General features: G+C 45.8%; 8 protein-coding genes across 10 annotated transcripts; all 8 read left to right on the plus strand.

Moving 5' to 3' along the window:
- Positions 1–7,508: 7,508 nt before the first annotated feature.
- LOC131568658 (keratin, type I cytoskeletal 19) lies at positions 7,509–12,381 on the plus strand. The gene is made up of 8 exons (XM_058820761.1): positions 7,509–8,032; positions 9,364–9,446; positions 9,761–9,917; positions 10,146–10,307; positions 10,440–10,565; positions 10,682–10,902; positions 11,608–11,636; positions 12,116–12,381. Exons 1-8 carry the CDS (start codon positions 7,604–7,606, stop codon positions 12,133–12,135), a joined length of 1,227 nt encoding a protein of 408 aa, XP_058676744.1. The 5' UTR covers positions 7,509–7,603; the 3' UTR covers positions 12,136–12,381.
- A 4,073-nt stretch (positions 12,382–16,454) lies between these two features.
- Positions 16,455–21,236, plus strand: LOC131568657 (keratin, type I cytoskeletal 15-like). Its single transcript, XM_058820760.1, has 8 exons — positions 16,455–17,015; positions 17,500–17,582; positions 18,389–18,545; positions 18,830–18,991; positions 19,127–19,252; positions 19,363–19,583; positions 20,405–20,430; positions 20,920–21,236. Exons 1-8 carry the CDS (start codon positions 16,470–16,472, stop codon positions 21,000–21,002), a joined length of 1,404 nt encoding a protein of 467 aa, XP_058676743.1. The 5' UTR covers positions 16,455–16,469; the 3' UTR covers positions 21,003–21,236.
- A 3,337-nt stretch (positions 21,237–24,573) lies between these two features.
- LOC131568656 (keratin, type I cytoskeletal 23-like) lies at positions 24,574–34,756 on the plus strand. Its single transcript, XM_058820759.1, has 8 exons — positions 24,574–25,203; positions 28,610–28,692; positions 30,030–30,186; positions 31,641–31,802; positions 31,893–32,018; positions 32,748–32,968; positions 33,645–33,670; positions 34,282–34,756. The coding sequence occupies exons 1-8, from the start codon at positions 24,574–24,576 to the stop codon at positions 34,383–34,385; spliced, it is 1,509 nt and encodes a 502-aa protein (XP_058676742.1). The 3' UTR covers positions 34,386–34,756.
- A 9,780-nt stretch (positions 34,757–44,536) lies between these two features.
- Positions 44,537–48,787, plus strand: LOC131568428 (keratin, type I cytoskeletal 20-like). The gene is made up of 8 exons (XM_058820492.1): positions 44,537–44,959; positions 45,713–45,795; positions 46,016–46,172; positions 46,676–46,837; positions 46,919–47,044; positions 47,220–47,440; positions 48,005–48,045; positions 48,690–48,787. Exons 1-8 carry the CDS (start codon positions 44,537–44,539, stop codon positions 48,785–48,787), a joined length of 1,311 nt encoding a protein of 436 aa, XP_058676475.1.
- A 1,847-nt stretch (positions 48,788–50,634) lies between these two features.
- LOC131568427 (keratin, type I cytoskeletal 12-like) lies at positions 50,635–53,958 on the plus strand. The gene is made up of 8 exons (XM_058820491.1): positions 50,635–51,279; positions 51,606–51,688; positions 51,908–52,064; positions 52,333–52,494; positions 52,593–52,718; positions 53,080–53,297; positions 53,561–53,643; positions 53,861–53,958. Exons 1-8 carry the CDS (start codon positions 50,635–50,637, stop codon positions 53,956–53,958), a joined length of 1,572 nt encoding a protein of 523 aa, XP_058676474.1.
- A 1,954-nt stretch (positions 53,959–55,912) lies between these two features.
- Positions 55,913–62,693, plus strand: KRT222 (keratin 222). Its single transcript, XM_058820671.1, has 6 exons — positions 55,913–56,019; positions 57,647–57,775; positions 58,485–58,705; positions 59,237–59,313; positions 59,480–59,585; positions 60,885–62,693. The coding sequence occupies exons 1-6, from the start codon at positions 55,924–55,926 to the stop codon at positions 61,096–61,098; spliced, it is 843 nt and encodes a 280-aa protein (XP_058676654.1). The 5' UTR covers positions 55,913–55,923; the 3' UTR covers positions 61,099–62,693.
- A 2,839-nt stretch (positions 62,694–65,532) lies between these two features.
- SMARCE1 (SWI/SNF related, matrix associated, actin dependent regulator of chromatin, subfamily e, member 1) lies at positions 65,533–81,070 on the plus strand. Of its 3 annotated transcripts, none has more exons than XM_058820461.1 (11): positions 65,533–65,699; positions 66,436–66,486; positions 66,997–67,040; positions 69,879–69,983; positions 72,207–72,287; positions 73,388–73,519; positions 75,017–75,188; positions 76,815–76,987; positions 77,985–78,086; positions 78,603–78,813; positions 79,537–81,070. In XM_058820461.1, exons 2-11 carry the CDS (start codon positions 66,480–66,482, stop codon positions 79,743–79,745), a joined length of 1,236 nt encoding a protein of 411 aa, XP_058676444.1. In that variant the 5' UTR covers positions 65,533–65,699; positions 66,436–66,479; the 3' UTR covers positions 79,746–81,070. The 3 variants fall into 3 exon arrangements, with proteins under 3 accessions (XP_058676444.1, XP_058676445.1, XP_058676443.1); XM_058820460.1 differs by having other exon boundaries at positions 65,643–65,699; positions 79,534–81,070; XM_058820462.1 differs by lacking the exon at positions 69,879–69,983 and having other exon boundaries at positions 65,556–65,699; positions 79,534–81,070.
- A 7,893-nt stretch (positions 81,071–88,963) lies between these two features.
- CCR7 (C-C motif chemokine receptor 7) lies at positions 88,964–96,257 on the plus strand. Its single transcript, XM_058820743.1, has 3 exons — positions 88,964–88,973; positions 93,837–93,886; positions 95,193–96,257. Exons 1-3 carry the CDS (start codon positions 88,964–88,966, stop codon positions 96,255–96,257), a joined length of 1,125 nt encoding a protein of 374 aa, XP_058676726.1.
- Positions 96,258–113,231: the final 16,974 nt, after the last annotated feature.

Raw genomic sequence — 113,231 nt, forward strand, 5'->3', positions numbered from 1 at the left:
AGCTTTACACTTACACTTTGGCTTGCAAAGAGTCAGGACAGGTAAAACATCATCGTTTTGGATAACAAGGTATTATTTTAAAATACATCAGACCGTTCCATGTTACAATCCAGGCAGAATTCTCAGCACAGCAGGAAAGGGATGAGTCAGAGAAAATATTTCCATGGGAAACAAAGGTTTGTAAAGTCAAAGCATATCTGCCACTCCTTGGAGATACAAGAGGACTCTTCTGCTCTGTGCAAGTAACAGAGATTCTTCTGCCTTATGATCCCTTTTACTCCTCTCTCTTATCAACCAATGCTGACTATCCCAAAACCCCTCAGCACTAGCCAGCTATAATGGACTTTGGGATCAAATACCTTCTTTAGGCACAGTTTAACTAGGAAGAATGTCTGTAATCCCAGAAAGGAGCCATTTGGGAACATTCCTGAGTCTCCTGCTTCCCTTCTGCTCTCTTTTAGGTCCAACACGTTTGCAGTGGCAGCATGAGGGAATGCTGTTATTGAGCCGTATCCTGCTCCAGTGGCATGCCCCACAGCTCCGTACCAGGGACAGGATTTATCTGTGGGTGACAGTGTGTCCTCCACTTGGGTCGGCTCCCTGGCATCCTCTGATGGCAGTTAAGGAAACAACAAGTAGGTTTTGTGACACAAACTGCTCGAAACACTCTCAAAATTAAATTAAAGCCTCGGTCCTGGGACACGGTTGGTACAAGGAAAGAACAGATTCATTAATAGGAAAATCGGCGCGTTTTTGTTTTTATTTTTATGTCATGCCTTGGATTCGGTGGCTGTGGTTAACAGCCGGACCTGCAGGGGGCGCTCTGTGCCGCTCCTGCTTCCCAAAGCCCCAAATCCCACGGTTGGTGACTCAATTCTGGGAATTAATCATCTCCAGGTGGATAATCCAACATTTTCAGAAGGTTTCATGAAGATAAGAGAGCGGAATGGCTGTATGGGCAGAAATTCAAGAAAAGAACCAGAACTGAGTGGACTGGGTCGTCCAAGGGGCATCACTCTGGATCAGGATTCTGACACAGCTCCAGGATTGAGACCCACAGCAATGCTTCCATTTGCAAGGGCAGCTGTCAGGTATGGACAGGTACACAGCCCACTGCTCCTGCTGGTGCCTTTGTGCTCAGTCCTGCCAGGCTCTGGCACCCCCTGGCTATAAGGAAATGGAACCACAGAGGTGGCAAGGCAGATTTCCCTCTCGGCCCACCACCGACTCAAGGAATGAGAAAAGAAACTGATTCACTGTGCCTGTAACAAACAGCAAGAGGAAAGGAAGCTGCTCCTGTGATATTTCTGATATTTACCAGCCCACCATCACCATGAAAAATAGCAGCAGCTAAGTTAAGTAAATATGAGAACTCATGCAGGAAAATATTTTCTCTCTCTAACAATTTCTGTTAGGTTTCACATCATGTATAACACTTCAGAGTGCTAATCCTAACAAACCTCAGAATTTCTTTAAGTGTTTCCACATTGTGGCTGCTGTATCCCTGGAGGTGTTCATGGCCTGGATCAACCTGTTCTAGTGGAAGGTGTCCCTGCCTGGGGCAGAGGGTGGGACTGGATGAGCTCTGAGGTCCCTTCCCACCCAAAGCATTCCATGATCCCATGATAAAGGACAAGTGACAGCAAACACGTAGTCTCAGGCACAGCAGAGCTTGTCACTGTCATATTTTCTGAAAAACTCCTCTTTGCCCAAGATTCTTCTCCTGGGAAGCTGAGATGCCTCAGGGAAAAAAGAAAATAATTATCTGATTTTCTTCTCTTGGGTTGGAATTGGAGATTGTTTATCCAACATGTGAGTTGTTTTGACTTAATCATGATCAATCATGGTCAGGCTGGACTCTGGAAGGAGTCACGAGTTTTCATTATCATTCTTGTTAAGCCTTTTGTCTTTATTCTTTCTTCATTCTTTAGTATAGTTTTAGTATGGAATAATATAATATAATATAATATAATATAATATAATATAATATAATATAATATAATATAATATAATATAACATAACATAACATAACATAACATAACATAATATAATAATAAATTTTATGATATTATATTATAACATGGAGTCAGATTCATAACTTCTTTCCTGCCACGGGGAACCCCAAAAATGCCACTGGAGCTGACTCTCAGAGCTGTTTTAGCAGTGCCTAAAGAGAGGTTTCTGCATGCTGCAATTACTGCTAATGGAGCAGTTGGGAGCCCACGCTCTGCCAAGCCTGGCTCCAGGGAACACCTTTCCCTGCACACACCTGCATTCCCAACCCATACAGGGCTGGCATCAAAGCCACCGCAGCCTCAGCAATCAACATTTTCTGACAGCATTCCCAGTCTTAGTTCAGTGCTTTCCCACAGCCTGATGTCAGACTATTGAAAATCACAGCGCTCAAACACACACACACACAAAGATTTTAAATAAATTCCAACAACTCCTTTCTGTCAAAAATGCTGTTAGAAATCATGTCACCAGATTTTTATCAGTTGTTAAAGCTGAATCCATTAGGAAAGCACGAAAAAGCACTCAGAAAGCACTTCAGTCACTTGCTTTGCTGGTGGTGGGCTGCCCAAAACACAAGACAGTTGGCACAAACCTCAGTTTTTAATTAAAGGAAGATTTAAAGCTGATATGGGTGGCAGAGTCTGGTTGAAAACCACAGCTCTTAGTTAAGGTATAACAATCAGGACTGCCCAGAAGGGACTTTCCTGGTACACACAAACATGAGTAACTCAGTCCTTTATAAAAGAGGCATAAACTGTCAAAAGTACTGAGAAATCCCCTTTGTTCCCTTAAAGCTGTGTGACCAGCCAGGGCAGGCAGAAGCAGGGCTCCAAAGGGGTTTCCATGGGCTGAGAGTTGCCATGAGGACCAAGTGTTAACAGCACCTCCCTGGCAGCAGCTCCACAAACCAGAGGCTGCAGGACTTGCCCTCTTGGATTGTCTCACTGAGCCCAACCAGAGATCTTCAGGCTCTGAGAATTCCTGTCAAGAAAAGCTGAGCATGAAACCACCAGTAGGATCAGGAAAGTTCAAATACAAGGATCCACCAGGAGGGTACTAAGAGAGCTCCTTGTTTTCTAATTAGACCCAGAACTAATGTTTAAACTAATGTTTAAGGCTTGCACACTCAAATCTCTGCCTTTACTGGAAGCTGTGGCTTACTCCTGTGATCAGAATATATTCTTACAAAATTAACAAGAGAAATAATAATATAGAAGTCTATAAATACAAGTATATGCATGTAAATATATGAGCACAGAGATATAAATAATAGACACACAAGTGCTTCACTAATGGGAACAGAATAAAACAGCTCAGCTCTGGGCTATGAGCCCCATCCTACTCTGTGTCCCTCCCAGGTCTAGGATTTATTTTTGAGCAGGAATTTTCCATGTAGTGTATGGGAAGATCCCTGTGGATAGCCCCAGGGCTCCTCCCTCAGTGCAGCATGCAGAGGCCAGGCAAGAGTCCAACAGCCCCAGCCTGGGACAGCTTCAGTCCCTTGGGCTTTGGCACTGCCTTTGCTGCTGCCTGCACAAACCTGACTTTTGGAACACATCTTCCTGTCAGTTGGATGTTTGACTCTCAAATAATAGTTTCCAGCCCAATCATACCTTGCTGAGATTTACCAGCCAGATAACAGGTTAAAGGAAGTGTGGAAGTACATCCAGTGAGTTGATTTGCACTCCCCAGGGCTTGGTGCCCCAACTGAGCCTTCCTTCCCACACAATCTTTAATCACACGATAAGAAAATTTGGTTTATTTTCCTATCTCAGGTACTTTACTCCACTATTTACTTTATCATTAGAGTTCTGGAATGATGGAGGAGTCAGGAGTTTAAAGTTAGTTATGTTTCTAGGGAAACAGGGACAATAATGAAGCATTTCCACACCACAGCCAGTTTCAAGGATTTGTGAAATATTTACACTGCTCCCAGTTAAAGTGCTTGAGCTCTTCAGGAGGATCTTCTATTTATTTTCCTCATACCAATCTGTTTAAATGTTCTATAAAAGGCAATCATTGACAAATTAAATTCTGTGCCCCAATAGCAGTGCAGCAGCTTGGGCAGGAGTCATTCCAGAGCAGCTGAAATCATTGATCCATCATTTCTGTCCTGCCACAAACAAACCAGAGCCCTGGACAGAAATGTCTTGTCCTGTGTCTTAACTCTCACAATTTCTGTTAACACAGAACCCTTACACAACCTTGTTTCTCACCTCTTTCAGTGCAGAAATTATGCATTCCCTTCACCACAATCCCTCTGCTTCACAAATATAATCATTTTGAGCAAATTCCCTGTGTTGCTCTGCTCTTCCCAACCCTCTTCTCCAGCCACTCACAGCTGTGTGTGCATGTGCTGGGACCTGCCTCTTCAGCACAGCAGCATTCTTGTCTCACAATCTATTGGCACATTCACAGAATATATAGCAATGCCAGGTTTTGATGGGCTGTAAAAGCCAGACAGCTGAGAATTGTATCTTGGGTAAACCATAACTGCAGTTACCTTGGTACCAACTGCAGATCAGCAGATCAGAGCTTGTTGTCACTGGTTCTTCTCACAAGGAAGTTTAAAAGAAAAAATAGAAAAATTTTGTGCTTGAATTAAAAAGCTGCAAATACTTCATGCCTCTGATCTTTAAAGGGGGAGAAAAACATCCCAAGCTGTGATCTTAAGAGGGTCTGCGACATGATCAGTGGGGAGGGTGGAAAAAGTTCATGTGAGCAAGAGAAGAGATGGAGACTCCAAATGTGCACGTGAAAAAGCAGCATATTTTCATTGACGGAAGCAAAGGCAGAAATAAAATATTACCAGAAGGGACAAACAGTTAAAAATTGAATGATAAATCCAGAATAATAAATTGGCTTTGCTCATTCACTCATAGGGACATCCATGGAAATGCAGGCACCAACACAGATGGTTAAAATGTTCAGTAAGTTCATCAAAGTGTAATTAATTATCTATCCCTGGAAGCAAATTCAGCAGGATGTGAAAAGAGAGAAGGATACAGCAGTGTCCTCAAGGGCAAGAAAAAAAGGGTTTACGGGACAATTAATAAAGCTACCCTGAAACAACTGAATGGTTTTATAAAGCGGCAGTGACTGGCAAAGCAGAGAAGATAAAAGGTAAAGCAGAACCAGTCTTGGCCAAAAGCTTGGGTGTGTCTGGATGACTCTGCTTGAAAAAATGTGTCTCCCTTCCCCTCTGATAAGGTGCAGATAAGGGAAATTCCCTGTGCTGACCATTCCTTATTGGGAAAAAGCTGACCCTACCATAAATTAGGTTTATAGTACCAGCAGAAAAAGAGACCTACACTGAATGGTACCAGCACCTTCTTCAGCTTGCTGTACTGAAGGCTTTCCAAAGCATTTAAATACACATTCTCACCTTAAGGGAGCCCTTTGCAAAACAAACACATGCAAACATTAGGGTGAAACGGAAATTGAAAGTCAAAAGATTAATAATTAAGTTTTAGCAAAAATGCTGTGTGAGGGACTGATTTAGTACTAGGGGCTTATGCTGTATTTGGTGTTATAAATCAGATTAATCCATTTGATGGTGTGTCCCAATCCTTTCTTCTTACTGACACTTCAGCCGTACCTCCAAATTGCCACTAAGAATTGCAGTTCATTCTTTGGGAGATTCTTCCCTGTGAGCTCAGGCAAACCCAACCTGCCTCCAGTACCTGATCAATATTCTAACAGTGCAATATATGGGGATTGCTGCTTTTACTCAAGATGTTGCAGAGGGCATCCAAAAGCCTTCCAGATCCCAATTTTCATGAGCTGGATCATAAAGTATTATGCAGCACCACAGATTAGTTTTTCATTTTGCACAACCCAAAAATACACTGCATTGAGGTCCTGATATGGGAGTCCAGGGAATGCTGAAGGAATACCTGGAGGGACAGATGTTCATCTCTCCTTGCACCAGGACACAGATCTCAAAAAGAACACGCTGGTATTTATTCTTTCAGCTTCTTGCTTTTCTGTTCAGTGAAGAAAAGCACATGTACCGGTGCTCTTTATGCTCTAATTATATTATATTTAACAAAAAAATAACTGTTCCACAGTAGTTTTCTCTCAGTCACCTCCTGACACCAATATTTCATCTGTTCCCAGCCCTTGGAGCAGTTACTGGCTGGGCAGGTTTGTCCCACCCAGGGCTGAACAGGACATTCAGGTCTCCAGAAGGAACTGGTGTGTCTCTGGCAGCAGGAGCATCCCTGGGCCTCTGAGGAAAGGCTGCACAGCATTGCAGTGCAGGATGGAGAGCTGTGGGAGGCAAAATCTGCACAGAGAGCAAAGAGCTCTGCTGTGGTGTCCTGGGGCAGAAGTGTGATACACATCCTGTGTGTATCCAGTGATATATTCCACACCTGAGTCACTGCAGAATTCCTCCTGCTATGGCCTCCTCATTAGCTGGTGATACAGGTGCCTTGGCTGGCCTCCCATTTGCTGTTTGCTCTTTCCCTCCCTGAATTTGCCCCGCAGTTTGACACCTCTGTACACAGGGAGTGCACCTCATTGTGTAGCCTGAAACACCTGGGGCATTTTTCATGGATATAGAAAGGCCTGGCTGCTCCCAAGAGCTGTAAGTGCCACCAGGCCGGAGCTCTCCTTCCATTCTCTCTCTTTCTCATTCCCTCCAAATTCTATGGAACTCCTCAGAAGTGTTTTGGAGGAAGGAAGTAACAAAAGTTTTTGAAAATCCATCTTGGATAATAGAGGATCTGAAAATTTTAGAAATAACATTTTCATAACTCTCAAAGACCAGAAGACTGAGTGATTCTGTTTCTTCTCTTTGCTTCTCTCTTTCAGTAGCAATCAAAGGACTCAGTGTGTAATCAGACACTTGTTTCTGCTCACTCCCCAGGTACTCAGGGATGTCACTGCTTTTCTCTGCTACAGGTACAGCCATGGCTGCTTCAGGAGGATTCTTGAGTCTGTAGAAAACCAGACTCTCAGATACAGCACGTTCTCTGTTAGCCCAAACAGAACCAAGAGTAAAGATAGAAAGAGTGAAAACTTCCTTTCTGAAAGAAGAAATTTTCTCAAGGGGAACGAGGGAAACAGAGGGGTGGGAACGTGAAGGTCCACACACATTGTTCACCATCTGGGCTCCTTACAAGCTCTGTTATCAGGCTGAATCACTCTGTTAAAACAAGGCTTTGTGTGACTCCCTCTGACCGCGGCTTGGCCGCAGTGGGTGCGCTCCTAACCCCTTTGTTTCCACGTAGGCAAACTCTAACCAGGTTTAGGAACGCTCCCCTCGGCAGGGAGACGCCTCCTCCAAATCCCACCTTTCGCTTCAAGCTGCAGAGGTCCGGGGGAGGGGATCCCTCCCCGTGTGGAGGTACTGGGGGAGGAAACAGCCCACTGCACGGCCACTGACCAATAAGGGGAACCGCCGTGTTGGCAGAAGGCTTAGGGCTGATAAATTCCATGGGTCTCAGATAACACATTCTGGAGACAACTCCCATTGTCACCGGCATAAAAGCGGTGCGGTGGGGGAGCTGGGCACTCTCCTGCTTCGGGATCACGAATCGCTGAGGTGCGGCTTAGGTCGGGTCCTTGCTCTTCCTCCCCATGGCTAGTTACAGCTTCAGGCAAACCAGCTCCTCCGTGGTGGGGGGACCCGGAGCCTCCTCCCTCCGTTTCGGGGGCAGCTTCAGGGCCCCCAGCATCCACGGGGGCTCGGGTGGCAGAGGCGTGTCCGTGTCCTCTGCCAGGTTTGTCTCCTCTGGCCCGGGAAGCGGCCTGGGGGGAGGCTATGGTGGAGGCAGCTTCAGCAGCAGCTTTAGCTACGGGGGTGATGGGCTCCTGTCGGGAAATGAAAAGGCCACCATGCAGAGCCTGAACGATCGCCTGGCCTCCTACCTGGAGAAAGTGCGAGCGCTCGAGGAGGCAAACTCTGACCTGGAGACCAAAATCCGGAACTGGTACCAGAAACAAGGACCAAGCCCAGCTCGGGACTACAGTCCTTATTTCAAGACTATTGAGGACCTTCGAGACAAGGTAGGTGTTAATATTTCTCAAAAGTCATCTTAGATTTCCACTTACAAAGGAAGCATGAAAAGCTAAAAATATCCTTAGGGAACCCCTAGAAAGCATTGCAGGTCATGGGAGGGAGAGGGAGATGTAAATGCAAGGAATGGGTGGGGGGTTAAAGTCAATGTCAATATGGAGTTATCTACTTTTTTAATGCTAGCCAAGAAGAAGTACAAACCAGTCAGTGGGGAATGCCCAAGTACTGAAGACTGATAATGTTGGCTTTTAACAAAGCCTATGTTTATACACACGCTGGTCATGCACACACATATGGCCAGTTAATGTATATATGACCATATATAAACTGATTTATAATGAGAGCCAAGCTGTGACTGCTACCTGCCTGTCTTTGCAACCTCTCACCTGCCATAGAGCTTGAAAACCCTCAGAGGCCCAGACACACTGCTTTAACAATGAAAATAAAAACGGGTTTAGAGTAATTTCAACCTTGGAATTAAGTGAACTGAAACATCTGGCATAGGAAAAAAGGAAACAGCAGACATGAAGTAATCAATCCCATATATAAATGCAGGATTTGCCCCAAGAGCCCATGGGTACCTGATAACAGATTGCTGAGGTGATACACACCCTGCATAACACAAGGAGTAGCTGATTAACTATGTAAATAAAAGAAAGAAAACTTGAGGTTTAGTTTTCTGAGTTCAGCCTGGAGTTCATGACCGCTCCCACGCAGGTTGCTTCTCCTTGCTTCAACCCATCCACATTCACTCCTGATTTAAAATCTGATGGCAATGGGATTTCCTCCTGTTAGTATTGTCTTCCCTCCTTTGTTTTGCTCCCCTTAGTTAGGTGTGGGAAACCATACAGCTGGTTTGTGGATGAACTTTTGAGTTTTAGAAGTGGCAGGCATAGAAGACATGCTTTCCAGGTAAAACTGAACAGAGATTCCTTTAAATAAAATTTCCTTCAGAGGCTTTCATAATGCATTAAAATAATAAATAAACACCATCCTGGTATTCTAGGAAATAAAAATGTGATCAAAGATGGTCTCTCAAAGTCCTTTCCCTCTAAGCCAGCATGTAGTTTTGTCTCACTGTGGAACTTCTACCAAAAATGGCTTTCACTTCATACACTGGACACAAGGATGTGTCCAAAACAGAATCCTGGCAGAAGTATGTGATAAATCTGTATGATGTGTTTGCTGTAGATCATGGATCCTTCCCTACACCTCTATTTGTTGTAGCTACAGGTGAAATAGACTCTTCACTCTTATCTGCACAGCAGGGAAGCTGATAACAGTTGTATCAGCCTCAGTAATGGGCTCTCATTGTTTGCAGATCCTTGATGCCACCATTGATAACGCCAGGATTGTGCTGCAGATTGACAATGCCAGGCTGGCTGCTGATGACTTCAAAACCAAGTGAGCAATTTCTGAGAGGGAAAAGAACTCATGAGTAGGCAAAAATCCTTGTTGAGCCAAAGGACAATGAAACAGGAATTGAATGCCCCTAGAACCCCCGTGTGAATATTGGTTTGATCCTGTGCACGCGGTTCAACCCTTCACGTTCTTGCTAAGAAAACCAGTGAAAATTTTGCATGATGTGGGATATGTGGAGAAAGGTTTAATGCTTGATGGTATTTGCTACACCATAAATCCTACAAACCCAGATGCACTCATACTGTTTCTTGTGGGCTGGGTGATCAGTGAACCTGAATTTGTTTTGCTTTTTTAAGGTTTGAGACTGAGCAAGGCCTGCGCATGGGCGTGGAGGCCGACATCAACGGCCTGCGCCGGGTCCTGGATGAGCTCACCCTGTCCAGAGCTGACCTGGAGCTGCAGATTGAGGGATTAAAGGAGGAACTGGCCTATCTAAAGAAAAACCATGAGGAGGTAAACCCCAAGAAATGCGTTTGAAAGTGGCACTAGAAGAGTGGAGTCCCTCAGGATTGCCTTGGGCTCTCCAACAGTGAGGGAAAGATTCCTGTGTAGACTGGGATCCCTCCTGCCAGTATCCCAGGGGAGTCAGTCAGCCTTAGCCCTTGAAGAAAGGACAGAAGGTTAATAACGTTTTCAGTTTACAATTGTACCCTCTTTTGTCTCCTCTGCCTTTCCCCACAGGAGCTGAGTGCCCTGAGAGGACAAGTAGCCGGTCAAGTCAGCGTTGAGCTGGACTCTGCTCCAGGCATTGACCTGTCCAAGATCCTGGCAGATATGAGGGACCAGTATGAACAGATGGCTGAGAAGAACAGGAAGGATGCTGAGGCCTGGTTCCACAGCAAGGTAAAACCCCTCCATATTGCACAAACACTTACCAGAAAAATCCATGAAAGAAACAACTATTAAAACACACAGAAAAATGCTGTGACAGCCTTATGCCCCCCACATTTCTCACACGGTGTTTCCCTGTCTCAGACTGAGGAGCTGAACCGTGAGGTCGCCGTTAACACTGAACAACTGCAGAGCAGCAAGTCCGAGGTCACTGACCTGAGACGCACCCTGCAAGGGCTGGAGATCGAGCTGCAGTCCCAGCTCAGCATGGTACGTCAGAACTGGCACTGCCTGACAAACCCCCACTGAAAAGGGCCCGTATTTCCCTCCCCACACCAAGTCCTGCACTGGCAGCAACCTCTCCTGCCTGTGCTTTGCCCTGACAGAAAGCGGCGCTGGAGGGCACCTTGGCCGACACAGAAGCTCGTTACGGGGCACAGCTGGCACAGATCCAGGGGCTGGTTGGCAGCATCGAGGCACAGCTGGCTGAGCTCAGAACTGACATGGAGCGCCAGAACACCGAGTACAAGATCCTCATGGATATCAAGACTCGGCTGGAGCAAGAGATCTCTACATACCGACAGCTGCTGGAAGGCCAGGAGTCCCAGTAAGAACCTTTTGCTCAGACTGACCATGCCATGGTGCTCATTTGCCACAGCACCTTGGTTAACACAGTACTCCTAGAGTTATACAATTTGTAACAAACTAATTTTTCTGGAGCTAGAAATGTTGCAGTTTTCATTTACATGAAGTGAGACCTCAAAGAGTTTCTAAACAGGAAGGGGAACTGACAAGCAGCACAGTAGATTAACTGCAACTAACAGTTGAAGTGATCAGCTGCATCACAGTCAGAAAAAGTGCCATTAATAATGTTTTACAGAATATAAAAATTAATATCAAATCCCCATAAACTCCCTGTTACCGGGTGGAGAACTCTTACCCAACAGGAATCAGTGTGGGAGGAAATACTGGGAAGAGAAGTGAAGGCAGTCACTGAGTGACTCCCACATGGCAGCACAGCTCAAACTCATCTCATACAGCCTCAAGGAGGAAAAAAATGAGGCAGGGGTTGAAAGGTTTTGGTTTGCTCTGTTACTTCTTTTCCATAGTGTTTTTTCCCAATGCAGTTTAAAAATGTATTTCCTAACACAACTCCCTGTCCTTTGCTGAGAAGGAGCTCAGGTAGATGGGCATCTCTTCCCTGACTGCACACAGTGTATCTGATGGATAGATAATTTGCTTTCATCAATCCTCATCTCATTTTGCATTTGATGTATTAACTCTTCTTCCAATTGTTCTCTTTGTTCCACAGGATGTTTGGCTCCCTTTCGGGAACTGCCGGTAAGAATTCCTTCTCTTTCAGGAGAAGTTTTATTTTCTAAAACCACATAACTGATAGTTGTGTCTGTTCTAGAGACTGGGCTCTGCATAATTTGTCACAGAGAAAAAAAAAAAAAGATGTCTCTGGTTAGAATGGAACAAATTTCAGCAATTAAAATATGTCAGATATCAGAAAAACATCTCAGACCCTGCTAAAGTAAAACATAAAACACTTAATCATTTCCCCAGATGAAAGGACAGGGGAATTGAAGCTTGGCCTGCTTGGGGGAATTGCAGGAACATGCCAGTAAAACCTGCCTTGAGCTGTTAGAGGTCAGCAGTGTCATAAAAGGGATGAGTCAAATCCAGGTGATGGAAAGGAAAAGTTCTGAGAGAAGGGAATGAGAGATGAGGCCCAGCCAAGCTCAGCGCCCACCACAGAGTGGTCTGTGTAAGCTGGGCTTAAATTATTGCTGTTCTTTCTCTCCATGTTACTGCAGACAAAAGAGACAAGCACTGAAGGTCCTTCTAAGGTCATCAGAAAACTGAGAAAAAGCAGACAACACGTGCATTGAGATGGAGAAATCATTTTGAACTGCTGGAAATGACTCTTGAAGCACAGAAGGTTCTTGGTCACAAAAAGTTTAGGCAGATTCATTCACTTAGCAATGATTAAGATGCAAATTGGGTCAGCTTTACAATTATTTCTAGGTTTTGCATGTGTTGAATTGCTGCATCTACTCAAATAAAGATGATATTCTTGCAATCTTTGCTTCTTTGGAGTTATTGTGATATTTCACTGGAGTTTGGCTTTACTCAGGCAGGAATCAGCCAGCCAGCCTCCCTGAGAGTGCTCACAGTGCGGGGAGCTTGGGCTCCATCCTGATTCTGCTGGCTCCTCTTGCTGGCAGGAGCTTGGAATACAGAGGCAGTGGCACCCCCAGCCCTTGGAGGGGGACACAAGAGTGACCTGGGTGTCTCACTGTGATGCTGTGTACTCTGCAGAGCAGGGGCAGCAGGATGGGAAGTGGTTCTGGAGAGCAGCAGGAGCTGGGAGATGTTCATAGAGTAAAATACAAAGTAAAATACTGGTTCATAGATAATTCCTGCAGGGGCACACAGGGGTGAGCTGCAGCTGGGAGAATTCTTCATTTCCATTCTCTGTTCACACAGGGCTTACAAAGCACCAGCACCAATTTCAGCCCACTTACCTCTCATGCCATTTCAAGGATATTATCCTAGCTGAAATTCCAACTGGAATCACTTTTAGTTCCAATCCACTGATTTTATTTGCTACCAAAATGACAGCCAAGGAAACTTCAGGGATTGTGCTAAAAGCAAACCATGGCTCCAGCCCAACCACCCCTTCCCAGCTCCTGTTGTTACCAGAGGCACAGTTTGCTCCACAGCTGGGGAGGACTGAAAAGAGAGATATGCCCAGACTGAAAGTATCCCAACACTGCTCTCCCCAAGAGTGGATCAGTTTGCAGTCTGTGATTCAGGGAGACATCATAAAATCTTTCAGCACTTCTCTCCTTGATCCTGGGGAATGTCCATGATCCCTTGTTCACAGCAGATTAATGGAGTGTGTGCATGGCTCAGAGCACCCAAGCTCTGGACCTCTCTCTCAAGGTGGGGCAATCCTCCTCAATCCAAAGGTGCTGGTGCTTGGGTTTGGTTGAGCAGTGACTCAGGTGACCTGTCAACATCATCTGTCACTACTGACACCGACAATCCAGCTTAGCCTCTGGAATGAAGCATGGTGGCATTAAGCAGTGGCTTCACTTTGACACGGGAAAACAGTGACAGGAGAGAAGAACAGACAAAAAGACACAGAGAAAGGGACAAGATGGGGAGAACAGGGGGAAAGATGGACAGAATCAAAGGGAGGCACATGGGGTGCAGGGGATCCTTCAGGAGCTCACCCATTTCTGTGGGGTTCACTTCTGGAAGAGCCAGGAAAAGAACTTGTGCATTCCGTACAAGCAGTTGCTGAGCGCCGACACATTAACACATGGTTTGTACCAAACTTATTCCCTGCAACACCGAGACCTGGAAACCTCCCTACAGGAAAGAACAAACAGCTCCAGGTTTGTTTTTTAATCTTAACAAGTCCCATTCCCTGAGAGCAATTTCTCATGACCAATCCAGTCAGGGTGGGAGCTCACTGTTGCAGATTTCTGGTATTGTCCAGCTGCAAATGTGCAAATCTGACAAGAAATTGTCATGCTCCAAGAATGCAAGCTATAAGAATCCTGAATTCTTGTTTCTATAGCTTAGTTCTAATTTTATTTTATAATTTTATTAATTTTTTCCTCTATCTCTAAGGCAGAGAAGGATTGCTGGTAAAATGTTAGATATAAATCACTCAGGCACTATAATTTTAGCATCTGGTTGAGGGAAAAAAAGTGTTTTCTAAAGGCATGTCACGTCTCCTCTGAGTGATGGTTTTATCACTCATAGAGGAATCACTGAGATGACAAACAAGCTGCTGCTTGACTGGAACTTGCTGTCCTGAGAGGAGGGGCTGGAGTGTGTCAGCCCCGTTAATCCCACAGCAGAGGTAACAAAAGAGTTTGTGCAGCACAGACATGTCAGGGAATGTCTTCCAGGAAATCCCTCTGGAAGATGACAAACCAAGGAGTTCAGGGACCACAGGTACAATTCTGAGACTGTGCAAAAGGATGAGTCCATCTGTCACTGGATAAGGAACCTCTGAGCAAAGGTAGTGAGACCAGAATAAAGGCATAAGCTTGAAAGAGCCTTTCTTTTTTTGATATTTTTTTTTTATTTCAGCAAGTGATTGGCTTCTATTTCCCTGTACAGCCTGTAAGGAGAAAATGTGTAGAAATTGTTGCCTAAATTATGTTATGGGGCATGATCTGTACTAGCTGCTTGATTTATTTTGTTTCCCAATGGTAAATATGCAACAGAAAGGAACAGCTTCTATCTGCTACCTGGTTTTTGTAAGCGTTCATCTGATACTGATCCAGATGACGCCTGGGGCATGTTAGAAAGCAGCAAAGTGTGTTTCACCATTGACCTTCCAAAGGAGTTATCACACCTGAGTGAAAGAAGACTCAATGAAAACTCCCCAAAGTTTCCTACCAAATTTTGTGGGGTTTTGTTGCTTGGGCTTTTTAAATGGAATATGATTTACTTATTGTGGGCTCTCTTGGTTGATCAGCCCCTGGCAGTGCACACACTTCAGGGCATTGATAACAGGAGTTTTTAAGACATTTTTTTATCTTTAGGAGAGCTTGTGTAAACTTGTTTCATGAGCCACCAACCCTTGGAGACACAGGGATCTGGCAAGGTACACAGACCATTAATCTACCCAGCAGCAAAACTGAAGGGCTGTGGCAAAGGGCCAGGTTCAGTTTGGAACATGTTTCCAGAGCAGTGAACACCCACCCGTGTGCTCTGCTCAGCCTGGAGCGAGTGGCTGTGCCCAGAGCCAGCCTGTGGGGACACATCACAGCTGGACTCTGCCATTTCTTCCCCTCCAAGTGCTCATCTCTGAGTGAAAATGCTGTGCATTCCCTGTGCCTGCATTAACATCTCAGCTGGAAATGTCAGAAACCCCCTTGGTTTGTTCCAACAACTCCTGTGAACCTTGGCTTATCCAAAATCCCCATCCTGAGTTCTAAGCTCAGCTTCTGTACTGCCAGAGACTGTGCTAAAAACAATGCCTTCCTTATGATGTTTTTGCAAAGGTATAAGTTTTCTTTTTTAAGCTTTATTTGAGGTCTCTGTGCTGTGCAGAGATTGGGGCGCTCTGCAAACTCCACACTGCCCACAGCCTGTCCCCAGCAGGCACAGGGGCAGCTCCTGCTTCCTCACGCACTGCCCAAATCTGCCTTCCCTGCAGGCAAGCAGGGCTGCAGGACTGAATTCCTGAATTTCACTGGCAATTAGCTCAGTAATGTATTTCTGTTTCAGACTCTTGCTTTAAATGAAGGGTTAAGGTGCCTCTTCTGAGTGTTTCTCAAGCCTTATTTTCAAATGCTACTCCATTTCCTCATGCACATTGGCATTAAACACATGCATTGCCATCAGAACTGTGTTTTCTTAAATCCTTTCTCTTTACATTTTCAAAAGTAACACAATCTTAGTCCTCCCACATTTACTCTTTTAACTGAGTTGTTTCAATCTGTGTTACCTTTCTGGTTTATTTCAAAGTGATTAATAAATTTACTGTTTCCACTCTCCCCTGCACACTGATGGATGCTGATTGTTCCTCACACAGTGCCATGAGCAGATAACAAAAATTCATACTACAAAATCTAAATATTAGTTCCAAGAAAAAAATAAAGAATATTTCTAATTCAATTCCAAAATTTTAAAGGGAAAAAAATGCAGATAAAAAAGAAGGAATAATGGTGAGATGAAGAGATGACTCTACATTTTTCAAAGAAAGGAGAATTTTACTTAAGCCTCATTTTTAGAAAAAGTTGATTTTCTGAAGGTAGCCATGGTGAGCATTGTGAATAGGCAAGTGGGTGGGGCTGAACTCACTTTGTTTTTCCATTCTTAAATGTCAGAGAAGTAAACTCCAAGTTTCAGAACTATAGCCTGAAGAAAAAACATCTGATTCATGCCTTTTGTTTAATTAAAAAAAGAAACCCCAAGCCCAAGCCCCTGCGATGTGCTGCCAGCACTGCTTGTCAGGAATGTCATCACAATTGGCCTCACCTCTAGGGAGGAGGAATTTTGGAGGGAGGGCTGCAGTGGGGTTTGTCTCCCAACACCCCATCATGAGGATATAAAAGAGGCACCAGGGCAGCGAAGGCACAAGCTGTTTTCTCTTGCAAGGCTGCATAACTGACCTTTGCTCCTTCTCTTGCTTCAGCCATGGCCACTTCCTACATGAGCTCTTCCTCCACTTACGGGGGTGGCTTTGGGGGTGCCGGGGGCAGCAGCTGCCGCCTGTCCTCGGTGCGCGGTGGGGGCGCCTGCCGGGCCCCGAGCATCCACGGCGGCTCCGGCGGCCGCGGCGTCTCCATCTCCTCAGCCAGGTATGTCTCCTCTTCAGGAGGAGGCTACGGCTTCGGGGGGGGCTATGGAGGAGGCTTTGGAGGGGGAGCAGCCTGTGGTTTTGGAGGGGGCTCCGGCTTTGGAGGGGGCGCTGGCTTTGGAGGCGGCGCTGGCTTTGGTGGAGGATTTGACCTTGGTGGTGGCTTTGGTGGTGGCGATGGCCTCCTGTCTGGCAATGAGAAGATAACCATGCAGAACCTGAATGACCGGCTGGCTTCGTACCTGGACAAAGTACGAGCCCTGGAAGAGGCCAATTCTGATTTAGAAGTGAAAATCCGAGACTGGTACCAGAAACAAGCTCCCACCAGCCCCGCCCGTGACTACAGCAATTATTACAAGATAATTGAAGATCTCCGAGACAAGGTATGACATTCATATGTAGATGGGTTATCAGAAGGTAAGAGAATTATGGAACTCCCTGTTCCATGTCTTTAAAATAATTACAAAAGAAGTAGTGAATTTCTCATCCCAAATATATTGAGGTAGTGAGCATTCTAGCAGAATAGAGTAGCCTCTTCTCAATTTAAACACCAAATATCTTACCCGGACAATGTGATGTTTGTTGAAATTAAAATGATTGCAGTAAAAGTTAGCAAAAGGTGTTTAGAATGATCAATGCATTTTTTCAGGAATCAAATAGTAAAGAATGTGACAGGTAGGCCTCAAAGGCTGGAAAGATAATTCACCTGGCTATGGATAAGATCAGGTGTTGTACAAACACATTTCCCTGTTAAGGTTCTGATCTGTGTTGCACAGAGTATCACAGCCCTCTGGTTTGCTCATGGAATGTGGACCAAATATTTTACCATTATTCACAGGAACTTTTCTCCATGTTTCTTAATTGCAGATCCTTGCTGCTACCATTGACAATTCCCGGGTCATTTTGGAGATTGACAATGCCAGGCTGGCTGCTGATGACTTCAGACTGAAGTAAGTTCACCTGGAGCTCATTTGTCTTCACTCTACTTTTCTTCACTCTCCCAAAACAGTTTTTTCTTTAGTAACTTCAGATACAAAACACCCTGGCAAGCAGAATCCATTGATGAAGGACCAATTCAGAGTACAAGCCTGACAGAACACAGCATTCAATCACTGAGCTGTTTGCATGATCAGTTATAGCCCCGTCTTCATTTTTTTTGTGATACTCAAATATTTTCAGTAGCCTGAATCACAGGGGAAAGAAGGCAGGAATAGGTAGGATTTTCACTTAGAAGGAAAGTGGCAGGAAAAGATTGCTGTGGGGCTTCAGCATTTCTCTGCTGGAGTCTGAAATTTAGAGTAAGGTGGGGTTTTTCCAGCTCCTAGGCTCAGCAGTACATCAGATGATAAAGGTCCATGTGCAGCTGCCTTCCCTGCAGCAATGCACCTGCAGGTTTCTATTTTCTCTCCTGTATCCCAGGCAGCCCTGCCCCACCTGTGCTTTCCTACGCAAATCTGGGAGGACACTACAAAACTCCTGTCCTATGTGACAATGTTTCTATTGATACTGCTAATCAGTATTAGGTTCTGCAAGGTGAAATGTCATGTCCTCCCCAGGAACAAAATCATACTGCATTGTCTGTGCTTCCTTATGCCGTAGCTGGATATTGGGAAAGAACACCTTTATTGCTTTTACACCTCTAAATCTGTATGTTTTCATCTACAGTCCACTGTTCCTCCCATATGTGATCATTTTATAGCTCTGCTGAATACAAACTCGGACATGTTCCAGTGCTTGTTTCTTTTCTGAACTGCAGGTATGAGAACGAGCTGTTCCTGCGCCAGAGCGTGGAGTCCGACATCAACGGCCTGCGCCGGGTCCTGGACGAGCTGACCCTGTCCAGAGCTGACCTGGAGATGCAGATTGAGACACTGAAAGAGGAGCTGGCTTATCTGAAGAAGAACCATGAAGAGGTGAGAGTCCTGGAAGTGCAGGGAGATCACTCCCCTTTGGAATTTATCTCTTGTAAATGAAACATACGTGTAAGTTACATGTAAGTACGTGTGTCCTGTGTGAGTACACAGAGACAGAGAAGCTGTTGCAATGAGAAAGCAAATGTGATAAGTGTTTTATGTGTGTTCCATCTGTGATACTTGATAGCACAGGCACTGTGTACCACAGCAGGGATTGCTGAGGGCAGGCGCAGTGTGAGAGGAGAGCCTGATCTTTTTGTGTCCTCTGTCTGCTGCCCATGCAGGAAATGAAGGAGTACTCGAACCAGCTGAGTGGAACAGTCAATGTGGAAATGGATGCAGCTCCTGGCATTGACCTGACCAGAGTTCTTGCTGAGATGAGGGAGCAGTATGAAGCTCTGGCTGAGAAGAACCGTAAGGATGCCGAGGCCTGGTTCTTCACTCAGGTACAGCCACACCAACAAACAGCACGGCAGTGCTCTGCCTCAGCACTACCGCCCTGGCAGGTCCCTACCTCCCTTTCTCATAATGATTGATTTTTTATACATTTGTATGTGATTTTACATTATTTTTCCTTTCAGACTGAGGAGCTGAACCGTGAAGTTGCCACCCACACCCAGCAGATACAGACCAGCAAGTCAGAGATCACGGAACTGCGCCGCAACCTGCAGAGCCTGGAGATCGAGCTCCAGTCGCAGCTCAGCATGGTACGGAGCTGTCCCGACACCACGAGGCACTGCCTCACACTGTCCCCTTCCTCCCTCTCCTCAACTCGACAAACTTCCTTGTAACCTGTTCTGCCATTGCTGCACTTTAGAAAGCCGGGCTGGAGGCCAACCTGCGGGACACGGAAGGCCGGTACTGCGCGCAGCTGGCTCAGATCCAGGCGCTCATCACCAGCGTGGAGGAGCAGCTGAGCGAGCTGCGCTGCGACATGGAGCGCCAGAACCAGGAGTACAAAATGCTCATGGACATCAAGAGTCGCCTGGAGCAGGAGATCGCCACGTACCGCCATCTGCTGGAGGGCCAGGACGCACAGTACGTCACTCTGTCCCCGTCCTGATGAGCAGATAAGGGTAACAACACACCAGAGCTGGGGCTGCCAGGCTGACCCTGGAGTGCTCGGACACGCTCCCTGCACAACACAGCCTTTGGAGCACTGGCAAAGTCCCTGGTACTGCCACCACTCAAGATTTATGGCTACTGACATACATCTGCACATCAGTGGTGCGGGGGATTTGAAAATATAAATGCCACCATTTTGATCATGATGAATTACAAAAGGCACCAGGCCCCCTATATATGTCTCACTTAATCCTCTGGTTGCACTGGTATTAGAGCCTTCAGGCTGAGACAACCTATAAAAACCTGCTCCCAGTATGTCTTTAGCTCCTGGTTGTCTCAATTTGTGCACAGAGGTGAAAATAAATACTCATCCTCACACACCAGTATCCCCAGCAAGAAAAGAGCCTGGAACAGGCTCCAGCTTCAGTAAAATCTGCATTTTCATGCCCACTTCTCATATCTGATCTATACATGGAATTATTTCTGATTTCTGAGGAGGAATCAGCTCCTTACATAGTTACTAGAAGAGGCATTTTGAGGAGACGAGCAGTATAAGGAGACACCTAGGACAAGGAACTGGTCTGACCACTGTTCCCATTCCCTTTCAAGTACATAGGGATGGATTTCAAAGCTGAAAGCACCTTAACACCACCTCTAGTAGCAACGCACCTCAAAACCAGCCATTGAGAGCAGCTCTGTGAAACCCTGCCCATCCACACAAATTCCTAAATGGTTCAATGGTTTCAGGGGACAAGGTCAGGAATGGTCATTAATCAAATCTTTCTTTTCTACAGGTTGTCAGGACTGAACCCCAAGGATGGTAAGAAATATTTTTATTTAATGAGGGGCTGAAATGAACAGGCAAAATAGGATTAAATAAACCTTTTAGTTTTGGGTTTCTTCTTACTACCACAGATTCCATTCTCCCTAAAATGAGCATGTTCTGTATCATGTAGAGACAAAAATATAATACTTTATGTTCATTTTTGAAACCAGTAGATTTCCAAAATGATTGCATGAACTGCTCATGGGATTCTAAAATGCCCAGATCTCCCAAAGATTCATTCCTTTGCTGATTCACGTAACATTCAAGATGCTTCCAAATCCATATCTGATGTGCACTCCTAAGGTTTTCTGGATGAGGACCAGGAGGGAAAGTAAATAAGATGTAAAGGCAGTTCTGCCTTTGATATGTGAAAGATCTTGTGAGGAAACAAACACAGCCTCATGGTTCAGCTCCTCAGGGTGTTGGCAGTGCCTTAGTGGTTTTTTTGTTCCCAATTTAATTTTTTTATTCCCCCTACAACAGCATTTGGGAGCAGTTCAGGACGTCGCTCTGGCACAGATGATGATGGAAAACCCGTTTCTACCCGTGACAGGAGATACCCATAAAGAAATCCCAAATCTCCACCTGGACCCAGTGCAGCCTCACACTGGCTAATGCTGAGATAAAGAACCTTTCACTTCCCCAAAGCACAAGAATGTATCCAAGAACGTCTTTCCTTAGATTTGCTCTGCCTTTGTACACGAGCATTGGCTCGCTGGGTCAGAGATGCCAAGCCTGTTTTCTGCTGGTGCCCTATTGTGTCCTAACAATAAAGTTTCTGTTCTGCTTCTGCAAATGAATCCAGTCTAATGGTGTTTTTTTGAAGCCATTGTGCCACACACAGCTCACAGGTTCTCCCAGCATGGGCTGCTGGAAGCCAGCCAGGGGCTACTCAGGGAATAACAACAGCAATAACAATAATAACCTTAAAAATAATAATAAAGATGGTGATGAACGGACAGATAAAGTGCCATTAGATTCTGCCAGCCATCTGGAGCTGGTATCAGTTAAAAACAGAGAAGATAGCATAAACAAATCCTTAAGATCTTTGTCCTCAGTTCCAAGGGCACAACAGGGCTACAATTCATGCACAAATAAAATGCATCTCTGAAAAAAACTGCATATATTTGTGTTCCTGCACTGCCTGCAGCACCAAGGCAAATTCCCTCAGCTCCTAAGGAAGCAGCAGGCACAGTCCAGGTGAAACAAATTGCTCAGAGTTTGCTGCAACTGTTTTGGTTTTCATCCATCAGGAAGAACATCCCCAGCCCATGTCACTGCTCTGCCTGTGGTTTTAGCCACACCTTCTCCCAGCTACAAATCCCCCACCAGTGGAACTGAAGAGATGCTGATAAAACTTTAAGAGCCTGGTGAACCCCAGAAGCACACAAAGCAGTTACCTAAGCACGGTACTTTGCTCACATAAACATGTTTGAAAAAGGCATCCTAAGCCCCATCACTGGACATTCAATCCACATTATAATACCTGCAAAAATGATGTAATTTCTATAATTACATATATGATTTTCCTTCCAAGCTCTATTTTCCTTCCAAAAATAGAGACACGATTGTTGTGTCTTCTATTTTCTGACATTTAAGAAAAAGAAAGATACACTGCTGGCATCACCAGTTTGGCCATGAGATCATGGGTGCTGCTGGTAAGAAATGCACATCCTGCTGGCATTCCCACTGGAAGGAGTTCAGAAGAGGTTCTGGCAAACTGCAGCAAAGCAACATCTCAATCCACTAAAGAGGAAAACTGAATTGTATAAATGATATTTTTCCTGATCCAAAACCTAGGTGACTATTGTTTGTATCACTCAGCAAGAGAGGGAATTCCTACAGCCTCAGGCAGCTCTGCATCCATTTGTATTCCTGATGGAGGAGTTAAATCAATCAGTGATTGTTGCAGGACATTGACCTGTAAAATATACTTGTCAAAATATTCTGCCTATATTTAAACTGCAGCCTCAAAATTCAGCTCAGTTTGCTTCCCGTGCTCCAATTCAGTAAAATACCCACAATTCCCAGATGAAGCAAGCCAGGTCTGTGGAGCAGCACCACTCCCAGGGAGCAGAGCAGTCCCCATCCAAGGGTGCCACCTGCTGACAACAGTTTATTTCCTTACTCCGGGCATCACTTCCATTCTCTGTTCTGGATTAAAGAGGTGACTAAACCCAAATTCAACATTGCAGCCTGACAAAGAGTCATATCAGATTTTGAAGTAAGTTGTTTGGTCTTTTTCATCGATCCTCAGCATGTGTGGATCAAAATTGTGGCATCTTTTCCAGTTTGGAAAGGCTGAGCTGCAGGGGAAGCACTTCCCATGTCTCACATCACCTGTACTTTGGATTAATTGAAAGAGAAAATAAAAATCTGGTTTTCATGATGTACTAATTCCATTATATTCTCAGGACTGAGGCTCTGCGGTCTCCCACATTGCCAGCCTCAGTGCCAGGCAGTGTGGGAATGCCAAGGAGTAATTTCTGGTGAAACAGAGTATTCATTTTATTTCACATTCTATTATGTACATCCCTGGGCAATTCCATCTCAGTGTGATAGGTCACAGACACCAGCTTGCTAAACTGAAAATTCAATCTGAAATTGATCTCTGGTGAGATCTGCAGGATGTCATCAGTGCTATTAAAATTTGAGGTTTATTTCAAGTTAGGGCCTCAGTTTTTGTCTGATGCTTCAAGCTCATCCCCCTCCCCAGCAGCAGGGCTGACCCCAGACTGCAGCTATGTGGCTGTAACCAGAATATCTGGGGAGAGCCAAACCTTGTGCTCGCTAGAAAACCTCATCTTCAGTGAATTCTTTCCCCAAATAGTTAGAAATGACAGGATTTCTACAGAAGGAAGTGTCTGAGGAAGAGGAGCGTGTGTTCAATGTACAGAGAGCCGGGGGAAAGGAAAGGAGCAGGTGCTGAGCAGAGCCAAGGCCGAGCCACAAGGAGGAGCCCGAATCCTGCTCCGACAGGAAGGAGGCCGGAGGTACCAGAGAAGCTGGAGTGCAGCAATTCCTTATTGCTGCAGCCTTCCAAGTGAAACAAACAGTGAAAAACACATCTCCTCCTGTTTCTCCCAGGACAGTTTAACTCTGCTCCATGCAGTCTCCCTGACCTCAGCAGTCAGGATGAGCAGCAGGGCCAGGGCAGACCCTGGGGAAGGGTTTAGCCTTCACTTAGGTAAGGAAATAGCTGCAGCATTTCTGGGAGAGCCTGTGCCCACTCAGCTTCATGCCTCTTCCCAAATCTTCCTCCTCTATTTCTTCCCTCAGTCATGGACTAGAACAAGACAAGGCAAACCCACTACACCCAGCAGTTGCCACGGGACCACTCCCCAGTCTGTGCTCCTCACCAGCATGAGGAACAGGACAATCTGCAACAGCCACCCTGCACCTTTCCCTGTTGGATGATACAGTTTGGCAGAAAGTTACTGAAACTTTTGAGAAAGACTATTCCTGCATGATTGCCAGGTCAGTTTTTAGGGCTGGTAGCTTTAAATAATCATTTGAATCTTTTGAGTGCTGTTACAAACTCATAGTGTAAACATGTTCTATAGCTAAGATAAATATCTTAATAGTATTAACGCTGGGAACAAGAAAACTTTGCACTGCTGCCTATTGAGACAAGACCACTGAAACAGGACTGCACCTCAAATAATGAGAAAATCAGCATTAAAATATCTAATTCTCAAGTATTTCCCCCGGAAATGGGCAGCTGAAGGGAACAGCTGGGCATTGCTGACTCTGGACTGGAGGTTTATTTGGTTTAGAAGCTGGATGACTTCATGAAAGCCTCACATCTCCCACAGGTTGAAGCTGTTTGGTCACTAAGCTGTTCTACAGCTGATAGGACACACTGCACTTGAGAATCCACAGGATTGAGGATCCAAGGGCTGCTAATTCTACAGCCTGAGAATTACCACAGAAAGTAGCTGCACAGCCCCATCCCAGCTTCCCATTTATTCTCTTCATGAGCAGGAAAACATAACATACTAACTACAGGGTTAGAGAGAAGTCTGAGGCAGAACTGATCCTGTTCCACACCTACGGATTTTGGCCACACCTCACTATTATCATATGAAAAGAAAAAGAAAAAAAAAACCCAAACAAGCGAAAGGAAAGCAACCCGGTATGCAGCTGATTCCAAACAACAACAGCGTGCAGGCTCATAAATGCTTCAGAATTGACCAAGAGGAAGCACGTTTCGTGATGACACAATCTTGTTGCTGTAGTCATTCATCGAAGGGAAACTCCCACAGGAAAAGGCATAAAGCTGCTCAGGGAAGGCGAAGAGGCTGCTCAGTGCTAGGCAGCCAAACCTGGGGTTCGATTCACACAGAGCTAAGCATGAGCACCAGCCAAGGCCCTTTCCAGTTTTTTTCTGGGTCCCTGAGGGGTAGTACAGGGTGTGGTTTGGCCCAGCAAGAAACTTCTTACAGAGCATCAAGTGCAGATGGTGGTGCCAGCAGCACACATCCTTCCTTCTCCTCTGCCAGACCCTTCTGGCTGGCTGCAGGAGGGGCATCCTGGGGAGGCTTCGGTGAGCACTATGGGGAAAGCATCTTCCTGGGTGGGAATGAGAAACAGACTATGCAGAACCTGAATGAGCGCTTGGCTGCCTACCTGGACAAGGTCCGTGCCTTAGAAGCAGCCAACGCTCAGCTGGAGAGCTGCATCCTAGAGTGGCACAGGACAAAGTCTCATGGAAAGAGGCATGACTTCAACCAGTACGAGCAAAACGTCACTGACATGCAAAGACAGGTAAGTCAGAGCTGGGACTGTGTCATTCTGTGCTCTTCTAAGGAATTGGGGTTCTACTTTATGCTGATGGCTTTCCTTTAAAGAAGTTAAATAAAACCTTTGAAATGTTAGAAATCCTCAGGAAGGCAGTTCCAGGATAGTCTTTGTGTTCACAAGGAGGAGAATGGGCACAAGAAAGGCTGGAAGGGGGCGAGGGGGATTCTGCAGAGACTGGCTGTGCTACCAAGTGTTCCTTTCTGTACTGAAACTGGGGTTTGAGTAACTGCTGCTGGCAGAACTTGGTCTTTTTGACTGCACAAGTCTTGAGCAAATTACAAAGCAGGAGGAGTGCAGAGCCTGCCCCTCTCCTGCCGCTGTCTCCAGACAGACTGGGGCATTCCAGCTCTTTGATTCCTGCGGTAGCAGACAATGAAACTACAGGAGTTTTGGGACCAATGAGCTTATGTAATCAGATGGAAAAATACTTCATTGTAATTAAGAAAATAGCAGTGACAAATTCCTTGTGGATGTTTTCACTATAATTAAAAGGAGAATTTCTGGTTCCTGCCAGTAGTTAATATTAATGTTCAACAGTAACTCTTTCAATCTCCCAAACTCACGTGTCTTCAAATTTAAGCATAATATTAATCTGTATTCATAATGAACATCCTTAGCACTGTAACCATCTGTGTGACTAATCAGTGTAATTAACTTTACATACCCATATGGGGCAAAACCCAAAGCTCTTCCAAAAGCAATGTTGTCGTTTGCCCTCCACTTTTTATAATATAATTACTTGGCATTCTCAAGATCCTGAGAAATTCTTTTTTAAAAGGCTTGGAAATTGTATTAATTCACATCTTTGCTGACTGGGGCCAAGGACTTAATCAAACTCCATGCTCACAGCTAAAAGTGTTGCCTCCAGGCAGTAGGTGAGGTGCTCGGACCACAGCTTGTGTATGGAGAGCCAGAACTGTCATCACCCATTTCTGTTTTAAGGACAAAGAAAGGTCACCATCCCCAGAGCTGGCACTTGGGCGCTTTCCTCTTTAACAGCAAGAGAAATAAAAACTTGTTCATCAAGAACATGTGTCCAGGTTGATTTGGAAGTAGTAAATCAGAAAGATTTAGGAAGACATTAAGCAGAAAACCATGATGTTGATTGGGGTGAAGCCCTCACTTTTGAGTAGGTTGTACCCAAACCATTTATTTTTAACAGTCACCACTTAAACAGCTGTCCCTGGCCACAGACACCTGGAGGCTGGTGGCTGTCCTGGATGGGAAATGAAAGGCCAGGAAAGGATCATTTACAGGTGACAATTCAGTGATTGAACCCAGAATTTTTACTTTCTCTATAAAATATTGCAATTAGCAGCATGTCCGCCAGTAAAACGAGTGAAAATATAGCATCTAATTATTAACCATAATTAAATTAATTAAATGTTAATTTAAAGGGTGAAACTAATTTAGCACCTAAAATAAAATTTAGGCTAAATTTAGGGTCCTATATCCAATAATCCAGCATGTCTATGATATGCTGCCGGTCTGAACTTGGAGGCATATAATCATTTGGCTTCTACATTTTTAACCATACTCTCCTGGATACCTGAATTCAGGATTAATGCCTGATGGAGCAACAAGTTTTGGGAAAAGCCTTGCTCCAGCCCAACTCTATCCTAACCCAGATACACAATGAAATAGCACCTGTTCTGCAGGTAACTGTCTCATTTAAACACCTTGTGCTGCTAAATAAGCAAAGTGATCTACAGAGCATTCCAGGAGATGGAAGAAAGGACAGGAGACATGAGAGGTGAAGTCAGTGCAGGAAGCCTTCTTGGGAAATCCCTGTTTTGAGAAGGAATTGGAGTGTATTTCCTATACAATAATAATGTGAGAGTTCTTAATGAAGCTGACAGTTTGCAGACTGGTACTAGAGTCTGCAAATGTCCCTGTTGGATGCAGTAAGGAATTCCATGTGATTGTTAAGAGATAACTGGCACATGTGAGATCTCCTGCTGGCTGCAGAGCCACTGGGGCCACACAGCAGTGGGCAAAGCACTGACCAGTGCTCGGATTGCACAGAGTCACACAGCAATTCTGTACACAGCACAAAACTGAGGAACTCATGTTGTTTTCAAGGCTGGATTCAAGAATTGCCTCTTCTTTGTCACCAAATTCTAGGCAGCCAGGCATTCAGGGCATTGTTAAAGTTCTTGAGCTGGCCTTGGTGGTGTCCCAGGGCAGTACGCGAGGTGCGGATAATTGCGCAGCAAGGCACAGTCTGTGAGCAGATTAGTTAAACATTCCACAGCACCTTCTTCACTACAGAGCTGAACCTTTGACACTTAAGCAGAATTTTATCATTTCCTTGTTTCTTTGTGATTCATTGAGGTGTGGGAAATTTACTCCAAGGTGTTGACGGCTCTGTAAATGACTTCTGTACAGCCACAGTGCCCCTTGTTTTGCTCTGTGGATGCTGAGGGAAGGTAGCTGGTGGGATAGCAACCACTCTTCTCTTTTCTCTGTGTTAGAAAAGGACACAATGCCCTGCATTTATGATTTCCTGATAGTTATGTGTGAGTTCTTGCTGGAGTTCTTTCAAAGATTTGGCATGAAATACTGAACTTTTCATGCTCAGATCTATAGTTAAAAGCTATTCCATGTTATCAGGGACACATGAGCCTTTCCAGTGAGTGCTGAGTGCACCAAAGAAATAAGATCATGCTTCATCCTGCACCTTTTAGGGCAATTTTCAAATCCCAAAGCAAAATCAGACACCTGAATCAATCACTGCATGCTGCTGGTCGATTCAGAGCAGCTATAGGTGCATAACTGAATGGACCACACCAACCAGATGCCAGTGGTACTGTGCAAGAAACTCCAGGCTAAAGCCTGTGGTGAGCTGAGGGTCCTGCCAGTGAGTGGCTGCCACCATCACCAGCTCAGCAGGGTGTTCATGCACAAGCATAACATTAACTCCAGTATTTTGATTGTACTCAGACACAGCTTAATGGTTCTTACTGAAATTTGCCCAAAAGAAGCCCAAGGCAGCTTTGACAGCAATGCTGAACAGGAGCAGAATCTGGTCTCAAAACCAGAGGAAGGCAGTGACTGTTACTCTGTAATAGACCATGAAATTTGTGTAATGAAAGTCATATCCTCTACCTGGCAGGAATAAGATGATGCCTCCTGGTTCATTCCCTCAAAAAAAGTAAGAAAAAGAGTAAAGTAAGATTACAGAGCAAAATTGCAAAACACCTAGGTGAATAAGGAAAACTGAAATGCTTTTATTCCGGTGGTCACCTTAGCATGGGAATTCCACTATTTAGATGCTTCCTTTGAGCAGCAAAGAGGCTAAACCAGCACAGATTATTTACTGTCGTACCATGGCAACACCAACTCTCCTGTTGGATTCTCTGTTTTCCAGATTGAGGATAGCAAGATCACCAATGCCAGCATCCTTTTACAAATTGATAACGCTAACATGGCAACTGAAGACTTCAGGCTCAAGTAAGCTCTTCTTTGGTTTCCTCATTAGATTTGAAAGAGGATTAAACTAAACATTTATTTTTCTTGCTAATCCAATAGGGAAGAGATTTTACTGAGGCTTTCTGCCGAAACTGGATGAATAAAAACAATGTAGAACAGGGGGAAAAAAAACCCAAAAGCATGTAAAACCCACAAATGATTGCTGAAGAACCTTGAGTCACCCTGTTTATGATACTTAGTGCAGGTCCTGACGAGCAGGTTTGACAGCAGGCACTTGATACTTGTCACAAAAGGCACTTAAAACTGTCATCTGGGATTACAAATTATCCCCTCTAAGCACTGCACTTCCCAGTCCAGCCCAAATCTATTTCCTGGACTTATCACATCTTCTGTCCAGCTCTGCAGGGAACACCTGTCCTCGTGTGGCTTCTGCTTTGGAGTCCCATGAATTGAGCACAGTAACTGAGCTGGTGCATCACTGGCTCCCAGCACAGTCTGATTTTCAGTACATTGACAGAGAGTTCTCAGATCAACTGAAAAGACAACAATTTTGTACAGAACACTTTCAGGCAAGTCTTTCCAAAGGAAAGGATTTGACACTTCTGTAACTAAGACTTCTTAGGAATCAGGAAGATTTTTCTTATTTCTAGCAGTTGCTGATCCGCTATAAAAATATCTCAGCTTTTGATAATATTGTGACAAACTCGGATACCCTGAGCACTGCCAGCCTTTCATTATCAGTCAGTGGTGTCACAAAAGGAACCAGTGGAACTACTTTGAGGGATGGAACTCAGACTGAATTCACTGGGTGAATGGAGAAGCACCAATAGAGCCCACAAAACACAGAGTAAAGGGAGAGATGCTGAGGTGTGAAATTGCTTCCCATGCCCAAGGGAAGACACAGCAACATCTCCCTTCCTTTGGCTCACTACAGACACTGCAAGAGGTTAGAGAGGAATTTTAGTAATTGGCTTCCATCACATTTTTCTTGTTTTTCTGAAGGACTCAGAGGTTACCATTTTGGAAAAACTAAAGCAATCAGTGCTTACTGATAGTGTTTTCAGAGAATTGTATTCTCAAAGCTTCCACAACTGGGTGAATGCTAACATGCAAAAAGGGAGGTGCGAAAAAGAAATTTTATTTCCTACCATAGAGGAGAAGTTACGAGAGAGAGGAAAGTGAAATACCAAACTAATAAAACTCATTGTTAAGACTATCCAAAAATATTTAAATTACATATGTTAGAAACAGAATTGGTTTCTCTGGTTCCCTACACAGACTGAGCAAGTCTACTTCTCCTTATACAAGAGTCGGGCAGTTCTCAACATGCAGGTTGTGTCTTCTCTTTCCTCACAAAGATACGAAGCCGAGAAGTGTCGCAGGCAGGGAGTGCAGCTGGATGTGGAGAACCTGCGGAAGGAGCTCGACGGCATGACCATTATTACCACAGATCTGGAAATGGAAATTGAAGGCTTGAGAGAAGAGCACATCCTCAGGAGGAAAGACCATGAGGAGGTAGAAAAAGTTCCACTTGGTAAAATCCTATTGCACAAATCTTTACTACCGTGTAATTAACTGAGTAAGACCCACAATCTGTAAGTGGGATTGATGATTCAGGACCTAATCCTGTTTCTGAGGCACCAATCAGAGTCAGGTGAAGCAAAAAGCCTGTGTCTGCTTTACCAATTACACTGGGGTTTCAGAGAGAACAGATTGCTGGAGTCTCTACCACCCATCTGTCATACACAGCTAATAATAACTGACATATTGGACAGAAATATTCTCAGAAAGACTTAGATATAAATACACAGAGTGCTGCTGGGTTTTAGTCATCACAGACTTTTTCCTCCATTCTGAATATATCATTTCCCATACTCACAGAAGCATGGAGGGGTTGAGGGTTGGAAGGGATCTCTTTAGGGCCCTTTATCCACCCCCCTAAATTCAAGCAGAGTCACCCAGAACAGGCTAACCTGAGCAAAACAGATCTCAAATTCTTGAAGGATCAAAATTAAAAAGAATGGTTGGTGAAGTCAGGCAAAATTACTCATTCTTGCATAATCCTAAACACAGTAATTAGATAATTTTTAAAAGCCACACTACTCTGAATTCTCCAAAGCTATACTCAGTGCTCTCTGTTATTCCCACATTTATAATTCCACTGCTTGAAACACGCTGGTTTCGCTTGATCTGGTGTTGTTTGCAGTTATTACCCAACACCGGACCAAACATCCTGCTCAGTGTCTGTGGGTTTTTAAAGCAGAGAATTAAACACAGGGTGCACAGTGGTGGGTGCAGCTGCCTTTGGCAGACCCCCCTCCAGCCCAGGAGAGTTCATGGACACAGGGGACCAGCAGAGCCATCCCTGTGTCCAGCTGATCTGCATTCCATGATGTCATACCCCAAAAGGCTTCTTTGCCTGGGTGCTTTGAAAATGGTACCAGGCACAGAAGGTTGTGCTACACCGAAAGGAATGTTACCCTACCTGCCCAACTGGTCCTATAATTATGTTGTTTACACAGTAATTATATGCTTTAATCCAATTATTCCTTTAACAATTACATAGAACTTTTACATTACTCTCCTGTAAACTTAGTTATAGTTCCATAAATATTAACATAAAGGGTAAGAAAGATGAAATTACTGTTAGATTTTCATCAAGGTTTTAGGTTTCTAATGGATAAATAAATAAAAAAATGCCAGTGCTTCTTCATTGAGTCCATTTCTTCAAGAAACATTCTATGAAAATATCTTCTTGCATGTTTTTTATTAAGTTCTGCCTCAGAAGCAACTATGTCATTGGTTTAATTCACATCACAGTATTATCAATATATAAATTTTTCAAATAATATTAACTTAATGTATATATATAACAATTACCCCCCAAAACCTCTCTGGGACTCTGTGGCTCTCTGAAAACTTTCTACTTCTATAAACAAGTTTGCTTGTTCCCTCTGACACATGAACAGGACATGGAAGCCAATCGCTCCTCACAAGACTTCAAAGTCAATGTGAAAGTAAACGCGGCCCCTCCTGCAGACTTAGGCAAGATTCTGGCTGAAATAAGAGAAGATTATGAGGCCATAATTGAAAAGAATCGTCAAAGCCTGGACAACTGGTACAAAGAACAGGTAACAGCTAGTCCCTGCTCATTTCCAAGCCCCCTGTGGCTGCACCTGCCTGACCGGAGTCTGAGTTTTTCTCTTGCTTCTGCTCCACAGAGTGCAGCAATGTCCCTGGCAGCAACCCCTAATCCTGAGCAGATCCAGCGCAACGAGAATGAGATCAAGGAGCTGAGGAGAACTCTGCAATCCCTGGACATCGAGCTGCAGGCACAGATTAGTAAGGTATCTCCTGCAGACATCTTGGGTTGCTCACTCACTCCGTGTATTCTCAGAAGTTGTCATGGACCAATTCTACATTTAAATCCACAGCCTAGCATAACTTTGTTGCAGTTGTTAAAGTATGAGGGAAAGTGGAATTCAGATCATGCTCGACTTTGCCAAAATATGCAAAATAGATTCAGCAACCATCATCAGGAAGTGAAAAATGTATGTCTCTTCTTACAACAAAATATGAGGAGAAGAAGAAGAGATAGCTGACTCCAGGTCTAAAAAGAAGACAGAAAGAAACACAAATAATGCAAAGTTCATATTTACAAGCCCTGTTATCAGGCATGAATTACACAAAGTGTGAAAAATATTGGTGGGGAGCTTTCACAAATATTACATGGCCTTACACAGGTTAAAGCTCACATCCCAAAGACCTGGAGACTTTGGAGCAATTCTGGATAGCTCATGCAGAACAGACAGGACAGACAGCAGTGTCAGGAGCAGAGCTTTGAGCAGAACGGATATGGCAGGGATAAATGACTCAGTTTTGCCTTTCATGCACACACGGCACAGCTTTGTGGTTCTGCTGCCTTCACAAGAATAGTTATGCAAATGCATAAGTGTTTAAATTACCACAGCTTTAATTTTGCAATCTTCTAGCTAGAGACCAAATTTGCTGGTATTTCTGTGTTGTATCTACCACATAAATAATAATCATGGTCTTGGTATTATCTGCCCCATCAGAAACACATGCTGGAAGACACCTTGGCTGACACTCGGAATTATTACGCTGCTGCACTTCAAAACATGCAGCAGATCATCTCCAGGTGTGAGGAGGAGCTGAGCCAGGTTCGTCACGACATGAAGCAGCAAAATAACCAATATAAAGTTCTTCTTGGGATCAAAACACGCCTGGAAAAGGAAATTTCCACATACCGCCTGCTGCTGGAAGGGAATGCTGACGGGTAAGGCAGAGCTGCCCCGACTGGAACAGATGAAGAGTCCTCATATTTGGATTATTTATTTGTTTGTTTGTTTATGCTTAATCAAAGCTTGTGAGTCCCATACTACATCAAGGGTTGGTATTTTAATGTGACGGATCATAATAAAAAGCTGGAGCTACTCAGAGTACAGACACTGGTACCCATGTAATTTGGATTACCTACATTAATATAACTTTTTATTAAAAAAATAATAAAATTCTCCACTCCCACAGCATGGCCATCTCAGCATAGCAGAATGCTGGCCTCATTTTTATTCTCTCATCTGATTTATATGAAGTTAAAAAAGGAAGATCAGCAGCCTTTAGAACTGCAACTCTCAGGCAGGCAGGACAGAGGGGCCCCAACTGTGAGGGTATTTGTCAGAAACCAAATTGGGATCAACCTGAGCAACTCCAAATACACAAGAACCAATGCACTTGTCCCTGGGAGCAGTAGTGAATGTGCCCAGGGATGCTTCCAGTGAGAGTATCTACCAAAGGGAAAGCTCACATGGCATAAAAGCATCATTCTTTTTCCTTCTTTTCTAAAAGTTTTATCTTATAGTGGGATGAGGTCTCCTTAGAAACAGTGAGAAGGGGACAAATAATGTTTTGAAATTGAATAATTAACATTATTTTCTATTTCATTATCTTCACAGGACAGCAAGAAAATCTGAAACTAAAGGTAAAAGTCCCTTACTTTGTTCTCTGTAGTGACTCTTAATTACTGTCATTTCCAATCAAATTTTACTCAGGGCAATTTTAACCTCACTTGAGTGAAGTGTGGAAGGTGTGCATAGCAGGCTCACACAGGCCTTTGAGAAGCATTTCAGCAGTTCCTGGCTGCTGTGAAGAGCTCACTGCAGAGCCCATGGGCTGTGCCTGAGCCCCAGCCCTGTCAGGGGCCACAGCTCAGGCTCCAGACTAAAGCTTTCCTGGGATATGGCAAGGAGACTCCACTGGGTGACTAAAACAGCGTTAGGGCTTGAGAGCAAACCAAAAATCTGCATGTCTGGAAACTTGTATTCTGGCATGGGCATGACCTGCAGACATCCAGGATAATCTGCTGGATTTGCATTGGCTGGGCTCTCCCTGTGTTATTCATTTGCCCTGACCTGGACCAGACCCAGGGTGACTTTCTGGCAGCACATTTCACACAGAGCAGTAACAAATATTGACTTTAAGGAAAACACGTAGAGAAAACTTTGTTGAGGAGGCAGCAGGCAAATGACTGTAAATAAGGCTTTCCTTGTCTCAGCATTGCTCCTTGGCTAATTAAACTTTGCTTTCTTTCAGAACACTCTGAGCTGAGCAACCGAAAGCTCAAAGCGATTGTCCACGACAGCGTGAACGGGGAGGTGGTGTCCTCCACCATCAACGAGCTCCCCCCACAAGCCTGAAGGAAAGCTCTGCCCACCAGCAGCTTCCCCAGCTCCCACAGCCCCTCTGGAACACTGTGCTGTGGGCTGGCTCCTCTGGGTCAAACAGGGATCCTGTAGTGAACGTGCTTCTCAAATGATCTGCAGCCTAACACTGCAAAGTGCCACACAGAGCTGGGTCAAGCTGACTTTGGTAGTTTAAGGGGCTTTTAGTCACCAAAATGCTGGAAAAAAGCTGTTGAATTAAAGTGACTGGCTGAGCTAGTGGCAGATGTATTGTGCACATCTCCCCAGGGCAGGAATATCCATCTGGGATTCAGTTATCGCTCTGCAAATTAGCTATAATTTAAGGGGAATAATCTCTCAACTTTTTTCCTGGTCTTATGCCTCTCATCATATACCTCACTGCAGCCAATAAATTTTTATGCATTATTTGTTCTGAACCTTGGAATATCTGATTTTGCTTTCCCTTACATATGTCCAGTCCACTGTGGTAGTGTCACTGACATGGCTCAGGACAGCCAAAGCCTCACTGTTTCAGGAAGGACAATACGGGAAGAACACAAAAAAGAAAAGAGGAGACACAAGTTACAGGTGACATTTACATGAGCAAAACTATTCAGCTCCCCTATACACAACTTATCAATGTCACCATTTGAAATAGCATTATGAGTAGGAGTGTTGCAAAGTCACTTCACTAAAAATAGTCCCCCAGAAACATTTCTTTATTCTTCAGTTTGAGAGAAATTTTCTAGCACTGTCTTTACACACTTTCCCTCAGAGCCTGTAAGTACTTTTCCAGACACTCAATCTTTCTTGATGACTCAGGTAATTCAAAAAACCATTTCAGTTATTTGGTCTCAAATTAATGTTCACTGGTTCTGCAGTCAGGCCAGACTGATGTTTACAGTGCATGTTAACATCAGGGAGAGCTGTTGGCCTCAGCCAAACTCAGGTTTCCTCCCTGTTTCAGCTCAGCCCAATGCCCGAGTCAGCAGCAGACCCTGACAGCAATAGAGCTATGCAAAGATAAAATCTGGGCAAGGAAAAGAGAAATACCATTAGGATGTTTAGATGAGGAAGAGTGTAAGGCAGAAGGAAGAGAGACCAAATGGAACATAATGAGTGTGTGAGGGATTTGCATTCCAAAGCCTGCGTGTCCAGGGCAGTCTCGCATTCATCAGTGACATTGTCATCATGTCCCGTCATGGACTCTCACAAAAGGGCTCCTGATACCTGCCTTCCTTTGAAACAGAGCTCACAAAGGAAAGTGGAAATCTCAAAGGAAATGAAGATTAAACTGAACAAAGTCCACTTCTGTGAAACAGTGTTCTGCCACTGGCATGTTCCAACCAGATCCTGATCCCCCTTTGCCCCCCGCACCCCAACTCTCCACCCTTGTTGCACAAAGAGATCCCCAAAGCATTGGATGGATTACCTAATGGTTTCTTTAAACTGGGTAAAACTTGTAATACAGGATTAGTAACTCCTGGCTAATTAAGAGTGTCCTTCCTTATGGTTTACCAGATCTAACAAGCCAGACCTGGTGTTTGCAGCATCTGGACAAAATGTGCCCAGGTCTTCTTGAACAATTTTCTGTGTTATTTACAGATATGTTCATTTATCAGATTTACATAGCAGGGCCACATCGCCGTGACACAAATAATTATAAAAACTTCTAAGTAGCCCCTTATTTCTACATCAAAGGAAAGTATGTGCTTTGTGCTGGGTTATTGTGCTGAACTACAAAAAAGAAAGAAAGAAGAAGGAAAAGCAAATAATTGAAGTGCCTTATGGAACACGCCTGTCTTTATTTCACATTCCTGAGCAATGCTCTGGCTTCACTCTGCCCTGGTGTCCCCTCATGCAGAGGTGAGATGTGCTCCCCGTGCCCTGTGTCACACTCAGCTGTGGTCCAAGAGGTGTTGGAAAAGAGGCAGCAGAATTCCTGCTAAGAGGCAGCAGAATTCCTGTTCTCCTCTGCTGAGAGGCAGCAGAATTCCTGTTCTCCTCTGCTGAGAGGCAGCAGAATTCCCACACCACTCTGATGATTTTAACCTATTCTTACACCTGTGCTGCTGCACTCTGTACAGGTCAGAGCAGTACAGCTCACAGCACCATCCTCACAGCTCACTGCATTACTGACACCATCATGCACTGATGGCTCCAACACAGCCATTCAAGTGTCTTTCACTAAGTGGAGTAAACCAATTAGTCTTTAAACATACAAATAGGCATTACACCACATTCTGTTTCTGGAAAAAATTGTTGATTTCTGGAGAATCTTTCACAGCTTCAGAATGCTCTGTAGAACTGCAGATCTCCTTTCTGTTGAACAGCTTGTGACACTGTGTCACCAGACGTGTGCCCTGTATCTGGTGGTTACTCATTACCTCTGAATTTGTGCTCTGGTAGATAAGCTATGCATTCCTAAATGTATTTAGGGTGGGTCTGCACCCTAAATAATAAATAATGATGCTAATATTTACCACTTGCATGCACTGTTAACATCACATTCTCACACCATGCTGAGAGATGAAGTCAGGGAGATAATGAATGGGGGCAGTATTATCATTCCCATTTTATTGCCTGAGAAATTGGAAAAAGAGATGACACAGCTCGCTCAAGGCTGCAAAGAAAGTCACTGAGAGCCACTAAATTAGAATCCATCACTTCACAGCTTCTACTTAGCCCAGCTATTAGATAATACAACTTCCTGAAGAGCCATTCCCCACTCACAGCAATCCTGTCAGTGTCTGATGGCTCGGAAGAGATAATGCCCTTCATTCATTCCAAGTGTTTATGGCTGGTCAGGACCCTGCACAAACTCTGATGATGTTCTTCAATGTACCTGTGCCAACAGCCTGACTGAAATGAGTCCTGCACAGAACCCTGTGCTGGCAGCTCTGGCAGCTCTGTAGTATTTGGGAGACTTTAGGAGCACAGGTAGTGCTGCTTCTGATTTCAGAGCAGTGGCTTGAATGGAAGGAAATATTCAGGACTGTGATGATGTATGGCTTGAAAAATGACTTTGTTAATTCATTGTATTGAAACTGATTAAACTCTGCCAGCTCTTATTTGTTCTCCTTCAGTATTCCATACACAAAGAAGTGGCATTTCTACACCAAGAAAGTGATGGACCCAGGCACAAAGAAAGTGCAATTTGAAAAATATAAAGTATTATTAAAAACAACACCCTCCAAGTGAATAAATTCTATTTCCCATAAATGGAAAAGGATAGCAAAGAAACATGAGCAGGAGAGAACAGCATTTCTCAGCCTAAGTGAATGATGCAACAATACTTCTGCAAACCAACAGGATACAGGAACTCAGCCTATAAAAGGAGGCTGAAACCATCAGCGTTCACAGCTGGCTCCTTGCAGTTTCACCTGCCATTTAAGGCAGTCCTGCACGGAATAATCCTCAGCATGATTTCCAAGAGCCTTGACTGCACTCCAGCCTGGGCATGAGTCACAGCTCATTTCACTTGTAGAATTGTTAAAACTTATTAAGGTGTATTACAATAGGCAGCTTTGGTAAGTGAAGTGTTGATCCCCTGGAAGAAGTGTGCGATGAGGTAATGCAGTCATGGTTTGTGCTATTAATCACACATTCTTTTGGGGAGCTGGCCTCACACTGCTGGGGTTCAGCCTTATTTATCAACAGCCACATCTGTACAATGAAAATTTTTGCTTTCTGCCTTCCTGGTTAACATGGATGCAAAATTAACAAAGTCATTTCAGAAAGAGAAGAAAAGAAATCTTGCCTTTGTAGCACTGCTAAACCCCCGGGTTCTATGGATTATTGAAGCAGAGAGAATAGGTAGAAGAGCCGGTAAAACATTTCACAATGTCCACACCCTGACCTATAAAGGTTCTAAAGTTTTGCTAGGAGATGCCTGTTCCTGTGTATGAATCATTTAGAAAAAGGATGAATCTATAAACAGGGAAGTAAGGAAAGAATAATGCTGGAGAGGCTGCACCCCCTGTCCCCCCATGTCCTGCATTATACCACAAAAGCATGTTAATTATTGACTCTACCTGAACAATTTGCTTGCTGAAATCCCAGCTTAAGTTTTAATGTCTGGTATTTCCTCACCATTTCTCTCTGTGTAAAAATTTTTATTCTTTTCAAGCTGTGCTTTTATGATATCCTTAATTGTGTGACTATACGGAAATGACCTACTTGAGCCCCTGGCCTAGGACTGCCACAAATCAACTGCAAAAATATTCCATGAAACAGAAGTGCCAATGTGGGACAGTTTGGAATGTCCTTATGGCAGGAGCTCCCAGAGTGAGAGAGAAATGATCTAATGCTGAGGCAGGTGCAGGGCTGCTTCTTCTGGACATGTTAATTTGATTTTTGAATGTCTGAATATGCATCAGAAGCTTAAAGGCATAAAATCATAACACCAGCTGTGGTAAAGACACTTTCAATAACTATATAGACTTCGGGGGTAAATTTTTTGGCTTTCCAATGTCCTAAGGACAAGTCCAAAAGAGTCAATGTGACGCGCTGTAATTAGGCTCTATAGAAAGCAACAAAAATGAGGAATATAATTTGGAAAAATGTGTTTCAATTAAAAAGCATAATTAGCTGGAGCAGGCAGGGAAATGGAGAAACAAACAGGCTGAAGTAGCTACAAACTACAGTTCTTCCTTAGAACAGAAGTTAAAGGTGTGCTGCCTCTTGAGAAGTACCAGCTTTGGCTCAGCTCTGCACCTCCAAAACAACTTATGAGAAAATAAAAGATCTAGTGCATCAAACAAAAAACTGGGAGTGACTCTTGCCAGAGCAATTTCAAAGCAGGAAATCTGTAATGTTGCTGCAAGCAGACAGAAATTGTAATCATAAAGTTACCTGTGCAGGAAAGAGAACACATTCCTATGTCCTATTAATGAAAAAAATGAGTCATTTTTGAAAGCCATTCCAGCACCCAGGCTCTGCTTCCAGGTTAATCTCACAAGAGACAGTTTCAAGACATTCTGAGGATGTATCCTCTGATACTGTAGAGAACAAAAACCTTAAAAACACAACCAAAGAAACCTTCTCTTTAATGTCTACAGCCTATCACTGCTTAAAAATTTAGATACTCAAGCACCAGTCATATAAAAGGGTGCAATTCAAAAGGATAATGAACACTCTCTGTCCTCAAAGACTCACATATCAGAATTTAGAAAGATAGTCCATGCTTCTTGCCACTGCTTCCAAACCCACTCTATACACAGCACTGAACTCCATAATTATGGCTGGTGGCTCTGAAGGAAAATATTCCTCTAAATGTTTGGCCACACGAGCGATGCAACTACATTTCCTGTGGATATAGGGCCAGGAAAGTGGATAATAGGAGAAATTTCCTTATGTAATCCGTAAATTTTATTCTCTCGTTCAAGTTGCGCACAGATTCTCCCGCGGCGCTCAGCACGGGGAGGGCTGGAGGCAGCTCCGTTCCGAAGGCCGGTGGTGGCCTCTAGTGACAACCAGGCAGATCCGCACGGAGCCCGGTGCCTGTCCCTGCTCCTGCCGCTCCTCCGGGGCTCCTGCGGCTGGGCAACAACTCCCTGGAAATTTCTGCTGCAGGATTTGTGCGATGAACATTATTAACAGTGCCAGACTTCCTTCAGGGGAGTACGGAGACGGATTTTCGGCCTGTTTCCTTTATTTTGTTTTTTTGCTATCTGCGTTCCTGACACAGATCTTGATGCTGGGAGGGTATTTTGGGTTCCAAGCAGCCCATAGCTTGCTCCTGGTTGTACAAACCTCGGGAGTGGGGATGCCGTGGGATCGCTGGGATGCACTGAAAGGATATTCCAGAGGAGTACCCAAACAAGAAGCTGCAGCTGTGCCTCTGCCCAGGCACCTCCTGACATTATGAGTGGAACTTTACCCTGGGGGAAAAAATGAGTTTTTCTTCTGATTTGGGGGCTCCAGGTGTGACATAAGTGAGATCTCCAGAACCACAAGAATTTTTTGTCTACATAGATATGCAATATAGTGTGTTTGTACGTATATTTTGCAGTGTACAATCAGTGTGCACTTATATTTGCACAGGGCCATGAAAATGGTATTTGCCTCCTGAATCACAGAAATATGCAACATTTTTCATGGGTACTGAACTACTCCAGCATTCTGGAACTGAGAGAGTCAGTAGGCTGAAATTCTCTCCAGTTCACTGGTTTTTTCATTCCCTGGACACTTCAGTTGCACGGGGTTTTTCCAACTGAGAGAGATCTGCCAGCAATCCTGTGTTAGAGCTGATCTTAATGGCACTTTTGGGGAAGAAAAAAGAGAAGGTTCGTTTGTGTGGCCTGGAGCTGTTTTTGTTGGCACTGACATCTGATTCTGTTCGAGGAGAGCAGCTGAGACAGGAAAGGCAGCTCCTGACTTTCATTTTCCACCTGTGGCTGGGGAGGGATGGAACCCACACACTGCCTCCCGCACCACTCCAGGAGCTGGAACACCTCTCTAAGTACCATAAATATGTAATATTTTAACTTACCCCTTTGGTCAAAGCTCCAAGCAGAAAGAAATAAGATGCAGTGGTTTGATGGTTGAGATATTTTCATTGGACAAAAGATAAAAAGGAGAGGGAAATGAGGGGAAAAATACGTGAGGCAGACAGTGTAAGATCTTAAATTGCAAATGCTCAGGGCTTAGGTGAATCCAGCTGAGTTGGTGACATCATCCAGAACTTACTTTGTTCTGATCCCATTCAGCAAAGCACAAAATACTTTGCTTTGCTCTTTGGAGAGAGCAGGCTTCACAGGCATTGGCATTAACAGGAGATGCAAAGGTAATTAAGAAAAGAAGGAGAGGAATATGTCAGACCCAGAAACAGTGAATACTGGAATAAGGCTGGAACACTGAAAATGGAATGCATCTCTCTTGAATGCACTTTGCACAGCCATGTCCTTTCAGGGCTGTAGTGTAGATCTTTCAGAATCAAACTCTTATGAGACAAAACCCAAGCACAGGGACCAACAAAAATGTGTTGGATTTCACTCCTAGAATGGATCATCTCTACACATTGAACTAGACTTTGCCTTATTTCAGTCTCTATGTCAGCCAAAAGAAAAGCATCTGTTCCACCTAAAGGCAGCAAAATCTCAGACCCACAGCTGGGTGTGTCTTTTTTCCTTGAACTCTCCAGACTGGTTGCCCATGGCTGGTTAGCACAGGTGAGTCAGATGGAATGGCATCCACATTATCAGAGCCCTGCAGAACTTATCTCCATGGTGCTCTAATGCACATTAAACTTCTGTCACACAGGTGACACTTCTTCATGAAATCAAACAAATCATTAGTGTGGCTATAAATGTTTTATTGTGTCTATAGGCAATCCACTCTGAGCAAGCATGTCACTGAAGGGCAGTGCTAGCCGTGAACCCACAGACTGTTATCTACAGCTCCCACAACAGTCTGGAGCTGAAACTGCTGTGCTGAGCTAAGCACCAGCAAATGTTACAGCACTTCTTCAATGCTGACCAAAACTGCAGTACTGGGTTTTTAGGCTGCCCAACATCTATTTAGGTAACTTACTCTTACAAGCAATCAAGAAAATAAATAAATAAAAATGAGGCAGCCCATGTTCTTGCAGATAATTCCTGGACATAGTCCAGGGGTGGAGGACACTGAGGCCACTCCCAACTGGTGCCTTGAGGAGCCCCTTACCCTCCAGCCTGGCTGGGGCCTCACCCTCCCCTCACTGCCATGGCTGCAGCTCCAGGGCTCCTTCTGGCAGTTTGCACTGATTGATACAACCAGTCAAGATGTGTTACATGGAAAAAAGTGTACTAACCAAAACCAGGAGCAAGCCCCACCTCTGAAGTGAATCTATCTTGATCCTAGCAAGTATTCTAGCTTTTTGGGGAGGATAGAAGCATGTATGAAATTATAAGACCAGAGAAATTGTCAGTAAACAAACGAGGGATGAGAATAAAAAGAACACTAAGAAAATTCAGCCTTGTATCTTTTCACATTGGGTTTGCATGATGCCACTGCTCCTTGCTTCCTCTTGCATACATCTTGGGATGCTTCAGCTGAATAGTCTAGAGGAAAATAATTGCTGGAGGTTCAGTTTGAACAAAAGCAGCAGAGCCATAACACAAGGCAAATGTCTGACCTAAGCCTGATGCTTACCTTAATTCAAATCACTGACTTCTTTTTTCATTTGCTCACTCAATAAAAAAAATAGAATCTCCAAATGATGTTTAGAAAAAAATATCACCCAGGTAACATGGAAACTGATTTTAATATTGAGAAGACAAAGCAGAATATTTGCTCTTAAACAGACTGCCACACAATCCTGCAGAGATCTAGGCAGTGAGATACAGAGCCAAGGGATGTAAGACCAGCAGGATCTCTTCTGTACTCCTCTTACAGTCTAGGTGTAGACTCTGCTCTAGGTGTAGACTCTGCTCTACTAAAATGAGCAATTCTTACTCAGCCTGAATAACTTCAATGGACAAAAGACAATCCACCCTGAGTCTCTGTAATGACACACCAGATGTCATGGCCAGTGTACTTTGGTTTTACATCTCATAAAGGCTCTTTTATTACAAGTTACACCCAAAGAAGTTCAAGGTCCAAAGACACTCCACAGCATCCTCTTAGAAAGAAAAATCCTGCCCTGCACACTGATTGCTTTGGTTTGGAAGCTGTGTTTCCAGAACAGCCAAGTACAAGAGTTTAACTCTCTGCCTTGAGCCAAGACCTGTAAGACTAATCCCTAGCACAGTAACTTAAAGACTTGGCAGTACTGATTCCCCAATATATTGAGTATTCCCTAGTACCCAACTATTCTGGGTTGGGTGCTCCCAGAAAGTTGAAGGTGCCTCCAACACACAGTTCAGTGCCTCCAAAGCTCCGTGTCTCACCAATTTCCTTGCCCCAAGCTGGGAGATGAGTACATACAGCAGCTGCTCTCACTAACACAAGTCATGTGTGCTCATTGTTCTACCTGACAACATCAGTAACACACAGAAGCAGTGTCAGTGCAATGCCCCAGGAGCTGCACCTCCACACTGTCCCAACACACACCTGCCACCCACTCTCCTGCAGCACTAACAACCCCTCAGCAATTAGGTTCTTCCTTTGCTTTACAAATTCTCCATGCACTTTCTGCATCAAGTGTACAGCACAGTCAGCCCAGGAGCCTCCTCCACACGATCAGCAGTGGGATGGTTGAGTCTCTTCAAGCCATGGAAAGGCAGCTGGTTTCCTGTTAATGACCACAGCCCCTGGGTTGGGGACAGACCTCCCCGGTATGGCACTTGTTAGCTGGTGGTCTCTGATGAGGCAGGAGGGAAACTCGTTTTGCTTCAACTTCATCCACACTGGAGGGCTGGAGGCTCATTCTGCTGGAAGCTGGAACTCAACACTTCCTGCCACTCTATGGACCTCAGCATCTTACATGTGAATCACAGTGGGCTGTGAAGGTTTCCGATGTTCTCATTCCTCCTACCTCACTTAAGGACAAAGAAATACCCATCCCACTCAATCTCAGCTGTACTGAAACCTCTCATTCCACTTGCAAGGGTTTTCTAATACCAGATGAATGCACATTCAATCCAATCTGATGGCAACAGCCTCTTCACTGGCAGTGCAGATGTTGGTTTGTGCTTACTATGAAACGAATTCACATGGTAGTACAGCTGCCTCCTTTCTAATTATTTATACACTGTTCTAGACTGTCCTAGGCCCAAGTTATTGCTTACTCAACAGAAATATAAATATTTTAAGTCTCTTGTCACATATAGGCAACTCTCATTTTAAATTCATGAGCAGCACAGGGAGGGGGCTAACAACCTTCTCATTTGTTCTAAAGGGCTACAGAGAGGGTTGGCTGCAGGTACATGGTTATAAATGATTCAACAGATCATTTTTTGTTCATCTGTTATACAAAATAATAAAGCAAGCAAACTACCCAGGGAGTGTTCCTCAAACACAGACGAACAGATGAGAACCCCTTCAAATCATGGGGAGGGGGGGGCAATATCCTGTGTGCTCTTTGTGCCAATACCAGCAACACTCTGCGTCAACATAGGTGGGGTTTCCAGCCACTGTGCTTCCTCTTGGACCTGTATAAAGGTGCACAGTGCACACTCAGCTCCTCAGTGGCGTCTCTATCTGTGCTGATTTACCTGCTTCAGCCCAGAAGACAAAGAGCAGAAATGGCATTCTCCGCCCGCAGCACCCAGTGGAGTACGAGCAGCCGTGTCCAGCCCTCTGCACCCAGTGTCAGCGGTCTGACCTCCAGGAAAATGTCCTTCCAGAAGATCCAGGCACCCAGTGTCTATGGGGGGGCTGGGGGCTATGGCACCCGCATATCGACCAGCACCAGCTCTGGCCAAGGCCTGGGAGGGAGCCTCCAGCTCAGCATCACTGGGAGCGATGTGCTGCTCACCGGCAACGAGAAATCCACGATGCAGAACCTGAACGATCGCTTGGCTGCCTACCTGGAGAGGGTGCGCTCACTGGAGAAGTCAAACTCCCTGATTGAGAAGCAGATCAGGGAATGGTATGAAAAGCACACCGTAAGTGTAGGGCAGGACTACAGCTCCTACTTCAAAACAATCGAAGAACTCCGAAATCAGGTAAGAGATCATAGAGCCCTCCTTAAATATAAGAATTGCAATTATCAGTGAGATAGAGAATAAGCTATTGTAGAAAATGTACTTTTCCACATTGTAATTGGCCTAGCTGGGAAGAAAAAGTTCATTTTTTATCAGCTACTAGTGACAGATTATCAATAATTTGTAATACCAGATATATGCCTGCAGTTGTGAGTAATCTCATACCTGAAAAATCTGTGACTCTAACTAGTTCTATGATATTTGCCTTAGGTGGCTTTAACTAGAGAAAGTAATAATGGTAATCTACATATTTAAATATAGTTTAGCAACAGTCTATTTCAAAGTGGTTTATTAGAAAAGAAGGGCAAGCACTCAGGAAAAAAATTAAAGATCACTACTTAAAATAGTAAATTTCCACTGAAAACAATGAAATACTCCCAACAATCAACTGACAGGTTTGTCAAAACATGTTTCCAGAACTTCCTTCAGTCCTTTCTTTTTTATTTTTTTATCAGTTCTACTTCCCAACATTTAAAAGCATATCCCTTCAGAGAACAGTTCATCCTAACTATTTATACACTTATTTTATGGCAGGGCAATTAGTCTTTTAGACATCTCTAATTCCTTTCATGCACTTCAGATGGAACTTAGCTTAAAACCAACAGAGAGCTGAGGTGAAGGAGGATGAAGCCCACTTACAGTATTCATTCCCAAGAAAGGATCAAGTGTGAATTTCTGTGCAAAGTTTCATTGCTTGTCCACCATTCCTTTTAGATTTCTGCTGCCCAGATGGAAAATTCCAGACTTGTCCTGCAGATCGACAATGCCAAGCTGGCTGCTGATGACTTCAGGCTGAAGTAAGTTCCATGGTTTTATATCAATTCTCTTTCATGCTGCTCTTATTTAGGAAAGCTTCCACTTACTGGAATTGGTGCCAAGAAGTGAACATTTTCCAACTTTAAGTTCAATGAAAATTTCACAATGACAAATTTCACAATGACTGCGGTAGTTACTGATTCTAACATTTACTCCAAACTGTTGCATTCCAATGATGACAAAAGGCACTGTATTGTACAGGTTTGAGAACGAACACCTGCTCAGGCAGAGTGTGGAGAGCGACATCACCGGACTGCTCCATGTCCGTGACGACCTGACCCTGACCCAAGCTGACCTGGAGTCCCAGATTGAGAACATAACTGAGGAACTTGTTTTCCTTAGGAAGAACCATGAGGAGGTGAGAACAGCTGACCACTGCCATGGAGAGGGGTTTTGAGTGGCAAACAACCTCACTAGGAAGCATTTCTATCCTTCCTGGAAGCAGCATAACCCTGTGTGACCCTAAGGGACATGCAAGCTGTCAGGGATCAAAGGCTGAACACTCCTCCATTCCAGGAATGAAGGAGTAAAGGTTTTCTCTAAGAAAAATTTATGGTTCAGGAATTGCTATCTCAAAAAGCACACAAATGGGAGCCGTGACTTCTCCCCTCATTCCACAGATCTGGTTCTGAGGAAATAATTTTTATGATACATTTATCTATGATATAACATTTATTGCTACCAAGTAGGCAAACTGTTCTAAGATGAGGTGCACTAAACAGTATTTACAAGTAATTAAGTTGCCTTGCCCCAAGGTACTATTGAGGATTAGTCCTGTGTGTGTGGATGTTGAGTTTGTGTCCCATGCCCAGGAGTGACAGCTCCCTGCAGCTGGTGCTAACACAGTTCCCATTGCTGCAGGAACGTGACAGGCTGCGCAAAGAGGCGAGTGGCTCCGTGAACGTGGCGGTGGATGCCGCTCCCGGCATTGACCTCGCAGCTATCATGGAAAACATGAGAAAGCAATATGAAGAAATGGCAGAAAAGAACCGCCAAGAAGCCAAAGAACATTTTGAAAAGCAGGTAAAGTCAACAGCTTAAACACCAGCAAGAATCTCAGTCATGCCTGGCTGCAGTTCACAGTCCCTCCATTCTCCATTCCAGACAGCAGAACTGAACCAGGAAGTTGCCCTCAATGTTGAGCGGCTGGAGGTGCAAAGGAAAGAGGTCACAGAACGGAGACAGATCTGCCAGAACCTGGAGCTGGAATTACAGTCCCTGCTGAACATGGTAAATTACAAAAAGCAAAATAAGGACTGTGGATAGCAGAGAGTTACACAGAGGTGTAATAAATAGAGGATTAAAAGATAATTAGAGGAATGAGGGGCTTTACAATCAAAAGGTTATTTTAACACAAAAATGCATTCTCTGAATAATGTGTCACTGTTCTTGCCATGCACTACAGAAACAGACCCTGGAAGCGTCTCTGGCTGAAACAGAAGCACGGTACAGTCACCAGCTTGACCAGATACAGGGAGCAATTTCCAGTCTGGAGGCTCAGCTGAGGCAGGTCCGAGTCGACATGGAGGCTCAGAACAATGAGTACAGCATCCTGCTGGATGTCAAGACTCGCTTGGAGATGGAGATTGCCACGTACCGCAGGCTGCTGGAGGGAGAGGAAACCAGGTGAGCACACATGTGGCTTTGTGTGTTGGTTTGGGTTTTGTGTCAAAACTGCCTCTTTCCAACTGCTTTGAGGTGGGGAAGCCCATTGTCCAGTTCTCAGCCACACAATCAGAGCAGGCTGCTGTTCAGGCTGGGCTACTGAAGCTGCTGTGGAATTTTGAGGTGGCTCTTCCAGCCTACAGATGGTCATTGTGAGCTGGGGAGTTGGGTACATGTTCACATGTCAGGAACACCTGTAATGCAGTTTTTGATCAGCTTGTCTGAGTGGGTTAAGCAGAAAGTGGAACTTCCCCCCAGATTCTACCTGTTCAGCTGTTCTGGCTCAGGAACTAGATCGGGTGTACCTGGCATTGCAGAGATCAGTCTGCAGATTAACTGTACCTACAGCTTATGCTTAGCAAGTTTCACTTCAACTGAGAGAACTCGTTTTACTGAGTTGTCTTATGATTCAATGTCTTGATGAAAGGGGATTAGCTGTCCTGATCAAACACATAGGAAATGCACATGGATGTTCAATACATGAGTTGCCATATATTTACATTTTCTAATTTATAATTTGAACAGGTATTTAGAAGAGATGCCAACAGTAGAGGTGACAGAAAAAGGTATGTCCCACCAACTTCTTTCTGTTTTGATGGTGGCCTGTTGAAATGTTATGGAATGAAGTAACCTGATATAAAACAGCAGATTCAGAGCAAATAATCAGCCAGTGGAATCTCACATCAAGAAAGCAATCAACTGTTTGGTTACCCTATGAGGACTGATAAACCTGGGTTTATATATACAATTCAGGTGCCCAGTATAAAATCACAGACTCACCTTACCCATTCTGTGATTCTGTGAGTCCTTAGAGACCCAAAAGAACAACAGAGAGTTACTGAGTTCCCCTCTGGAGAACTGCAGAAGCATCTGCTTCTCCCTGCTAGATGCACAGGGAGACTGAGACTTCCAATTAACATATCCAGTTTCATAATAAAAATTTCCAGTTTGGTGTAAGTCTATTCCAAAGTTTTAGGTCTACAAGTCTGTGCTAAACAAAAGCAAAACTATCAAGAGTGCTAGAGAGTTACTGAATCCAGTATGCAGTCTATGGGCAACATATTCAGTATCCAAAAGAGAAGCCACACCTCAAGTTCCCTCAAGGACCTGTGGATTGAAGATGCTTTTTGATATTTCCTCATGTAGCAGCAATATTACTCTGTCAGTGTACATTACATTAAATTACTTCTCTTTTCAATTTCCTTAACAGAATCAAGTAAGTTTAAGAAGATCAAGACAATAGTTGAGGAGGTGGTTGATGGCAAGATTGTCTCCTCTGAGGTCAGAGAGGTTGAAGAGAAGATGTAAATGGCACCAGCAGAGAAGATGCCTCTGAGTTCCATGGTGGAGCTGATGCCAAAATGAAAAGGGTTATAAAGAATCTGAAATAATTCACTCTTAACCCCAGATGGATTAAAAATGCCAAAATCTCAAATCTGTTGTTGTTGTTGTTGTTTTTGTGGGGGGAGCATTAATAAAAATCTGTAAGTCACAACATAGAAGACTTTAGGTTTACTTCTATAGTGACTAAGTACCTTGATGGAAAAAAATGAAATCAGCCTGGCATGAATGCATAATTGCTTCCAACACAGATAAAAATGGAAGTATTAGGTTTTTAAAATGCATTAAGGCATCAGTTCAGCACGCCTTTTCTGAATGTGAACTCCCACTCAAACATAAAGCAATTTCACTTCATTAACACCTGATTTTCAAATACATAAGAAGTGTCAATTTGCTTTTCATAATATATTAACATGAAAAAATAAAATGAAGAAGCCTACTTGATATTTTTCACATTCTGTGAATGATTATGTCACCAGGGACTATGGCAAGCTATGATATTTTATGGATAAAAATATATTTGAAATTATCTCCCTCTCTCTCAAACCCTCCTGTGCCAATAATGTTCTGTGTCCCATAGGGAGGCCCCTGTGCCACACCTGGATTCTCAGTCCCAGGAGTTTACATTTTCCTCTTGAGAACATAAACACACAAAGCTCTTCCCTATGAAACCTCACCTGTCCAGAGCTATGTACTCTACATAAACAGCTGCCAAAGAACTAATCCTGTGCTTTCACTGCCCCAAGTCACTGAGACCAGGCTATCAGCTCATTTCCACACAAATGCTTTACTTACACCTTTGATCTTCCGCTCTTTTCTGCCCCAAAAGCACCCCATGCTCCTGAGTGCAGATAAATCAAAAATTAACACATTTCAGTTGACAAATCCAATTATAGAATTAAGCCAGGACAAAGGAAAAATTATTTTCCATTTATCAAAATGACTTCAAAAGAAAAATATACTGCCTTTGGAGGGTTCCCATGCCCAAACCTGCACCCAGAAGCGCTACATTTGATCTTTAGATTTGTATTATAGAAAGAACCAAATCAGATTTCTTATTTGGAGATAAAGCAAACTATTTAGCACACAGAAAGGTCAGTTCCAGCTCTGAAGTACAAACTCTATATGCTATAGACTACAAGTATATCAGTCTGAGGTATTTCAGTGATGAAAGGGTTAGGACATAAACCAAATTCCAAATGCTATTTGGTATAGGTATATTTATATATTCATATTAATGATCACCCTGCAGCTCACTGAACATCCATGTGCCCTTGGACACTTGATGGTCACTTTTCTTAAGCATCCAGGAGCACTAATCCAGCAAAGACTCCTGGCTGAAGAACATTATGAAAAGAAAGACATTCCTGCCATACAGGCTGAGAAGCAGGGATCAAAGGGATCACTCTGCTGACTTAGCAAACTCCTGTAAGAACAGCCCCAAATGCAGGAAGCACTGCATCGGCAATGACAAAACAATTATTTAGGAGGGATTTAAATGCTCCATTGCACATGGCAGAACACAATCGTGATGTCTCAGCTCCACTCCACCCATTTCCCCTCATACAAATACCTGGAGGGCACCAGATTTCCACTCCCATTGGCAATTTTGGTTGGCACATATCATTTCGGTTGGTCAAAACATACTAAACTGACATCCCCCCCAAAGAGGAGGGAGAGAGAGAGTGAAAGCTCTCCCCAGGAGGTGGGGACTCCTCCTGAAACACCCACTGCTGTCCCTATAAAGCTGCCCCTGCTCCTGCTCTGCTCTCTGTTGTATCCTGCACGGGGCAGATCCAGGCACCTCGAGCACCATGGCCCTTTCCGTGCGCACGAGTGGCGGGTCCCGGCAGTTCTCCTCTCGCAGCGGAATCGGAGGGGGATCTCTGAGGATGTCCAGTTCTGGTGGTGGAGGAGGCTTTGGTGGCAGTGGGCTTGGCTTTGGTGGGGGGTCTGGTGGAGGCTTTGGTGCAGCTTCTCTGTTGGGTTCAAGCTCTGGCTTTGGTGGGGGCTTTGGGGGCAGCTCAGGTGCAGGACTGGGGAGCAGCTTAAGCAGTGGTTTTGGTGGAAGCTATGGAGGTGGTTTGGGTGGTGGCTATGGAAGTGGCTTAGGCAGTGGGTTTGGGGGAGGTTTGGGAAGTGGTTTTGGCAGCAGTTCAGGTGCTGCTTTTGGAAGTGGCTTTGGTGGTGGCTTAGGGACTGGTTTTGGAGGTGGGTTTGGCCCTGCTGGTGCTGGAGATGGTGGCATTCTTTCTGGCTCAAAAAAAGAGACAATGCAGAACCTCAACGACCGTCTGGCTGCATATCTGGACAAAGTGAGGTCTCTGGAGGATGCCAACACTGAGCTGGAGCGCAAAATCCGTGAATGGTATGAGAAAAATGGCCCTGGCACTGGCACCCCTGGATCTGGGAATGACTACAGTAAATTCTACCCCCTCATTGAAGATCTTCGAAACAAGGTAGCAAAGCAATGTATTAAATGTATCTTTATAGTTGTAACTCAATAGTATTAATGAAAATAACAAATTTCTTTCAGCAACTAAGAGCACGTTTATCCTTTGGTACTGACACTTGCAGTGACCTCTGTCACCTTGCACTGGTGACGTGGTGAATTTTTCCTGTACATTAAAGCAGTTCTGTAGCTGTGATTTGTCTAATCTGAATACAGGAGAGGGCAGTGATGGAATGCAGTTCTACAAACCCTTGTAGAACACAAAGTTTAAAGCCATTGCAAAGCCATGAAGCCTTTGGGCTGTAACATCATTCTCTGAACACTGTATTCTAGATCATCAATGCAACCATCGACAACGCGAGGATCATTCTGCAGGTCGATAATGCCAGACTGGCTGCTGATGACTTCAGACTGAAGTAAGGATATCTTAATGTTATAAAAACTCCTTAAGGAAAAAATTCTTTTGTACTAAAAATCTCTTTCTTTGTAGAATACTTGTAGTAGAATTATTAAACAGTATTATAATAATTATGTATATTAAGTTTTCAAATTAAAGCTAAAATAAAACACATTAATAGTCTGCATTTGACTTCATTGGCCATGTAAAAATTAATATTTAATTCCTTCATGCATAGATATGAGAATGAAGTGGCTCTTCGGCAGAGCGTGGAGGCTGACATCAATGGTCTGCGCAGAGTCCTGGATGAGCTGACCATGACCAGGGCAGATCTGGAGATGCAGATTGAAAGCCTGAATGAAGAACTGGCTTATCTCAAGAAGAATCATGAAGAGGTATTTTTTTCCTTTGTGAATTGATAACAAGATACATGAAATTGTGACACATCATATTACTCCCTTGTTTAAGCCAGTGGGAGTTCCTGGGTTTCATTATAGGTTCTGTTTGCTGTCAATTTTTGAGTTTGCTGAAAGAGTACGACAAACAATCTACAGATCCTTGTTGAAACAGAATTTGTATCATTTATATTTCTTTACATATATTTTGGTATAACTATTTTGTCTTTTATGAACAGAACCTTCTCTTTATTTTCAATGTCTCCAGGAGCTTCAGGGCATCCAAAGCAGTGAATTTGGCCAAGTCAGTGTGGAAATGGACGCTGCTCCAGGGACTGATCTGACCAAGCTTCTGAATGATATGAGAGGACAATATGAAGTCATTGCTGAGCAAAACCGTAAAGAGGCCGAGGCGTGGTTCAACGAAAAAGTAATAACCAGAGAGAGCAAACTCAGTGAAATGCATGGGAAAATGAGTTCAATACTTGGAACAGTAAAATTACACCCCATTCTTCCTTGTCATTTCAGAGCGGGGAGCTGAAAAGGGAAATCTCCACTCACACTGAGCAGCTCCAGTCAGGAAAGAGCGAGATCACAGATTTGAAAAGGACTCTCCAGAGCTTGGAAATTGAGCTGCAGTCTCAGCTTGCCATGGTACGTTCTGGGAAGCTGCTGACTGCTCAGAGCCAATTCAGCAACTTCAAAAGTCTTTTTAGACCTAATCCTATTCCATAGAATTGAGGATTTGCATTTCTTTCCGATTAAATCCTATATTCTTTTAGTTCCTAAATAGCAGTAATATATCTAACTGGATTGCAAAGAGCATGTCACAAAGCAGATGAGTTTTACATTACATTTAGGGAAGTGACAAGGGAAAGCTTTCAAACCAGTGTTTTCAAAAAGCAAATAAAACCTTCTGAGTAATGCAGCTGTGCTCACTCCCTTAAACTACTTCAGTTGGTTTTGTTAAGAGATTTTTTTCATTAACCAGAGATTATTTAATATCTTTACACAGAAAAAATCCCTGGAAGACACTTTAGCAGAAACAGAAGGTGGTTACTGCGCTCAGCTGTCACAAATCCAAATGCAGATTGGGAACCTGGAGTCGCAGCTTTTCCAGGTCAGGGCTGACATGGAGCGCCAGAACGCGGAGTACCAGCAGCTCCTAGACATCAAGACTCGTCTGGAAATGGAGATTGAAACCTACCGGCGCCTGCTGGATGGAGAGTTTGCGTAAGGAACTGCTTGACACAAAATATCACCTTGCGTTTATTTTCTGTAGCCAAATCCTTTCCAGGAAAAAAAGAGGTGAAATAAGTGCAACATTCTCCAAGTGACAATAAGGCACATACAGTGATCTGAAATATCACTGTGACTGAGGAGAGTGAGCCATTCTGCTCACTATTTAAATAACCTATCAATGTCACCATGAAAAGGGAATTTATCCTGATCCTATCGCACATCCTGCAATAGTGATGTCTCTGATTCCCTTTTAGGGGTGCTGGACAGGCAGTTACACTTGAAAGCTCATCCCTGACAGGGTCCAAATCTCAAACACAATCACTGGACTCTTCTCAAGGTAGGCAGAAATTGATTGAATAATATTTTGTTTCTAAAGTCATTCTTACAAATCAAATAATACATGTTATCCTGTTTAACTACATCAGAGAGTTCATTAAAATCAGAAGCCAGCTGGAAAGGAAAAGGGGGAAAAGGGGGTACCTGGTCATGTGCTGCTTTGGTTTATCATTTTTAACACACTGATAAATATTCTTTGTTTTGTTCATGATGTTTAGATCCAACCAAAACTAGAAAGATCAAGACAATTGTCGAAGAAGTGGTAGATGGAAAAGTTGTTGCATCCCACGTTAAGGAAGTTGAAGAGAAGATATGAGGCACAATCTGATGTGGCAAAGGATCCATTTGCTCCCAGCCAAAATGGATAAATAACTTTATTCTTTTGTATGAAGTGATAAAACACTTGGCTTTGTACTCACAATCTTTTAAATAAGACAAAGTTGGCACTTTGTCCTTTCATTCCTTGCAGACATACATTTCCTGCTTCACTCTATCAGCCTTACCTGTATGATTTCCATTGTGTTCTTTAAAAATATCATCAAATCTCTGTTCAATAACCAGAAATATGAAGCACACATTTAATCAGAATTGCCTTTTTATAATCTTTAGTAATCAATAGATAAAATAATTTTGCTGTTCTAATCTCATTTTTCAGTTTTCATCCCTAATAAAAAGTACTCACAAGCTTTAATGTATGGGTCTCCCTTTATTCTCCACAACCCCCTCCAGCTGTGTGGTGAGCCAGCAATAAAACATGAACATTGAAAGCAGCTAGAATTCAAATTTCCATAAGTCCTAGGAAAGATGCAACTGCTTACACCTACCTACCTTTAGCCTTCAGGAATCTCATAGCCAGGTGTTCCCTTTACACCTGAAAAAAAAGATAGAAAAAGAAAGCATTAGTTTATACCATCCCAAGTGCAATACCTTATGTTTGTCTGATGGATTCCTAACTGTTTTCTTATGTAACTGTTCTCATCCCATCAACGACAAAAACTGACAATATTTTGGATTTAGAACTACACAGAACAAGGATAATTAAGACACTTTTAGAAAAGAGAGTGGACAACAACTGGAAGACAGTCAGCTAAGGAAAAGAAAATCCAAACACAGGATCCTTTCACATGTGCCAACAGACACAGCCAAGAACAGGGAAGCCTTTTTACAGCATGAGACTTTTAAGTAGTACAATACTTTGACTTTAAAAAGATGTGTGTCTTATGAAAGTTTACTGCCTGTTTTATTGTATATTCTCATTTAGAGCCAAAAATGCATTTCTCTCTTTACTAAATTTTAAATTTCTATTGAAATTGGAATTTTTTTAATGCATATCTCGTATTGTGCACTACTGAAAAAAAAAATAAACAAGAGGTAAAAGGAAATAGGTAAGAGTCACTCTTAGCAGACAAGAACATTGGGATCACACAGTGCTCCAGTGAGCAGGAAATGAAGAAGCACAGCACACCAGACAACCTGTGCTGGACCTGCCTGGGAGCTGCCAGGAAAGGGGAAGAACCCCACATACTTTGTGTGTTGTGAGCACACCAACACCTGGCACAGGTTCTGAAACACCATCAGAGACAACCCAGACCCTTTTTCTGACAGCAGTGATGAGTGTACATTCACCAGAACTCACCCTGCGGAAGAGGAGCTAAAGCCCTTACCACAAGTTGCACCAGCACTACTCACCACCAGAAGTGCTGGTTCCTCTCCCTCCTTGTGGTGTTTCTGCCCATAAAAGAGGATGCCCAGGAGCCCAGCTCGTTTCTGAAATGGGACAGTCCTCAACAGAGGCTCAGGTCAGACCTCGAAGCTTCATCTCACTGTGTCTCAACTACCTTCAGGGATGGAAATTCTGTGACATCCCTAACAATGGTGGAGACACCTGCCAGTGACACTGCCAGCAACCCAGCTGTGCTGCTGGAAAGCTCTGCCTTTCCATGTCCTCTTGCCAGAGCACTTCATGCTGGGCAGCTGCAACTTTATCCTTTGCTTTCTCTCTCTTACCCTCACATTTCTGAGGTTATAAAACCCCACAGTTACAGCGTCACAAAAGCCATTAAGACGTTGATATATTAATTTAGGCGCTTAATTTAGGAATAGTTCTTTTAGCGCTATCCTTTGCTGCAGTAACCTGCTGCCAGGACGGGCTGACAGGCTCTGAGCCCCGTGCACTCCCCAAATTGGGCCGCTGCCGCTTTAACGGCCCCGCGGCCGCAGCCCCGCGCCGCCGGCAGCGGAGCCGGGAGCCGGGGAGGATGGGAGGAGGAGGAGGAGGAGGATGGAGCCGGCTCGGCTCCGCCGAGAGATCAGGGCAAAGTATGACTCGCTCATCACCCGAAATCAGATAAAGACCGTCAGCTCAGCAAGGACGCAGGTAATGCCTCCTCACAGCCACACACCTTGCAGAGTACGGAGCCATTCCCTGGCCGTACAGTTCCTCCCGCAGCCTCTATGAGGTACAGTAATTCCTTTCAATGCAGCAGATTTTCGGGGAAGGGACGTGGATTTTACCGCAGTAAGATGTGAACTAGAAGAATCGGAAATAGATTTTGTCAAGGGTATGGATTCACGCTGAACGAATGCTGTGTAATTCATCAGGATGCTTTCTGTCCCTGCAGCCGGGCTATTGCTGGGATTTAAGGGATGATGACATAGGCTGTAACAGGGTAACCTCTAGCTCCATGTACTTATCTCAGAGGAAAAAAGAATCCTGAAGAGAATCCTTTTATATACAGCAATCTTTGCCATTTTTAGCCCTCTGCTAAAGTACACTGTACCTTTGCAGGAACTATTTTCTATTGCTCACAGTAAAAACTATGCTTTGCTCTTCAGCAAATATCAATTCTCCCATACAGCTTGATTAAATGTTACCAACACACAATGCTGCTGTTAGGGATTTACATACAAACAGCTCTAAACCCAGCTGAAATCCAATAGCAAAACAATTTGGAGCCACCAAATGTAAAGAAATTCAGGGGGGAATCAGGAATTCTGTCACCTTGTAGTCAGGTATTGCAGGGATCCCAGAGGTTTGTTTTAAGGACAGGCCAGGCTGCTGCAGCCTGGCTGATCCAGCAGCAGTGCCAGACACACGGCAGCTGCACACCCGACAGGGAAGCCAAGTTTATCTTTGTGTTGGCACAAAGCAGCCAATGCACATTGGTTTGATCCTGTCACATAAATTCTGCAGTACCCAGGCAAGAAAGGGGAAGCAAAGAACATTGGGGGGTCACTTGTGGATGAGACAAACCTAGATTTTCACCAAAATGATCATCTGGTAAAGTTGCAATAGGTCAGTATGTACATGGGAACTAAACCCTTATTTTCCTGAGTTCATAAGACTTGAATTAAAGAGATTATTTTCTTAAAGTCAATGTCATCATAAGGGCCTGCATAAAGCAGCAAAATATGCAAAAGAGCAAGTGCTGTTTCAAAGGATTAGGGCATCTTCACCACTTGCAGGGAAACTCAGAATCAAAAAAGAAAAATAACTTCTGTAAGCCAAGCAATCATTTTGGAAGTTACATGCAGGAACATATTATCAAAATCAAAGATAAGTCTAAATTTAAAATGACCTCACACATGATCAGGAGGGGTTTTAAAAAACTATTATCAACAGGATAAAAGGAAAAAAAAACAAAACTCTGAAATCAAAAATGCATTAAAATCAAAGCACCTTATTCAAACTTGGAAGCTTGAACCATCTGCAACTCCTCTAAATCCATTTACTCCAGAGGTAAGGTCTCAATACAATTGGGTAATTTGTATGAGAATTCCTCTAGGACAAAGGTGCCAAGGACAGTGATGTGGCCAACCATTTCCCACCTAACACAGTAGGATAAGGGCTTTCCCTCTACACAGTACAGAAAATATTAACTCCTCACTGTGACCTTTCACACGTTTATACAACTCTAACAAAACTTCCTAACATTTTTATGTGCCAATTTATTATTACTATTTAAATATTTTTAATATTGTTGTCTTTTGCATGTGCCCTGTAGTTAGAAGAAGGTACAAGTAAAAGAATGGACAAAGATGCAGAAGCACTAAAGGCAGCCAGAGCAGAGCTGTGCGAAGCCCGATGGCAGTGGCACCACATGCAGGTGGAAATCGAGTCTCTCCATGCTGTGGTAAGAGTCAGAAATGAAACCTGAAATCTCACGGAAAAAAGGAGTCTTGTCCTTGATGTAAACTATCCCACAGTCAATTTCTGTGACAGTCACAGCCACCATACTGCAGAAATCCCTCATTTGGGGGGCTGCAGCTCCTCACAGAGCCCTTGCTCACACACACTTACCCAGCACATGTTCTGGAGCAGGATCTGCCACTCCAGACACATGTGGTGTCCTGTTTTCACACCTCTCAAGGATATATTTGCATGATAATCCCTCACCAAGCTCGTGGTCATTCTGCCTTACCAATTCAAAGCATGTTTATGACTTTTTTTTTAATGTGTGGACCAGATTTATCAATTCATTTGTGATAAAATGTCAGCCATTTGCTCAATTCAGCAGTACAGAAAGCTCCAAGAGCACACAGACACTTCATACAGCACTGAGCTGGACATTGTTTAACTGTAAAATCAGAGATCTGTAAACTCAAGGCAGTGGATTGCTGTGCAAGACATGGCTACACTTTCATCTGATTTTAAATTACCACAGATTTTACTAGAAAACTTCTCAGCCGAAGTATTACCTTGAAATACTTTCACTCCTGTTCTTAAAGAATAATCTTACAAGAACTTATGTAAAAATACAGTTTGTTAATGAAACCATGTATGTCTGTAACATCTTTGCACACAAACTTTCCAGATCTTAAAATATGACTTCGATTTCACAGGAAAAGGGTTTGGAACGTTCACTGCGGGCCACGGAGCAGCAGTACCACATGCAGCTACAAAATTTGGAAGGTGAGATTGAATGCTTGGAGAAAGAGTTGTTGGAAGTGAGAAGAGGAATTGAGAAACAGCTTCGAGAGCATGAAATCCTCCTGAACACGAGGATGAAGCTGGAGGAGGAGATAGCGACATATCGCAGTCTGTTGGAGCAAGAAGAGAGCAGGTACTCGCTGCTCACAGAAAAAGATCTCATCTCACATTTGTCTTCCATTTCTGAAGGAATCAAACAATCAGAATTGTAAATACATGAGCTAAATATTAAAAAAAAAACAGTATAAAATCTTAGAAAAAGTTTCATTAGAAGGTAGCTACACTGAGTGGGGAGTTTCTGGAGCTCAGTGTCTCACATACATGGCAAAGAGCAGCTCAGTCGAGGCGCTGTGGGTCACTGGGATCCTGTGTCCCCTGAGGTGTCACAGCACATGGGGACAGTCCACACATGTGAAGTGCTGGGCAGGGAGTCCCTGTCTCACACCAGGACAGACCTCTGCAGGAAACTGCACAGATATTGTCAGACACTTCCTCCAGTTCTGGGCTCAGAATGAGAAATCCCAACAAACAGTTACCACGATCAAACAGAGCTTCTCATGATTCTCACACTTTTAAATTTCATATGACAAGTTAGGAATTACAATCATTCAATAGTACTAGATGCCTGTAATCTTTTTTTTTTTTTTTTTTTTTTTTTTGGCAGGTTCCGTTGCTCAATACCTGCCCAGAAAGATGACAAAAAACCCAGCACTAGCAAGATCACCTTTATGCTGCCTTCAGGTGAGTTGTTTCAGGCACCTTCTCCTTAAGGGATTTTGGCCCTAACTGTTCACAACTACTGACAAACTACTGAATATTAAAAAAGGACCTTTTCCAATGCATGGGAAATACCTCCAGGTCCTGTGTACTACCCTTGCTCACTGTATACTTGCATATTCTTTTACAGAGGATGTAAAGAAGCACAAACCAAAGAAGGTGGAGCTGATGACAAAACAAGCAATCCTAGATGGAAATATCATGAAGGAAAGTGCTGAAGCTCATGGCACTGTACAGTAAGATAAACAGGAATTTCACAAAATAACAATTGGAAGGAAAGGGTGGAGGTTACATTTCAGCAGCTTTGAGTTTTCCCTTATTTGGTATCTGTTATGTCGTGCCCATATAGCCCAGCAGCTTCAGAAGCAGTGAGAGCTCCTGAAGGTACACTGAATGGCAGTGTTTAACAATACATTACATTTAAAAGTTCTTTTTATTAACACTGGCATCATAAGCAAACAATACCATGCTGGTGCTTCTGATTTGTAATTTCTATTTCTGTTAAGAATGAAACTATGAATAATTCATCTCACTAAGGCTGAAAGCAAAGAGCCCAGACCACATTTGGGAAGTCCCTCTGGGGCATATTTATGCACATAAATTCAGGCTCGGCTGCTCCAGCTTGCTCCTTGGAAACTCCTACGTTTCCCCAAACAGGGGAGGGAGAGCCTGGCTCCCAAGGAGGCATGTGAAAGTCTGTAAGGATGTGTTATTCACCTGAAATTACTTTAATTGTATTGGATTTACTCAATTTTTTTTCCCTCCTGCTCTTTAAGCTTTTTTTGTAGAGTAATTTAATGTTACCTTGAAACACAGTGTAGTGGGCCATTCCTAGCACTGAACCATAATCAGCTGCTGAAACAATTAATGTCATCATAAGGTCCACCAGCCTCACCCCATAGGTGACATTTATTTTTGTGCAGGAGCTTTGTCCATCACACACCCAGATCTGCACAGAGCTACTCTGCTGGGTGCAGTGTACTCAGCTGGGTGAGGCCCCAGAGCCCGACTTTCAGATCTGAATTCTGACACACACATAGAGAATTGAATCAACAGGATTTGGGTGCCTCAATATTCCTGCATCAGCCTATTTTACTTCAGCCCTTTTTTCTCTTTAATGTAATATAGCCCCACATTCTGAGGTTTGAGCCTAAACTAGATTTTCTCCTCCCTATTCTGAAGGTTTTCAGATGCAGGAATTCTGTCCTGCCCACTACAGTACTGAGGTTTCTTGCAAAATTTTTGAGCTTGGATTCCAAACTTTCTCCTTGGAAACAAACTGCCTAAAGTATTTGGAGCAGTGGTTTTGTAGCCATGTCTACCTAGAAGCACAAAAAAAAAGAACATAATGAACCCTCACCCTTTATTTCGCTTCTCTGGAGAATGAACCTGGAAAAAAAAGACACCACTGCTATCTCAGTACATATAAAATAACTCTTTATGATGCCATTTCTCTCTGTTTTAAAAGCAGTTCTGAAGATAGGTAACTAATACAGCCTGAAAAAATCATAAATACATTTTCTTTATTGTTTCAGGACAGAAAAAGTGGATGAAGTGATCAAGGAATGGGAAGGTTCTTTCTTTAAGGACAACCCTCGCTTAAGGAAAAAGTCCGTTTCCTTGCGCTTTGATCTCCACCTGGCAGCCACAGAGGAAGGGTGCTTGCACACAAAAAAGAAAACCCTCCCTGACATTGAAGTCAGGCTGGTGATGAGGAGATCCTGCAGCATCCCATCCATCAAACCTTAACTCAGCCAGTTCCCTCAGAGTGCATCCACAAGGGGCTCTGGAAATAAGCAGTAGATGGACTCCCAGGGCTGCTGTCTGCTCCAGCCACAACAGCTCACCCAGCACTTGGATCAATACAATCAAATCATTCAAGTCCTTTAAAGGAAAGGGGGTTCCAATTCCAAGAAACCCAACTTCTACTGGTTTTATACTCTGGGTACAGCCCTTTCATATTCTCATTGTTGTTGTTTTGTAGAATTTCACCAAATATTACAAAAATTTATAGTTTGACATATTCTGCCTTTGTAAAAGAGAACTTGTTTTCTCTTTCCAAAAATGAGAAATGCCTATTTGGTTCTCTTATTTATTCAATATTCCATTCATATAATGACTGGTGAATCCTTGCAATAATTTATATCACAGCTGTCATACTTCTAGAAATATATTTTAAAATAATTCTTTCTAACAGCAAAACTTACATATGAAAATACTCTTAAAATACACGAACTATTAACAAAGAGTTTTCTTTAAAAAGTGGCTAGTATTTTTAAATTCCTTTTTTTCAGGCAACAACTGAGCAAAAATATCTTTACATCCATTTTAAAAGTCCTGTTACATGCAGTAACATTTTAGCCATATTGTTCAACTGATTTTGAAGCAGTAATTTCCCCTGAAAAATCAATCATTTTCTTATGTGTCCAAACACACCCTTGTACTACAAGTCTTTTAGTCAAGACAAATGAAATTACTCTCAAATTGTTCAAAAGGGAGGAGTCAACCATTTGAATGCGGGTATTCCATTAATTTTGTTTATAATAACAATGTGCATTAAAATATCTTCAGCAAATTCCACTTCTGACAAACACCACAGGTAAGTGAGGCTGTTGATCTAGTCCATGTGACAAGTCACTGTTACACCAGGGTACAACTGTTACTACTTCAAATTGACTGGGCAATACAAGGGCTACAAATTCAAGTACAATTCAACCAGACCCCTCAAGAACCCCCCACTCCTACCCAAAGTAGCTGTGGGCAAACACAAACCCCAACAGTAACCCTGCACCGGTACACAGAGGAACAGCCATCCTTCTCTAAAACCTTACAGGACAAATTTCAAACAAAGACTCAAACAAGATTGTATGAAGCTGACAATGATTGTTTGTGAGGATTCTGAAGAGGATGGATGTCACTGGTCCCACTGGAACACAGGGATTGCTGGGGCTCAGAATCCACACACAGGATTTGCTTGATTACAGCAGCATGTAAAGGATTGAATTCAGTGTCAGTATCTGCCTTATTACTTATGGCATGTGTACAAAAGTGATACTGTAGATTCTTTCAGAGTTAATTTATGCTTCCATCCTTTGTTCATGGTAAGAACAATGCATTGATATTGCCCTGTCCTGTCTGTACTGTATCAAACTCGCTAATTATCCTTAACCTGAATCATGAGCTGATGTTGTTACCACTTGAGTACTTGGCATCCTGAATGTATCAGCCTGCTCCAGTATTTTCACTATGCAGCTTTTTTTTTGTGCTTAGACTCTGTACATTTTACAATACTTGAATTTAAACTAAGTTTTAATTGCTTTAAGGCACTTTAAACAGGGATACGAATTTACCAAAGTAAATGATAGTACTACAATAAAAAAAGTATTAAAATGGAGTTTGTCCATGCAGATTTTGTGTGTGTCAATATCTTCTCCTTAAGTGGAAAGGAGTAAAAGAAAAATGCAAAATAAAAGTTGCAGAGAGGAAAATCTGTAGCATTGTAACAAGTGTTCTCTAAGATCCTCTCTGCAATTAGAAAGACACAAATTCCCTCAGAATCTTTACCATAACATGTGAGTGTCTTCCTGCTACAAAACTTACTCTTTTTACCTGGTAAATCCAATCACCCTGGCTATTTTCTTTGTGTGTGACTTCCTGATACTGACTTCAGTAGCTTCTCCTACTCTAGGCCTGGTTCAAGAGGACATTCTGGTTTTAAATAAGATTTTCACCTCTTTCAGTAAGTACCTATTTTTGCATTATTCACAAATTCCATCTCTCAAAATGTAAAGAACTCTCTTTTGTTCATGTAGTAGTGAAATTCCACAAGTGTCAGCGTGAACTCCACGTGGGCATCAAATAATAACATCTCACCCTCAATTTTAGGTCACTTTAAAGCTGAATTTGAAAAAAAATAACACTGAAGCTTAATACTGTGGCAGAGAATGCTTCATTTCTGTGGTTCTAATTAAACCCAGACCAGCTGAGCCTCTGCCAACCAGCACCTGCACACGGCTGATGTAAAAACGAGTTTTATTGTCTCAATCTACTTCCCAGTGAATGTCTGTCCTCATTCCAGAGCTTATGAAACTGCTGGTAATTAAAACAGTTGGGTAAGAATCAGTTTTTACATCCCCCCTGGTGAGCATGGTGCAGTATAAACAATTCCATTAAATCAGTAAAACTACTCATATATTGTACAGGATATTAAAAAGTGTACGCTGGCAAAACCTTTCACTATCACAAGATGGAATTGAGGTAAAGAGCATAGAAAGAAAAAAAGGGGAATAAAACAAAGTAGGAAATACACTGATGGCTTTGAAAACAAATAATGATTTAGAACTATTAGTGTGGAATGTGAGTTTCCATAAATGTACTTGAACACCATAATAAACAATTCCGTTTTAAAAATAAACACATATGAAATAATTCAAATTTTAAAATTAAAGTTAAATTTAAAAATAGTTAATAAATATTTCAAAATTTCAATTTTTAATTTAACATTAAATGCAATTTACGCTGTCAACAAAGCCATGTTATTAATAAACTAGAAGTGAATGTGTGAAACTAGGGGGAAATCTAGTCAAAAGCAGGAGGGAAAAGCAAGTTATTTTTCACCTCTTACAAGTATTTTCTCACCTTTTCTTCACCTTTTCCTGCCCCAGTGAAGCTGGTGAACTAGTGCAATGTATTTTGCTGGCTGAGGAATCTCTTCAACTCTTGCTTTAGTATCAAATTGAAGTCACAGATTATTCTGTTGCATGGCAACAAATGTCCATTGTGGGTACAGTCAGCAGAATCTAAGCAGATGAGGACAGAGCTCTTGTCTCTTTATTTGTTCACAAAAATAAGTGTATTTAAGCATGAAAACAAACTGAGCCTGTGGAACTGCAGGCATTAAGAAAAATGGACCCAACTTGCAGCAACCCATGTTCAGTTACTTTTTCTTCTTTTCACCTTCTACCATCCTTTTGGGTTAGGCCGGTGCCATCCCCCTTGGCTTTCCTTCAGATCCACCCAAATTCTCCCTCATGAATTTCTAGAAATACATCCTATTGGCCACGGGAGAGCATTTCAATGCCAAACATTCAATTTCAACGTCAAACACTCAACATGAAACTTTCTATTTCAAGTTTCACTGATAAAGTTTTCATATTTAATTCAGTCACCTTGATAATTTGCAGTGTAAAAGGCTCTTAAAGCTGAAAGCTGAGGTCTGGAACTCGCCGTCCTCCTCACACCCTCAGAGCCACACCCTTCACCTTGGTTTGGTATTTCTGAGGGTTTTACCTATGTGTGGTAACTTTGCTGATTTCTGCAAAGAATTGTGGACCATTCCACTGCTCCCAGCCTACTGGGTAATTTATAATCCTGTCTGATTCCGCAGCAGAGTGTTTTGAGTTGGTCAGGCTGATTTAGTTAACAATTATCATATATTATCATATTTATTACCCGGGGTCCATCTGGCTGCCTTCACAGCCGTTTCTAACGCCATCCCCTTCCTCTGACATTCTCCACACACCGGCACCTTCCCGCTGCCCTCAGAGCTCATCGTGCTCCACTCAACCGCCTCTGCAAGCGCTGCCATCCCAAACAGCCCTTTCGGCACCACACTCTGCACAGACCAGGACTCGGCAGCACTGACGGACGGTTCACCTGACTCCATCGCTGCTTTTTATGGGATACTATTCGGGCTCGGACACGACCCCGCGGCGTTTTCCGTGGCCTCACAGCAGCCCGGGGACTGAGGCGCTTCAGGGGCCGCCCACAGCCCGTGAGGGGAAAAAGGCGCCAAACGCCCCTGGGGGCCGCGCGCAGCCCGTGAGGGGAGGAAAGGCGCCAAACCCCCCTGAGGGGCCGCGCGCAGCCCGTGAGGGGAGGAAAGGCGCTAAAGCGCAGCGGGCACGAAGCGTCCGCAGGCCCTCCCTGCGCGCCTGTTCTGCGCCGCAGATTCGCCACCGGCAGCCAGCACTCGGGGCACCGTGACCGGGGTTTCCCAGCGCGGGGGAAGGGGATGAGCGCGGTTTTAGGAGCCTCGGTAGCCCCTGGGACACCCCGCGAGCCAGCGCCTCCGTGCCGCTAATGGCGGGCGGGGCCGCCCCTCGCGCGGCGCTCGCGTTGCATCCCGCAGATTCGCCACGGCCCCTGGAATCGTCGCTGTCCCGGGGGGTGCGGGAACGGCCCTGGCCCCTCGGTGGGGCGCGGGGTAGCCGAACAGACCCCCTCCATAGTGAGCAGGGAGTCACCGGCGGGCCGGGGCCGGCATGTCGAAAGTGCGGAGCGGAGTGCGCAGGCGCCGTCGCCGCCGCCCCGGCCTGTGGGAACAAAGGGAGCGCGGCCGCGCCGAGCGGGTGAGTCCGGGGGGCCCGGCGGGGCTGACCGGGGGGCTCGGGACGGCCCCGGCCCCTCTCCGGCAGCGCTGCGGGGCTCGGGAGGGCCCTCGGGACCGGGGAGGGAGCGGTGGGGCCGAGGGAACCCCCGGTGGCCGCCTTGGGCCCGCTCAGGCTCCGCTCGATCTCCCCGAGCCAGCCCCGTGTGCGAGCCCGGAGCACGGCGTTAGTGGGGATTCTGAAGGAGATTGCGGCTGCCGCGGTGTGATTTGAAGAAAAACACCGAAAATCCACTTTGTTACAGCGCTGTGTGACGCGCTGCCGAGTTCGGTGCTAAAAGGTTAAGCCTTGCCTGTCAGATCATAGCTATGGGGGTCGGTAGTTGTTTAATGTACCCTGTAAAGGTAATGCATCATTGGGTCATTTATGTATTAATAGCAGATTTCTGAAACAATGCGTGTAAAATAATGGGATATGTTTTTTTTATTCCTTACAGGATAAAATATATTTATTTAGACCCGTTCATATGAACGTGACCTAAACCTGTGTGCTCTTGCACAGCTATTTAAGGCCAGATTCCTTGGAAAATCCATTAATTTTTCAAAGAGATAACACCTTGGTTTCTGAAATGCTTTTGTCTGTATTCCAGAATTGACAAACTTTGATAATCACTGGTATCGATTAACAGTCGAAGCTTCGAATATCTGATGGGGGAAAGGCACAACACTTACTAGCATGATCTTCTTTTGTCTTGCAGAAGTACAAATATAATGTCAGGTGGCTGAAAATTTGACTGTCAAAATGTCAAGTAAGTTTTTTTAAAATATTTTTCTTTCTTTACCTTTGATGTTTTACAGATCTGGTTCCACAGAATCTGTTTGTGAGATGATGCCATTATTCCTGGCATTAAAAGAAATTAGCAAGTGTAGTGACTAAACTCTTGGCCTTAAATCCTGCTGTGGCTGATTCCTGGCATATTGTTTTTGTAGGAAATCCACATATCACAGCTTCTGAATCCTGTTGGACTGCGTTTTTGCTTTCTCTCCATGTAATTGGTGTGCATATAAATGAATTTTATTTTCAATCTTGTGCTTGAATAAAAGCCTGGGACAAGAGTAATGGGGAGATTTCAATTTTTCTTTCTTTCCTTTTTCTAGTGTTGCTTTTTGCTGTTCAGTGACAAAACACAAAGTCTTTCAGAGTAGAATTTTCTTGGTTTTGTAAAATCATTTAAAAATATTTGCCATAGCAGATGCCTTAAGAATTCATTCAGATTTTCAAGAAAAAAAAAAATGTGCTTACATTTCTATCTTAACAGAAAGGCCATCCTATGCCCCACCTCCTACCCCAGCTCCTGCAACCGTAAGTATAGTGATTTTTCTCATTAACACAGAGCCTTTAGTAACTTCCCAGAACAATAATTATGGAGTTGCGTCACCTTCCTATATGGGAAACACAATATTAATGTCATATGAATTGTTAAAATTAATATAATTCTTATTTGAGAAGTTTGGGAAAGAGAATCTGAATAAACTTATTTTGCCTTTAAGGCTGGATCTGGCAGACACTGAATTTTCTGTGAGCAGCCACTTGTCTCAAATGACTCCCAGTGGGTTGCAGCAGTACTGGAATAGTTAAAATCAACTGATATATTTGATTATAGAATGTCCTGCTCAGCCTGTGCCCAAATCATGGGCAGACAGTGCATTTTTCCACATCTCAGTTGTACTCAGCTGCTTTTTTTTCTTTGCATTTGAGTGGAATGCAGGATTATGAAACATGCTGTTATATTGGGTCAGAATAATGAAACACTCCTGATGCCACTCTTGCATTCCTTGAAATCTCTGGTATTTTGGAGTCTAGGACTTGGGAAATATTTTACTTTCTAGTAAAGTGGCGTGCCCTGACACTGAGGAAAACATGAACAGAGCTTTGAATCCTGCCCAGTGACATTCCTGGATGTACAAAGGTGCTGCAGTACCAGTGTGCTGGGGGCAGGAACTGTTTGAAAGTAAATATACATCTTTGGTCACATTTATGGATAGTTTGGGTTTTAGGACAAATCCTTTGTACAGAAGATTGAGCAAAGGATGGGAGTTGGAAGGAATGTGATCCCTCCAAGTTTTTGTGCCATACTTTACAGGAAGAGGCTTAACAATTACATAATACATAAATACAAGTTATGTTTTTATAAGTTTACATAAATAAACTTGATTTTCATAGTTTGCTCAGAGTTTTCATTTTGCACACAGCAAACTAGATCTATTAGAAGGAACATGATGGATCCTGACCCCTGGATTCCTGCATCGAGAGCTGTGCATACCCATGTGGTTCCTTTGGGATATAGCATGGATACAGATGTTTAATGGTTCATGTTGATGTGGTACAGTCCTTCAGAAGGATACATGAAGCACATGCCAGGACTGCAACCAGTGACATGCATTTCCTGTTTTACAAGCATCTTTTATTTTGTATTATATTTTATACAGTCCTTCATGTGATGGTCTGTGCTCTGTTAATGCAAGTCACAAAGTAGCCAAATAACCTTGCTTGTTCTTCCACAGCCAGTTCCAGGTTCTGCAGTCAACAAAATCCCAGTAATTCTCAAAACTGCAGTACTGTACCTGAAATAAAAATCCTCCATGTGATGCAAGGTAGTTCCTGGTAACATTTAAATCCTGTCTTGCAGAAATAAAGAATTAAGCAGACGGAGATTACAATTGTCACCTGGTTTTATTGAAGAGGTGTAGTCAACATATTCAAAGCCTGTTGTTATGGTAATACAAAAAACTGTACTAAAACAGTGCCTTATGAAGTAGTGAATGTGTATGTCATGAGCCCAGGCATACAGATGAGCACATCAGCTGCTGGGACTGAGTTAAAAAGCTTGGCAATAAAACCTCTGTTGAAGACTGACTGTTAAAGGATAATTTTCCTCTGCACTTGTGTGTTTAGAAATAAACTCCTGCAGTGTGTCTGCATTGACTTGAAACCTTCCTAGTTACTTTAGTCAGCTCCTAAAACGCTTCTGTTCAGCGTTTGTACGTGTCATACTTTGGTTCTTAAGAGTCCTGAACCTACTTGTCAAATTTGTATAATTGTAATCTGGAACAAGTCCAGTCAGTGAATCCCTGAAAGACTTCTTGGAATGTTTATTAGGGCTGCTGGAGAGTGGGACACTGTGGGAATGACATTTAAACGTCCAGAAACACTCCAGGCTCTTGTGAACTCATGGAATCATGGAACCACCACAGTCAGGACTTAATCACAATTACCATTAAATAGCTGATCTTTTTTCCAACAAAATAGTTGATCTTTTTTCCATCTGACTGGAAAAGAGGGGGATAATGGAAAAAAGAAATTTATTTGAGGAGGGGAATTCAGGTAACCTGATGAAACTTGAATGTCCATTGCTATTGCTAAGTGAGAAGGGAATGAAAAGAAACAAGATTTTTTTTTTTTCTGCGTGACTGAGGTGAGAACAAATCAATCCACTTTCATGAATGAATGAAGATGTATTGAATAATTTCTGAATTATCTTGGATTTGGTGATCTGTTCAGACTAGTTTAAAGTTTTTAACTTACAGGTCCTACTGCAGATGTAGAGTTCCTCAGCTCTGTCAGTCTACAGCCTGCCTCATAACAGAGAGATGTCTCTGGGAATTGTCTTCAGCCACTGGCAGTGGAGCACAAATGGTGCTTTGAGAGATTTCCTCCCCTGCTCTATTTGTTGGGAAGGCAGAATTCTGGGAAGAAAAGCAGGCAGAGATTTTCACTGGTGTCATAAATGTGGGTACAGGGGATTTCTGCCCCATCACTGGGTGCTGAGTTGCCCAACTTTCACCCTTGGGAGACAAGAGTCTTCTGAATTCCTTGGTGGCTTATGTTGGAAAACTCTCATTAGCCATGACCTGAATTTACAGAGTACATGTTTAAATGAGTTCCACAGTTAATAGAAATAAAATCACCAATTTTCAGACAGAAATTTGTAGTGACACATTTGCTTAAAAGTCCTGTTTCCTTACTAGGTTTATACTGGAGTAAGTTTTGTGTGTTGGGAAGACACCAACTGCTACACCTCATTGCTTGTTTGAATTCTGGTTGCTTTTGCATGCCATATTGCAGTTCATTTTCATTTCTGTGTTCTCCTCGTTTGAGCTCATTTCTCATTCGTGTTTTTGTCTCATTTGTTTCCATCAGCAAATGCCCAGCACCCCAGGGTTTGTGGGATACAATCCATACAGCCATCTGGCCTACAACAACTACAGGCTGGGAGGGAACCCGGGCACCAACAGCCGGGTCACGGTAGGAGAATCAACTATTACATCCTCCAGCAAACACCAGGAGCTGACCAGAAATGGCTTTAGGGTTAGGTTCTTCAGAGTCTTGGCTGCTGCCACTTCTTTATAAAAAAAACCAAAACCAACTTCTTATTCCTCACTTTCCTCCCCTTCCCCTTCACTCTGAAACCTTTTGCAGGAAAATGGGTTTTTACTCAACTGGTAATGGTATATGATGCAGACATCCAAAAAGACAGACTTTGGTCTTCAGTGACCACTGCATGCATAGGAAAAGCTTCTGTAGCTGGGTATGAATTTTTGGAGGGAGGGAACTGCTCTTTTTGCTGAGGTTTATTGGTACAAAAATAAGGAAGAACATTTTGCAAGCTGGAGATCATTGATAGTCGTTGCATCATTCTGTTGAGCCATGCAAGAGGTACAGCCCTTTATTTTTCTTTCTAGTCTTAGTCTGGTAATTACTGCACAGTCCCAAGTTCAGTCATTATTTTTTCAACAAAAGTGTGATGTTGATAATAAAATAGCTTCAGCTCATATATGTGTCAGTGTGTGGGAAATGGATGTTACATTCATTTTTCATGGAGTAAACAAAGTGAGATGGAGACAAGTGATGAGGGAGGTGACAGCTTCTTTCAAACATGAATCAAGTCCTAGCATTGTATGCAGTTAGGAAACAAAAATAGACAGTGGAAATATAACACTCTTAACAACAGAAACAGAGTAAATCCCTGATACTTTCTTAAATATCTCACAACTTTAAGGTTTCTCCATGTAGAACTTTGTACCTCAAAACTTCTGATCAGTTTGGAAGGTGATACAAAGATTTCTCAAGGACCAAATACGTGGTGCTTTTTGAAAGTGTAGTCTTTTTTATGCCTCTCATATAAACCTTCTTTCAAATGAAGTTCATCCAATTTTTTAAAGCATTTACAGAAAGGATCTTCCCCTACAAGCTGGAATTGACTGTTCAAATGGATACTTTCTTTATACAAGACTCAAGTCAGGTTTTGTGTGAGAACTTCCATTGTTTCTGTATGTCACAAGCATACACAGCCTGCTCTGCCATGCATATCCCAGTATATGGATGGTGTCTTTAAACCCCTCTTAATTTAAAAGCATTAAAAAGTTTCCGTTAATGTTTTTCCAACCCATCTGTATGTGTATCTATGTATACATTTTGGTAATGCATATACCTCATGCACATTATTTATACACAGTTCTGTATGCATTGTTCATAGAGCTCCATAAATTCAGCAAACAAACAAACAAAAAAAAAAAAGAAACTATCAGGAGGAAAACAGTATTGAACTGAGCCTTCTGGGCTACACCCAAGTATTGATCTACAGGCCACAGCCCTGAAAGATCTTGAACCTGCTTTATATTTTCATGTCAATACTCCCACTTAATAAAACTCCTGGCATGTGGAAGTGCTGGAAGAGTGGAGGGTTTCAGACCCTGCAGTTGACAGGGGCTGTGATGTCATTGCACTGCTTTAGGAGCAAGCCCTGTCAGATGTTCTGTGGCTTGAAGGGATGCAAGGAGACCCAGCAGCATTAAAGCTCAGCAGCCTTTTGTGTGGTGCCAGCTTTGTGTCTGGCAGAATAAGCCAAAGGAAGACAGAGCACAGGAGCATGTTCCAGGCTAATTGGGACAATTCATTAGAGCTTGGCTACAATTAGAGCACATATTTACCTTATAGCTGCATAGAATTGTTTTCTTTTCATAAAGAGTCAGTTAATTGGCACCAAATTACCACTGACAAATTTTACAGAAAAATAATAACTAAAATTACTTTATAATGTCTTTAACTTAATGTTTTTTACCTTTCTTCATATCTTTTTAAACCTGTACAATAGCCACATTAAATTTGTCAAAACAGATAAATAAGTTAGTCATCAGAAGTGAAAAAAAACAACCTGCTGGGATTAGTGTTTCCTTGTCCGTTCCTAAGCTATGTAGTTCAGTTTTAAGAACATGGAGCCCTTTTGAGGATTTATCTAGCTACTGCTCTGTAAACTTACAGAGGAAAGGACAAACTTACATTGGAAATTATTCCTCTGAGGACCAACTCTAGCTAGTGCTTGTTCACTTACAGCCTGGGTAATTTTTCTGGTGATGTTTGCTTCTCTTGGTGGGGGTGTGTGAATGCACAAGTGTTTTCCAAAACGAGTGCGTATAGAAACTGTTCAGCGATCCCATTAACGAATGGATTTATCCGGTTCTTTTATAGGCTTCCTCTGGTATTACCATTCCAAAGCCCCCCAAACCCCCAGACAAGCCCCTGATGCCCTACATGAGGTACAGCCGGAAGGTGGGTATTACAGTGTCCATCAGTAATAAAGTCAGTGTTCGTTTGTGCTAACAATTAATTGCTATGATCTTAGTTTCAGCTTCTAAACGTTGACTCCTAACAGCCTGCGCTCTCTTAAGGGGATGTAAAGTACAGAGTCTGCCCTGCAGAACAAAGGCAGCAGTAGTCTGGTCACACAGTTGCCAATTTCTGGGGGGAAAATTGCTAAAATGCTAATTCCTACCACTGTCTGCTGACAAGGATCCACCCCGCCACATTCAGAAGTTCCTGTGACTTACTGACAGAACTTTTTTATATAAAGGAAGTATTCCTTGCGTTTTCTGGGCTTGGTGCAGTGCTGTAGCTGGACTGAAGAGTAGCAATGAGTGGACTTTGCATGTTCTCCTTCACCACCCTAGCCCGTGGCAACGTTTGCTTCGCTATTCTGTGAACTGTTTGACAGAAAGTAGGAGAGAGACTCTTGTGGAGTCTGGAATCTGATGGGGCATGGGGAGGGCATGGCAGCCTGGCTGAAGCAGGTGAGCCAGAAGGAATTTCTTCCACTTCTGGTAAAGTATCTTTACCAGCATGTCTGTCTTAGGCCAAAAAACATCAACACACACACAAAAAAAAAAAGTCAAGTGGCGCAGCAAGAAATTACACTGGCAGCTCTCCTTTTTTTTCCCTATAAAGTTAGGAACCTTTTTGGTGGAGTCAGAACTTGTTGGAACTCAGATTGATCAGCAAGACTGAAATATTGTGAAATGTTACATTCTGATCTGAAAAGCTCAGTCTCTTTGTCATAATCTACTGCTGGATGTGTTTACTCAGTAGCATTTTTTTCCCCGAGATGCAGCGATGTTCATTTAAGAAGAGAATTGAGAGGGTTAAAGGCAATATTCCCATGAGACCAAAGCCACTCAGCAATTGCCTGGTTCAGTAGCTGGCTTCCTACTGACTTCCTGCCCCAGAAAATAATCCAGATAGTTTAGCCAGACTCATTCCTAACTTTATCCTGTTTTTCATGGTGATTCCAGAAAGAACACTGAGATGACAATATAAAATGTTTAATTTGGAAGTATTTAGATATCATTAGTAAAGCTCCAGCTGTTTCTGTTAAGGTCTGGGACCAAGTGAAGGCGTCCAATCCTGATTTGAAGTTATGGGAAATTGGCAAGATTATTGGAGGAATGTGGCGAGATCTCACTGATGAAGAGAAGCAAGAGTATTTGAATGAATATGAAGCTGAAAAGGTAAATGGAAGAAATCTGGGATGTTTATTACAGCTGATTCTTCTAGGAACTGGTCTGAGAAGAAAAATTCATCTTCCCCATGCAGGGGTGTTTGAGGCATTCACGAGAGCCCTGTATGTAACTTAAATGGAAGTTTGTCCTGACACGTCTCTTAGATTTTTTTAAATAACTGTGCATCAACTGTGACTGGTCAGTTTTTAGACCTAATTCAAAATGAAGTATTTATAATTGAGTGTCGATTTTAACTGTGTAATGAATGGATTTGATTGTACAACATCAGTATTGAAAAGATTGTCTCAACACCAAAATCCTCTTTCAAAACTGGTGCTCTGCAACTACTGCTGTTGTCATGAACATGTTCCTAAGAGACTTCCAGTCACGTGGGGTTTGGTTTTCCTGGTGGAACTCCACGTTGTGGCATTAATGTTTTGTTTCTTAATAGAAAATGCTACCACTTGTAGGGTTTTCTTGTGCTTTTGTTTTGGTTTTATTGATCTTAATGACAAGAGATGACAGCTGCCTTGTGTCTAGGTTGGTAAGTGTTGAGCACCTGTACAAGACTGTTGTTGTGATTCTCAGGTACAAAGGGAGAATTGTCCAGCTGATGTGTTGTGCTTACACCTGGCAGGCACCTGAGGCTCTGGCTACCTGGTCAAATCTCAGCTGGTTTTATTCCAAGGCAATAGAGAAGTACTGCAAAACTCAGTGCTCTTAGCTGAGAAAAAAAATAATCCAGGAATTCTATTTTTACCTTGGTAATGATGTTTAGATTGTAAGCTCCTTGGGGCAGGGGCCAGCTGGTTTCTGTTGTGCCAAGGCAGAAGGATCCTGGTCCTGATCATTTACAAGCGTTTTAGGTACCTTTATCAATATCATAGATTATATCTATTTTTTTTATTAGAAGTATCTCAAATCACTGTACGAAATCTTAAGAATGAGATTAAAGAAAGCAATTCAAAGAGAAAAGGTATTTCAAAGAAAGTGAAAATAGTGGTGCTGTCCTGCTGCCAGGAGGAGACAGGAGTCTGGCTGCAGCTTTCTGTGCCATCCCAGAACAGGGATGGGTCAAAGAATGAACAAATCTTAAATGATTTTGGAAAGTGGTTCATGACATACTGGCATAAGGAAAGAGAAGAAATCAGAACCACAGATTTAGTTAGAACTCCAGAGAATTACTAAGAATATTTTGTGAATATTTCATCTTACCAGAACTTGATCTTAAATGTTCTGAGGTGTTTGAATTTGAAATCTCAGAAAACAAAGCTATCATAATACTAAAAGGACCTAAGAACCAGCTGTGTTTTTAAAACACAAATGACTATAGAAGTTCTAATTTGTAAAAAAGAAGGACTGAGAGAATCTGATCATTTGTATCTCAGCCAGACGATGCAGATTCAGCTTTGTCTGTGTAACCGCGCTGTGCGTTACACAGAGCGCAGTTGTGGCCGGGTGGGAATCACCCAGTGGTGCAATCAAACCATGTTGGTCACCTTGCAGATCGAGTACAACGAGTCCATGAAGGCCTACCACAACTCCCCTGCCTACCTGGCCTACATCAACGCCAAGAGCCGCGCCGAGGCGGCGCTGGAAGAGGAGAGCCGGCAGCGGCAGTCACGCATGGAGAAGGGGGAGCCCTACATGAGCATCCAGCCCGCGGAGGATCCCGATGGTAAGGAGCTGGTGTGCACTCCCAGTGGGACACCCATGGCATGGAGATACAGAAAACCACCTGTGTTCACTTTCTGCAGCGCTTCATGTGGCTTCGTTTCTGCTTTGGTGCTTTCATGCCAATTCTCATTACCACTTTTTATTCTGTACAGCTGACTTGGTTCCCAAAAGTAAGGTGGCACCCGTGGCAAAAGTTATTCCAACCCTTCTTAATTAAGTGTGAAGTAATGCTCAATAGTTCAAACCAGATCAGTCTGCTTACTGCTCCATAATGGCTTTAGCACATGCTTTAGAAAAGGCTTAGGTGCCTGATTTAATCCGGCTTGGATGGAATGTTGTGCTTTATTACCAGAAGCACATAAATCTGACAGGCAGAGTTCTGGTGTGATTAAGAGCACCTGAACTTTGAATGTGTTCAACAACTGTCATTCGAGATTGTTTGGTGAGTGAGGTGCCCTTGCTGCTGACAAGTTGATGAGAAAATTCTGAAAGTTTATTTGACTGCAAGGAAATGCACCCCACCCAGTGGGAAAAGTCAGCCTCGCACACCTCATGGCTGCTTTTAAATGCATCACCAAATACTTGTTGAAACCTGAGGGTGAAAAATGTGCTCAGTTACACCCTTTTTTTTCCTTCCCCCTTGTGAAAGCACACCCCTGAGATAAATCTCATAGCAAACAGCACTTTCCCCCGTGTGAGGTAATTGCAACATTTATGTAAATACATTTCATGCCGGAATAACTGGAACCTGGGGACTTGAGATTCTGTTCTGTGCCACCAGTGCAAAGTAGACTTGGGCAAAACCAGCCATTACCTCTTTTTTTGCTTTGTTTAATCAGATACCTAAATGAGATACAATATACACTTGGAAATAAACTTTCATTTAACTAGTTCTCTTCTTCGGTAATATCTCCTGGCATGGTCTTCAGCTTCTTAAGATTTCTTTGAATAGCTGGGATAGTAATCTCCAGTAGGAGTACTTAATGTAAAGCAAAATTAGACCTCTGGACTTTTCTATGTGGCATTGTTCTGGGAGATAATTCATACTTGTTGTTTACCTGGTTTCTCTTTAGAGAGATTCACTTACTAATAAATAATCAAATTCTTTTAATACATGACTGAAGTTTCAGTGATGAGTAAATGTGTCTCATGGCTTCATGCTTTCAGTCCTCAGTATTTTAATAAATAAGTAGTTTTGATCTGTGCTACAAAGGTTATTTATAGACGAGTCACTATCCTGATGGCATTTTGTTCTGGAAACATGATTAATCAGGAATGGGTCTTTTATTTGGTGTATTAATAGTCCCTCTTACTGTGGAAGTGTGGAAAGCAACAGAGTGAATAACTAGGTCAGTCCCAATTTCAGCTGTGGGAAATGCATGTGAAATTAGCTGTTAGAGCTGTGCCAGGTGAATGCTGCCCTGGCCACACTTTGTCTCGTTTTGAAATTCCCTGATGCTCTGTGTGTGTTACTGTGAACTTTGTGACATGACAACTGCTGCTGTTAGGGCTCATATTTTAGTTTTTGTGAGTGGTAATGTGGATACAGAGTGGATAATGTGGCTACATTGGGCTCAGCTCTCATTTTGTGGGATCAAAGCAGTTTCCCCTCCAACTCCTGTTGCAGATTACGATGATGGGTTCTCCATGAAGCACACGGCCACGGCTCGGTTCCAGAGGAACCACCGGCTCATCAGCGAGATCCTGAGCGAGAGCGTGGTGCCCGACGTCCGCTCTGTGGTCACCACAGCCAGAATGCAAGTCCTGAAACGCCAGGTTCAGTCCTTGATGGTTCATCAGGTAAAAAGAAAGGATGGAGATGCAGCTAAAACATGGTGGGGTTGGGCTGGACTCCAACTCTTTGGATCATTCAATCAACTACGTGACTGTTCTTGCTGGGTGTCAATGTTCTGTGTGCTCCAGGAGCTAATCCCTGGGATTTCTTGGGAGCTACAGAACATGAGACTTCACCTTTTGTGTTGTTTTGTTCTTTGTGTTTTGTCCTAAGAGTTCCATAGTTCTTCATTATTACACACAACCCCCTGTATGCAGTTTTTAAAGTCTGCTGGTTAATTAGTACTGGTAGTGTTGTGATTTCGGGTACCTGACAACTCATCTTGTTTGTAATGATTCTTTTTTTGAAGTAAATTGTCCCTGTTCTAATGTTTTTCACTGTAAGTTACATTTATACAAAATATATGGTGCAGTCACACCTGCATGTTTGACCCAGCATTGGTCACATGCCTGTGTTTTCCAAACACTCATGTTACCAAAAGAACCCTTTCAGCATAGTCAGTGTGTGTGGGGGTGAAGCAAAACCAGAAATAGGTAGAGATTTGTTGGGGTTTTTTTAATTACAGGAGATTTAGAGGGTAGAGGGGATAGTTGTCCTTCTTTCCTGTGAATTGTGGTCTTTCTGTGTTAGAGACTGCAATTGATGTGGGGTGTGTGTCTATACCTGTGAGCTGTGTATATACAGACCTGTGGGATATGTATACACAGACCTGGGGGGGCAGAATAGGAAAGAAAATGTGCAGATTTGATGCTGGAAGCTTCACCTCAGGTGCACAGTGTTTCCTTTACAATATGCTTGAACTGCTGCGCAGACCCACCTACTGTTCCTACTTTTCAGTATGAACTTCTGAGCTAATGGGTATCAGAGGCAGGCAGAAGGATGTTTACATATTAGACCAGTATTTAAAAATAAACCCATATGAAAATTTGTATGCTTAGCTGTACCTCTGCCCAGTTTTTAGGTGACTGCACAGTGAGGTTCTTGCTTTTGTTTCACTTCCAGCGTAAGCTCGAAGCTGAGCTGCTGCAAATTGAGGAGCGTCACCAGGAAAAGAAGAGGAAGTTTTTGGAAAGCACAGACTCTTTCAACAACGAGCTTAAAAGGGTACAGCTCATTTTTCTCACTTACTCTGAGGAAGCTGCTGGTTCCACAGTGGTACAAGTGCTTCAGTTCTATGTTCAGTTCTGAGCAATTGCCCAGCTGCTGGGGCAGTGCCCTGGTGTGGGTGGTAAAAAGCACAGAATGATTTCCTGCTCCTTCAGTGACCTTTAGGGCCAGTACAGTTTAGAAGTGCCTCCAGGCTGGGCTGGGTGAATTCACTCAGAGCAGCTGGAGGAAGGTGGCCCTGAAGCCACTGGGGAGGGCACACTGCTCTCCTTGGCTGCACTCAAATAACCAGTTTAGTTTGTTTATTCCCTCTCCCCTTTTTTTTTTCTTAATATGCCTGTATCTCCCTCCATAGATACTTCCAGTATAAACTTTGTAAAATCAAAAGTTCTGTGCAGTGTGTAGAAATAATGAAGTCATCATTGGGGTTTACTGATTATTTATTTCTCAGGGTATCTGCAGTAGTAAAAGAGCTAAAGTTTTCCTTTGTTTTGCTTTGTTTTTAATTGCTAGTTATGCAGTTTGAAGGTGGAAGTGGATATGGAAAAAATTGCAGCTGAAATTGCTCAAGCTGAGGAACAGGCTCGCAAGAGACAGGAGGAAAGGGAAAAGGAAGCAGCTGAGCAAGCTGAGCGCAGTCAGAACAGCCTGGCAGCTGAGGAGGAGCAGGCAGCCAGCAAGGGAGAGGAGAAGAAAGAAGAGGAGAGCACTCCAATGGAGACAGGTAACTGCACCTGAACAGCTGCAGAATCCTCCAAGGATCAGCATTAAAGGGTCTCTGAAGAGAGGCGTTCACTGCATCTTGGTGAACACAGGAATTTGCTTGCTTCTCATTAAATTACTTGTTTTTAAGAGAGGAGAAGATAAGATCCCACAGAGCCCCATGTCATGCTTTGTGTGTGATGTACCCGAGGAAAAATTAGTAAACCTGAGGTTAGACTGCTTAACTGGGAGCAGCTGGGAGTGTTTTCTTGTCCCAGTGTCAGTGTCCAGCCAGAATGATGCAACAGCAGTGCTTCCTATGCAGCTCTTAGACAAATTTTCCAGCTGTTTTCTGCTCTGGACAGTGGCAGTAAGAAATGCTGCTGGATCCAGGAGTCCCAATGACTATTGCATCAGTGAGTCACTGCTGCAACAGCAGGAGCATAAGGAAAGAGGGGCCAAGGAGTTTGAATTCCAGTGCTTCTGCTTTAACAAGGAGCATGGCTTTCTTATGGCTGGAATTCTGAGGTCAGGCAGCTGTGGCTGACATCAGGATGTGTGGCAGGACCATATATGTCCTCAGCACTGAAAGATCCCCGAGTTGTGCCTGTCCCTGCATGTTCTAGGTGACTGCTATGGAATACTCGGATTTGTTATAGCTTCTGTTTCTTCCTAAATCCTAATTGCACAATCTAAATAAATATTGACATGTAAATGACACTTAGAAATACATTTTTTCCAGAAGAGCCTCACCCAGAAGAGAGCACAGACAACCAGCAGAACGGTGAAGAAGGAACCTCCACCCCAGAGGACAAGGAGAGCGGGCAGGAAGGGGTGGACAGCACAGCTGAGGAGGGAACCAGTGACAGCAACACGGGCTCGGAGAGCAACAGCGCCACGGTGGAGGAGCCGCCCGCAGACCCCATCGCCGAGGAGGCAGAGAAGAAAGAATAATCACTGACTCAGTTCCTGTGTCTCTGTAATGAAGTACTGTTTGATTTCAGAGCGTGCTCTGCGGCTGTTGTACCTTCCCTGCCTCTGTCACTTGTCTCAAAGGATGCCAGGGCTTAGTGACACTCCAGGTTATCAGCATAGCAAGGTGAAGGGGCCTGGAGAGGTACAGGGTGTCCTGCAGCAGGCAGAAAAGAAGCCTCATGTGTCTAAACACAGCTGTTACAGTGTGGAGAGGTCCTTGTATCATTTGTATTTCTTCCCTAGAAAGAGTAGAAACCACTGGTTTTGGTTTCTGTGAGAAATCAGGCCTTTTCCCTTTCTTCTGGTGCCATGGACACTCTGGCACTTTTCCCCAAAGGCCCTTCCTGCCCCTTTGTGGCACAGGTGTCTCACCTGTGCTGCTGTCCTGGCCTGACTGCATGAGGGACCTGCTCCTGGCAGGGGCACTGGCTTTCTGGAGAGGCTGGACTGTAACCAAAACATTCAGATTTTTCCTTACTATGGGGCAAAGACTTTATGTCTCTCCAGGGTGTCGCCTGGAGCCTCTCCTTCCCTAACAACTCCAAAAGTCCCCTGTGTCCCACAGCTACTGCTCTGCCTGTCAGCAAGGGCAATTTCTGCTGCAGCCTACCCAGTCCATGCTTTTAAAGAAAGCTCTCAGTCCTCAGGAACAGCTCCAGAGTGAGTCTGAAAGTCTGGGGTTTTGGGGGTTTTTGGTGTAACTTGTTTTCCTAGAGTATCTCTCTGCTGTGGTGGAAACTTGCTCATGGTCTGTGTGTGGCATGTCAGGAGATGCAGTTCCAAAGGGCTCAGTGTAGTCTTACAGGAAATGACACATCATGAGGGATCTTTTTTTCTGTGGTGCAGGATTCTTTTCAACAAGCCTTTGCTTTTCTTTCCCAATTAACTCCTTTATTTGCTACCAAGAGACCCTGGTGTGGCCTCAGCCAGAGACCTGGCACAGAACAGAGCAGGAGAGTGTTTAGACACGCACATGTTCTCTGAGCAGACAGTCACTGATATGGCACAAATGGTAAAAAATAGTAGTTTTGCTTGTCATGAGCTTTCAGAACCTCTGGAGACTCTACAAATGAAAAGGCCATAATTTGCCCTATATAAGCAAAACCCCACAGATAAATACACTGAATTGTGGCAACAGCCATGGGCCACTTCTTGACTTAACAACTGAGGGAACACATAATCTTTCAATGAACTGATGTGTATTTGCAGAGCAGTGGGTCTATCAGATGGTGTTTTTTAAATCTTTTTTTTTAATGGTCTAAAAAGAATAAAATCCAACGTTTGGTTTTTTTTTTTTAAACTGACAGTGGTCTGTTCTTGTCTTTTAAGGTAGTGCCAGTGTTTGGTTCAGATCTTTCATCAGCTGTTCTCCATCTCAAGCCAGAGGAAAATAAGCACACAAGCTTTTATTCCTTACAAAGAACCAGCTGCTTGCTGGACTGGAGCCCCCCTCCCTCCCCCAGCCCTGTGGGGCCCAGGTGGGGTTCCACACCTGAGCTGCTGCAAACCCTTGTTGTGCAACAGCTTTTATCTGCAGCAGCCCTGGCTTCTGTAGGCCGGGGATGCTTTTCATCTGCTCCAAATTCTCAAGGTGTATGTAAATAACTAATTATTGGCAAAGACGGGTGTGTGCAGCTCAGGGTGTGGACGTGAAGGAGTGGGTGTTGTCTTCACGAGTGAAATAACCTGTCCAAGCACATGAGAACGTGAAGGAATGCCCAAGGGCAGTGCTGGAGCACTGACCAGCCCCGTGGGGCCTGGCAGAGGTGCCTGCAAGGGACAGGAGCATCAGGGACCAGCCAAGGACAGGGACAGGCCTTGGGAAATACCTGGCTCCTGCAGCAGCCCTTCCTCAGAGCTACCTGAAACTTCTGGTGGGCCCTGTGTTCTACAGGTCCTCACTGGGATGTTCTTGATGGAACCTGTGGCCACCTGCAGGTCCCCAGCAGGACTAGGAACCCTTCCTCCCATGAGGAAGAGTCCTCATGCTTTGCTGCTGGAGCTGCTCTGTTTCCTGTGTGCCCTGTCTGGCAGGAGGTGGGTGCAGGCTGGGGCTCTGAGGTGCAGCCATCCCCCGTGGGGTGCTGAGAGCTGCTGAGTCCCTCACACCCCCAGGGGAGACCGAAGCAAAAAGGCAAATCCAAGCTTTGCATCATGTGAGGGAGTTGTTTTCTTCGGTTTGTTTTTCTCTTCAAGAAAAACCAGGGGTTTTCAAGTCTGACTCAGTCATTGTGACCTCTGACATCACTTCTGGTTTGCTCTGCAGGCAAAGGTTCTTGTCTCTGTTGGGTTGTTGTCAAAAATATGCTTTTATCTCACCACAAAAACACACTCAGTAAAAGTTATTAAGAAGCCTGGGTTAAAAAAAGAACTGATCTCAAAGTTTTTTTGTTGGTTTGGGGGTTTGTTGGGTTTCTTTTTTTGCATTTATGTAATTATTAGATTTTATCACCCCAAAAACCTTATAACCTACAAAGCTGGTACAGTAATGGGTACATAGCAAAAAGCAGGCCCAAAGGGTAAGTTTTGAAAGGGATTTAGATGTTAAAATATGAACCAGGCACCTTGTGAGGTTGTTCAGAAATTATTCACCTGGTAAAATGAACTGAGAGCCCAGGCCTCTGAGAGCTTCATGCACCCAAATCCCTTCCAAACCCCTCACCTACACACAGGACTGAGCTTGGCTTCCCAGAAAGAAAGAAGCCTCATGTTTGTGCAGTAGCTGACCTTTCAGAGAAGAAAAAAAGACTGACAGAGAAACAAACAAGGTTGGGGTTTTTTAAAAAATGGTAAGAAATCACCTGTGTATAACCTGGACAAGTCTTGCCAAGTTGCTCTGCCTGGAGCCAAACGAGCTGCAGACACTGCTCGCAAGAGAGGATTATGCTGGTGACAGAAAGAAATAAAACAGATTAAAGGAGCTTTACAGGAATAAAATATCAAAGCAAATCCAAACCCTGGCACAAAGGGGCAGCTCGTGTGTCAGGGAAGCAGAGCCTGTTCAGAGCCTTGTGCTGCAGCAGAGAGCAGAGAGGCTGACCCTGACCTTGGGAGGCTTGGGGGGAGCAGGTCCAGAGCCCCTGTGTGGTGATAAATTGGGGGTGAGGAGGCTCCTGAGAAAGGGAGGTGTGGGTGGGCAGCACACAGGGAGCAGGGTCAGACCCTTGCTCTGCTCAGGCCTTTGCTGACGTCCCTCCTCTACCCCAGGATGTGCTTTTCCATTTCCCACCAGCTCCAATGCAGCCTCTGTGCCTGCCCCATCCCAAGGAGTCAGCAATGGTTTATTTCTCCTCTTTCCCCAGGTTTTGCCCTGAACTTGCAGCCAGGCAGGCTTTGCTGTTCAGTGTTTTTTTAAAAAAGCCATTTTTGATTTTTTCCCTCAATTTATCAAAAGCTACTCAGCCACCAAACCAAACCCCCACACCATCAAATGGCAGCGTGGTGTCCTTGCTCCTGTGTGACCTCCCTTCATCCCCTTAACTGAAAAGTGCTTTCCCAGCAGTCCCAAGTGCTGGAATGCTGGGGAAAACACCCCTCATGGCCAGCTGGAGATGGAATTGGGGCAGGTTAAGTGCTGGCAGAGGTGTGTGAACTGCAGCAGGCGCTGCCACCAGGAGTCCCCATCAACCTGCCCGAAGGACACGCAGCCCCAGCCTTGGCTGGGAAAGTGAGCAGTGCTTTTCTTGTACAGGATCCTCAGTGCCAGCCAGCAGCAGTTGTGGCAGCTCATGCTCAGTGCTTGACAGAAATTACTGACTTCTGGAGTCGTAAGTGAAACTTTACATGGTGATTTACAACAAAATAAGAGGGTGTAACTCCCCTGACCCTGAGAGATGCTGGTTGTACCAGCTCAGAGCGAGATGCAGTTGTACCAACTCACAGTGTGAGGCATTTGTAGCAATTTGCCAAATCAGGGTGAGATGCTCACAGGTCAATCACCTGCAGCTTTGAGGCTCCTGGATATGAACTGCAGGTGTTGCACTGCAGAAGTGGGGGTTGATCATACCAGAGGGGCTGGAATTCCATGTGTTCTCCCAGCCAGGCACCCAGCAAGTTCCAGTTTCATCCTGGACTGTTACAGGCAAGCCTGTTTGTGCCTCCAAGGAGTTGCAGCACCTGCTCAAGACTTGGAACCCAGAGCATCCCTGGGTTTGAAATCCCCTGTGCATGCAGAGTGTTACTGACAGTAACTGGCAAACCTCTCCCATCAGGACATGATGACCAAGTGGGATCAGGCACTTGAATCTGAAAGCCCAGATCCCGCTTCAGGTCTGTCTTTTTGTGCTGTTTGTGCTCTCAGTTCCCCTCTTTCACTTTGACGTTTTTTTCCACAGTCTTCGAGGGGTTTTTTGAAGTGGTTTCGCGCGTTTCACACTGATGTCTTATTTTGTTGTAAGTAATCACGTAAAGCTTCACTTGTCACTCCAGAAGTCAGTAATTTCTGTCAACAACCACTTTAAATTTGCTTTTATCACCCGATTCTGTTAAAGAGTCAAGAAAAAGCCATTTTAGTTCTGGCACCAGTTTTAGGGTGGGGAAAGCCAAACCAGAAAGAATGACAGTAACAAAACCAAGCAAAAAAAAATCACATTATCATGGGTTTATTACAATCTTTTTAACCCCAGGGATAAGAAATACCAGATCTGTAACAGAGAAGGCTGGATGAGCTCTTCTTGGAGCAAACACTGATGGGATTATTTCCAGATTCTAGATCCAGTTTTCAGCCAAAGGCAGCATCAGATTGGTGTTAAACCTTCCACCTTTTGAACAAAGGAACACAGCTCACAGGAATGATGTTTGCTGGATGCTCAGGGACACTTCAACTCCCAATTATTTTTAAGTCATAATGCTTTATCTCTTTAATCAATATCCCTTTATCTCCCTAAACCATATCTTGTTTTGTCTCTAAATTATTCACTGCTCACTAGTGTTTGATATCCTGTGGGAATTGCCCAGCACTTTGCACAAACCATCTCTAGACACAGCTGGTGCTCATATGCCCCCCCAACATAGTTTCTGTAACATTCCAGTATTTATGTAACATTCTTTATGTATGTATGTACAGAATGTACATTGTATGTATGTATGTATGTATGTACAGAATGTACATTGTATGTATGTACATACAGAATGTACATTGTACATATGTATGTACAGAATGTAACATTCTGTAACATTCCAGCTTTTCTTCCCATTTTCAATCACCTCTCCTTTCCCACCCATCATTTTGAGGTGACCACTGTTTTTCCTTCATGTTCAGGCCAGGAAGGATCTGTTTGTTCATCACAGTCCCTCTGCACACAGCTTGGGCTCTGTGGGCAGACAGGAGGGAACAGATGCCATGGGAAGCTGCCCAGCCCTGCCCCGAGGGAGACAGGGACCAGCAGTGCACATGGTCAGTGGCTGGTCACCCCTCCCTGGGGTTGGAAAGGGGAGTGTCATTGTCACTGTCCCTGCCAGCCTGACCCCTCCCCACTGCCATCTCCAGGTGTGCTTCCCTCTTCACACCTCAATTTCTGGGCTCCAGGATGAGGGAGCTGCTCTCATGGAAGAGAATCATAGAGTTATTTAGGCTGGAAAAGACCTCCAAGGCCACCAAGTCCAACCTGTCACCCATCCCCACCTTCCCAACCAGACCAGAGCACTGAATGCCACATCCAGTCATTCCCTGAACACTTCCAGGGATGGGAACTCCAGCACCTCCCTGGGCAGCCCCTTCCAAGCCTGACCACCCTGCCCATGAAGAAATTCTCATTGATGTCCAACTGTTTAGTGCAGGGCAGATGCCAATTTGGTAAATCTTTTCTTTTTCCTCAAAAAAAGAACTGGAGAGCCAGGCCATCACCTAGGACATGATGTGGGCACAAAGCAGGTGAATTCCTCATGACATTGGATGTGCCTTTCTCTGCTGTGGCTGACACCATGGGCAGCTGTGCATCCCAATGTGAGCCTGGTGCTGCACAGATTGCTTCCTCCCTCTGGGAGATAAGGATCTGTTAATAACCTGGTGGTGAGATCACAATCATGAGACGTTTCTACACCTGCTCAAAGAACTCGGCTGGGTGAAGAATCCCAGCTTGGTGCCACTCTTAAGGTCAGGAATTTACTCACGATTTCACTTCTGCTATTTTATATTTGCCTGAGGAACAACAACGTCAGCACCCCCCTGGAACGACCCTGCTGACTTCCACCACAAACCCCCCTGGATGTCCCCAGAACGTCAGAGGAGGGGCAAGACCAGAGCTGGGACATCCCAGGCACCTCGGGTTGGCACTGCCAGGCAGAGGGAGCAGCAGGACAGACGTCAGGGTCCCTCCTGATGTCACTGCAAGGATGTGACTGAGAAGTACAGCTGGGAAAGGGCACCCTGAACTCATCAACGCTTCTGTCTGGGCACCCCTGGCTTCCTCCAGCCACGGGGACAAACCTTCCCATGGCTCATGTCAGCCAAAGGGAGGAACAGGGGGACAGAGCTGGTGTATCCATCTCAAATCAGCTAAAGCAAAACTGGTGGAAAATATGAAAAAGTTTTGAATCCAGGATGTAAGAACATCCTGTGTTGTGCTTCTCTCAGACTGAATTCCTTCTCCGTTGGCAAAGCCCTGAGTTCTGATTTCCAAGGTGCCCCAGCCTGCACAAGGCACCTGGGAACCCTCTCCTGGAGCTCTGGGGTATTTCCCACCTCAGGATGTCTGTGAGACTGTGTTGAATTCCTGGACATCCCACAGGAATTCCAGTTTTACACACAGGCCAGGGATGGGAAACCAGAGCTAACTTCCTTGTGATGTTCCATTGCTGAGTGAGTTGCAATTTAATGTCAAGACAATTCAGGATTACACAGTTCAGTTCAACTCAATATTTCAGTTCAAGTGGAACCAATGAGAACTGAACCAAAATCTCTCTGAGCAACTTCCTGTGGAATTTATCAGGGGCTGCGTTTTCTTTGAGTTTATGGATGAAAGCTGGCACCCAGCTCCTGCTGCAGCCTGGCAGCAGGTTTAAATCACTGACATCACTCTCCTGGGTGCTGGAGGGGAGCAGAGGCACCCAGAGACTGGAATACCTGGTAATTTGATTCCTTTTATACAGTTAATTAACTTTGGAATAACAAAGAGGTTCTAGTAGCACAGTGCAATGGTTTTCATGGGCACAGCTCAGGCCTGGCACTGTCTGCTCACACAGGATCACAGTTTTGTGAAAAGCAGCTCATGGGGCACCCAAGTTCAGGCAACGTGTCCAAGAGATGGAATCACTCAGGCAATAGGCTGAAAATATACACAATCAAATTAAGCAAATATTTAATAAATGTTCTGAGAACCCTCTGGGTGTAAAACGTGACTGTACAAGAGGTTCGGTGTCATACACAGACAAATTGTTTATTTTAAATATTCCCATTTAAATATTCCAATTTAAATATTCTCATTATTTTTAAGAAAAAACAGTTTGCTTGGATGGGCTCTAACACCACAGAATTTAGCATGCACCAAAACTTTGAAGCTGAATCCTGGGACCAAGTGAAGAAACCAAGCTGCCTCTCTCACCCTTGGCTTCAGCCAGCATGGAAATGGGGATGGATCCACCAGAACTCTGCCTGCTGCCTCTCCCTGGAGCAGGGTGAGCACAGAGCACCCCGAGGGGCCCCTGCACATCCCAGGCAGAGCTGTGACCTGGTGTGAAGCCTCTGTTACACCCCTGGATTCCGGGTACTCTGCCGGTACCCAAGGGAAGTCTTTCATCTCAGGTCCTCCTTGGAGGAAGTGGTTATGAGATAAAGCTCTCGAGGCAGGGTACCTGCCTGCCTACCTGGTGAGCAAAGGCACACAGAGCAATAAATAGCTGCAGAGATGGGAGCAGCACCTGAGATAAGTGCTGGGTGAGATAAGTGCCGGGTGAGGTGCAGAGGAGTCGGTGCCGCGCACTCAGAGAGCGCCGAGGAGAGGGAGGGTCACCTTGTGTGAGCAGAGTAAAACTGTCACAGCTCTCCTGCCCCAGAACTCTGCCCCAAAAACCCCAAAATCCTCACCCTGAGGACCTCTCAGCACCCCAGAATGGGTTCAGAACCACAGCAGCCCTGGGAAGGGTTTGGAGTCGGGCTGGGATCATATCAAGGGGGGGTCTGAAACTGGATCTGAGTTTTCAAAAAGAACCTAAAACAGCCCACAGAACCCTCAAAACTACCCTCAGCTTCAGGTATATTTAATGGAGGCTGGGATTCCATCCTGTGGTGCCCTGTTTTTCCACCTGGCTGCAGTAACAGCACTGAGCATAAGACAGAGAGGACAAGATGCCAAAGGCATCACTTCTAGGTGAGCCTGGCTCAGGAAAAAAGTGAGTTTGTGAGGAGCTGGAGACATTTCTGTCTGAGGAACAACCCCTCTATCTGAGGCGTCTGTTCAAGAGCAGAGCCCTCTTTGACTCCCAACCAAACAAAACTGGGTTGGACAGGTAGATCCAAACAAAAAGCAAACACCAAACGAAAGCCACTGGTTTGCTCTGGGGGAAGGCATGACACCGACAAAGTGCAGAACCTTCTGGGGAAGATAAAAATACCCAGAAAAAGAAAGGGGGGAAGTCACTGAGCTGCTGACAGTATAGGGAGGGAGAAGGGCAGTGAGCAACAGCTCATGGGCAGTCCTGTGCACTGAGATTTTCATCCTGAACAGCCTTCCCAAAACAGGTCTGTAGGTGGGATGGGATGGGATGGGATGGGATGGGATGGGATGGGATGGGATGGGATGGGATGGGATGGGATGGGATGTTTCCTGTTTCCTGTTTCCTCCAGCATTGAGAGCTCCACTGATGAAGCAGGATTTGCTGGAGAGGGGAGGTAAGAAAGACCCTCCTTCCCCTGTTTCCTTCACCACAGACCATTCCTCATGTGTCAGCCCAAAAGCAGAGCCCTCTCCACTTCCCCAAGTGTCAGTGACAGCTCTGGGTGTGCAGAGCACGCCGAGCAGCACCTGAGCACCCCCAGAGCTCAGCACAGCTCTGAACACCAGAGGAGGAGGAGGAGGAGGAGGAGGAGGAGGGTCTGCTGCATGCCAGTGACATCAGGGTGCCCGTGAGCTCCTCACGGGGGTGCAGGAAGTATAAATCAGAGTTCCCCGAGGAGGGTCCCTGGCAGGAGCAGGGCAGGCTGTGCTGCAGTGGGTGATGCTCTCCCTACCTCTGTGACTGGATCCTGCTGGAACCACACCATGGATGGGGGTGAGTACCTGGGCTGCAGCCTTGGGCTGTGCCTCCAGCTTTGTTAATGATGCCCAGTCCCTGTCCTGTGACACAGGAGTAGAACACTTCTATTAGAGTATTTAAACAGTATAAAAGACTTTCACCTTCCTCATTTTTACTATAAAGAAAAAAAAAATCATAGTTCTGTTTTAGAAGCTCCAAAACCTCAAATCACTTCAGAAACAGACACAAAAAAGAGGTTGGGAGGCAATTGGCAATTTTAAGGGGCCTTTTTGTACTGAAGCAAATGGAATCTCGCATAATTCACACCTTTTCTTCTGTGTTCTTAATTTAAAAAAAATAAAGAGAGATATGTAGAGAGAGAGAGAGAGGGAATACTCTCCCTGACAACATTTTAATTCAGTGAATCAATCAAGGAATTGGGAGGAAGAAGAGCTGAGTTTGTTCATTAGGTCCATCCATCTTTTGCAAGTTATTTCTATTTTAAAATATCTCTAGGAGCATTGGGGACAGCAGGATGCATTGGAGATGCAGGAGGTTCTGGAGATGGATGCAAGAAGTTCTGGGGAATAAAGGAAGCTCTGGGGATGCTCCAGAGATGCAGATGCAGGGAAAAGAGGGAGCAGGTCCCACAGGACCCTCCAGGCAGGAGCAGGGAATGAGTTTAGGGAGTTTCCTTTCTCCTCAGAGCCTCTGGAAATCTATGGCTTAGGAAATTCCTGGATTTTGGAATGCCTGCATCCAAACAAACACCAAATTGGACCTGCTCACCACACATCATTCTTCTCGTTTAAACTTCTGGCCTCTGCATCATCCTGCGGGTGCTTTGTGGGCTGCTTGTTCCAAGGGGTTCAGTGTCTGGGGGCAGCTCCTGGGAAAGGTCAATCAGGACAGGGAAAATAAAGAGTTAGTGAGAACCTGACCAGATTATGATAATGTTCCTGCTTTGGGTTTTTTGTTCTACTATTGTATTTCAGAGGAATATTTCATTTTCCTGGAAGATGCACCACCGTGGTGCTGTCTTTAAAACACACCTGGCTCACTTCTGCAGGAAATTTTTTTACTTGCTTCTTTCTCCTTATCTTGTCTTTTGATTCACAGTTTCCTGAAAGGAGTGGAGGTCAATAATTATTAACTTTCTTCTGTGATGGAGCAGTGAACACATGAAATAAGAGCATGACTGGGTTTCACTGGCTCCTCTCACTCCTGAGATGAGTGTCCTTCCTCTGCCATTTGTGAGGAGGGGAAGGGGGAGAACAGGCTGCTAACTGCCAATACTCGTTAGATCACTTAAGTATGATTAACTTTTCTCAGAAATATCTGGTTCTTCCCCCAAAAGCCTCCTGTACTGCTGGAGAAGGGGCACCAGAAGCTGGTACATGTATCACACACAGAGAGCAGGTTAATCACTGCCTGCACGTGTGCTGAGGCTTTGCAATTCCAGGTGGCCCAAAAAACCTTCTTTCACCACGAGGGTTTGGCCAGAGCAACTTTGCTCAGCTTCGCCAATGCTTCCTAAAGCATTCCCATCTCCTGTTTTTCTGTCATGCATCTGATCCATAAAGCATTCCCAGCTCCTGCTTTGCCCTCGTGCATCCCTTGGCTGTATCAGCAGCCAGAGCCTCAGGAGCTGCCCTGCTCATTTGTGTGATCTCATTAATCACCCTCAGGGCTGTGTCTCTCTCCTCTTCCAGGCAGGTGTCCTGCCACCGAATATTTCCACTCTCAGAGGCCTTTCTGGGTGCACCTGATGGGATTCACTGCCCCTGCAGCTGCTCTTACCTTGCTCACATTTAGGAGCTGATGCTGAGGGAGATCCAGATGAGCTGGGAGGGATCTGCCTGTCCAAAATTCACCCCCATTCTGCCACAGCAGTGTCCCCAAGTGCCCACCCCAGGTGCCCACCCCAGGCACCTGAACTGGGGCTTAAAACCACCTGGTTCTTTCTCTTTGCTATTGAGAGAGCCAGAACATCTCAGCAGCTGTCAAGGGATGAATCCCCCACCACCTTGGGCTTGGTCTGTGGAGGAAAATTGTAAAACTGAGGGGTTCCCATCCCCTGTCATGAACAGATCCCTCCTTTCCTTCACTCCTATGGAGCAATTCCACTTTCCATCCATTTCCAGGTCCTTCAGGACAGGAATGGCCTCAAAGCAGCTGAGACACACAGGGGGCTGCCACGGGGCTGTAGGGCCAGGCTGACTCATTGGCTGTGGTGGGGTTTTGGTGTATTTTTATAAATGAGGTTTCTAGTTCAACTGGCTGCAGGGACTTTTGAGAGGGTTTTTTTTTCCCTCAATATTTTGAGGAACAAAACTTTTAGAAAACTTGAAGAAAATACCCACAGCAGCCAACTGCCAGGAGGTGTAAAAAGGAAAGAAAAAGTAAAGAAATGCACCTAAAATGCCTGATAAGCTGCAGAGCAAGACTCCTGTCATGATAATTGCTTCTGCCCACTGCCCCAGACCACAGGACAAGCTGGGGAGATGCAAGTCCTGTCCAGTCTGACTGAAACCAGTGACACCAACGTGCTCAGACTGGCACAGAGGGAGCAGGAGGCAGCAGGGCCTCTGTGGTTGTCCTTTTGCAAATGTGTAACCTGAGGTGGGGGCACAGAAGAGGGGCAGAAACAGCACAGGGCTCTCTTCATATTGAAAAGTCGTTTGACATTTAAGACAGTTGAAACAGCAACTGAAAAAGTGGAGAAAAAAGAAACTTATGATGATCTTCAAAGGAATGATATCAGCTGAACTGTTTCAGGAGTTGGTTGAGTCACGTTCTCAGTCCTGTTTTTCTAGACCTTCACAGGGTGATAAGAAAACAGAGCAGAGCAAAGGAGCCCTCACCAGGGCTGGGGCTGGGTCTGGCAAAGTCAGGGCTGGACCTGGAGTTTGCAAACCAAGCCACAGAGAGAGGATGGAGTCTGGTTTATGTGCATGCTTTTCCTCCATGGGATGAGGGTGATTCTTCTCTGCCTCTCATCCAGCAGCCACAGGGGCAATTCCCTGCTGGGGCTGAGCTGCCAGCACAGGAACTCATCACCCATCCACAGGCAGCCAGGAGCACCAGCTCCAGCAGTGCCAGGGAAAGCAGGCTGCTCAGAAGGTGCAGCAGCAGGGTAAAGGCTGCTGTGGTGTTTGCAGGGTCAGGGACTCTGTATTCCAGGCAGGAAGGGCAGTCACAACTTGCTTAAACTCACCTAGTGGGTCCTAGTCCTTGGGGCTTTTCGTGTATTTCCGGTATCATATGCAAAAGCCAGGGCAGCAGTTAGAGGGGTGACAACCACAGCAGACACCAAAGCTCTTCCTGCAGTCTGGGACTGATCAGAGGGAAAGGCATTGGCTGGACAGAGCAGCCAGAGCCTCCCTTCACCCTCAGTCCCTGCCCTGCACTCCTGAGTCCCCCCAGGTTCCTCCTGAGCTCCCATGGGAACCCCTCAGATACCCCCAGGAGGGTCTGGAGAAGGTGAGGAGAGGATGAACACAGCTGAGCACACAGCTGCAGGAGCATCAAAGATGAAAATCAGGGGGGAAGGTGAGACAGAGCTTCCAGGAGGCCTCAGGGGAGGTGCTCACACAGGCCTGGGGATGAGCACCACGAGTTTCCCACGTGGCTGAGGATCTCTCTGAGCCACACATCACCCTCAGGTATCACAAACATCCCCACTCACAGGTAACTGTCTGATATTAGTGAAGCTGTTGTATGTGACTTAACACGAGGACTTGGTGCAGTTGCCTGCAGTGGGAGTTCATCATGCACTGGTGCAGTGCAACGTGAGCAGGAGCCTGGCACAAAACTGCAGCCAAGCAGGCACTGAGCACAGGAATCGGCCACACTCATGAACAACCAGGCCATGAGGAGCAAGGCAGAGTTCTAGGAGGAACAAGCCAAAGGCACCTCCTTGCTCAGCACCCCCAGAGCAGAAAACCCACAGGGAGTGAGGGGCTGCAGGGACCACCCAGTGCCTGGAGGGACATCCTGGGCCATGACACCCCTCAGGGAGGGACACATCTCCTCCTCACACCCAAGTGGAGCTCAGGGCTGTCTCACTGCCACCTTCCAGCTGAGCAACTTTCAGCGGCAGCTGCTTGAGGTAGATGCTGGTAGGAGCTGTAAAACCAGTGAGGAGAAAGCTTTCCCTGGCCCCTGCCCTGCTAACCACAGCAGGAAGAGCTGCTCGGCTGAGATTGCTCTCACCACCACCATACCTGGCTCTAAATTCAGCTTTTCCTCCCAGCTGTCAGCATCCTGTATTTTCACATCCCAAGGCAGCAGAAGCCAACTCTTGACATTTAGAGACAAGCAATAAATTTCAGCCAGCTCCAGTTCTATCTGTCCCAGGGGAGCTGAGCTCTCCTCTCCACAGCCCAAACACCACAGGGGCATAGCTGGGCCAGATTTATGGCCCTCACAGCTTGGTATTTTCACATGGATTGAGCTGCACCCTCACTGCTCAGACACAAGGGAACAGGCTGCTGGCTACCTGCAGGAAGAAATAATGGATAAAATCAGAATGGGTGCATTGTGGCCAAGTTTAGAGTCCTCAGCTCTCAGCTTTCACTGCACAGGGTCCTGAAGACATCCCTGCTCACTGCAGGGGGTTGGACTGAATGACCTCTGGAGATCCCTTCCAACCCAAACTGTTCCATGAATCCGTGAAGCCAGAGGGACCAAACTCCTGAGACTCCACCATGCTCTGACAGCAACGCTCATGACCCTGGGTTATCTTGCTGGCATCTCCACCAGGCTCTGGTTTCCTCAGTGGTGAGGGTTCTGCAGGGTTCACAGTGCCATGGACAGCATTACCCACTGCTTTTTCAAAGTAAGAACCATGTGGAAACCCCCAGTCAGCCACTAACACAGCATCTCCTTCTTCCCTAGGCAAGCAGCTAAAGGTCACCCTTGTTTTCAGCCTGCCACTCGTTTTTCAGGTAAGATGTTTTCAACAACATTGTTGAAATCCAGCTGGTTTGTGCTGTGGGTAAAGGGAGATCTCAAAAACTCAGAGCAGCCACCCACAGTCCCAGAAATGTGTGGGGACACAGCTGCTCACCCCAGGATCCATCTGGGGGAGGTGGGAAGTGACAGCAGAGCCCAGCTACAGAAAAACAAACACGAGAAACGAAACCAAGCAGAGAAAAATGGTGGGAAATGCAGTTTTTCAGATGTCCTGAGCTGTGTGAGTCCATTCTTAGCCCCAAAAGGAGCATTTCCAGGACAGATAGGAGTGCACCACATTGATTGCAGGGAGCAGATAGTTCCTGCTCCCTGCAAATTCCTGGTCAAGGAGCTGGCTCTGACCAAACCAGCACTGAGAGGGATGGACCTGAGGAGGAAGAGCTCAGCATCCTGCCCTGCCTGGTGCTCAGAGTGCCCTGGCCCAGCAAGGAGGACCCCAAACACAGAGCTGTGCCACGGTCTGCTCCCAAATCCAGGGCTGGTCCTGGTGTCCTTGGTCCTTTGGCTGCAGTGGCCACCTCCCAGCCCATGGGGCTCCCTGGGACAGAGCAGAGCAGCCCCTGCTTTTCCCTTTCACTGCTGGCAGCCTGGCAGGATGTGGTGAAAGCCAAACCTGCCAAGATGGAGAGCACCGAGATGCTCTCCGATAAAGGGTGGGGGTATTCCAGGGGAAACCTTTCATGTCTGTGAGATGGGGAGAAGGTTCTGGAGACTAATAAGTCACAAAAGCAGGGCACGGATACCGCAGGCTCTGTCTGCCCCACAGGTTATGGCAGTGTAGGAAGATGAAACAAGAATAATCAGAACTGAAATCGGGGGCCTGAATGAGATGTTGGCCCGACACGGAAGCAGCTTCCTGCTGCACTCACTGCATTTCCTCACGTTCTCACAGGCACCTCCGTTGATTTTTAATTTAGCTCAAGGATGCTTTATTTCTCACATTTTATCTGACAGCCGGCTGTGCACACACAGCTGGAGGTGGGTCCTGGAACACTCTGGAAAGCTGCCACACATCTGAGGGCTTGCAGATGTTACTTTGGCCGAGCACGAAACATTTCTGATGGAATTCCCACTTGGAGCCCCCCAAAATGCCCCAGACCTCACATATTTATGGGAAACACTTTCAGCCACAAGGTTGTGTCAGCTCTGTTTGTGATGTTGGCATGAGACAGCACTTGGGAACTCCCTGGGACTTCTCTCCAGGCTCCTTTCCTTGCACAGCCACACCGCCAACACAGCCCTTGTCCCAACACACTCTTCTTCTTTTTCCTCTTCTAGTTCTGTGCTGGGGACAATGTCACTGATTACTATGACTCCAACAGCACCATCGACTACAGCATGTTCGAGTCCCTGTGTGAGAAGGAGGAGGTCCGAAACTTCCGTGCTGCCTTCCTCCCGGCCATGTACAGCCTCATCTGCTTCACTGGGCTGCTGGGGAACGGGCTGGTCATGCTCACCTACATCTACTTCAAGAGGCTGAAGACCATGACAGACATCTACTTGCTGAACCTGGCTGTGGCAGACATCCTCTTCCTGCTGACCCTTCCCTTCTGGGCTGCGAGTGCGGCCACACACTGGCTTTTTGGGCCTGCTGCCTGCAAAGCTGTCTACTGCATCTGCAAAATGAGTTTCTTCAGTGGGATGCTGCTCCTCCTGTCCATCAGCATTGACAGGTACTTTGCCATCGTCCAGGCTGCCTCAGCCCATCGCCTGCGGCCCCGGATGATCTTCATCAGCAAAGTGACCTGCTTCATCATCTGGCTCCTGGCCTTCATCCTCTCCATCCCTGAGCTGGTTCACAGTGGTGTGAACAACTCGGAGAGCAGCCCCCGTTGTTCCATCATTGCTGATGACTTGCAGACCTTCAACACTGGCATCAAAGTGTCCCAAATGGTGTTTGGCTTCTTAATTCCCCTCCTGGTCATGTCTTTCTGCTACCTCATCATCATCAAAACGTTACTCCAGGCACGCAACTTTGAGAAGAACAAAGCCATCAAGGTCATCATCGCCGTGGTCATCGTCTTTGTCGTCTTCCAGCTGCCTTACAACGGTGTCATGCTGGCCAAGACCATCTCAGCCTTCAACCAGACCAGCTCCTGTGAGGAGAGCAAGAAGCTGGATGTGGCAGATGACGTGACCTACACCCTGGCCTGCTTCCGATGCTGCCTCAACCCGTTCCTCTACGCCTTCATCGGCGTCAAATTCCGCACCGACCTCTTCAAGCTGCTGAAGGAGCTGGGCTGCCTGAGCCAGGAGCGCCTCTGGCAGCTCACCTCGTGCCGTGACAACAAGAGGAGCTCCTTCGCCATGGAGACAGAGACAACCACCACCTTCTCCCCGTGAGCCCAGCTCCAGGCACGCCTTGGTGGAGCTTGAAATGATTTTGGACATTTTCTGGACTCCTGGCAGAGCAAGACCTGCCACACTGCAGAGAAGGGGGAAATGCAGGAGCCTCCTCCTGTTTCAAGCAGCAAGGGCTGCTGGCCAATGTCCCATGGGTGGAGAGACTTCACAACAGAGCTGTCACTAACAGCAAAGCAAGGGAGAGGTGGTGAGTCTGCAATTCCTCCTGTCATTTCACCTTCAGCTTAGTCTTTCCCTGTCAAAATGAGAAACGCTCAAAATAGAACATTTACCCTAAAAGCGACAAGTACCAAGAGAAAACAGACGTTGGTGCAGCAGAACTGCCTGGGAGCATCAGCCTTGCTTTGGATGCTGATTTTAACAAGACCACAGCTCTACAACCCCAGAGAAATGCCCTTGCACTGAGTCAGTCCGAGGCCAACCCACACCCGCAGCCTCGGGCTCGATCCAACCCCAGCTGTGGAGTATCCAAGCACACGACTGCTCTGCCTTCCCCCATGAAATGTGAGACATGATCACAGCTAATGCAAAATCCATACAAACTCAAGCCATAATTTCAATTACTTTTTATAACATTGTAGCCACTCATAGCTCTGTCAGGAAAAGTACAAATTCTACTTTACTTCTGCCTGTATCCTGTTTCTGGGCTATCACCTGCTGACCTTGAGATAAATATGAATGTGGGTTTTCTCCTCCCATCCCAGCCCTTCTAGCAGGACTTCAGCTGCCTTTGAAGTCAGATCTGTATTTCACTCATAAGCTACTGGGGCGTGTTTTGCATCGGTGCTGTCGGCACCAACAAAGACACGGCTGGCTGAGGTTTGATCTGAGCACTGTTCCACCTCTGCCAGGGCCACAAACAGCAGATTATTGTCATGGAAAATCAGACCTTGGAGGAGCCCAGACTGTAATTCCAGTGGGTGCTTTCACAGGAAGAGCAAAGATTCCTGATGACAGATGAACGCTCTGGGAACCGCTGAACGTCAGCTGGGAGGAGCTGCTGCACAGCCGGGCAGCTGTCCCTGTCCTTGTGCTCCTGTCCCTGTCCCTGTCCTTGTGCTCCTGTCCCTGTCCTTGTCCTGTGCTCCTGTCCCTGTCCTTGTGCTCCTGTCCCTGTCCCTGTCCTGTGCTCCTGTCCCTGTCCTTGTGCTCCTGTCCCTGTCCTGGTGCTCCTGTCCCTGTCCTTGTGCTCCTGTCCCTGTCCCTGTCCTGTGCTCCTGTCCCTGTCCTTGCCCTGTGCTCCTGTCCCTGTCCCTGTCCTGTGCTCCTGTCCCTGTCCTGTGCTCCTGTCCCTGTCCTTGTGCTCCTGTCCCTGTCCCTGTCCTGTGGTCCTGTCCCTGTCCTGTGCTCCTGTCCCTGTCCTGGTGCTCCTGTCCCTGTCCCTGTCCTGTGCTCCTGTCCCTGTCCTGTGCTCCTGTCCCTGTCCTTGTGCTCCTGTCCCTGTCCCTGTCCTGTGGTCCTGTCCCTGTCCTGTGCTCCTGTCCCTGTCCTGGTGCTCCTGTCCCTGTCCCTGTCCTGTGCTCCTGTCCCTGTCCTGTGCTCCCATCCTTGCCCTGTGCTCCTGTCCCTGTCCTGTGCTCCTGTCCCTGTGCTCCTGTCCCTGTCCTTGTCCTGTGCTCCCGTCCTTGCCCTGTGCTCCTGTCCCTGTCCTTGCCCTGTGCAGCTATCCCTGTCCCTGTCCTGTGCTCCTGTCCCACAGCACCCAGCTCTCCCAGAGCCATCACCAGTGCAGAGAGAAGTCTCAGCCTGGAGCTGCTCCTGGGGCTGCCAGGGGAGACATGTCCATGTTCCCCTGAACACACAGAGCCCTGAGCAGCAAAACACTCACCAAGCAGACATTTATCCTGTTTTTCAAAGCCTGGATCCATCAGGAGTGTCACAGAGAACTCTCTGGTTCATGGGTTGGAGAGCATTTCTTTAGAGAATTGAGGATTAAACTTCCAAGACAGAATTCATTGTCTGGGTTTGAGACAGCACTGGCTGTCACCAAATCTAAATAAACTCTCCATAAACCATTTAACTCTGGTGTATGGGATTTTTGTCAAGGGCTGAGATTCGGGAAGAGAGGATTCTGCTTTGTGTTACCTATCTGTGTTCAACTGTTGAACTCATTTTCATTTACAGTGCCCAGGTAACTGTACAAAGTACTGCTTCTCTGTCACATGAAACAGTGGGTGACAACTGACACTGAACAGCTATTTGCCCTTGGTTTCTTTCTCATCCTTATTTGGGCAAGACACAGCTATCATGATCTTGACCAGAGCCAGGGACACCCCCAGCACAGGGTATTTGCAGTTTTCCTCATCAGTAACAATATATTTTGTTAATGTATATTCAATATGTAAAGCTGCTTTACACAAAGTTCAGTCTGTTCATGAATGTACCCCAAGAACACTTTTCATGCAGAACCAGTCACCTCATTCCAGGCAGGAAACTGCTCCACCAGCACATGGAGCTCTACTTGTGTCCTGTAGATAAAACCTGATAAAACCCATTGCCCTCCTGCAAATGAAGAAGTCTTCAGGTCCTTGGAGACCAGATGAATTCCAAATAAGATCACACACAGCTGCATCAGTGAGGCAGGGCTGATGTCAGTGCCTGGCTTTCCCTGGTTAAATTTAACAGAACAAATTTACATCTAATTTAGATGAGTCATGTTAACGTTTGCCTAAGATTCCAACCTGAAGTGACCAAAAACTGACTGTATTTTGCTACTTGAGAAAAATAAATTATAGCCATTTAAACAAAATACTTCTGGTTTTCCATTGCGTTTTCTCCATCCTTGTCCAGTCCTTGTCGATCCCTTTGTCCTCTCAGGAGCCGTTTGATCAGCTCAGCTTCATACCAGTGCTGCCCTGCAGGAAAGAGAGCATGGAAAATAAACTAAATAGAAAAAAGTTGGTTTATTTCATCTGCTGATGGATTATAAAAGAAACAAGTCAGCAGCTTGTTAAGGAGATTTTATTTTAACTATTAACCCACCTGTCTTGATGCTGCTCCACATCTGGATGTAGCAATGGCCACTCACCAACCTTTAAGTGAAAATTCTTTGAGCTGTAGTATTTTATTGTTCACATTTGATTAAAATTCAGTAATAAACCACTATGCTGCTGTGGGAATTGGTCACAGTAATTGAGTAACTGTGGGAGGCAGCAGCTCTGGGCACTATAACCCCCAGCCACATGCAGGGTGAGAGCAGGAACTGCAAGTAAAACAATGAACACAGAGCTCCTGCCTGGCCTCCCCGGTTAATTTGTGCCTCAAAACACACAGGGGGGAGCGAGGGGAGACCCATATCCTTCACAAAAAGTGCCTTGTAATTGTAACCACGGAATCAAAGAGGAAGAAACTCAAAGCACACGAGGAGACAGAAGCCTGACACCGAGTGCCGGAGCCGGGGCTCATTTCTGCTTTCAGTGGGTGATGAAAGTCTCACGTTTTCCCCCCAGAAGAGAAAGGACAAGGTGAGTTTCAGCATCTGCCCCAGAGACTCAAGAAGCATCTCAAGAGCAGCACAACACAGCTTAAGATGCAGAACCTCAAACCCAGGGATCCTTAAATAAACACCGGGTCTCACCACAGCGAGGTCCTCAGAGCCCCAAGAGCTCATTTGTGCACAAGGCTGAGCAGTCTTAGAGCAAGGACTGGGGATCTGCAGAGAGCCACAGCACTTTTAACCATTCCCCCTGCTCCTCTGAGGTGACTGTGAGCCAAATTCTTAACATTCAGGAACTTTCTGGATTAAGAAAGCAGACTCTACCTTAAAGCCTTAACTTAAACCAGTAAAATTTACCCACCAAGCAACCACACAAAATCACAACTTGGGTCACAAATACTGCAGCCAAGTCACACAGAACCTGTTACCAAAAAGAAGAGTGCATTGCTTGGATGGATTTAACTTATTTTAGTACCTTTCACCAGCAAGAGCTGCCTATTTCCTTCCACAGCTCCAAATCTTCTTTAAAAAGCCAATAAAAAAACCTGGCCCTCATTAGAGAAGGGGAAAGTTCTCCAGGCAGGGCTGTGGTTTCTCATGTGCCACCTGGGCAGCTGCATGAGGGAAGTCCTTGTCACCCTAAAAAAGAATGAGCTGGAACCCAGTGAGGTAAACAAACCCTAAAAATAATGCCCGTGGGTGATGGGGAAGGGTGGGGGCACATTGCACCAGCCAGAACAGCTGAGAGAGGCCATGGCTCCCTCCTCACACCTCCTTTTGTAGGGAAAAAAAACCCAAACTCCTGTCCTGGGGGTGGAGGTGTCACATCTCAGGGGAGAACTTCTTGCACAGCCAACTGTCCTTGGCCTGGGGCCACCTCCCCCAGGGGCACTGTGGGGTTTTATCCATCCCTGGGCCACTGTAAGAGGGACCTGAGACAGCTGAGATGTCACCTGCCCTTTGTTGGTGTCATCACAAGCAGCTTCATGACCTCAAACAAGTGAATCAAAGAGTCTGACCAGGATTTTTTATGGATTAGAAGGTGGCAGGATCAGCTCAGAGCCAACTGCTGGCACCAAGAAGGGGACAAGATGCAGTAGAGAAATAAGGAAAAATAACCAGACAAGCAGCAATGACAGCAGCACAGTCTAGTGGGGGTTGTGTCCTCAGCCCTCCTCCTCACAGAGCCCAGCCCATCCTGCTCCTTCCCCAAGCCCTAAAACCAGGCAAATATCCCTGACCCTGTGCTCATCCCACATGTGGGAGCCCTCACAGCCTCTGGCTGAAACGAGCACAGTTTCACACGTTCAGATTGAGCAGAAATCAGCAGCTTTCAAGTCCAGCTGTGGCAGCCACCGACCCGCCCAAAATGAAAGTTATTTTTTTTTCACTTTCACTAAGACCCCAGCTCTGCAGAGCTGAGTATTGATATTAAACCAGCAGAGACTCAGGTGTTGATGTTCAATCACTGCCCCAGCTTGTTGTACAAACCTCATTCAGGTCTGAACACATAAGGAGCCTTCTGGCTCCACGTGCAGGGCAGCTGCAGGGCCAGCCCAGGCATTTGTCACTGCTGAGCCCCTCATGTGCAGGAACTGAAACTTCCTTTCCTGCTGCTTTGTTTTTAATTCAATTGTCTTAAAAAAAAAAATAACAAGTTACTTTCCTTTCTGTGCTGCTGAGTGTTGGCACAAAAATTATTGTCAAGTGATCAGGGGCTTTATTGGGAAATTTCTGTGACTGAAGGACAACACTGATGCCCAGAATCATCCTGCGGGAGAGGAAAAGGCAGAGTAATTTCCAGTGAAACAGACACAAAGGCCTTCCAGGATTTGGAGTCTGTACCAAAATCAGAACTTCTCTCAGCAGCTGCAGTTCCTAGATCCTGCAGGTTTTACCCACGGCTTTGTTTGCTCATCAGGGAACGTCCCACCTGCACGTGCAGCTCACTGAGCACACACATGTGTCCCAGCAAAGCTGCTTTCAGCAGAATCCAGCCCCACTGGGGCTGCACAGAGAGAAACTCCTGTTTTCAGGGCAGAGTTGACTGATTCCCTGGGAGATAACGTGCTTCTTCTAAGTTTTGGCCACACCAAGCAGCGAGAAAGAGCTTCAACCCCCGTGCCAGGGCGGGGAGTGGGAGAGGAAAAAAACAAAACCCTTTATGGATGACTAACCCAGACTCAGCTCCTGGGCTGTGCTGCATGAGCCTCTTTGAAGAGTTTCACACTTTTGCACCTCCTGGTTCTGCCTCAAAAGGGGGACACGGGTGGGGACAAAGCTCCTGTTCGAACGTCACCCCCAGACTCTGTGCAGAGGGGGAGCACAGCAGAACTGGGTGTGGGAGGCTTGCAGCAGACCTGGAAAGGCACCAGATCTGTACAAGACTCATCCAGCTGTGCTGGCAGCAGCTCCTGGCAGGCCCCCACACCTTCCCCTCACGTGCCAGCTCAGCCCCAGCAGCCGGAGGCGTGAGGTTGTTTTGGAGCTGCAGAGAACAACCGACAGAAAAGGTCTCCCCAACACCACAAACAAGCCCTGAAGAGCTGCCAGAGCCTCCTGCCTCCTCCCCTGGGCTGCCTGCTCCAGGCACTGCCCAGGCTGTGCCTGCTGGAGCAGGGAAGGTCATTGTGGAACCAGGGAATGGTTTGGGTTGGAGGGACCTCGGGATGGGGGAGTGATGCCTTGAGAGGGCTGGCCTAGAACAGAGACTGGACAGAGCTAAAGAATAAATGAGAGATTTATTAAATAGGTCCACCTTGGGCAGCACAAGAGCCCAGCCAGAGCTACGCTCCAGGTGAAGCCAAAATGGTCACAAAATGAACCCAAAATGAACCAAAATGGTCACAAATGCCCCACCGCTCACAGGGTCTCTCACATTTATAAGTTCTGCTCCATTTGCATATTGGAGTTAATTGTCCAATTTCAGCTTTAGCCCATGCAGTCCCATCCTTGTTTTTCTCTCTCCAGCCCACCGTGTTTGTGCTCTTGGGCTGAGATTTGGATCATTTGTCCTTGTTCCCCAGCTGGAACAGGAATTGTTTTGTCTCCCTGCTCTGTGCACAGAGCTCAACATCCCATAATATGAAGCCCAGACCCACACACTAAAGCAGCACAGAACCTGAAAAACACAAAAGCCAAAACCTGAGGCATCAGGAGCAGCCCCAGAGCTGTGCCACAGGTCCTGTCCCAGCTGTGCAGGGCACGGAGGTGATGCTTTAGTGAGACATCAGCTCTGCACAATAGCAGAGCTTTGCTCCTGCTCCTCCCAGGGGGCTTCTGGAACATGTTCCACCCCACCAAGGGATGCTCCTGAGCTCCAGCAGGGAAATGAGCCCCCTCTATAATCACCAGTGCAGAGAGAGCCTTCCCTCACAGGGAATTTCCTCCTGCAGCCATGGAGGAGGTCATGAAACACTCCATGAGATGGAGCTCCAGTGACCAAGATGGAAATACCTCCTTCTCCTCCCTGACATCTGAAACAAGAAAAATAGAGATTATAGGAAAAGCCCAGCACAGAAAGAACCTCCCAAAGCACTGCTGACCTCCCCAGGGCTGAGTGACAACCTCAGGACAGCCCAGGATGAGTCTGCGGTCACCGTCCCCCTTTGGCTGCAGCAGAGACACAAAGCTGGGACAGGGGACAGCAGGGACAGGGTCTCCTCCATGTCCTTCCCTCAGAGCCACTCTCCTCTTGCCCTGGGTCAGGAATTCCCTGTTCCTGGCACAGGGCTCCCAGCCAAAGCCCTGAACTCCCCACAGGCACCAGGAGCGAGCTCTCCTTGAGAGCTGCTGACACCGTGTGGGAAGGGCTGGGAAGTGATCCACACACAGCCCCTGCCCTCCGGGAAAAACTCGGGAAAAACTCGGGGAAAACTCACCCTGGAATAAAGGTGTGGGTTCAGATTGTATCACTGATTTCACACAGACTGTAACACTGATATCACACAGACTGTAACACTGATATCACACAGACTGTATCACTGATTTCACACAGACTGTAACACTGATATCACACAGATTGTATCACTGATATCACACAGACTGTATCACCGATATCACACAGACTGTATCACTGATATCACACAGACTGTATCACTGATATCACATGGAATCCCTGTGGGCAATCAGGCTAAAAAGTGGAGCTGCTCTACTTTGGTTTCATCTATTGGAAGTGATTTTAAATGGCTTTGAATCACTTGGCTTTGCCCTCTGGATCAGCCCATGCCTCTTCCAGGTGATTTCAATGATCAATAATCTCAGTGCTGAACTCCATCCTGTTTCCTACATCCTCCCACAAAATGACATCTCCCACAGATCCCCTTCTTCTGGCTTTGTACCCAAATTTTCTCGACAGCTCTGAGAAGCACAAATGGCCTTTTCCAGCCACCTCCCACCATGTGAGCCCTGTGGGGAAACTCCAGTGCAGCTGCTCTGGAGAAATCCCAGCCTGGAAAATGGGATTTGTCAGGCAGAAGAAGATGCTTCTTTTCTCAAGCAAGCTTTACAAACACCTCCCTCCTCCCCACGAGGCCTCCTTGTGCTTTTCAATCTCTCACCACACAAGAACTGGCAGCTTCAGCTCCTGAATTTGAAGATGAACTGAGAAAAACGCTAAAACACTGTCACTTCAGCCATCAGTGACTGGAAGCCTTCTCACCTTTATGCAGGTGACAGCGAACGTTGCAGAGGTGTGAATTTTGCACCGAGGTGAAGCTACAGCTGGCAGAGGTTGGGACAGAAATTGACAGTAAATGGTCCCTGTGCTGGGAGGTTCTGACACCCTGAAACCCCACAGCGCAAAGAAATTGTTCTGGAGTAATTCCTGTGTAAAAAATAAAGATTTTGAGGGAAGGGAAGGGAAGGGAAGGGAAGGGAAGGGAAGGGAAGGGAAGGGAAGGGAAGGGAAGGGAAGGGAAGGGAAGGGAAGGGAAGGGAAGGGAAGGGAAGGGAAGGGAAGGGAAGGGAAGGGAAGGGAAGGGAAGGGAAGGGGCACTGAGCTCTTCAACAGCCTCAGGGTGGGCAGCTCTGATTTCTGCTCTGGTGACCAGAGGGAACAGCTGGAGCTGTTCCAGAGAGGTTTAGGTTGGATTTTGGGAAAGGTTCTTATCCCAGAGGGGGCTCAGGCACTGAACAGACTCCCCAGGCAATGGTCACAGCCCCAAGGCTGACACAGATCCAGCAGGGCTTGGACAACACCCTCAGCACAGGGTGGGATTGTTGGGGTGTCTGTGCAGGGATAAGATCTGGATTGGATGATCCTTGAGGGTCCTTTCCAAGTCAGGATATTCCCTTATTCTTCATCAGCAAAGATTCACATGAAAATTAACAGCTTTTAGTACAGAAACATGCTGATTTCAGGCTGCCCAAACCCTCGGACACTCTCCCAGCCCCTCTGTGCCCCTCCTGTATGTGTGAGGAAAAACTGAGCCCCCCCATTTCCCCCAACCCCACTCCTTGCAAACTGAAACCTCCCCAACTCTGCACACATTTATCCACGTGCCTTTTGCCTTTTCCTCCTTGTTTGCATAGCAAAAAAAAAAAAATAAAAAAGAAAAAAAAAAGTCCTTTTTTGTGGCTTCTGCAGAAGACAAAGGAACAAAAACAACCCCGCTCGCCCCACCTATGCCACCGGCTTTTATCTGCGGGGGCCAGAGCCCACCCCCTCAGGCCTTATGGAAATAAACAGCGGCAGCAAATCTGTTTTCAAGGAAAGGTTCCCACACCCCCTTACAAAACATTTCCGTATTTTTTTCCCCGAAATGCTGTCCGTGTGTCTCCCCTGCACGGGCACCAGGTAGGGAACCCTCAATTATCTCCTGGCTGTGTTCACCTACCCCCTCCTGCCCCCACCGTGCTCACCTGTCCCCAACTGCCCTCACCTGTCCCCAACTGCCCTCACCTGTCCCCAACGGTCCCCACACGTCCTCGCCTGTCCCTACCTGTCCCCGCCCGTTCCCTCTGTGCTCACCTGTCCTCACCTGGCCCCTTCCCTCTCACCTGTCCCCACCTGTCCCCACCTGTCCCCCCCCACTCACGTGTCCCCCGCGTGTCCCCGCAGCGCCCCCTGGCGGCCCCGAGCGCAGCGCGGCTCCCGCCGCCGCTGGGGGGAACCGGAGACCGCCGGATGCACCGGGAGAACCGGGACCACCGGAGACCCCCCGGGCCAATACAGGCACCGGGAGAACCGAACCCACTGGAGACCCCCTGACCCACCACAGCCCCCGGGAGAACCGGGTCCTCCAGAGACCCCCAGATCCAATACAGCCACAGGCTCCACCAGGAGAACCAGACCTTCCAGAGACCCCCAGGGCCAATACAGCCACTGGGAGAACTGGATCCAATGGAGACCCCCCCCCAAGCCACCAACAGAGCCATTCCTGGCACAGGTGCCCAGAGCACCCACCCTGGAAGAACCCAAGGCCAGGTTGGCCTGGTCTTGGAGCACCCTGGGGTGGTGGGAGGTGTCCCTGCCCAGGGACACGGTGGGTGTTGAGGTTCCTTGCAGCCCAGGCTGTTCCATGAGTCTGTGATTTTATGGTTGTCACTGTGGGAGCTGCAGCAGGATGCGGGAGCTGCAGGTGCCACCAGGATCAAGCCTCAATTCACCTTGTGTGCTTTTCCTGCCCTGTATCATCTCCCAGCAAAGTTTCTGGATCTGTCTCAGAGCTGTGTCACTCTGGGGCAAGGGGAGCAGTTGGTGCCCTTCAGTCTTTTCATTGAGGGTCTAAAAGCTCAGTTTGGTGCTCAGATGTGCTCGTGCCTCCCAAGGAGACGCTGTTCCCACTTCCCTTCTCATCACTGCCACGGGGAGCAGATGATGCCCAGGAAATCCACAAAAAAATATTCCTGGCTGCACTTGGCAGCTTCTCCTTCCAAAAGGAAAACCTTGGTGTCCCTGTCAGTGCCACCCAGCACAATTCCCATTCCTCCAAACCTTGAACAGCACAGTGGCAAAGCCCAGCAGGAAACCAGGCAGGAGAACCACACTTTTCATCCCTCTGCTGCCTCCTGAGGGTCTCAGGGCCCTTTGGAGATGGGGACCAAGCTGCCAGTGTGTGTCACACAAGGTGATGCTCGGGCTGTGAGCGGAGCTGGGCAGCTGCTCCCAATGTCACGAGCTCGTTCCCGGTCCCGTTTTGCTGGCGCTGGAATTCGCAGGGCTGGAGGGAGCGGCACTGCAGCACTCGGGGATGGAAATGAGGCGATAAATAGAGCATGACCCGCCCGCCGAGCACGGGAAGGGCACTGCAGGGAGAAAGTCTGCGAGCTGATCCCTTCCCCGTGCCCTGACACCATGGGTGATCCCCGGGGAGAGGCAGGGGGAGCACAAACACGCAGGAAAGCATCAAAACCAGGGGCAGGAAAGCAGCAAAACCAGGGGAAAAACCCTCTTGTTCTTGAAAACTCTTTTTTGGTTTGTTCTGTTCTGTTTTCCCACAGTTTTTGTCATGAGAGAAGTCCTGAAAATTCCTGATGGCAAAAGAAAGAGGTTGGTGTGTCATTCCTGGATGTGGAAATGGGATGCTGCTGAGGCAGAGTGTGAGATCCCCAAAATCCTCTGCAGCAGTGGCACCAGATTCAGAGGGAGCACAAGTGCTAACTCACAAACATGCAGGAAAGCATCAAAACCAGGGGCAGGAAAGCAGCAAAACCACGGGCAAACCCCTCTTGTTCTTGTAAATTCTTTTTAGGTTTGTTCCGTTTTCCCACAGTTTTTGTCATGAGAGAAACCCTGAAAATTTCTGATGGCAAAATAAAAAGGAAAGAGGCCAGTCCTGGATGTGGAAATGGGATGCTGCTGAGGCAGAGTGTGAGATCCCCAAAATCCTCTGCAGCAGTGGCACCAGCCTCAGACTGAGAGGGAGCACAAGTGCTAACTCACAAACACACAGGAAAGCAGCAAAATCAGAGGCAAAACCCTCTTGTTCTTGTAAATTCTTTTTAGGTTTGTTCCGTTTTCCCACAGTTTTTGTCATGAGAAAAGTCCTGAAAATTCCTGATAGCAAAATAAAAAGGAAAGAGGCTGGTGTGTCACTCCTGGCACTGGGTGAGGCTCATCCCTGAGCTCAGGATTCAGCCTCGGCAGGATTTCCTTCCCCTGAGAGGTGAGCACACACCTGAGCACACGCATGAGCACACGCATCCTTCTCAGAGGAGGAGGACGCTGGTGTTACCTGGTGGGAATGGGATGCTGCTGAGGCACAGCGTGAAATCCCCAAAGTCCTCCACAGCAGTGACACCAGCCCCGGATTTCCCAACCCACCTGGCTCCGCGGTTTGCCTGGAGCTGTAAATCTTCCCCTGCTGGAGCTGTGACCCCGGGGGATGTGCGAGAGCCACAGCCGGAGCATCCATGGGAGTGCGAGCGATCTGCTCGCTGCTTTTCTCGCTCCGGGACAGCCCTGCTGCCCCCGGGAGGATCCTCACAGCTCCATCAGCGTCCATTAGCAGCTTCCCCTGCTCTGCCTGGCACGGAGTGTGCTCCTGTTGGCATCCCGGTGGTCCCGGGGGCTGCTGGAGCCCTGCAGGCCTGGCTTGGGGCAGGAAGGAACCGCAGGGAAGAAATTCCTCTCCTTCCTTTTCCTGCAGCCTCGGACAATAGCAGGGCAAGGCTGGAAAGAGATGAATCAATGGGTTCCCCAAAGCAACGTTTTGATAAAGAGGCTCCTCTTTTTTTGTCCCGTGGAGGGGTTTTGTGGTGCTGGTTGTTGGCTGTGAGCTGTCCCTGCTATCAGGTTATATGGGGTTGGTTTTATTATTATTAATAATAATAGATTATCGTTATTTTATTGTTATTGTTGTTGTTATTATTGATAAAGTGGGCAAGGATGGTGAGATAGGTGAGGATCACTCGGTGCTGGAGGGCTGCCAGGTCCTGTGAGTGGGACAGGGAAGTGCAGCTCTGCAGGGGCAGGCACATGCACGTTTCCACCTCACAACGGCTCAGCCCCACTGAAATCTGTACCAGCTTTGAGGAACTGAGGATCAAACTCTCTCCTGTTCCCACATTTTCCCATGCCATGGCCTCACCACCCCGGTCAGAGCCCTTTGCATCCCTGGACAAAGGCTGCGAAGGGAGAATTCAGGAGCGTGTGGGACAGGAATGGATGGACTCATAGGGAAGAGCTTGGCCAGGACAAAGCTGCCTCTTCACTGGGCCTTGCCTGGAGGCCCAGGGGGGATCCAGGTGCCTTTCCCAGGCTGCAGCAGCCGGGCCAGGGCGGGGAGGGCGGGAGGAGCCCTTGGCCCCGCTGTGCCCGCACTGCGGCTGGGAACAGCCTCCATAAATACCGGAATGCTTTCAGCGTGACAAGTGTCAGCAGCTGTGAGTCAGCCCTTGGCACTGCCTGCAGCCACCAACCGTGCTCCCATTGTCCGGGGTCCCCTGGAATGTGAGCCCACAGCGACGGTGCTGCCGCTGCTGCCCTGGGCTGCGGGCACACCTTGGTGGTGATGCCCGGGATACAGGGATCCAAGGGAAGATGGCACTTCCCAAGAAGCACTTTGTGTGGGATTCAGTGAGGAAAACAGATCCTGAGAGCTTGTCCCAAGCTCTTCTCCCAGGAAAAAATCCGGGAACAGCTGCTGGGAGAGAGTTTGATCCCCAGTCCCTCAAAGCTGGTACAGATTTCAGTGGGGCTGAGGCATTGTGAGAGGGAAACGTGCATGTGCCTGCCCCTGCAGAGCTGCAGAGGGGGAGCTGCAGCCCTCAGCACCTCCCTGTCCCACTCACAGGGCCTGGCAGCCCTCCAGCACTGAATGATCCTCACCATCCTTGCCCACTTTATCCCAGTAAACCCAGAATAATCGGCCTATTCTTCTGCAGCCCTTTGTTGCTGCACCCATCCGGGGGCCCTCAGCACACCTTGGCTCTACCTTTCCCCTTCCTGCCGTCCCTGCTCGCTCCTCCTCAGCCCTGCAATTAACAGCAAGAGCTGTAATTACCATTCTGGCAGTGCCCAGAACCCTCTCCCTTCCCTCCTTGCAGCGTTTACGATTTTTCCAACCGTTGAACAAATATGGGAGCAATTCCCCTGAATTGCCAGCCCCTATCAGTGCTGCTGTGGGGCACCTCAGCGAGAGCAAACAGAGCTGATTGTGGAGGGGGGAAAGTGAGTGTGGAAAGCAATTGTTCTCCTTGAGTTCACCTTGATAACAGAGACGCCAGCTCCAAGACAAAAGCTGCTTCACGCTTCCGTGCCCTGGGGTTGCAGGAGTCTCACTCCTGGAAAAGGAAAAATTGGTGGAATTAGTTAAAAACACAGTTCAGAGGTGGGAGGGAGAGAGCAGGCAGAGTGAGAAGAGCTGAGCTTCATTTCCTTTTCTTCTTCCACCACCATGAGACTTCCAACAAGCCCTCTGGCCTGGAGAAGAGAACTTCACCAGGATGATTTGTTTGGAAGCTGTCAGCAGCTGGAGTTCAGAGGTTAATGTCTCTCCCATCGCCGTGCTGTCAGCCTCTGCAGAAATTCCCCTGCTGAGAGGTCACTGGAGCACAAACAAGGACAGGTGTGATGGCTCCATCCCACCCCATCCCCACCTGTGCACCTGCCCTGGGAGCCCAGCTGCCAGCAGGATTTAGGGCCAGGTTTCTGAGCAGCAGGAGCAGCCCAGCCTTGCACTGATGGGGAACAAACCCCTGAGGATCTCACTGTGCAGAGGAGAAGCCTCTGTATCTGTGGGTACACACAACCACAAACACCTCCAGGATTTCTTGTCCTGGATTTCTCCTGCAGTATTTCTCCTCCAGGATTTCCCATCCTGAATTTGTCCTCCAGGATTTCATCTCCTGGATTTCTCCTCCTGGATTTCTCCTCCTGGATTTCTCCTCCTGGATTTCACCTCCTGCATTTCTCCTCCTGGATTTCACCTCCTAGATTTCTCCTCCTGGATTTCCCCTCCTCGATTTCTCCTCCTGGATTTCTCCTCCAGGAGAGCCCCCCCTTGCTAAGGAGCTCTGGAGGCTTCTCCCAGCACTGAGGGGGAACAAACCCCCGAGGATCTCACTCTGCAGAGGAGAAACCTCTGTATCTGTGGGTACACACAAACACCTCCAGGATTTCCCATCCTGGATTTCCCCTCCTGGACTTCTCCTCCAGGATTTCTCCTCCTGGATTTTTCCTCCTGGATTTCATCTCCTGGATTTCTCCTCCTGAATTTCCCCTCCTGGACTTCTCCTCCAGGATTTCTCCTCCTGGATTTCACCTCCAGGATTTCTCCTCCTGCATTTCCCCTCCAGGATTTCTCCTCCAGGAGAGTCCCCCCCTTGCTGAGCAGCTCTGGAGGCTTCTCCCAGCACACAGCTCCCCTGGGATAGCCAGTGGCCAGTGAGTCTGAGCCAGATTATGGATTTAAAGATGAAACTGCTGCTGCCTTACTGGGTTGGGCAAGTCCTGCTGCCCAGCAGCTCAGCCTGGGAGTGACCAGCACAGCCTCCTCTGGAAATCCCTGGGATTTAGTGCTGATAGCTACTGGAAGGGCTCCAAGTGTGGGGTTTTTTCAGGCAGCATCTCCCCAGCCCTGTGTCACTGGTCACATACAGCAGGAGTGTGGCACTGCTCACTGATCCATGGCTGAAGGGCTCTTTGGAGGTGTCTGAGGTGTTCTGGCCCTGCCTGGCTGGGAGCAGAGCCTGGGGGCAGTGTCTGGAGACCAGAGGACACAGAAACAGCTCCCAGAGGCTCAACCCCAGCCCAGGAGTGCTGCTGCTCTCCTGGGAACCCTTCCCACCTGGATGGGCCTGTGCTTCACACCAGGCTGGCCTTGTGGGGCTGGAGGAGATCCTCTGGTTCCTGGGAGCCCCCAGCTCACAGAGCCCCCTCACACAACCCAGCTGAGGGTCCCCAGGGCTGGCCGAGGGTCCCCAGGGCTCTGCTGGCAGGGGTGGCTCAGGGGGACTGTGGTGACTCTGCAAGGGGATGGATGGTGTCACTTGGCTCAGGCTGGGATGTGTCTGTGGTGGGGAGCCAGGAGGGTTCGTGATTCACCAAACATGACATCAATGCAGAATGGCTCATGGCTGCATCCAGGGTGGATCCTGGAAGGAATTTTCTAAGGAAAGTTTTGGACAATGATGTCCCAGCTTCTGACAATGGGTGATGCCACGTGGGACAGCCTGTGCTGCCTTTTCCTGCAGCAGCAGGGAGGCAGGTACTCCCCGTGTGAGCTCTCCTCACTGGAAATGATCCATCAAAAGCTGCTGCAGGGAAAAGGGCTTGTGGCTAAGGAAAGAAGAGCTCAGCCTCTAAATCTTTGAGGTTCTGAGAGCAAAATGCACCTGCAGATGCAGGCTGTGCACAGCTGTGCTGTGCTCCTTTGCTTGTTCTAAACCTCTGGGAAACACCCCAGAGAAACCCAAGGTGTTTATTGTGGGGGACACTTCCTCAGGACAGTTATGTGCTGAGTGTGAAAAACGCATGTATTTTATGATTGGCTTTTCGCAAATATTAAAATGAATATTAAGTGTGTTGTGTTAGGAAGTAACGCTGTATTAATTCTCTTAAGTACTGTGTTAAATATAGTTTTAGGTTATAAATATTGTTAAAATAGAAACTGTGCTATGCAGGGTACTTTTTTTTCAAAAGAAAGCACTTGCAGCAAGATAGCAGCCACAGAACACCTGAATCTTTCAGAGAAAAATAATTTATTGCCCTCTTATCAGAAGAAACTAATTTCTTCCCGCCTCAAAGACGCTGTCAGGATTCAGAGGAAGAAGCTGACACTGCCCAGACAGAATCCTGTGTTTGAATGGAATTTATGCATCATGTATGAGGTGTATGACTATGCAACAGGCTGTTGTTTTTAAGGGTTAATCCTCTGTTAATGTGGGTCCTTTTTTGGGCTTATTTTGCCCAGAAAAAGGTACCTGAGCTGTCTGCAACTCTTTGTATTTGTTGTCTAATATTGTCCTAATCCAAATTCCCCAAATTATTGCTACTCTAATTGTATTAGTATTTTTACAACCATTTTATTACTATTAAACTTCTAAAAATTTTTTTAAAAAAACAAGCGATTGGCGTTTTTCACACTGGGGCAGGGAGCCTGGGGATGATGCCAGGACGATCTCTTTGGCACACGCCCCACCACCAGTGCCACCCAAAAAGAGGGGATTTCTCCGTGCCCCACCTGCACAGCCAGGTAACTCCGGGCGGGAGGCACCCCCGGGTGCTGCCCCCTCGGCCGTGCCCATGCAGGGGCCCCGTCCTCCCGTGCTGTGCCCTTGCGTCAGTGGTTTTCCCCTGGCAGCGCCCAGCGTGTGCAGGCACGGACCTGGCGCTGCGCTCAGCCCTGCCCACGCCCCTGGCACCTTCCTGCCCCTCCATCCCACGCCCCTGGCACCTTCCCGCCCCTCCATCCCACGCCCCTGGCACCTTCCCGCCCCTCCATCCCCTCGTGCACAGCCCCAGCCCCGCCGCAGGGCACGGAGACACCACAGAGCTCTCCCTCCTCATCCTTTATCCTTCCTCTGCTCCCCGCATCGGCTCCGATACCTCCAAGCCTGATGTGACTTTTCCC

This window comes from Ammospiza caudacuta, chromosome 27, assembly GCF_027887145.1.
Source record: "Ammospiza caudacuta isolate bAmmCau1 chromosome 27, bAmmCau1.pri, whole genome shotgun sequence".
NCBI classification, from domain to species: Eukaryota; Metazoa; Chordata; class Aves; order Passeriformes; family Passerellidae; genus Ammospiza; species Ammospiza caudacuta.

What these genes read in the sequence shown, in the direction of transcription:
- LOC131568428 (XM_058820492.1), top strand. Translation starts at nt 44,537, where the DNA reads ATGGCATTCTCCGCCCGCAGCACCCAGTGGAGTACGAGCAGCCGTGTC. An exon ending in TTAGGAAGAACCATGAGGAG is followed by an intron (nt 46,173 to 46,675) that starts GTGAGAACAGCT and finishes CCATTGCTGCAG; the next exon opens with GAACGTGACAGGCTGCGCAA. An exon ending in TACAGTCCCTGCTGAACATG is followed by an intron (nt 47,045 to 47,219) that starts GTAAATTACAAA and finishes CATGCACTACAG; the next exon opens with AAACAGACCCTGGAAGCGTC.
- LOC131568656 (XM_058820759.1), top strand. Translation starts at nt 24,574, where the DNA reads ATGCAGCTGATTCCAAACAACAACAGCGTGCAGGCTCATAAATGCTTC. An exon ending in ACAACTGGTACAAAGAACAG is followed by an intron (nt 31,803 to 31,892) that starts GTAACAGCTAGT and finishes TCTGCTCCACAG; the next exon opens with AGTGCAGCAATGTCCCTGGC. An exon ending in TGCAGGCACAGATTAGTAAG is followed by an intron (nt 32,019 to 32,747) that starts GTATCTCCTGCA and finishes CTGCCCCATCAG; the next exon opens with AAACACATGCTGGAAGACAC.
- SMARCE1 (XM_058820460.1), top strand. An exon ending in ATGAATATGAAGCTGAAAAG is followed by an intron (nt 73,520 to 75,016) that starts GTAAATGGAAGA and finishes GTCACCTTGCAG; the next exon opens with ATCGAGTACAACGAGTCCAT. An exon ending in GAGCACTCCAATGGAGACAG is followed by an intron (nt 78,814 to 79,533) that starts GTAACTGCACCT and finishes CATTTTTTCCAG; the next exon opens with AAGAGCCTCACCCAGAAGAG.
- CCR7 (XM_058820743.1), top strand. An exon ending in GCCTGCCACTCGTTTTTCAG is followed by an intron (nt 93,887 to 95,192) that starts GTAAGATGTTTT and finishes TTCCTCTTCTAG; the next exon opens with TTCTGTGCTGGGGACAATGT.
- LOC131568427 (XM_058820491.1), top strand. Translation starts at nt 50,635, where the DNA reads ATGGCCCTTTCCGTGCGCACGAGTGGCGGGTCCCGGCAGTTCTCCTCT. An exon ending in GCTGATGACTTCAGACTGAA is followed by an intron (nt 51,689 to 51,907) that starts GTAAGGATATCT and finishes CTTCATGCATAG; the next exon opens with ATATGAGAATGAAGTGGCTC. An exon ending in CTGCTGGATGGAGAGTTTGC is followed by an intron (nt 53,298 to 53,560) that starts GTAAGGAACTGC and finishes ATTCCCTTTTAG; the next exon opens with GGGTGCTGGACAGGCAGTTA.
- LOC131568657 (XM_058820760.1), top strand. Translation starts at nt 16,470, where the DNA reads ATGGCCACTTCCTACATGAGCTCTTCCTCCACTTACGGGGGTGGCTTT. An exon ending in TTGAAGATCTCCGAGACAAG is followed by an intron (nt 17,016 to 17,499) that starts GTATGACATTCA and finishes TCTTAATTGCAG; the next exon opens with ATCCTTGCTGCTACCATTGA. An exon ending in CTGGAGGGCCAGGACGCACA is followed by an intron (nt 19,584 to 20,404) that starts GTACGTCACTCT and finishes TCTTTTCTACAG; the next exon opens with GTTGTCAGGACTGAACCCCA.
- KRT222 (XM_058820671.1), top strand. Translation starts at nt 55,924, where the DNA reads ATGGAGCCGGCTCGGCTCCGCCGAGAGATCAGGGCAAAGTATGACTCG. An exon ending in TCGAGTCTCTCCATGCTGTG is followed by an intron (nt 57,776 to 58,484) that starts GTAAGAGTCAGA and finishes TCGATTTCACAG; the next exon opens with GAAAAGGGTTTGGAACGTTC. An exon ending in TTGGAGCAAGAAGAGAGCAG is followed by an intron (nt 58,706 to 59,236) that starts GTACTCGCTGCT and finishes TTTTTTTGGCAG; the next exon opens with GTTCCGTTGCTCAATACCTG.
- LOC131568658 (XM_058820761.1), top strand. Translation starts at nt 7,604, where the DNA reads ATGGCTAGTTACAGCTTCAGGCAAACCAGCTCCTCCGTGGTGGGGGGA. An exon ending in TTGAGGACCTTCGAGACAAG is followed by an intron (nt 8,033 to 9,363) that starts GTAGGTGTTAAT and finishes CATTGTTTGCAG; the next exon opens with ATCCTTGATGCCACCATTGA. An exon ending in TAAAGAAAAACCATGAGGAG is followed by an intron (nt 9,918 to 10,145) that starts GTAAACCCCAAG and finishes CTTTCCCCACAG; the next exon opens with GAGCTGAGTGCCCTGAGAGG.